The following is a 121,896-nucleotide window of genomic DNA, read 5'->3' on the forward strand; positions in this document are numbered from 1 at the left end:
ATTCTTATCCCTGGGCTCCAGCACCGCCAGTTGGCGCTCGGAAGTGCCGTCTGCACAGTCAACACTTGCTGCGGTGTTATTGGGGTTCGGTAACGTCAGCTGTTCCCCTGCTGTGTTCACGGCAATTTCTCCTGCTCTGTCCATATTCACTGTGCTACTTATTTAAAACTTGCTCCAATTACACCTCTGGCTCCTCCGTTTTTAGTATTTACCCTGGGCTCCAATACCGCTAGTTGCTGCTCAGAAGTGCCGTCTGCACAGTCAACGCTTGCTCCAGTGTTATTGGGGTTCAGTAACGTCAGCTGTTCCCCTGCTGTGCGGACGGCAATTTCTCCTGCTTTGTCCACATCCACTGTACTACACATTTTAAAGTTGCTCCAATTACACTTCTGGCTCCTCTGTTTTCATTCTTATCCCTGGGCTCCAACACCGCCAGTTGGCGCTCGGAAGTGCCGTCTGCACAGTCAACACTTGCTGCGATGTTATTGGGGTTCGGTAACGTCAGCTGTTCCCCTGCTGTGTTCACGGCAATTTCTCCTGCTCTGTCCATATTCACTGTGCTACTTATTTAAAACTTGCTCCAATTACACCTCTGGCTCCTCTCTATTTTTATTCTTATCCCTGGGCTCCAGCACCGCCAGTTGGCGCTCGGAAGTGCTGTCTGCACAGTCAACACTTGCTGCCGTGTTATTGGGGTTCGGTAACGTCAGCTGTTCCCCTGCTGTGTTCACGGCAATTTCTCCTGCTCTGTCCATATTCACTGTGCTACTTATTTTAAAGTTGCTCCAATTACACCTCTGGCTCCTCTGTTTTCATTCTTATCCCTGGGCTCCAGCACCGCCAGTTGGCGCTCGGAAGTGCCCTCTGCACAGTCAACACTTGCTGCGGTGTTATTGGGGTTCGGTAACGTCAGCTGTTCCCCTGCTGTGTTCACGGCAATTTCTCCTGCTCTGTCCATATTCACTGTGCTACTTATTTAAAACTTGCTCCAATTACACCTCTGGCTCCTCCGTTTTTAGTATTTACCCTGGGCTCCAATACCGCTAGTTGCTGCTCAGAAGTGCCGTCTGCACAGTCAACGCTTGCTCCAGTGTTATTGGGGTTCAGTAACGTCAGCTGATCCCCAGCTGTGTGTCCGGCAAATTCTCCTGCTTTGTCCACATCCACTGTACTACGGATTTAAAACCTCCTCCAAATACACCTCTGGCTCCTCTGTTTTTAGTATTTACCCTGGGCTCCAGCACCGCCAGCTGGTTCTCGGCAGTTCCATTGGCTCTTGTACCTTCTGCTACCCATCCGGGTTCCAGTACCGTCAGCTGGTCCTCGGTAGTTCCATTTGCTCTTGTATCTTCTGCTACCCATCCGGGTTCCAGTACCGTCAGCTGGTTCTCGGCAGTGTCTTTGGCACGGGTACTCCCTCCTGCCCAGCCTGGTTCCAGCACGCCAGCTGTTTCCGGGTAGTGTCAACGTCACTTTGCCTCCAATGCGTTGTCCTGTCGTGTTGCGGTCGGGTTAGCCGACTCTATGGTGCCTGCAGTTTAGGTGACTCCTATGTGGGCTGCGGGATCTGGCAATGAAGGCTGGTTCCATAGTGCCAATAGGACAAGCACCCCCTGTAGGACTGTGGGTTTTGGTAACTGCGGCCGGCTCGCGGCCTTGAACTTTTTTTTACATGGGTACCTTCTGCTACCCATCCAGGTTCCAGTACCGTCAGCTGGTTCTCGGCAGTGCCTTTGGATTAGGTGCCTCCTTCTCGGTATCCAAGTTCCACCAACGTCTGCTGGTCCTTGGTAGTGCTTTCTGGCACAGGTACCTCCTGCTTAGTAACCGAGTTCCAGTAACATCAGCTGGTCCTTGGTAGTTCCATTGGCTCTTGTACCTTCTGCTACCCATCCGGGTTCCAGTACCGTCAGCTGGTCCTCGGTAGTTCCATTTGCTCTTGTATCTTCTGCTACCCATCCGGGTTCCAGTACCGTCAGCTGGTTCTCGGCAGTGTCTTTGGCACGGGTACTCCCTCCTGCCCAGCCTGGTTCCAGCACGCCAGCTGTTTCCGGGTAGTGTCAACGTCACTTTGCCTCCAATGCGTTGTCCTGTCGTGTTGCGGTCGGGTTAGCCGACTCTATGGTGCCTGCAGTTTAGGTGACTCCTATGTGGGCTGCGGGATCTGGCAATGAAGGCTGGTTCCATAGTGCCAATAGGACAAGCACCCCCTGTAGGACTGTGGGTTTTGGTAACTGCGGCCGGCTCGCGGCCTTGAACTTTTTTTTACATGGGTACCTTCTGCTACCCATCCGGGTTCCAGTACCGTCAGCTGGTTCTCGGCAGTGCCTTTGGATTAGGTGCCTCCTTCTCGGTATCCAAGTTCCACCAACGTCTGCTGGTCCTTGGTAGTGCTTTGTGGCACAGGTACCTCCTGCTTAGTAACCGAGTTCCAGTAACATCAGCTGGTCCTCGGTAGTTCCATTGGCTCTTGTACCTTCTGCTACCCATCCGGGTTCCAGTACCGTCAGCTGGTCCTCGGTAGTTCCTCAGCTTTCTTGTACCTTCTGCTACATTTCCAAGTTCAAGCTTTTTGAAATGGTTCTTGGTAATCACTCTGGATCTCCCTGACGAGGACCCTGAAGACGAGGACCCTGAAGACCAACCCTAAGAAGACGAGGACCCCGGAGACAATGACCCTGAAGACGAGGACCCTGAAGACCACCCCGAAGAAGACGAGGACCCTGAAGACCACCCCGAAGAAGACGAGGACCCTGAAGACCACCCCGAAGAAGACGAGGACCCCGAAGACGAGGACCCAGAAGACCAACCCGAAGAAGACGACCCTGAAGACCACCCCGAAGAAGACCAAGAAGATGACCCTGAAGAAGTTGACCAAGAAGACAAAGAAGAGAAGACAAGCACCAAGATACAGAAGAACAAGAGACAGAAAACCAAGAAGCAGAAATACAAGAAGCTGCAGAACAAAAAGCGGAAGAACATTAAGCATAAGACTAAAAATCAGAGCAAAAGATAATATCTAAATTATAAGCAGAAGATGACTAAGCAGTGTATGGGGGTGAGTCCGTTCCTCCTCGTGGTGCCCCTGGAAAAGACCTGCTGCTGCAGGCCAAACTGAACGCGGACAAATCCTGTTGTAAATCTTTTGTGACGGGCAGAACGAAAGGTGTAATGTCCAACCTTTTATAGATAACAACTACAGGAATGCCTGTCACAAATAAGAATATGATGAAGAAGAAGAATATGAAGAAGATGAAGAAGTAGAATATGAAGAATGTAAAAAAAAGAATAATACGAAGAAGGTGAAGAAGAAGAAGGTGAAGAAGAAGTGGATGAAAAAGATGCTGAGGATGATGAAGGAGAAAGTGTGGGAGAAGTAAAAAAGAAGGTGAAGAGCATGGAAGTAGTGAAACATAAATATCTGACAAAATATAAAAATACTTAACATAGTTAATATTTCCGTAACTCAGAACATAATAAAAAAATTGTAATTCCTGCTATTCCATTTGACTGGGCTAAACCTCTATGCCTTTATTGTCTCCCCCACCTCCCCCAATACATTCTACATTATTCTTAGTTGTTTTCCTTCATGTAGAAATAACCTACAAGGAAAGAAAGGGTTTATTTTAATTCCGATATTTATGTCCCATTGACTTGCATTGGTTTCCGGTATCGGAATCGGCGATATCCGATACTTTTTCGGTATCGGTCCGATCCAATCCGATCCGATATTTCCCGATATCGGAAGGTATCGCTCAACACTAGTCACGAGACAAACTGTTAACAAAAACAACCCCCTTTTAAAGAGTGACCCCAGAGGACGGGCCCGGGAGCCGACTGCCGTGACATCCTACAAAGAAGGTAAAGGCCCAGGTACCGAGTCCCCCCGCCCCATATTCCCCCTGAGCGAGTCACAAGCCTCGGGAGACCCGGTGCCAACATAGCTGATATGGCACCGATGCAAGAGAGTATTTTTATTTTACAAGGGGGATTATATGATTTAATAAAAGGTTGTTCTAGTAGTGGAAAACCCATATATGTCAGGATATACAAGAAAAATAAAAACACCGGAGCTTGATATGAGTATCACACATCTCATTATAAGATATTATAATGTGGTTTCACACTGGCCAATGGCCGCCACTGTATCCTGTATAGACAGGCTGTCCACATTTCCCATGAAAACAGGATATAATAATAATAATAATTTTTATTTATATAGCGCCAACATATTCCGCAGCACTTTACAATTAAGCGGGGACATGTACAGACAAATTCAATACAAGGTTAGACAGTTTAAACCAGGGGTCCTCAAACTACGGCCCGCGGGCCACATGCGGCCCGCGGAGGACTTTTATCCGGCCCGCCGGGCTGTGGGCAGAGGAGAGCGGTTTCAGCGCCCGCCCTTCCCCCCGCTTTCTCAGAGCCCCGGCAGCCCGATACTTACCTCTCCCCGTGCCTTCGCAGATCCGCTGTCTTCCTGGTGCGCGCTCCCTGTGACGTCTCAGGTCAGAGGGTGCGGTGACGTCTTTACACCGCGCCCTCCCGAGTGCCGTCACAGGGAGCGCAGAGAGGGACAACGCCGGAGACGCTGGAGTCCGGACCTGAGCAGCGGCAGCAGGCAAGGAGGGAGGTGAGTATTGGATTTTTTTTTTTTTAATGTATGGAGGCATGGGACATAATATTAGGGGTGACATCCTGCATGTGGCATTATATGGGAGGGTGACATCCTGAATGGGGCATTATATGGGGGGGGGGTGACATCCTGAATGGGGCATTATATGGGGGGGTGACATGCTGCATGGGGCATTATATGGGGGGGTGACATGCTGCATGGGGCATTATATGGGGGTGACATCCAGCATGGGGCATTATATGGGGGGGTGACATCCTGAATGGGGCATTATAAAGACAGGGGAGTGATATCTTGCACGGGGCATTATATGGTGGGAGAAAGGGAAATCCTGCATGGGGCATAATAAGGGGGGAACAGCCTGCATAGGGCATTATAAGGGGGAAACAGCCTGCCTATTGAGGACCTATGCTGCCTATTGGGGACATTTACCTGCCTATTGGGGACCTATGCTGCCTATTTGGGACATTTACCTGCCTATTTGGGACATTTACCTGCCTATTGGGGACCTATGCTGCCTATTGGGAACATTTAACTGCCTATTGGAGACATATACCTGCCTATTGGGTACATTTACCTGCCTATTGGGGACATTTACCTGCCTATTGAGGACCTATGCTGCCTATTGGGAACATTTACCTGCCTTTTGGGGACATTTACCTACCTATTGGGTACATTTACCTGCCTATTGAGGACCTATGCTGCCTATTGGGGACATTTACCTGCCTATTGAGGACCTATGATGCCTATTGGGTACAGTTACCTACCTATTGAAATACCGGTTGATTTAACTTTACTTGTTCTTCATTTTAAATATTGTATTTGTTCCTGTATTGTTTTTTTTACTACAAAATAAGATATGTGCAGTGTGCATAGTAATTTGTTCATAGTTTTTTTTAAAAAACTATATTCCAGCCCTCCAATGGTCTGAGGGACCGTGAACTGGCCCCCTGTTTAAAAAGTTTGAGGACCCCTGGTTTAAACAGTTACATTAGGAGTGAGGTCCCTGCTCACAAGCTTACAATTTACAAGGAAATGGGGGGACACAATAGGTGAAAAGTGCTTTTTATTTCAGGTCTGGCAATTATAATAAATAGGGATTTTCGTATAAGGCTGCATGATCCCGTCATCAGCATATATGTTTAAGTGCAATAATCAAGTATCGAATGCAGTTATTGTGTGTATGGAGGGTGTGGAGACAGATGAATAGCACGGAACAGATTCTGAAGAATATTTAGAAGGAGGGAACAGGGGAAAGTTAGTTTACTGAGTTGAGGTGGTAGGCGTGTTTAAAGAGAGAGGTTTTTAAAGCGCGCTTGAAGACATCGGGGCTAGGCATCAGTCGGATCGTCTGGGGTAGAGCATTCCAGAGAACTCGCGCAGCACGAGAGAAGTCTTGGAGACAGAGGTGTGAGGTTCGGATTATGGGGGGTGTTAGTCTTAGGTCATTTGTAGAAAGGAGGGCACGTGTAGGGTGATAGACAGAGATGAGAGAAGAGATATAAGGCGGTGCAGAACTGTGGAGAGCTTTGGGGGTGAGAGCGATGAGTTTATATTGGACCTTGTAGCGAATGGGTAACCAGTGTAATGACTGGCACAAAATGGAGGCATCTGTGAAACAGCTGTACAGAAATACAACCCTGGCTGCCGCATTCAGGACAGATTGGAGAGGAGAAAGTTTGGTAAGAGGGAGACCGATCAGAAGAGAGTTGCAGTAGTGCTGACAAGAGTGAATAAGAGTGACAGTCAGAATTTTAGCAGTTTCAAAGGTGAGAAAAGGTTGGATTTTGGAGATGTTTTTAAGATGCAGATGACAAAGCAGGTGAGTGATCGGATATGGGGAGTAAAGGAATGTTAAGTGTCGAATATGACCCCAGGGTAGCGGGCGTGCTGCTTGGCAGTTATGGTCGAATCCTCCAAATTAATTTCAATGTTAGGTAGAGTTAGGTTAGTAGAGGGAGGAAACACAAGAAGTTCAGTTTTGGAGAGATTCAGTTTACGATAGAGGGAGGACATGATGATAGAGACAGCAGACAGACAATCCTTGGTATTTTGTATTAGGGTAGGGGTGATGTCAGGGTAGAAGTGTATAATTGGGTGTCGTCAGCATAGAGATGATACTGGAACCCAAATCTGCTGATTGTTTGTCCAATAGGGGCGGTGTATACAGAGAAGAGGAGGGGGCCTAGGACTGAGCCCTGCGGGACCCCGATAATAAGGGGCCAAGGAGAGGAAGAGGAGCTGGCAAAAGATACAGTGAAGGAGCGGTCAGAAAGTTAGGAGGAGAACCAGGAGAGAAAAGTGTCCTTGAGGCCTATAGAGTGGACCATAGTGAGGAGGAGCTGGTGATCCACAGTGTCAAATGCGACAGAGACATAGATCCAGGACAATTAGCAGGGAGCAATAACCTTTGGATTTAGCTGTTAGTAGATCATTAGAGACTTTAGTGAGGGCAGTTTCAGTAGAGTGTAAAGAACGGAAACCAGATTGAAGAGGATAAAGGAGAGAGTTATCTGAGATAGCGGATTAGACGGGAGTGGACCAAGCGTTCCAGGAGTTTAGAGAGGAAAGGAAGATTAGAGACCGGTCTGTAGTTAGCAGTGCAGTTCTGGTCCAGGGATGGCTTTTTAAGTAAAGGGGTTATGATGGCATGTTTAAATGAGGAGGAAAAGATACCTGAAGAAAGAGAGGGGTTAAATATTTTAGTCAGGTGAGTGGTGACCACAGGTGAGAGAGACTGCAGGAGATGTGATGGAATGGGGTCACTGTTGCAGGTTGTAGGCCGAGAAGAAGCGAGGAGCTGAGTAACTTCTTCTGTCACAGGCTCAAAGAAGGCAAGTGAGCTTGAAGTGCGGCAGGGAAGGGGATCCAAGCACTGAGATTGGGCTGAGATGCCCTGATGGATGTGGTTGATTTCTTCTAGCAAACAAGTGGCCAGATGCTCACCGCTGAGGTTGGTGATGGGGGCCTGTGCTTTAGGGCTCAGGAGGGAGTTTAAGGTTTCAAAAAGTTGTTTTGGATTGTTGGATAGTGAAGTGATGAGGGTTGTGAAGTAGGATTGTTTGGCCAGATGAAGGGCAGAGTTATAGGTTTTGAGCATAAACTTACAATGGAAGAAGTCTTCTGCTAAAAGTGATTTTCTCCACTGACACTCAGCACACCTTGAGCAAGGCTGAAGAAAACGTGTTTGCATCGTATGCCAGGGCTGCCATTGTCTGTGTCGGGTCGTTCTGCGTGTAGGTGCTGCTTCATCTAGGGCACTCTTCAGTGTATTATTGTAGTGTGACAATGCTAAATCTGGACAGGAGAGGGAGGAGATGAGAGCTGAAGATGTGCGTAGATTTTCCATAAGCTGCTGGGTATTAATGGTACGTGTATTCCTATAAGTGTGGTAAGTGGGGGGTATCCGGGGGAGGAGACAGCTCTTGACAGAGAAAGAAAGAAGGTTGTGGTCCGAGAGTGGGAGAGGGGAGTTAGTAAAGTCATGCAGCGAGCAGAGACGAGAGAAGACCAGGTCCAGAATATTCCCGTCTTCATGTGTAGGTGAGTTAATAAACTGTGAGAGGCCGAATGAGGAGGTTAGAGAAATTAGATGAGAGGCAGATTGGGAGAGAGGATCATTGATGGTGATGTTAAAGTCTCCCATGGTGAGGGTGGGGATGTCACAGAATAGGAAGTGAGGAAGCCAGGTGGCAAAGTGATCCAAGAACTGGTGGGAGGAGCCTGGAGGGCAATACACAACCGCCACTCACAGGGAGAAGGGTTTGAAGATTCTGAAGGTGTGGACTTCAAAGAAAGGAAACATAAGTGAGGGAACTGGGGGGATGACCTGGAAAGCACATTATGATGAAAGGAGCAAATCAACACCTCCACCCTGTCTGTTCTCAGGTCTGGCGGTATGTAAAAATTGCAGCCCACCAAAAGGGAGAGCAGTAGCGGCGGCGGTGGTGTCTGACTGCTGGATCCAGGTTTCTGTAATAGCCAAAAGGTTAAGGGAATTAGAGAGGAAAAAATCATGAATGTAAGTTATTTTGTTACACACAGACAGAGAGCACAATGGAAAGCGATAGGAGAGGGCATGCACCAGGGCCGGACTGGGACAAAAAAAAGCAGCCCTGCCACACAAACCCCACCAGCCCACATACTATAACACCCATCAGCCCCGATAAGTGAATTTTGCTTTTACGTTGTCGTGCCCCTCACTAGTCTCTTAAAGCGAGTCTGTCAGCAGGATGTAGCCCTATAAATTAAAGGCATGGCTATAATGGCACTGTGATCCTGATTAATATGATACCTGATGTGAAGAGATCTGATCAGTGGTTGTTTAATACTCACCTTACGAAGTTTTCAGAAAATGATGTCTTGTGTGCTTTGGGGCGGGACATGGGGCAGGCTCTAAATGGCGCTAGAGGCGGCGCATGCACAGATCGAGATCTCAGCTCTGAAGTAAGCCGAGATCTTGATCTGCGCATGCACCGCCACCGGCGGCATTTTATAGAAGTCGTGCGCTGAATTTTAAAAAGGAGGCAGGTCACTGAATAATCAATGACCTACAAAAGAAACAGAGGAGGCTGGTGTGGGGGTTGGGGGGAAAACAAGAAGAGGATACTGCCTTCATGTCCCATCCAGAAGCATACTGAAGTACTCAAGACGTTATTGTCTCAATACTTCATAAGGTGAGTATTCAACAACCACTGAGCGGATCCCTTCACATCATATATCAGATTAATCAGCATCGCAGTGCCAATATGGCCGTGCCTTTAGTTTATACGACTAAATCCTGCTGACAGGTTCACTTTAAAGGAGTCATCTGATGAGCCACGTGTGAATGGCGCCGCGGTGCGTATGATCAACCACAGCTGCATTTACATGGTGCTCTTCAAAGCTACGTTTCTCAGGATCGTGAGGGTCCCAGCGGTCAGAACCACAGCAAATGGAAAGTCATTCCCTATCTAGAAGAAACTTGGGACAACCCATTTAAAACAGACTTATGAATATTTATTTCTACTTGCCCATAGGAATGTAGAGAATAATAAACCAATAATGACAATCCAGAAGTCCAATGTCGCCAAGGGCTCGTGCAAACAAGCGTATAAATCAGGCGTGTGCCATCCGATGTTTTATCAGATCGCACACTGACCGATGTTCTGCAATGAGAAACATTTTTTTCTCATACTGATTGGGTGTGAGAAAAAAATAGTAGCAGCTGCAATCTGACTCTGGATGCGAGAAAAAAAATAGGATGATACAGAATGGAGCCGCGGTACGGAGGCGAAGGATGGAGCCGCAATATGAAGCCGCAGTGCATGCACATATACATATATGTATATACAGTGCATTGTGAAAGTATTTGGCCCCCCTTGAACTTTTCTACCTTTTGCCACATTTCTGGCTTCAAAGATATAAAATTCTAATTTTTTTGGAAAGAATCAACAACAAGTGGGACACAATTGTGAAGTGGAACGAAATGTATTGGATATTTTAAACTTTTTTTAACAAATTAAAAACTGAAAAGTGGGGCGTGCACTAAACCGCAGCCACTAAAGAACCTTTGAAGACACATTCAGGAGCGCAATACAGGTGTGTCTGGAGAGGGGGAAATCTCTGCTGCAACACGTCACATGCTGCACTTTCCCGGGGCATAATGGAAACGTGATGAGTCATAAGGAGCTATAGGGCGTGTTCACACTTAGCTTCTCTGTGCAAAAAAATTCCAACTCTCCAATTTCTGCACCAAAAACTCAACGACAAAACTCAATGTGAACACACCCAGACATGGAGACCATCACTCTCCATAGATCATCCGTTAGCACGGGACGCTCCATAGGATGGTCGGATACAGAGAGCGGTAATGCGAGGATAATCTTTCCAGGGACCATGTTGTACACCTCTGATGTTTCCAGTACCACAGCTTTGCGGAATTGTTGATCTCCGCACGGCGCTACACGCTTTATATAAGGGGAGAAGTTGACTCCGCCCTCACACTCGAGACGCTCCTATTAGCAGGAGGGGGCGTGGTTTTCGGGCAGTCATGTGACCGCTGTGTCTTGTGATCTGGTAGATGCAGATGACTGCCGAGTCCGGACAGGTGATGGCTGTGCGGCTCTTTCCCGTGCTCTGCCTCGTCCTCCTCTCCCCGCCGTGCTCGGGGTTTCCGCACCTGCCGGAGGAGAGGGACTTGCAGGACAGTAACTTGCTTCTGGCGGAGGAACAGTCCCCGTTCGGTTCTCTTTGGCCGCTTCCGCAGACGGTGCAGCTCTCAGCCGCCTACCTCTACGTCCACCCGGCAGAGTTCCGCATAGTGCACGGTGCAGGCTCCACCGCCGGCCCGCTGTGTATAGTGCTGCAGGACGCCTTCCGGAGGTGAGTGCCCGCGCCCTGCCCCATGCACCGCTCCGGGGACTCCATAGCCACAGGCGAACTACAAATCACAGCATACCCAGAAAATGGCACAATGCAGAGGCATGCTGGGAGTTGTAGTCCCCGAGTAACTGGAGAGTCTCAGTATGGCAACAGAAAGTGATCAGTGACCTGTAGCCCTCCTATTCCCGAAGCCCTGGGTTATTATAGGGATATTCCCAGGATCCTGCCGCTTGCTCTGTGTCCTGACTTGTGCTGAATCCTCCTCCAGTATTTCCGGATGATCTGGAGGAGGATGATGCCCTGAATGCTTCATGTTCAGTGTCATGTCTGTCCCCAGCGCGGGGCGAGCATGCACAATTAAATAAGTTACAGGACAGGACATGGCCGATGCTGGGATCTGTAGTCCCCAGGTAGAATTGGCGGTCATGTGACAGGAGCAGCAGGACCACCCTGACATCCAGAAGAGCAGGGATGTAAATGCATAAACGAGAAGCTGGTGGTTTTAGTGCACGGGACAATTTCTTTGTCGAAGTCCTGAGGGCATTGTGTTTCTGAGACCTTGAGTGCAGGCCTGTGCCCGGGGCAGCCTCCCGGGGGCCTGTGCCCAGGGCAGCCTTCTGTGACGGTGCCGCGCCATGTTGTCCGTCTTGTGACTGGAGCAGCGTTCAGAGGTCTTTGTGTGCTAAGTTCAGTATTGGATTTGGGGGGCATCAGCCCTGATGGGAGGTTGTCAGAGGAATATATCGTTCCCTCTACACCAGTATTCTGGCACAGTCGCAAAAAGAGGCCCCTTATACATTAATGTTCACCATCAAACTGACAAAATTGCAGCCAAAATCTTCGCCCGCTTATTGCTGTAGACTTAATTTCTCGTCTTTTTTTAATATAAATCTTGCTCTTTTCTTATAGATTTATCGGCAGCATAATAGTTGCCGTCCAAGAGGCTAAAATAGGACCACCGTTAGGTGTTGGTACAATAAGCCCCTTGTCTATCCTAGTCCATGTGCCCACCATCCCATTATGTCTATTGAGGGGAGCCGGGTGCTAGCTTTGTTACTCAGTGTTCCTATGGGCGCGATGTCCGTGGCCAGTACTTGCCCTAGAGATATGTGCTATACAATGGGATGTTTTGGTGACCTGCATGTGATTAGGGATCCCCTGTTTCCTGCACACAGTTCCTGTGTTATCCCTGCCTGACCCCGGGTGATGTTGCTGCCTCTCTGCGGGCTGCGGACTCTGTTCCCTTTTACTTTGTCAGTGTAAATCTCACCTGAAGTCTGAGATTGCTCTTCTTTGTCACCTGGAAGGAAGCCATGACCTGTGCACTTAAAATGCACCTGTCAGCAGGATTGTGCGCAGTAAACTACATACACTGTCAGGTGGGCGACATTACACTGAGTAAAATGATACCTTTGTTGATGAAATCCGTGCTGTGGTTCTTTTATAATCTTTATTTCCATTTCTGACAAAATGAGATGCTCGTACTTTGGGGCAGGACTTTGACTGGTGCTATGCTTTTGTATTCCTATTTCTGCCTTCTGACAGGTCACTGTGCTTTCAGTGACCTGCCTATTTTACATACTGCCTGTGTAATTTGTGTGCCACACATGAAATTTGCCTGTACCAAAATGGCCCCCGCCACCCTCGTGTGCGCAGTAGCATCTCTCAGCACTGAGAAATGCTACTGCGCGGGCGGCAGGGGCCATATTGCTGCAGGCAAATTTCTTTTTCCTCCAGCAAAATGGCGCTCGCACGTGCTCGGTAGCATGTATTTTCTGGCGATAGATGCTATTGCACAAGCGCCGCTAGCGGCGCCATTTTGCTGCAGAAAAGGTAAATTTGCCTGTAGCAATTTTGCCCGCGCATTAGCATTTCTCGGTTGCTGAGATGGTACTGTGCATGCATGGCGCCATATTGCTGCAGGCAAATTCTTTTTCCTACAGCAAAATGGCGTGTGCGCAGTAGCAACCGAGAGATACTACTGCGCATGTATGAGTGACGGGGGGCCATTTTGGTGCAGACATATTTCATGTGTGGCACACAAATTAAACAGGCAGTATTTAAAACAGTAGGCTGGTCACTGAAAGCACAGTGACCTGTCAGAAGGCAGAGATAGGAAGAGAGCGCCGCCCCGAAGCACGAGCATCTCATTATGGCAGAAATGAAAATAAAGATTATAAACGAACCACAGGACAGATTTCATCGCCATAGGTATTATATTAATTTGTGTAATGTCGCCCATCTAACAGTGTGTGTGATTTACTGAGCACAATCCTGCTGATAGGTGCGCTTTAATACTCCAGTTTAGGCCAGTTGACTTCTTGTAATAAGGCTGCAACTACCGGCCCCTCATGGCCCCACTGACCCAAGCATAGTCAGTCTACGGTGGTCTGTTAGCCATGTGAATCCGGCCGTTTGTCGCGATAAAGCCTTTTGCTCCATTTCTTTGTGTGATAACCTGCAGAACTCGTCCAGACTGAGTATGTCTGACACTTGTTTTCCCTCCCGATCTGCCACACCTCGGCCGGAGTGCAGGAACCATAACGTCCTGACACTGATTTATTGTGGGTGGTGAAACCATGAACCCGTATCATGTATTTACTCAGGGGAATAAGGACGCGTCAAGGTTTTCCCTACTTCTTAGGATTACATTCCCGGCCATTTTCCAGTATTCTTTCCCAAACCTTTCTTGCCTTCATGTGAGGCCAGGGGTTGTCTAAGGAAAACATCTCACAAGTTTTGTGTACCATGCAGTTTTTATTTTTCTGGACTTTTTAAAAAAAGTTATTTGCTGTTTCCATTCTTAAACGTACATTAGCAGATTGATTGAGAAATAGTTCAGTTCAGCACAGAGATTTCACAAGAGCAAAACTGACCAAACCACTTTACCTGTGGAAAAACCAAGAGAGAAATTCTGCCCCAAAGCCTCCAGGGAGCGCTGGGTGATGATCACATTTCAGCCCTTTATTACAATTATTATTTTGTCTGTACAGATACTATGAATATATCTTTGGATATTCCTCAAGGAAAGACAGCACTATGCATGGCAATGATCCAGATTACTTGCCCCAGCTTCAGGTCATTATTACGTCAGAAGACAATGAATGTTTTAAGTTTCCTCACATCGAATCAGACGAGTCGTGTAAGTATATATAATATATATGTGCACCTTGCTTAAAGGGAGCCTGTTTTCCCCAAAATGCATATTAAATTAGCTGTACATAGATATAGGGGACTTGGTCCTTTAAAATCCAGACTAGCACTGTACATTCTGGCAGTACAGTGCCTGAAAAAGTTGTTAGGCTATGTGCCCACGATGCAGAAATGCTGCATATTTTTTCCGCTTCTCCCTGGCAGGAAAAACGCATGCGGTTTTTACATGCGTTTTTCCCGCCAGGTAGAAGCGTTTGTCAAGCGCTCTTCACATGTATTTCCGCATGCGGGTTATCAAGCGCTTTTCCAAGCGATTTTAGCATCACTTGGAAAGTGCTTGACAACTTGGTCACACTATATAAATCCATGCAACCGGCATGGATTTATAGTAGTGTGACAAAGTTAGTTAAAAAAAAAAAAAAGGTAAAATATAAATACTTACCTTCCGATGTCCTCCCGCTGTTTTCTCCGCTGCGTCTGGTGTCTTGGGCAGCTCGCAGTGGTGTGAAGGACCTGCGGTGACGTCATTGAGTCATGTGACAGGTCACATGACTCAATGATGTCATGGCTGGTCCTTCACAACACCGCGACCCATACAGCAGACCAGACGGAGGGGAGAAAACACATCGGAAGGTAAGTATAATCTTTATTTTTTATTTTAAATTCTTTTTTTTAACAGGTTCTATGGTACCCAGGTCTGGATGAGAGTCTCTTCTTCTCCAAACCCGGGTACCATCCGCACATTGAACCGTGTGATATCCGCATATGCAGATGCAGTGATGCGGATGTCACGCGGTTCAATGCAAGTCAATGGCGGCGATTACCCTGCGTGTCAGCAAAATTAATGGACATGCTGCGGATTTTTCCGCAATGATAATCCGCAGCGGAAATTTCCGCAGCATGTGCATAGCACATGCGGATTATCATTGGGGATCATGGGGCACGTATTACCAAGCGTTTTTTAAGCGTTTTCGCTGCAGAAATTCCGTGGCAAAACCGCTTCAAAAACGCATAGTGGGCACACGGCCTTTAATGTAAATGAGGGGTCTTCAGTGCATCCCTTGCATGGCTAAGAGCACAGAGCACCTTTACACCCACTGTTTGCATTTTGGGGAATTTCCCTTGCCCAGAGCGAACTCTGCCTGCATGCAGCCTGTGTGTGCGCACTGACACTGCCTAAGCCTAGCTGTGAGCACACAGTGCACAGGCGTGGTCACAGTGTGGGTGGGCTCTTTCTCCTCCCTGGCTCCTCTCTGAATCCGCTCACCACAGTGATAAACCGGAAAGTATAGCACGTGAGCGACTTCATGGAGGAGAACACACCTCACCGAACTGTGTATGTGACCTGGCTCAGGCGGTGTCAGTGTGTAGGTGCAGAGTTCAGGCAGTGCTCGCTCTGGGCAGACTAGCACTATCAATCAGAAGTCGGGCCATTACCAAGATGCTAATTGAGGGGGCATAATGATGCTCTGATGCCTTGGCCACTCCAGGGGTGCTCTGAAGCCCCCTTATTGGCATTCCTTGTAGACTGTGAGCCCTCGCGGGCAGGGTCCTCTCTCCTCCTGTACCAGTCACTGACTCGTTTTGTTAAGATTATGTAAATGTTTTTGCTATGTATATCCCTATCACATGTAAAGCGCCATGGAATAAATGGCGCTATAATAATTTCAATGAAGTAATTTTCTTAGGTCACTGTACCATAAAAATATACAGTTCTAGTATGACTTTTGTAGAGGTTATCACTGTTCAACTAGTTTAATATGCATTTTGGGTGTGACCAATTCCCATAACATAATGTGTGTGTGTGTATAATATATATATATATTTTAATAACTATTTGCCGATGGCCTTTTATTAGAACAATCCTACAGCTGCATCAAGTTGCCCAACGCAGACCCACACAATAAGGACACCTACACATTACACCGACAGGAACTTTTATGACGTCTCATTCTAAATCCATGGGCTATAACTCCTTCACGACCTTTGATGTATTTTTACTGCCTTTGATGTGGGCTCTATGCCGAGCCAACATCTTTCCCTGCACTTGATGTTTGATTTAATCAGCTGTCGTGTGCCTTTAACAGTCACAGGTGGAGTGGTGATCCACGCGCGGCTGTTAACCTGTTAAATCCTGCTGTCAGTCACTGACAGCAGGATTTAACACACGTCATCCATCAGTGACCCTGTCATGTGATCGCAAGGCGCCGATGGGTTGTCTTGACAGCCGGGGGTTTGCAGAAGACCCCGTGCCTGTCATTGTGAATCTTCTGTGAACTCTGTCTCGTGGCCGGCGTTTATAGGAGATTGTGATTTGGGCTATACATAGCAGTGTTTCAGCCCTGCTATATATAGCACAGGTGATTAGATAATCACAGCTTCAAGTCTCCTAAGGGGACTATTGAAACCAGCAAAAAGTGTCTGAAGGGAAAAAGAAAAAAATATATGACAAGAAAAAAAAAAGTTCAAATCACCTCCCTTTTTGCTCCATTTTGAAAATAAAACAAAAGAAAAAATACACATTTGGTATTGCTGCATTCAGAAATGGCTGACGTATTCAAATAAAAAAACAATCCAATCAGTAAATGGCGTAATGAGAAAAAAAGATCAAAACCCCAGAAATATGCTTTTTTTTTATGGCCGCCACAACATTTCAATAAAATGGGCGATCAAAACATCATATATACCCCAATATGGTATCAATAAAAACGTCAGCTCAGGGCTACGGGTCTCGGAAAATGGCGACATAACCAAATTTTTTCTTTTCTTACAAATTTCAGAATTTTTTTTTTCCACCACTAAAAAAAAAACAAACCTGGGGACTCATATTTCCGGTTCAGTTTTACCATATAGTGAGCATGGTAAATAAATGCCATTCAAAAGTATAACTCGTCCTGTGAAAAACAAGCCCTCATATGGCTATATTGATGGAAAAATTAAGTTATGGCTCTTGGAAGCAGATGAGGAAGAAATGGAAAAAAAAATTAAAAATCGCAAGGGTATGAAGGGGTTAATATGGAGTTGGTCTCTTTGCAGCTATGAAGGCTCAAGACCCCTTCACACTAAGCGACGCTACAGCGATCCCGACAACGATACGACCTGGCAGGGATCGTTGCTGCGTCGCTATGTGGTCGCTGGTGAGATGTCAAACAGTCAGATCTTCCCAACGACGCAGCAACTATGCGGCGTCCCGTAACGATGCACGCCTATGTGTTTGTGTCTGAGTCGTCAACAAGGTCGTTGGTAAGGTGTCAAACACACTGATGCATGCTACCCAGTGGGACCTCAACGATCAAAAAATGGTCCAGGCCATTCCGACACGAGCAGCGATCTCACAGCAGGGGCCTGATCGCTGCTAAGTGTCAAACGTAGCGAGATCGCTGCTGAGGTCGCTGTTGCATCACAAAACTTGTGACTCCGCAGCAATCTCGCTTAGTCTGACGGGGCCTTCACTCTTCTGGGACTTTTTGCTCATTTATCCAGAAGAGTGTTTGTGAGATCAGACACTGATGTTGATGGGGGGCTGGGCTCACAATCTGTTCACAATGGTGTTTGCTTGGCTGAGGTCGGGGCTCTGGGCCAGTCATGTTCTTTTACACCAAACTTTCCCAACCGTACCTATATGGACCTTGCTTTGTGCACTTTGGCACTGTCATGCTGGAACGGAAAAGGGCCTTCTCCAAACTGTTCCCACAAAGTTGGGAGCTGCAGTTGTCCACAGTATCTGGTGTGCTGATACATTAAGATTTCCCTTCCCTGGAACCAAGGGGCCTGGGCCGATCCCTGAAAAACAACTCTCTAGCATCATCTCTTCTCCACCAAACTTTACAATTGACACAATGCAGTCGGCCCTTCCATATAGTGTATGTATCTCTATGGTTACACACTACAAGTAAATCCAGTGTTGTAAGATTCTCCAATCGCATTGCTCATTTCCATCTGGCTAGATCTTGCTGCCTTCCTCCTATAGGCTGCGTAGATGTACAAAAATTATGCACGAAAGAGCACACCGTGACTCCATCTGCTTCGTTGTAGTCAATGGCCCTGTCGGCACATATGCCCGAATCCCATTTTGCGGGTGTTCAAACATTACCCCGACTGGGCCACTGAACGTATTTGCAATCGCTATGTGAATCCAGCCTGAAATGATTAACTACTTGTGTAAGCGAACTCTTAATTTAGTTTCATCGATCAGTGCACCATATGATGTACTATTGACTTTTCTTCTGTTCTTTGTAGACAAACTGATAATTGATGATAATGGAGCAGTTTTACAAGCCAGTCAAGTCTGGGGTGCCCTACGAGGTAAGAACGCTTTACAGGAGTCCATACACTGTGGATAGATCCATCACCCCCATACATATGCTCGCTTGGCTCGGGCGAGTACGCTTGTGCTTTTCTAGAGAAAGTTAAGTAAGCTGCTGCTGACACCTCTGATGCCGGCTTATTTCCCATAAGAACAAACGCATCAGGCATCGAAATTAATTTCTGCGACTCCCCATTCCCTATTCACAATAGATGCTTGGCTATTCCTGTCCCAGTGAGGGCCTTATGTGGTGATGCCAACATTGCTTCTATTTTTATTGCTGGCTCTCAGGTTATGTAATCTTTTATCGTCACTTTATCATGTGCTCCAACCACAAAGATGGTTGTGTTGGCATTGAAGCTGCTGCCTAATGTGCAGTGTTAGGCATGATTCACGGTCCAAGTACTGGCCTTGATTCTGGATCGGCCACGGATCATCAGACTCAAACTCAACAATCTCGTATATGACTGAGGCTGTTCAATTTGGATCTGGAGACTCCCCCCCCCCCCCCCCCCCACCTGCTGTTCTGATTGTCGCCGTCCAAACTAATCATTCTGCATTGGAGTGGTGCGTTAACCATTTCTAATCAGAGTGAATCACATAAACTATTTTTGAGCCAAGGCCATATTGGATCCAGGCGGAGGGAACATTCAGTACTTCCTTTATATTTCACCTTCCTTTTGAATCTACTTCTGGCTTTGGCTCCATAAACTACATGTGATCCCAGCCTTGATGTTTTCCTAGATAACACAGTAGCAAATGAATAAATTCATATTTTGTCTTCTTTTCAAGGCCTTGAGACCTTCAGTCAGCTGGTGTATGAAGACCGCGCTGGGTCGGTGAGTATTCACGTGTTTTGAATATAGGGAAGTGTCTTGTAGAAGTGAGATATTCAAAGCAAATTTCTTCCCCAGAAAGGACGTTCCATTGCGTTACTAGTAAATGTGATTGACTCTTTGCCCTCTAAACCTTGTTACCACATGATGGCGCAAAGGTGCGGAATAAGTTCTAACATTATATTGTTTGGGGCCAAGAGTCGATCACTTTTTTTTTTTTTTTTTTCTGCTATCCCACTGGAAATTTCTTGAAGGGATGAACCTAGTTTCCGCTATACAGTCTGGCATCCAAAATACATTAAAACATAAAAAAAAAAAATTACATTCATGACAATATTAAAATCTCAAGTTGAGTCGAAATTTTATCTGCTGGTTGATCCAGAGATCGCAACCACCCTCCAGTGTCTCCACAGAAAGTCACACGATTTAGACCCAGGCCTGACATGACTCCTGCTGGGGTGACCTGACCTGCTCGTTCCAGCAATCAAGACTATAGCAAAGTGTTCTTGCCTTGTGGGATGGATACTCTCTGATCTACTGAAAAACAAAACTGTAATTAAAGGGACTCAATCAGCAGAAAATGACTGTTCAAACGAAATCTCGCCATTCGGTGCTTCATGGCGGGCCAATCATTTTAATACTACTTGTTTTCCCTCAGTCTCCACCCCCCTCTTCTTTGACAGCTCTGGCTTCATAGGGCTAAAGAAAGGAGGAGATAAATGGGAAAACAAGTAGGTGGGAAGGTGTACTTGCACGTGAATCACCGAGCGCATGTACTTGGTTTGAACAGTCATTCTGTGCTGACAGTCGCTTTTTGGCTCTTTTCAAGAAACCCTCTATGGACCGACATGCTATGACTACAAACCTGACTCTACCCTGCCCTTCTTAGGGAAAGTCCTAGAAAAGGCTGTCACTATCCAGCTAGATACCAGACTGCCATGTGACCGCAGCTATTACTCCTTCCAGTCTGGCTTCTGGAAGAAAACATGACATTGAATCAACACTAACATGAGCACTAAATAATCTGCTCCTGACGAGAAACTGTGGTGAGTGTCCCATATTAATAAACTTAGATCCTTCTACATCATTCAGTACAGTTGGCTGTGGCATCCTAATACACTGACTTAAGGCATTCTGCAGAATAGAGGAAACGTTCTAAGGACTGCCTTAAAGCGTCTCTCAAAAACCTTGGAGTCAACATCAATGAATGGGAGAAGCCTTCCCTGACCACTCAGCTTGGCGAGGCAGGATCACCTCCTGAGCATGCACAGCTGAAGATAGGAGAATCTTTGAGGCAAAAAGAAAGTGAGCTGTACGCAAGGCACAAGCGACATCTACTGTGCAGATCACATCTAGTTACTTATGTCATGTATGTGGGTGAGCCTTCAGGGCCATGATTGGCCTCATGTCACGGGTGTGTCAGAAGTGACAGTCACCCTGCAGTTGGTTGCAGGAGATCTCTTCGTTTGGCATTACAGACAACTTCTTGAAGCTGTCTCTCTAGGACCCAGCGGCTACCTTCCTCTGGCTAATTAACACCCTGGCCTGGGTGTATAAATACCTGCTGTGTGTCAGAGGGAGGTGCCGGCGATATTCATTACTACTTGTGAAGGCTTGAGCAAAAGCAGTTCTTCCTCTCTGGAGCTAGAGGACATGTCCGCATTTGTCTGGAGTCGACTAAAGCTAAGCGATTTTCCCCTGTTTGTTCCTCCTTGTTGACTTTAGTATTCAGTGGGGATCAACTAGTGCTCATCCCCTCCCTTCCCTAGCCAGGGCCAAATGCCAGGAAAAGACAGGGCGAGGTACTTGTGCGGCGATTGGTGAAGAACCAATATAGGGACGTTAGTGGACACAGGATGATATTAGCTCAGCCTACCCCCCCCCCCCCCTTTCCCTAGAGTCTGGGTTTCCTTTCCCTCTTCCCTTTGTGTTGCACTGAGGCTGCGTGCCCACGTTGCGTATTACAAGTGTATATGCTGCGGAATTTCCGCAGCGTAAACGCTTGTAAAACGCATGTATATCCGCACCCCATGGTCCCCAATGGCATTCCGCAAAGCATTGACCGCAAAGCGTATATGCTGCGGCCAAAAATCCGCAGCATGTTCATTAATCGCGTTTCCGCATGCGGATGGTACCCAAGTCTGGAGGAGAGGAGACTCTCATCCAGACCTGGGTACCAAAGAACCTGTAAAAAAAAGAATAAAATAAAGTTTATACTTATCTTCTGATGTCTTCCCGGTGTTTTCCCGCCGTCGCGAGGTGTGTGGAGGACCTGCCACGTCATTGAGTCATGTGACCCATCACATGACTCAATGACGTCACCGAAGGTCCTGCACACAACAGCGTGAGCCGCTCAAGTCTCCGGACGGGGCAGAGAATGCATCGGTAGGTGAGTATAAACTTTATTTTTTTATTTTTTACCATTCTGATTCTTTTTTTTTTTAACTATTACTTGGTCACACTTTATAAATCCGTGCCGGTTGCATGGATTTATATAGTGTGAACAAGTTGTCAGCACTTTTCCAAGTGATGCTTGAATCACTTGGAGAAGTGCTTGATAACCCGCATGCAGAAATGCATGCAAAGACGCCTCACAAACGCTTCTACCTGGCGGGAAAAACGCATGTAAAATCCGCATGCGATTTTTCCCGCCTGGGAGAAGCGTAAAAAATATGCTTCATTTCCGCAACGTGGGCACATAGCCTAAGTCTTTCCCACACCTTGCGTGACACCTCATCAGTCATCACCGGACCCAAAGCCACTGATCCTCCTCTAAGCAATGAAGTCACGGTCATCTTCGACAACGAAGGGTTAACAGTTCACGTTAGTTCTCAGCCTTAATTAGTCTCGTCATTTTCCAATAACTCCAATCCTCCGCACACTGAACTGGCTGCCTGTAAAATGGAGAATAACTTTTAAAATTTCCTTGCTAACTTTTAAAGCCATGAACAACTTGGGGCCCCAGCTAGTTGAAGGATCTACTGAAGCCCTACACTCCATGGCCACCGCTCAGATCAGCAAGCAGGAATAACCTGTCCATATCCAAGATCCAGCTCACAACATTTGGAGGTTGAGCTCTGTTACACAGCACTCTCTCTTAGTAACTCATTACCTGGATCATTCAGGGACATAAAATCCCTGGATACATTTAAACCAAGGCTCAAAACGCGACTATCCGGTGTCGTTTAAAGATAAATTCTGAACTCCACATCAGAAATGATCCCAAACCGATTTTATTTATTCTCCCTGCATGGAGTCAATTGTGAGAAAAGTGCAAAACAAATGTTTGTCTTTCTTGTTTGTTTTCATGTTTTGTAAACAGTTTAACCCCTTAACAACCGCTGTAATGCATATTCACAGCAGCAGTTAAGGGTACTTAAGACTCAGAGACGCGAAAGAGCGTTGCTGAGGAATAAGGCTGTAGCTCTCCCCAGCTTTGGAAATTCCCCGGAGAGGAGAGAAAAATTAAGCCCCCCGAGCCCACCCAGTATCTCCGCCGACCGTCATCTCCCGGTAAAAAAAAAAAAATTGCCGGGCGCATGCGCAGTGCACCCGCCGAGATCTGCCAGCAGGTACCCGGCAACAATAGGGAATTTTCCCTAAGGGTTTATTACAGTGAGCAAAATGAACCAAATCGCAGTGATCAAAAGAAAAAATAAATCAAATCCCCCTTTGTCACCTCCTTAGATAGTTTAGATAAAAATTATAAAATTCTTTACTCTGTCGCCTCATTGGAGGACACAGGACCATGGGACACAGGACCATGGGTGTTATGCTGCTGTCCTCTAGGAGTCGACACTATGCTTAATGTGAAAAAGATTAACTGTGGCTCCTCCTCTCCAGTATACACCCCTGTACGGCGTCAGCCTTTTCCAGTTTTTGCTTAGTGTCGCATAGGAGGCACACCTAAAGATTTTTTACTCCAATTTTTTTCCTTTTTTTTTTTTTTCTTTTCTCCCCCCTCCCGACGGATTTACAGATGAAGATAAGTGGGTCTCCTGCGAGACTCCCGGCATGGCTCCTTCCTCTGCTGGGGTGCACAGTTGAAGTCGAGATGTCTACTTACCATGTCGCTCCTTCCCCAGCCCCTCGGGTGCTGGTTTGAAGTCGAGACCCCCCTCCTTTCCCAATTCCTTTTGGTCTCTGGGTTGAGGTCGAGGCGAGGATAACAGCCCGCTGATGGTGACAGCAGCACCCTCCCTAATCCCCCTCTGGGGGGTATTAGGTTGAGACGCCTCAGGTAGGGCCTGTGCAGGCATCCGCAGCTCCCGGTAGCTGACACTCTGCACAGAGTCCAGGAATCCCAGCCCTGCAGCGGACTCCTGTTGGGGCCGGGGGACAGTGCAAGGCAGTCATGGCATACTTAGATACAGGCCTACCCAGCCCTGTCTCTTTGCTGGCACCAGTGCTATGGTGCCTCAGGGGGACCCTTCTAGGGCCCCCCCTTACACTAATACCCCCACCGCCATTACTGCCGTTAAAACCGGGGGGGGGGGGGTCCGGTTCAGATCCGGCACCCCCCTGGACTTCCGCACCGGCCCGGAGCCCTTTTGAGCGTTGGCTGTAAATTTACACCGCAGCTCCAGCCTAGCCGAAGCTGCCGCCCACTCTCCGCCCCCCCCGGATGACGAATATGACACTCTACAGTGTCATAGAAGGGGCGGAGTCAAGCTGAAAGGGCGCTTTTTTCAGCAATACTGCCACCCTTTTCAGCTCTCCGTCCACCTTCTTCGTCACACTCCAGCGGCCATTATCTGCTACAGGAACATTAACCCTGCAGCTACTGGTCGGCACATACAGACCAGGCCTGCCAGTCTCCGGGGGGCACAGGATTGTGGATCTGCGGCACTGGACTTAAGAGGCACACTGGTGGGGTAAGATCACAGCTGGAGGCTCTCACTCGGCTGTGAATCCTATAAGCTTCTCTGCATTGCTGGCCCCCTCTGCATAGCCACCCCTGTATACTATGCCGGGCTAAAGGTCCAACAAAACCAGGCAGGACTGCTATTATGCACTCTGTACAGCCTGCAGTAATACTCTCCCCAGTGGCAGCACATATCCACATTGCCAGGACTGCATGCAGACTGTTGTGCCAGAGCCCCATGAAGCCCTTGCCAATACTTCGGTGCCTAATACCACACCGGAATGGGTCACTCAGATGTCGCAATCTATGACGCAGTCTATAGATAACCTCACATCCACATTGCTTCAGGCTCTGCAGAGTCATGCCTCGGCTATGAACACTACTAAGCAAAGGGAGAGTTCCACTCGGGGACATGGCACGGGCACATCCACGTCTAGGTCAGGATTCAAACGGACCCACAGGTCACGTTCATCTGCGTCATCCCATACTACACGGTCGTCCCCTTCCAGTGAGAGACACCGTACTCCCAGCTCATCTAGACCGTCCCCTGACAGGGACAGACAATGCAGATCCCCACAGCCATCCCTGACAAGAGAAGGCCTCCGCTCCGGTTCTCCCAGCAGGAGACGCCTTAGTGATGCACAAGATTCGGATGACATCTGTGATTCCGACTCAGACAAGGAAACCGAAGGGTCCCTAATCCCTATCCCCCCCCCCCCCTGGCAATACAGTGCTAGTTGATGATCTAATCTCATCTATCCATCGGGTGCTGGACATCTCCGACCCACCCCTGGAGACGCCAGGACATAAGATTTCCTTTGACTGAGTCCTGAAACCGCCTAAGGTCTTCTTTGACCACCCAGAGTTTAAAGCGATCCTTAAAAAGCAGTTCTCACAACCTGAGAAAAAGTTTACTAATCGCAAATATCTGGAGGCGCGGTACCCCTTTCCACAGGAGGTCACCAAACAGTGGACAGATCCACCTGAAGTGGATCCCCCAGTCTCCAGACTAGCAGCACAGACACTCCTTTCACTGCCAGATAGCTCGACCCTCAGGGACACAGCAGACCGGCAGGTGGAACGCATGGCTCGTTCAATTTTCAAAGCCGCAGGGGCCTCCCTGGCTCCCGCGTTCGCCTCAGTTTGGGCTGCCAAGGCCAGGCCCAAAATTTACAAACTGGCCTACAAGCATCTACCCCTGAACTGTCGGACCAACCGGCCCAAATAACAGTTGTAGCAGATTACATGCTCCATGCAGCTCTGGATTCTGCAAGGGGTGCAGCGGGGATAGCCTCAAACGGCATCACAATTCGGCGTATCCTCTGGCTGCGAGAATGAAAGGCAGATGCAGCCTCAAAGAAGTCCCTCACACACCTCCCATATCTCAGTGATCAGCTTTTCGGTGAACAGTTGGACACAATGATATCCAACGCCACCGGGGGTAAGAGTACCTCTCTCCCCCAACTGAAGCCCAAACACACTTACAAAAAGTGCAATCAAACACGATTCCGATCCTTTCTTAATTCTTCCGGCTGGTCCGTCTCGCGACCAGCACAAAATAACAACCGCGCTCCATGCAGGGACAACTCGCGGTCGACCCAAAAGTCGGACAAGACCTGGCAATCAAGGGCAGGCCAGTAAAAAATTAGAGGAGGAAAATCTCGGATTTCCTCCTCATCATGACTCACGGACTCCGGAAGACACCCCACCTGTAGGCGGCCGTCTTTCGCTCTTTCATCAAGTCTGGCTGCCTATTACAGAAGACAAGTGGGTCAGGGAACTGGTGTCTTCAGGATACAAGAATAGAGTTCACTTTCAACCCGCCAAGCAGATTCTTTCTGTCTGTTCCCCCAAAACCGCCAGCCAAGGCTCTTGCCTTCCACCACGCGGTCTCCTCGCTTCTTCAAGCAGGAGTCATAGTACCGGTTCCCACGGCCGAGCGCTTCCAAGGGTTCTACTCACATTTATTATTAGTCTCCAAAAAAGGAGGCAGCGAACGGCCCATACTGGACCTAAAACAGCTCAACAAATATGTGCGGGTATGTCATTTTCGCATGGAGTCCCTTCGGTCCATCATTGCGTCCATGGAGAAAGGAGAATTTCTCGCCTCCATAGACATTCAAGACGCATACCTGCATATACCAATTGCGCCCGCCCTTCAGAGATTTTTCAGGTTCGCAATCGACCAGGCACACTACCAGTTCGTGGCTCACCTGTTGGGACACACCACGGCTCCCAGAGTGTTTACCAAGGTCATGGCAGTCACCGTGAACGTCCTGCACTCCAGAGGCATAATAGTTGTTTCATATCTGGACGATCTCCTCATCAAGGCTTCCACCTTCAAGGACAGCGAACTCAGCGTCTCGATCACAATCGACATTGAGTCCCCTGGGCTGGTTAGTCAACCTACAAATGTCATCACCAACCCCGAGTCAGTCTCTGACCTTCCTGGGAATGTTATTCAACACCTTCAAACTCCTTCCCAAGGACAAGGCATGGCCTCTCCGTTTAGGAGTCCGCTCCCTACTTCGCAAACCCCCTCGTTCTCTCCGGTTTGCCATGAGAGTCCTTGGCAAGATGTTGGCGGCATTAGAAGCGGTACCATTTTCCCAGCTTCACCTCAGGCCTCTCCAACTAGCCATCCTCAAGTCACGGGACAGGAACCCTTTTTCTTTCGACAGGGAGTTCCAGTTGACGTTGTCAACCAGGAGGTCCCTGCACTGGCGGCTCAAGCCAACCTCACTAACAAAGGGGAAATCCTTTCTCACAGGTCAATGGAAAGTTCTGACCACCGACGCGAGCCTGATGGGTTGGGGTGCGGTACACCTACACCACAGGGCACAGGGCAAGTGGTCCCCAGCAGAAGCAACCATGCCCATCAACATCTTGGAAATTCGTGCCATCCTCCTGGCGTTGAGAGCCTTCTATCACTTACTGGCAGCCTCTCACATCAGAGTACAGTCGGACAATGCCACGGCTGTGGCATATGTAAATCACCAAGGTGGGACCCGCAGTGCCCAGGCGATGCAAGAAGTGACGCACATTCTCCACTGGGCGGAAGACACAGGTTCGGTTCTCTCTGCGGTCCACATTCCGGGTGTGGACAACTGGGAAGCAGACTTCCTCAGCCGGCAGGGAATGGACTCGGGAGAGTGGTCTCTCCATCCCGAAGTTTTTCGCCAGATCTGCCATCGCTGGGGGACTTCGAACGTGGACCTAATGGCATCCCACTTCAATGCCAAGGTCTCCAACTTCATGGCCAGGACACACGACCCGCGGACGCCCTGGTCCAGGAATGGACCCAGTTCCAGCTCCTGTACATTTTTCCACCTCTCCCCCTTGATTTCCAGAGTGCTGAGAAAAATCAAGCAAGAGGGAGTTCCAACCATCCTAATCGCACCAGACTGGCTCAGACGTACGTGGTACACCGACATCGTGCAGCTCACAGCAGACGTCCCCTAGCGTCTTCCCGACCGCCCGGATCTTCTGTCACAAGGCCCGTTCTACCACCAGAACTCAGGAGCCCACAATTTGACGGCATAGCCATTGAGACCTGGGTTTTAACCCAGTCAGGGTTCTCGCCTGACGTCATTGGAACCATGATCAGAGCACGGAAGCCAACCTCTGCAAAGATTTATTACCGTACCTGGAAAGCTTTCTTTACCTGGTGCGAATCTCGTGGCCAGACCCCATTCCCTTATTCCCTCCCCAGGGTACTTGGGTTTCTCCAATCGGGTCTGGAGGCCAGACTGTCCCTGGCCTCCCTTAAGAGCCTGGTGTCAGCTCTCTGTGTTTTTTCAGATGCGCATTGCTAACAAGCCGCAAGTAAGGACATTTCTTCAGGGAGTTTCCCGATTGGTTCCCCCCTACAGACGACCACTAGAAAAGTGGGATCTCAACCTGGTGCTGACAGCATTGCAGGAAACATCTTTTGAACCCCTTAGGGAAGTCTCACTCCGCCTTCTATCCCAGAAAGTGTTTTTTTTCTAGTGGCAATCACCTCGCTACGCAGGGTGTCTGAACTCACAGCACTCTCCTGCAGACAACCCTTCCTGTTTTTTTTACCAGGACAAGGTAGTTCTCCATATGGTTCCATCCTTCCTTCCGAAGGTTGTGTCCAACTTCCACGTCAATGAGAAAATTTCACTGCCATCCCTCTGTCCGGTCCCGGTTCATAGAGTGGAGAAGGCTCTGCATACGCTTGACCTTGTCAGGGCATTACGTATCTGTGACTGCGCCCTTCCGGAAGTCTGATTCTCTTTTTCCTTCTTCTGGAAGGCGTCCGCAAGGGTCTACCAGCTTCCAAAGCTACCCTTGCCAGGTGGATCAAATCCACCATACAAGAGGCCTACCGCCTCAAAAATTCTCCTCTTCCAGCAGGTATTACGGCACACTCTACACGTGCGGTAGGGGCCTCCTGGGCCATTCGGCACCAGGCCTAGGCGCAACAAGTGTGTAAGGCAGCCACCTGGACTAGCCTACACACGTTTACCAAACACTACAGGGTACATACCCAATCCTCAGCAGACGCGAGCCTGGGTAGACATATCCTGCTGGCGGCAGTGCCCCAATTATAGGGGCCTGTCTACACAATTTGCTTCCCAACCAGGGACTGCTTTGGGACGTCCCATGGTCCTGTGTCCCCCAATGAGGCGACAGAGTAAAGGAGATTTTTGTGTACTCACCGTAAAATCTTTCTCTTGGCCTCTAATTGGGGGACACAGCTCCCACCCTGTTGCCTGTTCCGGGCCTTTGTTATGTTGAGTTCTCATTGTTTTTTCTTGAGCTCGTACATGGTTGCCTTCTTATAGGCACGGTATGTTATCCATGTTACGTTCCTCCTAATGCTTTTGCACAAAACTGGAGAAGGCTGATGCCGTCCAGGGGTGTATACTGCAGAGGAGGAGCCACGCTTAATCTTTTTCAGATTATGCATAGTGGCGCCTCCTAGTGGACAGCAGCATAACACCCATGGTCCTGTGTCCCCCAATTAGAGGTTAAGAGAAAGAGATTTTACTTTGAGTACACAAAAATCTCCTTTTTCACATTCTTTGCAGTTAGAGGTCAGGGCTGTGTTGGGGTTGGGATTTTTTTTCAGAAGTAAAGGAAAAAAAAAATTATGACAATATGACTAGTGTTGAGCGCAAGTGCTCGCTACTTGAGTTTGCATCGGGTGCTCTAGTATGCCCAGAGTACGTGGGTGCTGGAGTCCTTGCCCCACATGTTTCGCAGCTGTCATACAGCAAAAAAAAAAGTGTGTGCGTGTAATTTTTTTTTTTTTTTCGGGGGGGGGGGGGTGTCTTAACATGTGGGGTGGGGACACTGTGCATACCAGAGCACCCGATGCAAACTCAAGTAGCGAGCACTTGCGCTCAACACGAAGGACAAGATATTCTATGTGTCAACCTAATGTTATCAAATTCTGTTTCGTACCTCTGGGTTCAAAATTCTCACTATACCCCTTGATAAAATCCTTGAGGGGTGTAGTTTCCAAAACTGGGTCACTTGTGGGGGTTTCCACTGTTTAGGCACGTCAGGGGCTCTCCAAACACGAAATGGCGTCCGCTCTAGATTCCAGCCAATTTTGCGTTCAAAAAGTCAAATGGCGCTCCTTCCTTTTCGAGCCCTGCCGTGCTCCCAAACAGTGGTTTTCCCCCACATGTTGGGGTATCTGCGTACTCAGAAGAAATTGCACAACAAATGTTGTAGTCCATTTTCTTTTCTTACCCTTGCAAAAATGAAAAAAAATTGGTCTGAAGTTTAAATTTGTGTGAACAAAAAGTTAAATGTTAATTTTTTCCTTCCACGTTGCTTCAATTCCTGTGGAGCACATAAAGGGTTAATTAACTTCTTGAACGTGGTTTTGAGATCCTTGAGGTGTTCAGTTCTTAGAATTGTCACATTTGGGGATTTTCTGTCATATAGACCCCCTCAAACTGACTTCAAATGTGATGTGGTCACTTAATTATTATTTTTTTTGTAAATTTTGCTGGTGAAATGAGAAATCGCTGATCAACTTTTAACCCTTATAGCTTCCTAACAAAGAAAATGTTGTGAACATTTGTTGTTTATGAACTATTTTGTGTGACATATCTCTCTGATTTAAGGGCATAAACTCAAATTTTGAAAAATTGCAAAATTTTCTACATTTTCGCCAAATTTCCTTTTTTTTCACAAATAAACGCAAGTCATATCGATTAAATTTTACCACTATCATGAAATACAATATGTCACAAAGAACATTCTCAGAATCAGTGGGATCCGTTGACGCGTTCCAGAGTTCTTATCCTTTATTTTTTATATATATTTTTTTTTTTTTTTAGTCTGAAGAAACCTCTACAGAATATGATTGTAATTCAGATTACAGTGAACGCAGCTGATGTCTTCATATCAGAATTATGGGCTGTAGACATGGATCTCTTTAAAATCATAATTATTTTATTAAGGTTTTACAATGTGTCCATAAAAAAATATCATCTGTCTCTATTTTTTCCGGACAGCTTAACAAAAAAAAAAATCAAAGTCAAGTTGGCAACCCTGTTCCCGTTATTGTATCTGCTATACCTATACTGGATACTTATATATGATACACACCTGTGATCACCTTCTTCTTTTTTTTTTTTTTTTTTTATTTGTCTTTTCCTTTTTTTTTTTTCCAGTTTATTGTAAACAAAACCCAAATTACTGACGCCCCACGGTTTGCACACAGAGGGGTCTTGCTGGACACATCCAGGCATTTTCTGCCATTAAAAACTATTATTATGAACTTGGTGAGTTATGTTGATTCTCTTCTATTTTCTCGCAGTATAGGCATGGTTAATATATTTTTTCCGTTCTTCTGATGTTGAAAAACTGGTAACTTTCAATTACAGTCATGTTAATTCATTAAGGCTATTGCTGCACATGAATAATCGCTGTGTTATTACACTAAATTTAGATTTGGCTCCAATAGGAGGTGGAGGTCATTTTAGAAATGGAGCGCGGGCTGCATAAAGTTTATTTTAGTTTTATATTTCATATTGGTTGAATATCTGGTTTACTATATAAATTATATAGTGAGAGAAATGTACCCTCCGTCTATGACAGGTTCTCTTTAAGAGATATGATGCAATGTTATTTAGTTTATAGTCTTAGAATAAACTTTTTGCTGGTGATTTTGCTCATAGTCAGTGTCAAAGTATTCAAGGTGATCCCCTGTCGATCACTGTGCACTGGCAGGCGGGTTTCATAGAGCCCTACATATGCGAATCCAACACCACTGCTGCTCCAGCATAGGGGAGGGGGCTGAGAGACCCAGTGAGTGACAAAAGCGCCCACCAGCGCAGCAGCGCCCCCCCCCCCCCAACGCCATATTCTTCTTTGTTTAAACTACGATACTTCAACACCGAGTTATGGAGACACGATTCATCTCAGTGATACACAAAATAGATTGTTGGAAACCTGAGGGCATGGAGAATGCAACCCTAGCTTTAAACATAATTCAGCGCATAAGGAAAGGGAGATACCCGGCACAGCCTTGTGGGGGTCCCTAGGGCCCTGGTGTTTGGTATCCACTCATAGCAGGGGCCCGGCTGGGTTCGATTACACCAGGACCGGCTTCCTAGGACCATCCAGTAAGGAGGTATAGCTCATTTTAGTTTTGGGAGTCTTTTAGCTAAGAGAGACCAGGGGAGGAGATTTGGGCGTAGCCACGAGGGCAGATTGGGAGTGATCCAGAGGGGTTAAGTACTTCAGGAACCCTGACGCCATTGTCTTTTCCTGGGGAGGTCGGGATGTCAAGTCTTGTGGGAAAAGTCCTGCAACAACCAGAGGGCCCGCGCTCCTCCCATGTGGCAGCCCATCCCACGAAAGCCAGGCCTTTCCATATAAACCGGTAACTGGCTTGTAACAACTGTTTTATATCTTTTGTACCCATGCTTTTGTGTTTGCAACTCTGACCACTGTGTGTATATAGTGTATTGTTTAGTGTGCCCTTCAGGTGATTAAATATATAATTTAACCTTGGCCTGTTCTTTTAACCTTGGCCTGTTCTTTTAACTCGATCCATGAACCTTACGTCCGTTGTTCGGTCCAACGAACATGCTACCGGGATGGTTTCTAGCACGATATAAGTCTGTTATATGAAATAGAAACTGGTGGCAAGTCTCACAGGCCGTCCAGGCTCTGCTTCACTGGAGCTAGTGAAAGGAGCCTGTCAGGGTTGTGGGCGAATGTGGTTCCACGTCAGTGACTGAGTGGGCCACTTCTGGTGCCTCCCTGTACCCGTGCGGACAGGGGGTGTCTGTGCACAACTGTACCAATCTGACCTTATGTGTCCCTCAGGGGGGTTGTGGAACGTCACATTGGTGCAAAGGGCAGATGCGTACCATGTACTCTGTCTGACTTAATTGTGACGTCAGGCGGGTGGCGGGGTGTGGATCCATCACAAGTGGTGGCAACAGCAGGATTCTGCGGGGTCTCCCTGCTGCCGTTTCTTCACAGCCAGTTAATGGGACTGTGTGTTCTGTTCCAGGACGCAATGGCTTTCAACAAGATGAATGTTTTGCATTGGCACATTGTAGATGATCCGTCTTTTCCCTACCAGAGCTTTGTATTTCCTGAACTAAGCAACATGGTAAGTGAATATAACAGATTCTGTCGGCAAGAAATATCTGCATCTAGTCCCACTCCTACATTTAGAGTCCAAGTCCAGAATTTATAAATCCATGTCCCTAATAGTAGGTTGTATTCTGTAATCTAAGCCTGACTCATTGCTGAGCAGACACCTAAATGAAGTCCTTATCATAATTGTACAATGGAAAAAACATACATTGATGCAGTAAGAAAACAGCCAGCTGTCTATGGGGTCCACTTATTGAGGGTGTGGTTTGTTGTGTGTGTGTGTGTGTGTGTGTGTGTATTGATAGAATATATATTTATTTCTTAGTGGAATTAGGAACCATGGACCCCTTTCCCAGCTTGATACTGCCACATCATGCTATCTTTTGTCTGTTCAGCGCTTCGATGGGGGTGATGAATGTAGCAGAAGTGAGCTCAGATAAGAAGGCTTCCTTCTACTTGTCTCCCTGCTTGATATTGATACCTCCCACTTTCGAGCTGCATCTAGCAAAATTAGAATATCAAAAGAAAGTTAATTTATTTCAGTTCTTCAATACAAAAAGTAAAACTCATATATTATATAGAGTCATTACAAACAGTGATCTATTTCAAGTGTTTATTTCTGTTAATGTTGATGATTATGGCTTACAGGCAATGAAAACACAAGTCATTATCTCAGTAAATTAGAATACTTTAGAACAGCTTGAGAAATGTTGACCTACTGAAATGTATGTTCAGTAAATGCCCTCAATACTTGGTCGGGGCTCCTTTGGCATCAATTACTGCATCAATGCGGCGTGACATGGAGGCGATCAGCCTGTGGCACTGCTGAGGTGTTATGGAAGCCCAGGTTGCTTTGATAGCAGCCTACAGCTCGTCCACATTGTTGGGTCTGGCGTCTCTCATCTTCCTCTTGACAATACCCCATAGATTCTCTATGGGGTTAAGGTCAAGCGAGTTTGCTGGCCAATCAAGCACAGTGATACTGTTGTTTGTAAACCAGGTATTGGTACTTTTGGCAGTGTGGACTGGCGCCAAGTCCTGCTGGAGAATGACATTTCCATCTCCAAAAAGCTTGTCGGCAGAGGGAAGCATGAAATGCTCTAAAATTTCCTGGTAGACGGCTGCGCTGACTTTGGTCTTGATAAAACACAGTGGACCTACACCAGCAGATGACATGGCTCCCCAAACCATCACTGATTGTGGAGCCTTCACACTAGACCTCAAGCAGCTTGGATTGTGGCCTCTCCACTCTTCCTCCAGACTCTGGGACCTTGATTTCCAAATGAAATGCAAAATTTACTTTGCATTCACTTAGTATCAGTGATTGCCTTCAGGACATCTGTCAAGTCAGCAGTCTTCCCCCCCCCCCCATTGTTGTGCAGCCTACTGAAACAGACTAAGGGCCCTTTGTGAAAGCTTAGGAAGCCTTTGTAGGTGTTTTTTTTTTTGTTAATTTTAATTTACTGAGATACTGACTCGTGTTTTCATTGGCTGTAAGCCGAAATCATCAACATTGACAGAAATAAACACTTGAAATAGATCACTCTGTTTGTAATGACTCTATATAATATGAGTTTCACTTTTTGTATTGTAGAACTGACATAAATGAACTTTTTGATTATTATAATTTTGTGTGTGTGTGATCTCTCTCTCTCATACAACTATAGCGCTGTATGACTATCACAGCTATGTCGGGTTCTCAAGTTCTATTCTTTGCTGCTTTTCAGGGGGCTTACCATCCATTCACACACGTTTACACGCTCACTGATGTCCATTTGGTGATTGAATATGCCCGATTTAGAGGGATTCGAGTTATACCAGAGTTTGACTCTCCAGGACATACCAGTTCATGGGGTAAAGGTAAGCGTTTTATGCATAAGAAAACCTTGTCTTGCTCCCTATTCATGCGACCCTTCACTGCTTTCAAGGTTCATGAAAGCTGATTGTGTGACATGTGTACCTAATGGTTTATTCCGAGGGCATACCAATGTGTGTGTGTGTGTGTGTGTGTATATATATATATATATGTATGTATGTATGTATGTATGTATGTATGTATATGTATATATAATATATGTACAGACCAAAAGTTTGGACACACCTTCTCATTTAAAGATTTTTCTGTATTTTCATGACTATGAAAATTGTGCATTCACACTGAAGGCATCAAAACTATGAATTAACACATGTGGAATTATATACTTAACAAAAAAGTGTGAAACAACTGAAAATATGTCTTATATTCTAGGTTCTTCAAAGTAGCCACCTTTTGCTTTGATGACTGCTTTGCACACTCTTGGCATTCTCTTGATGAGCTTCAAGAGGTAGTCACTGGAAATGGTTTTCACTTCACAGGTGTGCCCTGTCAGGTTTAATAAGTGGGATTTCTTGCCTTATAAATGGGGTTGGGACCATCAGTTGTGTTGTGCAGAAGTCAGGTGGATACACAGCTGATAGTCCTACTGAATAGACTGTTAGCTGCTTTTTTCTTGCCATAATACAAATTCTAAGTAAAGAAAAACGAGTGGCCATCATTACTTTAAGAAATGAAGCTCAGTCAGTCCGAAAAATTGGGAAAACTTTGACAGTGTCCCCAAGTACAGTTGCAAAAACCATCAAGCGCTACAAAGAAACTGGCTCACATGAGGACCGCCCCAGGAAAGGAAGACCAAGAGTCACCTCTGCTTCTGAGGATAAGTTTATCCGAGTCACCAGCCTCAGAAATCGCAGGTTAACAGCAGCTGAGATTAGAGACCAGGTCAATGCCACACAAAGTTCTAGCAGCAGACACATCTCTACAACAACTGTTAAGAGGAGACTTTGTGTAGCAGGCCTTCATGGTAAAATAGCTGCTAGGAAACCACTGCTAAGGACAGGCAACAAGCAGAAGAGACTTGTTTGGTCTAAAGAACACAAGGAATGGACATTAGACCAGAGGAAATCTGTACTTTGGTCTGATGAGTCCAAATTTGAGATCTTTGGTTCCAACCACCGTGTCTTTGTGCGACGCAGAAAAGGTGAACGGATGGACTCTACATGGCTGGTTCCCACCGTGAAGCATGGAGGAGGAGGTGTGATGGTGTGGGGGTGCTTTGCTGGTGACACTATTGGATTTATTCAAAATTGAAGGCATACTGAACCAGCATGGCTACCACAGCATCTTGCAGCGGCATGCTATTCCATCCGGTTTGCGTTTAGTTGGACCATCATTTATTTTTTAACAGGACAATAACCCCAAACACACCTCCAGGTTGTGTAAGGGCTATTTGACCAAGAGGGAGAGTGATGGGGTGCTACGCCAGATGACCTGGCCTCCACAGTCACCAGACCTGAACCCAATCGAGATGGTTTGGGGTGAGCTGGACCGCAGAGTGAAGGCAAAAGGGCCAACAAGTGCTAAGTATCTCTGCGAACTCCTTCAAGATTGTTGGAAGACCATTTCCAGTGACTACCTCTTGAAGCTCATTAAGAGAATGCCAAGAGTGTGCAAAGCAGTCCTCAAAGCAAAAGGTGGCTACTTTGAAGAACCTAGAATATAAGACATATTTTCAGTTGTTTCACACTTTTTTGTTAAGTATATAATTCCACATGTGTTAATTCATAGTTTTGATGCCTTCAGTGTGAATGTACAATTTTCATAGTCATGAAAATACAGAAAAATCTTTAAATCTATATAACGTTTTATTAGGGGACCATGGTGTCATCCTCCTGCTCTTTGCTAATGTTCAGAAATCTTCTTAGTTCCTAGTAATACTATGAATAATAGACCGGGAGGAGGGGGATGCAGCTGCTGGGTCTTGCTTATTTTTGCAGAACTGAAGCGTCCTACAATACACACCCTTTAAAATCCATGAAAACATTTCAAATTAACATCAAATGATGTTATGCATCATGAATAATCTTCAGGACCCTGTAGAGTAGATTTTGACTTGCCCAATACAGATAAATCCATTTTACTTATTAAATTGCTGTTTCAGTCATTAAGTAAATGTCTATATGTGCAATACCCTGTAGTTGAGTGCAGGGTTCATTATGTGTTCTTGATTTTTAGGGCAGAAAGATCTTCTGACTCCATGCTACCAGGATGGGCAACCTAGTGGCTCATTTGGGCCTGTGAATCCCATTACTAATGAGACGTACACCTTTATACACTATCTGTTTAAAGAGATCTCAATAGTGTTTCCTGACAAGTATCTGCACCTCGGAGGGGATGAGGTTGATTTCTCTTGTTGGTAAGCTCGCTGCTTTTTGAGTTTGTTCATCTTGTATGTAGTTTGCATCCATGTTTGGTGCCTTTTCTTATGTGTTCTACACATTTACTTAACATAATTAAATTTTAATAAGTGTATAGGATTAGACCGGTTTCACATATCCAACATTCACGATCCAGGCACAAACTGCGACGTCTTGAAAGTCGCCCAAACTCATCCAACAGCTTAATATATATACCTGGTTCAGGCCAGAAGACCCATGCTCTGACCCTAAATATCATGAATGTGAAATCACTTCCCTTAAGTGTGAAGAAAAGGGAAATGGATGAAGCTCCCCACACTGCGAAGTAATTGATGGCTGACATGGAAATGCACGTGGAGGGTGCTGCTTCTGCTGGTGAGGCGCAGCCATAGGAGGAAGGAAGGAATCCGGCACAACCGTCTATTGTAAAATCCAGTTTATTCACAAGCCATGAAAAACAGAGGTCCAAAGAAATCCTATTAATACCTAGGTTTTGACCCGATGTTTTTAATGGACCCATAGACTTGTATTGGTACTTTTTTATCCATGCTGCTGGTAATAACGGACACATCTCCCTGATTTTTGCATGAACGGTCGGCAGAAAAACACTGCTATATAAATGTATTACACCGGTGTTTTTCAGGAATACAACACAGAAGTCTGAATGAGGTCTAAGCGGTGTTCATAAACCTGCAGCTCTGTGGCAAACTAGTTGCAAAACTACAAGTCTCATTTAGCTGGAACAAGTCTTGACTATCAGAGCATGATGGGATTTGTAGTTTTGCAGTAGCTGGAAAGCTAAAGGTTGAGGAACGCTGTCTTGCAGGAAAGCCTCCACCTAATTGAATCTTAATGTATGCAGTTTTTAATCTTTTTCAATCGGTTTTCCATTTTCTAAGGTTTACACATAGGTAGGTAAGTTATCTGACTTCAAGGACCCCTTATGCTAGGTGAGATGGTGCCTTGTATCTGAGCTTAAAGCCCACACCTTGCCAAGCTGCCGTCTACCTCTTTTAGGGGTTGTACTTTCCTTGTAGCGATGCTCTACAACCGATGGCGCTGTCCAAAGGTCGCTAATTTTTGGTCAAATTGATACTTTCTTTTACACAGTTATAGGCTATAATATGTCTTACTTCCCCCTCCTTTATGAGCATCAACCCTCATGCTATGCAGGAGCTAATCTGCCTCTCATTTCTAGCCCCTGAAATCATATATCCCTCTTCTCAGAGTAGGGTTCAGATGGAAATCTAAATGATTGAGAAGCCTGATGCAGTCTCGCTGGCATCCTACAGTTTTTGTCTGTGCATCCCTCTTGGGGGGGGGTCCAAGTCCTCCAACCCCCCCACCCCATCCCAACCTCGAGAGGACCTGTATTCCCATATTGTCAGTCGAACCCACCTGGCTATGGTTCTCCACTCAAGTGGACCACCTATTTCATAGTGGGTGTTTTTTTCTATTGAAATTAATAAAAACAGTGGTAAAAAAATATATAACTGGGAACAAAACCTTGGTGAACAGTTATGTGATTATCAAGATCTATTTATTTTCTGAAGCCATTGATTTGAGAAAATCATAGGTTTTATATCTAGTTTGATTAGTTCCTGGTTTGGACAATTCTACCGAGGTAAAATAAAATACAATTTTACGTTTTTATTCTTTACAGGAAATCCAATCCTGATATTTCAAACTTCATGAGTCAACACGGCTTTGGCACAGATTACCGAAAACTAGAATCTTACTACATTCAAAAGTAAGATGTTTTCTATATATCACTTATTTACTGTCCTTAGGGGGATGTCTGCTGATCATTGTGCCCTGACTGTGGCAGCCAATGAGGAGTGGCTGTAAATGACCATGTCAAAATCAGAAAAGCGAGATCACACAATTATGTAACGGAGATGTGTATCGGTCATGAACGTTTTGCTATTTACATCGCTCCACAACCAAGTGATAATTTTAATGGCCAGCAGTAAGGTCTGTCAAAAAAAAGTCAATGAAGAAAGATCAAGTTGTAAATTGTCCACTGTATTTAATGGGATTTACTGCTAGCAATCAAAAAGTGTACCAGCTCACCGGGTGTAGATGGGCTTAATCCAAGGCACGGACCATGCTCCTGTGTAATATTCCAATGAGAGTTGAAAAATGCCACATAGATAAAGCAGAACTTCTTTATTGAATGTTGAGTAAAAACATTATTACAGAGAAACCTCATAAAGTGAGATGCAAAGCCTACGCGTTTTGGGTGGTTAACCCGCTCTTAATCATGGCATTTTTGGATTTCCCTGATCCCGGCTGTTGATTTCATGAGCACAGGTTCCTATTTGATGTGCGTGCACAGCCATTATAAATGGGATTTAAAGACTGGCTCATGCATATAGTGGCTGGCCCAAAGTTATTGTCCATTAGTGGTATAATGAGCTCAAGAAGGTGTCAATGAAAAAAGAGACCCCTAGGACTGGTGCCATTTTTCTGTACTGTGCTAAGCCGTTCCAGTGGGGGTGACATGTAAACACTGAAGCCAGTTTGCTGCTGTGTTCAGTTTCCCTCTCCGACTAGATGTGATGCCCCTGATGGTTGTTGACGCCAGGAGACTGGGTACACACAATAACTGCGCTGATCAGGGAGGTGAGCATAGTTAGTTTTTTTTTTTTTTTTTTTTTTGTTATCCCTCCCCCACCCCCCTTGGACCCTTTTAATAAAGGGTTGTGCAGAGGCAGACATATCATTGGTGCACCTGCACAGGGGCCCAAGAAGTGAGGGGGATGGGGCATTTCCACCTCAAACAGGTAGAATTGTGCATTATGATTGGACTGGAAAGGGCCCATATTTTGTCCATGCACAGGGGCCCTCTTCTGTCTGTCCACCAGTGAGTAGTAGGACAACCTTTTTTAAAGGCAACCTGTCATTTTAATAGACATCACTAACCCCACATCTGCAAGTTAATAATCTGCAGGGTAATAGCATTACTAATCTGCCCGGCGCCTGCTTTTTATCTGAATGCCGTAGGGAGAAAATTAAATTTATTCCCCTGGCAACATTCTGGTTGCAGTCGCAGTTACAGCCGCCACTCTGCAGTGACTGAACCCGTGGCAGTGCTGCCCCTGTGACTGAAACCAGACTGCGGGGAGAATGAAGTTAATCTTCTCCCGGCAGCGTTTGGCTACGTGCAGGCACCGGGCAGGTTAATAGCTTTTTTTTTCTGGTGACAGGTTTCTTTTTAACCTCTTTATTAATGACCTTGGGGATGGGATGAAGAGTAAAGTGTCAGTCTTGTCTGACGACACCAAACTATGTAGGATATTAAAAATCTGATCTTGACATTACAATATTGCAGAACGATCTTGATAAGATGACTGAATGGGGAAACACTTGGCAGATGAAGTTTAATGTAGATAAATGTAGAGTAATGCACCTAGGACGGAATAATCCTATTGCTGCATATACATTAAATGGGAGTATACTCTGGACTACAGAACAGAAGGACTTGGGTATTCTGGTTACAAGTAAGCTGAGCAGCAGTACTCCATGTCAAGCAGCAGCCGCAAAAGCAAGCAAGATTTTAGGATGTATAAAAAGAGAACTAAAATCACGCAATCCCAACATACTGTTACCCCTTTATAAATCACTGGTGAGGCCACATCTGGAATATGGGATTCAGTTTTGGGCTCCACATTTTAAAAAGGATATTCAGAAGTTAGTCAGTTCAAAGGCGACAGCTAGATTATTACAAGGGATGGAAGGCCTCTCATATGATGAAAGGTTGGAAAAGCTTGTTTAGCTTAGAAAAACGATGCCTCAAATATATGTGTGGTCAGTACAAAAGACTAGCACAAGACCATACTAAGGACCAGGGGACACTCATTGGGTGCCGGAATCTCCTTTATTCCACCCGTAAACAGGAAAGGGTTCTTTACAGTCAGAGCAGTCAGACTTTGGCATGCTGACCACAAGAGGTAGTAATGCCCAACACTATAACAGCCTTCAAAAAAGGGCTGGATGATTTCCTTGATACACATAACATTGTGGGCTACAGTTAAATTAGACAGAATATTACACCTATAGTAATACATTTTGTACGGTAATAGTAATTACATAACTAGTATCATAATTAGCTTTGATCCAGGGTTCTTGGACTGATCGCCTTTTTCGTGGTCAAGAAGGAATTTTTCCCCGTGATACAAATTGGCTGAATGTGTCCTGGGATTTTTGCCTTTTTCTGGATCAACAGATTTAGGCATATGGATTTTAGTAATACCATTATTAGAATCACAAGAGTAATATAAAATATAAAACTAAATTATAAACGGGTTCATTTCTAATTGTAATAGTGCAGCAATAATAATAATTGGTAATATATTTGTGAGGCCTAGTCCCAGTAAGTTAGTGTAGTGTCAGTGTCAGGGCTGTGGAGTGGGTAAGCCAAACCTCCGACACAGACTCCCTCATACACGGCTCATGTTTAAGTGATAAATTTACTGTAGCACAGATTCATCTCAGCTAAAAGTCTAGACCCTTAGATCAGGAACAGAACAGACATTTATAGGACATTTCATAACTTTCCCAAATTCTTATGAAAAAATATTCCTCACAAACTGCATTGAACTACTGTACCCAATTTATTATATATTGTTGGAGTTGGTCCATTTTATACCGACTCCACAACCCTGGTTAGTGTAGGGAGTACAATAGGGGGAGAAAGGTTGAACTTGATGGACCTAGGTCTTTATTCAACCTACGTTACTATGTTAAGGGTATTGAGGGGAAGAAAGGTAGGCTATGTCCAGAATTCCTAATCCTTTGTTCTTTTGATTAAACCTGCACATACAGCTCCGTCCTTGAGTCAGCTGATTAATTTCCATAACTGCACAATCTCAATCTGATATTGCATCGTCCTGCCAATTATATTCAGATTACAACGGAGACCCCAACCCCTCCACCCCCCCCCTAGAAATGACTGCACATCTTTTACTCATGTCCAATGACATCTGCCTGAAAAGTTACTGTGCTGCCATTGACTCAAACGCTTATTCCTGATTGTAGTTCTGAAAAATGTGTCTGATCTTTGTTCCTAATTGGGTATATTACTTTTCCCAGAGTATTGGACATAGTGTCAAAATTCAACAAGGGCTACATGGTCTGGCAAGAGGTGTTTGATAACCACGACCAGGTATGTGCCAGCGCTGTATGTGTTAACGGCTCTCTTCTTTTAGGTGGCATGTGCGGTCTACAGATCTGTAGCTTGCTACTTTATGGCACTTCATCTGACCTAATCTTATCACACATACAATATTTGTGCAGGTTTTTTTCCTTATTTTTTTGTGCTTTTCTTTTTGACGACACTACCCTCTGACGTTATCCAAGTGGGTCCCTGGTGGCTGCTGATAGACCTGCTAATCCAATGTATGCGGAGCAGCAATGGAAAGTCATGAGATGTTATCATTCTAAAATGACCACTATGAAACCAAAGGTGCCGCTGCTGTGCTTTTATCCTTTCTGTTAACAGATGTCCATTATACATCACATCTATTAATATCAAAAGTAATAACTCCCCTTAGATACTAATACATCTAATGTCCTTACACATTAGATTGTCTCTTCAGGGAGAAAGAGGACTAGAATTCTAGCGCCACCTATAGGAAGTGGCAATCCTAAAAGTCAATATCTACCCTTTAATGAGCCTTGCCACATGACTTCGGATAAAAGCCAAACCAGGAATCTCAATTTGCAGACAGTGTTTCGGGGTATTGCCCCTCATCAGTGCAAAGCCTGAGATCTGCTTTGGCTCGTTAGAGGGTCGATATTGTGTTTTTTTTTTTTTTTTTTTTTTTAAGGATTGCTTATTCCAGTAGATGACACCAGATTTCTAGTCCTCTTCCTCTCTGAAGAGACAATTTGCATATTTCCCAGAGGAGCACTGCAAGGCTTAAGTCTCCTCACCTTGGCATGTCAGGCTTGACAGGTCACTCTCTCTGCAAGGAGAAACGTTACCCCTTGGATTACTCATTAGATAAATGTTGGCTGACCTTGCTGAAATTACCAGTCTCTTAAACGCTTATGGAGGCATCCTGACTATCGTCTGATGGCTGCCATGAGGCACAAAAGATCAGGCAGATCTACTCATTTTAGCTGATCTAGTTTATGGAGTTGTCCCAAATGTTTCCAGATAGCCGTGTTTGTGCCCAAGAAAGATGTTAGAATTCAACACTGGAGATAAGTCGTCCCCAGCAGCGTCTGACGGAGGCTTATTCCTCTCCTCCCACTGAAAACAAGTGCATGTGTTGGGTGGGAGAACATTTGGGCAACAGCTTTTTAATGTGTATGGCCAAAGTACACATTGCTGAATGTACATGTTAAGGCCGAAATCCAGGAGCTTGCTGTTCGCCTGATTCAGCAACAATATCCACATTAAAGCAAATCTCCACGTTCACTAGAAAACCATTAGACCACGTTCACACGTTCAGTATTTGGTGAGTTTTTTACCTCTGTGTTTGTAAGTCAAACCAAGAGTGGAACAATCCGAGGGAAAGTATAATAGAAACACGTCACCACTTCTGTATTTATCCATCCCTGGTTTTGGCTTACAAATACTGAGGTATACTCAACGTGTGAATATGACCTTATAATGCAGATCTACATGAGATAGAGAGATATATCTCTAAATTTTTATTTTTATTTTTAATCCCTCTATAAGGCCTCATTCAGACATCCAATTTTCTCATGAGTGCTGTTTGTGGCTTTTACAGATAGCACTCATACCTGTGATAGGCTATGAAATCATTCACTTGTCCGTGATTTTTTGCTGTCAGATTTTGATCTGAGGGTTGGATCAGAATCTGCAATGTAAGTCTATGGGTCTATGAAAAAAAAACATTGGACCGCACTTGGATGACTTTCGATTGCAGTCTGATTTTTTTTTTTTTCCCATGGACTGTCCCATAGGAAAAGGTGTAAAATCTTTTTTAATTTTTTTTTTTTTAACTCCACATACGAGAATAATGGAGCACACTCCGATCAAAGTTTCACCAAAATAATCTGTCAGTTTTTCTCGCACGTGAGAAAAGGACGTCTGAATGATGGCTTAATGGATTTTGCTGATAACCTGCAGCACGGACAGCCCAAAGTCTCATGCGGTCTGCAATAAACTATGCAGCGTCTTGATTATCATCCTTAGCTACAGTCTTCAATGGGGGAGCAAGTGTCATAGGATTTTACAGTGCTCGCTCCCACACTGGAGACAGCAGCCTAGGAGCGGGAGAAAGACGCTTAAAGTACTGTATAGTGTAGCCCACAGCACAACCTTTCAGGCGGTCCACGCTGCGGGTTATCGGCTAACAGATGCCAATACACTTGAGAAAAATGATTGTCCTGCACTATAATTTCTCATGAAAGTGGAGGCATGCAAACTGTCAAAATATGGTATACGGAAGATACGCTTTAATATTCCTATATAAAAAACAGTCCTATTAAACTCTTGTCTGTTGCAATCTTTACAGATTAATCCTGACACTATAGTGGAGGTGTGGAAGGGAGAGAAGTATCAGGAAGAATTGCACAATGTGACAGATGCGGGCTTGTCCGTCATCCTCTCAGCCCCCTGGTACCTAGATTATATTAGCTATGGACAGGACTGGCAGAGATACTACAAAGTTGAGCCGCTAAATTTCAATGGTTTGTTAACTTTTCAATATTCATTCTTCTCATTGTTTTTTTTTAACCCTCGTTGACATCAAAATTTTATATAGACCGATCTATATCTATTATTTAAGAAAATATACACCTACACACTGCTCAAAAAATAAAGGGAACACTAACACTTCCTAGATCTGAAAGAATGAAATATTCTCATTGAATACTTTGTTCTGTACAAAGTTGAATGTGCTGACAACAAAATCACACAAAAATCATCAATGGAAATCAAATTTATTAACCAATGGAGGCCTGGATTTGGAGTCACCCCCAAAATTAAAGTGGAAAAACACACTACAGGCTGATCCAACTTTAATGTAATGTCCTTAAAACAAGTCAAAATGAGGCTCAGTATTGTGTGTGGCCTCCACATGCCTGTATGACCTCCCTTTTGAGAAATTTCCCCCCATGCTTCCTGAAGTTCCCCCCCACAAGTTGGATTGGCTTGATGGGCACTTTTTGAGTACCATACGGTCAAGCTGCTCCCACAACAGCTCCATGGGGTTGAGATCTGGTGACTGTGCTGGCCACTCCATTACAGATAGAATACCAGCTGCCTGCTTCTTCCCTAAATAGTTCATGCATAATTTGGAGGTGTGCTTTGGGTCATTGTCCTGTTGTAGGATGAAATTTGCTCCAATCAAGCGCTGTCCACAGGGTACGGCATGGTGTTGCAAAGTGGAGTGATAGCCTTCCTTATTCAAAATCCCATTTACCTTGTTCAAATCTCCCTCTTTACTAGGTCCAAAGCAACCCCAGACCATCACATTACCTCCACCATACTTGAAAGATGGCGTCAGGCACTCTTCCAGCATCTTTTCAGTGGTTCTGCGTCTCACAAATGTTCTTTTGTGTGATCCAAACACCTCAAACTTTGATTCGTCTGTCCATAATCTTTTTTCCAATCTCTAAAAATGTCTGTGTGTTCTTTTGCCCATATTAATCTTTTCCTTTTATTAGCCAGTCTCAGATATGGCTTTTTCTTTGCCACTTTGCCCTGAAGGCCAGCATCCCGGAGTCGCCTCTTCACTGTAGACGTTGACACTGGTGTTTTGCGTGTACTATTTAATGAAGCTGCTAGTTGAGGAGCTGTGAGGTGTCGATTTCTCAAACTAGAGACTCTAATGTACTTGTCTTGTTGCTCAGTTGTGCAGCGGGGCCTCCCATTTCTTTCTACTCTGGCTAGAGCCTGTTTGTGCTCTCCTCTGAAGGGAGTAGTACACACCGTTGTAGAAAATCTTCAGTTTCTTGGCAATTTCTCACATGGAATAGCCTTCATTTCTAAGAACAAGAATAGACTGTCGAGTTTCACATGAAAGTTCTCTTTTTCTGGCCATTTTGAGAGATTCATAGAACAAACAAATGTAATGCTCCAGATTCTCAACTAGCTCAAAGGAAGGTCAATTTTATAGCTTCTCAAATCAGCCAAACCATTTTCAGCTGGGCTAACATACTTGTGCAAGGGTTTTCTAAACATCCATTAGCCTTCTTATACAGCAAACACAATGTACTATTAAAACACTGGAGTGGTGGTTGTTGGAAATGGGCCTCTATACACCTATGTAGATATTGCAATAAAAACAAGACGTTTGCAGCTAGAATAGTCATTTACCACATTAACAATGTATAGAGTGTATATCTGATTCATGTAATGTTAGCTTCATTGAAAAAAAATGTGCTTTTCTTTCAAAAATGACATTTTTAAATGACCCCAAACTTTTAAACGTGTGTGTCTATCGATCTTATATCTCAATGAGGGTTTAAAAAAAAATTATATATCCCATTATGGTCGTTGGCTTTAGGCTAGATTCAGACAATCTTATTTTAAGTATGTGCTGTCCGATTTTAAAATACTGCACATGGATAAATGTTATTAAATAGAGCTGTATGAGATTTTAGTTTTTTTTTTTCACATGGACCAAGTGTGGCAATCGTAGCATGCAGTAGTCTCATCTATTTTTTTTTTTTTTAGAAATAAATGCCACACTGATGGTATCTGTATGGATTCGTTTTTTTACCGTTCCATTACAATTAACAGAAAACTGTATTTGGTCTTGTCAGTTTTTCTAATAAAAACAGGTCTGAAGGATATAAAAACACACACTAAAAACAATACCGATGAGATTTTTTTTTCTTGTTTCTGGGGGTACAAAAACTAACGATTTTTACACGCTCGTCTGAGCTTGGCCTTAAAACCATGTCTGGTGTATGATAATTAACCCTTTTTCCATTTAAGTAAATGCACATCTGACAGCAGAACTTGGTCCAATCTCATCTAAAGCAGCATTAATTTTAAACACCAATAAAACTATAGATCCTTTTCTGATGAGCCGTCCCTTTTAAAACAAGTTATTGTGTTGTGTTTTTTTTTTTTTTTTTTAACTTCTTTTATTTTGATGAAAATTTTCCTTATCGCAGTCTACTTTTATTTTTAGAAAGTAAAGCCAAAATCTTTTAATTTCCACACTTAAGGCCCCGTCACACATAACGAGATCGCTAGCGAGATCGTTAGTGCGTCACGGTTTTGGGATCGCTGGAGAGTCGTTTCGTGATCGCTGGGGAGATGTCAAACATGCAGAACTTCCCAACGATTTCGGCCTCCCCAGCGATCTAACTAACGATCTCGTTGGTCGTTGGGGCGCTTTCACACAGCAGCTATTTCAACAATCCACACCTTGATGGGGACTGTACTGTGTCACAAAGGCATGCATAAAATTACTTTTCCAAGCCCCCTCATCTCCGATTGGTGGACGCTACTGTGTTCTGATTGGGCGGCCTTGGTTTAACATCGCTACTGCGTCTCCGGTCAGACAGGAACACTGGTGTGTGCATTGTTCCTGTACAGATGTATGGATGTCCATATATTTAGATAGATGTAAATGGCCATTTATGTGTATGCATATCTGTATGTTTGAGAGTATGTATGTATGTATGTATGTATATATATATAAAAATATGTATGAGTACATGGATGAATGCGTGTATGTATGTATCTGTATACGCGTGTGTATACAAACTCCTTGCAGTTTCCAGGCTATGCCTGGTATTGCAGCACAGTCCCATTCAAATGTTAGGAATAAGATTTGGTGAAGAGCTCCAATACCAGACTGGTCACTACAAAATGTACATATCTGAGCCTGTAAACCATGAGAAGGATGCAACATGCATTTGAGCGTCACAGCCCCTTTATCTAGCCCTTGGCACGCACACCAATTTACTATTGGTGGCATCTTGCAGGGGTCAGAAAGCTTTTGCACTTGTGGTTCAATCAGTATGGTTTTGGCCATAGTGATAGTCAGGGTTAAAAAAAAAAAAAAAAAAAAAACTTGCTTATGGTCGGCCTATGACCATGCAAAGTTGAAGGTTTGACCTACAGCCATTGGCAGCTGTGTGTGGACACGTTTTGGGTGAGGGCAACATCCATACCATGGACTAAGATGGTAATCAGTCTCAGTGGAATAGAAGTGTGGGTATAATGCCAGGCTGGCGTTGTGTGAAGTGCCCAAATAAGATTATTAGGATAATGCCATAGGATGTACTGAACAAGTGACTGTGTGGGCTGGTGAATTGTGCAGAGACCAAGCATGAATGTTGTGTCTGGCACCATGGTGGAGTGGACGTGAAGCTCTACCTTTTCTTCCTTACTAAGGAACTACAATTGGGGCCATAATGATGATGGTCTGTACTAGGGACAAATTTAAAAGTTACAGGATTTTGTGTCTTTTAGTTGTTGCAGAAAAAAAGGCAATGGAAAACACTATCATATCAGTGTCTGAACATGCTCCAACTCCCTCTGCCTCTGTTGCCAGACAAAGGCCGTATTTCTACCTTCTATGCCACTGGGCAATGCAGGCTTGTTTCAAATGTAACTTTAGTATAGCTTGGACTTGTTCTCCCACCTTTCAGTCAGCTTGTGTTTATGCAGAAAGCTGATAATACTTTTTAAAGGGAATCTGTCACCCCTTTAGATTTATCAGACCTCTACTATGGCCATACAGGGTATAGAAAAGTAAATCTATACATACCTGTATGGCCCACAGTAGAGGTCTGAATGCAGAGAAATGTAGTTTTATCTTCTTGGATTTTCACAGGCTTGGCGTCCCCCGGATGCCAAGCTATCCCCACCTATCTGCTTATTATTCCAGTCCTCAGTGACTCCCCGGCTCCTGCGCAATAGAGCACTGTTCTCAGCCAAACGGGCCCAGGAGGAAACAAAGCGTGCTCCCTGTGAGCTGCGCTTTGCGCATGCGCCGGGAGGTGAGGGGGAAAAAAGCGCACGTCACAAGCGGGTATTTGGTAGAATAAGCAGATGGGTGGGGATAGCTTGGCGTCCGGGGGACGCCAAGCATCTGAAAAACCAAGTAGATAAAACTACATTTCTCTGGATTCAGACCTCTACTATGGGCCATACAGTTATGTATAGATTTACTTTTCTATACCCTGTATGCCCATAGTACAGGTCTGATATCACCCAGGGGGTGACACATTCCCTTTTAAAGTAAGTAATCAGTGTAAATAAATGTTTTTAAGAAGAGATCTGAATTAAGATTGGGAGGTGTCAGCAGAGCAGCATAACCTGTATTCATAACTGGGAGAGTTGGTAAAAAAAAGCTTTTGTTTTTTTTTTCTCCTGTGTCACATGCTTTTTACAGTCTATTTAGGGAAGAAGCAACTTTTTTGCATTACAGAACTCCAAATTCCTACAGTCTTAAAGCAAAATTATAATATTCTGTCCCACAGCCACAGTAACTGCCCGTTCCTTAGTACAAGACTAAGGTCAAAGATGGTATTAAAAAAAAAAATCTATCCGACTTTCATCCAGAAAAGTTGCATGATTTTTTTTTCTTGTGTGCAGTCCATTATTTTACAGCAGCTCCTATTAATCATTTACAGGAACATTTACAGTTTCCAATGTTACTTAATTGCAGTGTTTCCATAAAAATCGGATGTTAAACTGTGTCTCCAAATTTTTTTTTTTTCTTTCTTCCCCTTACACTCATAGAATTAATGGGTGGGGTCTCCTCCAAAAAAAAAAAAAAAAAAATTGGTCGTCAGCACAGCCCCACTGTGCTCCACTACTAAGACAACCCCTTCTCTCATGCCCCAATAAAATAATAATAATAAAAATCTTATACTCCCCTTCTGTGCCAACGCCGTTCCCAAGGCCCAATAAGCGCTGGCGTCAATACCTCCAATCGAATTGAACATGAAGAGGAAGTCCGGGCTGCTCTGCTGCTGATCTGACTTTCTCTTCATGTTCAATTTGTACAAAGGCGGGGACAGTGACGCCAGCGCTGATTAGGCATCACGTGTCACGAGAGCCCCGGAGAGAGCACCAACACCGCGGGAACGGTGCCAGCACTGGAGGTGAGTATAAGCATTTTTTTTTATTTTTTCGAGGCCAAGAGTGGGGGATCAGAAGGTTGTCCTAGTAGTGGACAACCCCTTTAAAAAACAGGTTTACAAAGTGGGAAAACACAAGATGGCGCCACAATCACAAAAAATTGTATGCAACAGACTTTTGTGTGAAATAATCCATTTTAATACTCAATTCCACGTGTGTCTAACTTGTCCATCATCTGCTGGTATCATAGTTTTGAACCATCTCTTGATATAGAGAGCTTCCTCATGTAGAAAAAGATCACCAGAAGAAAATACACTCCAAACGCAAAGCAGAGAGGGCACTCTCAACACACATTACCTGGGATGTATTGCCAGTCCCGACGTACGTTTCGACGTGCTGCCTACTTCTGGGGGTCTTAACCTTCATTTTGTCACAGGCCACCACCATTGCTTAAGATTAACTTGCCAGCTTTGCTTTTCTGCTTTTGATCCTTATTTCACAGCCTCTGCTTCATCTTTGAATTGTCTTTTTAGAATATAATGTTTCCCAGTAGCGCTCATTATTCAGGTCCTCAGCAGCCACAACCAGGGCAAAGCTTTAGGCATGTGCTGATTTCTGCTTCATGCCGCCTGCACCGTATTCTGAAAAAGTGATTGTCTTCTCTTCCTCATCAGACTCCATATTGGGCGTTTGGCTGAAAATCGCAGCCTCTATTGCAGTGTGTGACATTAATGATGTCTAGTCTTGCTCTCTTTGCAGGTGTAAGATACTGTGGCATGCCCTATTTAAATAAGTTCTTTAAATCCCTCAGTTGAAACCAGACACCGTTGTTGAAGTTTGGAAGGAAAAAGATTATCAAAACGAGATGGCGGCTGTTACGGCTGCCGGATTTCAGGTCCTTCTGTCATCTCCCTGGTACTTAAATCGAATTTCCTATGGTCAGGACTGGATCCAAGCCTACCGTGTCGAACCAACAAATTTTACTGGTGTGTTCTGGCGCCTCTTTACATCACCAATTCTATCTGCATATGATGGCCTTTCAGGAAATCGTTGTCCATTGGACCCACAACTCGTGGGGGGGGGGGGGGGGGTTAAAAAGGATGATAAAAAAAAAAATGTAAAAGGGGCATAGAATATTATGGTAGCGGAGAGTGGACCTATTGGTACAATCAGAGTTGTACAAGTAGTAGGCATAACTCCATAGTGTGATTATCAGTCACACTTGCTATTACGTGGGGTTATCGATCCTCAGGTGACAAGACACTTTGCATCAAATCATCTCAGCAAATGCCAAGACTAAAGTTTCTTATATACAGGATTTGGGAAGAATGAGGCGCCATCTTGCACTGCGGTATTGTCCTCTACAATTTTCACCTTCTCTTATGTGATTACTGACCTTATTTGCAGCAATAGAATGTAACATTTCCTAATTGGAGGTCATTCATTTTAAGCAGTGACTTCTATGTTCAAAATCACCTAAATTTTCATGACTGAACAAAAACGGAATCTCTCAGCCATTTCTACTTTTCTTTATTGGGTTGCTGCAATGTGGTTGGATATCAAGATGGTGGTATGAGTGTGGGATGGTACTGAGTGTGGTGCATACATACATACATACATACAGCTCAAAAAAATAAAGAACACTTAAACAACACAATGTAACTCCAAGTCAATAACACTTCTGTGAAATCAAACTGTCCAGTTATGAAGCAACACTGATTGTGAATCAATTTCTCCTGCTGTTATGCAAATGGAACAGACAACTGGTAGAAATGATAGGCAATTAGCAAGATACCCCCTATAAAGGAGTGGTTCTGCAGGTGGTGACCACAGACCATTTCTCTGTTCTCATCCTTTTTGGCTGTTGTTTTTATCACTTTTTCATTTTGCCATTGCTCTCACCCCTAGAGGTACAGTAGCATGAGGCGGTGTCTACAGTACAACCCACAGAAGTTGCTCAGGTAGTGCAGTTCATCCAGGATGGCACATCAGTGCGAGCTGTGGCAAGAAGGGTAGTTGTGTCTGTCATCAGTGTCCAGAGCATGGAGCAGATACCAGGAGATGTGAAGGGAGCCATAGGAGGGCAACAACCCAGTAGCAGGACCGTTACCTCCTCCTTTGTGCAAGGAGGAACAGGAGGAGCACTGCCAGAGCCCTGCAAAATGCCCTCCAGCAGGCCACAAATGTGCATGTGTCTGCACAAACTGTTAGAAACCGACTCCATGAGGGTGGTATGAGGGCCCGATGTCCACAGATGGGGGTTGTGCTCACAGCCCAACACCGTGCAGGACGCTTGGCATTTGCCACAGAACACCAGGATTGGCAAAGTTGCCACTGGCGCCCTGTGCACTTCACAGATGAAAGCAGGTTCACATTGAGCACATGTGACAGCTGTGACAGAGTCTGGAGACGCAGTGGAGAGGGATCTGCTGCCTGCAACATCCTTCAGCATGACCGGTTTGGCAGTGGGTCAGTAATGGTGTGGGGTGGCATTTCTTTGGAGGGCCAGACAGCGCTCCATGTGCTTGCCAGAGGTAGCCTGACTGCCATTAGGTACCGAGATGAGATCCTCAGACCCCTTGTGAGACCATACGCTGGTGCGGTTGGCCCTGGGTTCCTCCTAATGCAGAACAATGCCAGACCTCTTGTGGCTGGAGTGTGTCAGCAGTTCCTGCAAGATAAAGACATTGAAGCTATGGACTGGCCCGCCCATTCCCCAGACCTGAATCCGATTGAGCACATCTGGGACATAATGTCTTGCTCCATCCACCTCATCAGGAGCATGCCCAGGCGTTGTAGGGAGGTCATACAGGCACGTGGAGGCCACACACAATACTGAGCCTCATTTTGACTTGTTTTAAGGACATTACATTAAAGTTGGATCAGCCTGTAGTGTGTTTTTCCACTTTAATTTTGGGGGTGACTCCAAATCCAGGCCTCCATTGGTTAATAAATTTGATTTCCATTGATGATTTTTGTGTGATTTTGTTGTCAGCACATTCAACTTTGTACAGAACAAAGTATTCAATGAGAATATTTCATTCATTCAGATCTAGGATGTGTTGTTATTTGAGTGTTCCCTTTATTTTTTTGAGTAGTGTGTGTGTGTGTGTGTATATATGTATGTATGTATATATTATAATCTCCGCTGTCATATGGCTTAAAATAAAAAATTAACACTTCATGTACTGTGCTCTTTGTATGCACATGAAGAAAAATGAGATCAGAGCATGTTATCAAACTCTGCACAGTGTTCTTAATCCCTTCTAGAAGTAATGATCCAGAGTTTAGCTGGTCCAGTATGCCTCTGTATAAAAGGAGCTATAGAGTCTGTGCGGAGCCTTGTCCACATATTGGGAGAGGCGCTTTATCATGTATCTTTTTAAGCTGCAGGTTCAATTCTCTTCTGCTGTTTTGAGGTGGAAGAATAGTGCTGCATACTTCACTATTGCATCTGTCAGATACAGTGGCTTGCAAAAGTATTCCCCTCACCCCTGGCATTGATTTTCTTTTTATTATGAAGAAAGCTACAAATAGGACAAAATAACTGAAAACTTCAGTGTGCATAACTATTCACCCCCCTGAAGTCAGTACTTTGTAGAGCCTCCTTTTGCAGCAATTACTGCTGCAAGTCGCTTTGGATAAGTCTATTAGCTTTCCACATCTTGCTACTAGGATTTTTGCCCATTTCTCAAGGCAAAACTGCTCCAGCTCCTTCGTTAGATGGTTTCCTCTGGTGAACAACAATCTTCAAGTCTGACCACAGATTCTCAATTGGATTAAGGCTTTGATTAGACCACTCCGAAACATTTACACGTTTCCCCTTAAACCACTCGAGTGTTGCTTTAGCAGTATGCTTTAGGTCATTGTCTTTTTGGAAGGTGAACCTCCGTCGCAGTCTCAAATCAGGTTTTGCTCAAGAATAACTGTATTTTGCACCATCCATCTTCCCCTTGACTCGGACCATTTTCCCTGTCCCTGTTGCCGAACAACTTCCCCACAGCATGATGCTGCCACCACCATGGTTCACTGTGGGGGATGGTGTTCTTGGGGTGATGAGCTATGGTGTTTTTGCCCCAGACATAGCATTTACCTTGTTGGCTAAAATGTTCAATTTTGGTCTCTGACGACAGCACCTTCCTCCATACATTTGGGGAGTCTCCCACATGTCTTTTGGCAAACTCCAAAACAAGCCTTACAATTTTTGTGTGCAAGTAAAGGCTTTTTTTCTGCCCACTCTTTCATAAAGGTCACCTCTATGGCGTGTACGGCTTATTATGGTCGTATGGACAGATACTAGTGTCTCTGCTTGGGAACCCTATAGCTCCTTCAGGGTTACCTTTTGGTCTTTGTGCTGCCTCTGATTAATGCCCTCCTTGCCCGGGCTGAGAGTTTTGGTGGGCGGTCCTCTCCTGGCAGGTTTGTTGTGGTACCATGTTCTTTCCATTTGATGATAGTGGATTTGATGGTGCTCCGAGGGATCATCAGAGATTGGGATATGTTTTTATAACCCAACCCTGACTTGTACTTCTCAACAACTTTGTCCCTGACTTGTTTGGAGATCTCCTTGTCTTCATGGTGTTGTTTGGTTAGTGGTGCCTCTTGCTTAATGGTGTTGCAGCCTCTGGCCTTTCAGAAAAGGTAAAGTGTATATACTGACAGCCCATGTGACACTTAGTGAAAGAAAGTCCACCTGTGTGCAATCTAAGCATGTGACTTTTATGAATGTAATTGCTTGCACCAGAAATGTTTAGGGGATTCATAGCAAAAGGGGTGAATACCATACAATTGTCACATGCCAATTTTTAGTTATTTGATCCCATAAATTTAATTAATACCTATATTTTTCTCGCTTCACCAACTTAGACTATTTAGTTGTGATGCATCAGAACTCAAATCGTATTACAAACATATTTGAACACGGGTTGTAATATAACAATGAGTAAAAAGCCAAGGGTGTGAATACTTTCGCAAGCCACTGTATGATGTAAACAGTGACTGAGGAGCCTCCCAAAGCTAATTGTGAATATGGTGTTTAACTGGGGGTTCAGACAACTGTATTATAACTCGGGTCAGTAGTGTCCACCAATTTAGACAAGCTCTTACTCTTCTGCGTATCATGGGAGCCGCCTGTTCTTGACCTGCTCTAATCTAGTCTGTAAATTGGTCCATGTGAAAAACTATTGTTTTGCACAACCACATTTGGTTATTATTGGATCAGTGTTCTGTCCGTTGAGCACATGGACAATATATTGACCAAAATTACGTCCCTCTGAATTTGGCCTTTGTCAAGACCTGAAGTTGTAGCAAGATCTAAGCTCAAAGCCAATTAAAAACATATGAACATTATTGTAACTTTAGCGAGTCAGGCTGTGAATACAGTCTTCTGCCTTGCACCTGCATCCTATACAATTCATAGTATCCATCTTTTAGCTATGGATATGACACTGCTGATCTAGAGAACCTCAGCCCCATGTGTCTCTGTAAGACGTAGACCAGAGTGAGGATGTATGTGACGTATCCTGGCACTAAGAATGTTTCCATGTGTGTCCATTCTCTTTTCTCATGTTGATCTTTACCTGGTGTATTTCACAGGATGAAGGCCTCATGCACATAGATCTTGTAATATGGTGACCATAACTGTCTCAGACTGTTCCACTGTACAATCGCTTGGCATGGATGCTAAACAACCCCACTTTTTTTTTTTTTTTGTTACAGTTTCTATACTTTTTTACTCCATTCTAGCTAAGATCTGCGGTTACTATTATGACGTTGTAGATGGTTGTCCTGTGCGTGGGTTAAGCATTGTATTAGGCTGTAGCATATAAGTATATGGTCGAGGTGGTTTTTGCACCGGCTGATGGATTACCTATTTTGCTGCAGGAACCGAGGAGCAGAAGCGGCTTGTTATTGGTGGTGAGGCTTGTTTATGGGGAGAGTTTGTAGATGCGTCAAACCTTATGCCAAGATTATGGTAAGTGAAAACCGTCTCTCATTTCATATTAATGAGACACTGAAGCTTTATGTATAATATATATAGAGATCTAGATCTCGTGTGATGCATTTTGCATAACTGTATGGCCATTGCTCTTATTACATAGGCCCAGAGCCAGCGCGGTCGCAGAAAGACTATGGAGTGATAAAGATGTCACCTCCGTTGGGGATGCCTACAGCAGACTTATTAAGCATCGTTGTCGTATGGTCAGGTAAGCCACAGATCTTCAGCCTCCAGATAACTTGATGTCAAGGCCACACAAAGCTTCCTACTGAATTTTGTTCTTATGGGGCTTATATTTGACTAGTGTCAAATGTTGCTTCTATTTTTTTACAAACTAAGAGGAAAAACCCTTTTAGGTTTGTGTTCAGTGTGTTTTGTTTTTTTTGTTTTTGAGGTGTTCAAAAACCAAATTTTTCAAGTTCCAGAAACTCATTTTGTTTGGAGTCTCATTTTTATTGTCTGATTTGTGAAACCGTTTTGAAGAATTCCTGCCCTTGAAGTGTTCTTCTGATTGGACAGTGTTTTAGTTTGGAGCGGATTTCATCAGGATCCATATCAAAAAGGGGAGAAAAAGGAAAGAAGGTGTGAATATATAATTATTTAAAATGCATATACTTTTATTAAATTATTAAAATAGATAATATATGAGTACAAATTACTCATGCATCCACAGTTGCATATAGGGTAACTATCATTGTTTTTATAGACAGTACCCACTAATAAATCCGGTTAAATGGTGTGTTGGAGTTCAAATTGGGAATGCCAAGACCCAGTCCCTTAATTAGTTGGGTTGTAGCTGTATATTATACATGGAGTTCCCATTGGATAGATGATATATTAATGGGGATAAATTCTATCATCTATCCAATGGAAACTCCATATATAATATACAGCTACAACCCAACTAATTAAGGGACTGGGTCTTGGCATTCCCAATTTGAACTCCAACACACCATTTAACCGGATTTATTAGTGGGTACCGTCTATAAAAACAATATGATGGTTACCCTATATGCATCTGTGGATGCATGAGTAATTTGTACTTGCATATTATCTATTTTAATAATTTTAATAAAGTATATGCACTTTAAATAATTATTAGGGTTGAGCGAGTATGCTTGGGCTGAGCTCCGAGTATTTATAGCTGCTCGGGGCTGAGGTTAAATCGCTCCCGTGTGCATGATTTGCAACTGTTTGACAACTTTATTACATGTGAGGAATGTCTATTTAGACCATGACAGCACCACGAGAGAGGGAATCCGCCCACCAAGGACAGGAAACCTACAGGCTTAAAAGGGGGCGGCCCTCCCTCTCGCCTCAGTTTGGTTTCCTGTCCTTGATGGAGGAAGCCGGTCGCAGGCAAAAGAACGTGGATGGTGACGGCTGTCGATCCTGCGCCCCTGTCTGGGGACGGCAGCTCCAGCGTTGCCTATGCTCGTGCGCCCCTATATGGGAGAGGCACAGCATCCTGAGCACTGGGGGCTCCTTTTGCAGTGGGGCTGCGCCCCTGTCTGGGATGGCATCCCCTTTTCTGCCTCAAGCCAGGTGCGCCTCCCGTGGGAGTGTAGGCCCTGGCTGAGCCCCAAAAGTGCAGTGGGGTCTGCATCCCGAGTGGGGGTGACAGCCCACCATAACCATGGGGAGGGGGGACGAGGGCCAAGGCGATTGTGTCCCCTCGCCCTGCCCTGGGTGAACACAGCGCGGTGCATTGCTAAAGCGCGGCTTACCTGAGGGAGCGCTGACAGCATGTGTCCTCGCGCGAAGCTCGTGCGGCGCGTACTTCCGGGTTTCGGTGAGTCGCGGCCCGATGACGTCACCGCGACTCAGCGATCATGTGACGGTGGCAAAAGAGCGCGAAATTCAAAAAAAAAAAAAAAATGGAAAAAGTGTGCTGATGCGCTGCTAGAGGGGAGGAGTCAATACCTATTTAAACTATCAGGTAACATGGCTCAGTGCTTCCCAAAGCTTCATTTTTTCATCATGGAGTCTGAAGGTGTCCAGTTGCAGCAGCAGCAGGTGGAGCAGCCGCCATCTTCACCATCTCAGCGGCTGTCTGGGGAGCCCCAAAAAACGTATCGCGCACGTGGTTCTGGTAGCCGGTCCTCAGGAAAACAGAACTCGGGGTCTAGGTCTGGTCACCATACCTCCGGTAGAACGGACGAATCTGCAGCCTCTAGGGAAGGTCCCCCGGCTGAGAAGGGTCCTTCCTCCAATCCGGTACCAGCTGTTTTTTCTTCCTGAGCCGCCTGGGTAAGTGATCTTCGAGTAAGTTCACTTAGTAATATGGTATCCCTTCTCCCCTTCTAAATTTTAACAGGGGAAGAAATGTACCGCCAAGGCAAGGCATATACAGTGTGCACTATGCAAGTCTCTTCTTCCTGACGGATACCCTAAAAAGCTATGTCAGTTATGCATAAACCAGACACTGGCAGAAGAGGGTCCTGCTCTAACTTCTGGTTTAAAAACCTTAGTTAAAACAGATTCGCAAGGTCCTCTCCAAGAGAGTTAAAGAGAAAGTGAACTCTGACTGTGAGATCCCCTTAGTCTTGGATGACCCCCTATCCTCTCCCTGAGTCGGATTCAGATAATGCAGCCTTTTCCTCAGCTTCCTCCTCTGATAGTGGTGTGGGACAAAATTGCTTCCCCCTTGGTGAAGTGGACGGATTGATTTAAAATGCTTCGGTCCACTATGGGCATCACAGAGGCCAGGCAGGAGAAGTCAGTCCAGGACGTTATGTTCGGGGGGCTGGGTCAAAGGAAGAGAAGGAGTTTTCCGTTGAACGAAAAGATTCAGGGCTTAATCCTTAGTGAATGGAAAAAAACGGAAAGGAAGTGCGCTCTACCTCCATTCATCAAAAGGAAGTACTCCTTTGAGGAATCGGCCTCTTCCTCCTGGGAAAAAGCCCCCAAGATAGATGTGGCCATTTCCAAAGCCTCTAAGAGTTCCTCCCTTCCGTTTGATGATATGGGAGCTCTTAAAGACCCCCTGGATAGAAAGGCTGATTCTTTCCTTAGAGGGACCTGGGAGACTTCGGCGGGAGCCCTAAAACTCGCGGTGGCAGCTACTTGTACCGCCAGGTCCCTAATGATCTGGCTGGACCAGCTTGAAGCCCATCTTAAAAACAATACCCCCAGGAAGGAAATATTGGCAGACATGTCTCTTCTTCAGGGGGCGGCAGCCTTTCTAGCGGACGCATCGGAAGATTCTGTTAGACATGGCGGCCGACCTTGCTGCTAATCTAACTCGGCCCGGAGAGCCTTGTGGCTAAAATGTTGGCCGGGGGACATTCATGCGAGGACAAGACTCTGTGCTATCCCTTGTGAAGGGGGACATGTTTTTGGGTCGGTTCTGGATGAGCTACTGGATAGAGCAAGTGACACAAAAAGGGGCTTTCCTAACCTATCTGCCCCCACGTACAAACGTCCTTTTCGGAAAAGAAGGTTTCTACATAATAAGCGCCAGAAGGGTCAGGATAAATGGGAAGACCGTAGACCGAAAGGTAAAGGGCTCCTGTTCGGATCCTCTTCTGCTAGCCAAGGCCCCCGAAAACCGAGCCAATGACTCGCGGCCCAGGTAGGGGGGAGGTTATTGGGCTTCTTATCTGCCTGGACAAATATTTCTTCTAATAATTGGATCCTTGGTCTGGTAGGTTCCGGCCTGAGACTCGACTTTCAGCGAGTCCCTCGTGGGAGGTTCGTCCTGACCCCAAACCGGTCCTCAACACGGGAGCAGATGGCCCTACAAGTGGAGGTCCTGAATCTGGTCCATAAGGCCGTCTTAGTGGAGGTCCCGATAGCAGAAAAGGGACTGGGGTTCTACTCACCGTTATTTTTGGTCACTAAACCTGACGGATCCTTTAGGTGTATTATTAACCTTAAGGCCCTGAATAAATTTTTGTTAATTCCCACCTTTAAAATGGAGTCCATTAAGTCTACTATAAAACTATTGTTTTCAGGCTGTCACATGGTAGTTTTGAATCTAAAGGATGCATATTACCATATACCTATACACAGAAGCTTCCAAAAATACCTTAGAGTGGCCTTGGTCATAGGGGATGAAATCAAACCTTTCCAATTTGCGGCCTTGCCATTCGGTCTCGCTATAGCCCCTAGAGTATTTACGAAGGTGATAGCGGAGGTGATGGCTCATGTACGGGAACATAATGTGTTAATTATCCCTTACTTAGATGATTTTTTGATCATTGGGGACTCAGCCTCTCAATGTGTCTCCCATCTTAAATTGGTCTCCTCTATTCTGGAAGACCTGGGCTGGATTCTAAATCTGGAGAAATCCAGGGTAGTCCCTTCGAGTACAGCAGTTCCTAGGTATCATGCTAGATTCAGACCTCCAGATGTGTTTCCTTCCAGAAGCCAAAAAACAGAAGGTCAAAAGGCTGGTGGAAGGAGCTCTTGCGAACCCGGTCATGTCCCTTAGGGCTGCAATGTCCTTACTTGGTACCCTAATATCTTGTCTGCCGGGGGTAATGTGGGCACAATACCACTCCAGAGTTTTACAGTGGGACGTCCTACAGAATGAGGTCTCCTTACGTGGGCACTTGGAGAGACGGATGTTCTTATCTCCTCGGTCTATTGACTCTACAGTGGTGGGTGAATTTAGAAAATTTATCTCAAGGAGTTCCCTGGGTGGTCAGAATGTCTGCAATAATTACAACTGACGCAAGTCTACATGGATGGGGAGCTCACTTGGGGGATATGATTGCCCAGGGGTTCTGGTCGGACGCTGAGAGAGCTCTTTCCTCTAATACCAGGGAACTACTGGCAGTTGATAGGGCTGTTAATCATTTCTTACCATTCCTTCACAATAAGAACATTAGGATCCTGTCCGATAATAATATAGCAGTAGCTTATATTAACCATCAGGGGGGTACTCGTGCTGGATCGCTAATGAGAGTGGCGGATCATCTCTTTCAGATCTCGGAACGCCATCTCCTCTCTTTGACAGCCCTACACATCAAATGGAAATAAAATTCAAAGGCAGACTTCTTAAGCCGTCATTTTTTAAGGCAAGGCGAATGGGAACTAAAACAGGACATTTTTTCCCTATTAGTCCGGAAATGGTGTCTTCCGGTGGTGGATCTCTTCGCCACAAAGGTTTTTTTGCTCCCTAGATCCGAGAGAAAGGCCCCTGACAGTAGACGCTCTCCAAGTCCCTTGGAACTTCAGTCTGGCCTATGCCTTCCCACCGTTAAACCTTCTGCCTATGGTGCTAAGAAAGATCAGAGAGGACAAGGCAAGGGTCCTCTTGATCGCCCCCTTTTGGCCCAAAAGGCCCTGGTTCTCATGCCTGAGGAACATGTCCGTCTCGGACCCTTGGGTCCTGCCCGACGTTCCGGATCTCCTCAGCCAGGGTCCAGTGCTCCTTCCGCCAGCTCCGGGCCTCCACTTGATGGCGTGGAATTTGAGAGGTCCCTGCTAGAACTAAAAGGTTTTTCCCAGAGTCTAGTATCTACTTTATTACGTAGTAGAAAGCCTGTCACTACCAAAATTTATGCAAAAATTTGGAACAAGTTTTTATGCTTTTCTAAATCTTCAGTGGATAAGGGAGTGCCAATTGGGAAGATTTTAGAGTTCCTACAAAGGGGCTTCGAGCTGGGGTTAGCAACGAGCACCTTGAAGGTCCAAGTGTCGGCACTAGGTGCTCTCTATAACTGTGTCCTCGCAGAAAACTATTGGATTTCCCGCTTTATAAAAGCAGTAGGTAGGTCCAGGCCGGTTACCAAAACTAATGTCGTTCCATGGGACCTAAACCTGGTTCTGAAAGCGTTAGCTGGGTCACCCTTTGAGCCGATAGTTCTGTATCCCTGAGATCTATTACCCTCAAAACAGCGCTTCTTGTAGCCCTAACATCTGCTAGGAGGATTGGTGATATTCAGGCTCTGTCCTCTGGCCCTCCCTTCACCCAGGTCCTGGACGACAGAATAATTCTTAGAGCAGATCCAGCATACTTGCCTAAGGTAGCTTCCCGGTTTCATAGACTTCAGAAAGTAATATTACCCTCTTTTTGCCTGAACCCTAGTAATCAGAGAGAAGCAGATTTCCATGCTTTAGATGTGAGAAGGTGTGTGGTTAGGTACCTTGTTGTCACTCAGCCCTTTAGGAGAGAGAGTTCCCTGTTTATCTCCTATCAGGGAGTTAGGAAGGGGCTTAAGGTCTCTAGATCCACCATAGCTAGATGGATTAGGGAGGCCATTACGCTAGCCTATGTATCCAGCGGAGAGGAAGCACCTCGTGGCCTGAAAGCTCACTCTACCTGGGCGGTGGCAACCTCATGGGCAGAGAGGTCTGGCGTCTCGATGGAGGACATATGTAAGGCTGCTACCTGGTCTTCTCCATCTACCTTCTATAAGCACTATAGACTAGATCTGGGTGCTTCGTCTGACCTCACATTTGGGAGAAGGGTGCTCCAAGCGGTGGTTCCTCCCTAGAATCTTCATCTCTGCAATTCTCTCGTGGTGCTGTCATGGTCGACCGGTAAAGAGATTAGTTACTTACCGGTAACGGGATTTCTCAGAGACCATGACAGCACCCTTATATTCCCTCCCTTCACCCCTTTTTGGGAGCACTTCTTATCTGTTTTCATTCTTTATGCTCACACATTGGTGTTGTAACCTGATCACCGAGCATCTGTAAATACTCGGAGCTTGGCCCGAGCATACTCGGCGAAAGGGTTAATAAAACATACTCGCTCAACACTAATAATTATATATTCACACCTTCTTTCCTTTTTCTCCCCTTTTTGGTATGATTTAATCGGTGGTGCACCCCTGTGGATATAGGTCTGATGAGATTTGACTTAGTTTCAGGTTTCATCAGGATCCATCCACACTAAACAAGTGTTGTGCACTTTCTTTTTTTCCACCAGGTGTCTTTCACATCCCCTTCAGGGAAAAAAACTCAATTTCCCATAGAAATAAATAGGAAAAAAACTTTCAAGCGTTTTTGGAGAGCATCATTGCAAGAACTGTAACAACATAGCCGTGAGTCTGTTCACATGGAATTCCTTGACGTGGATTTTGAAGCTGATTCTGCTCCCAAATACATATGTAAAACAGATTCAGGCTCTCTGAATAAGCTTCTTGTTGAGTTTAACAGGGAAAGTTGCCATTCATACATGAGGAAGCTGTTTTTGTGGGGAGGAATAGGGCTCCAGTTTGGGAAAAGCAAAATGTCAATTCTTGAAGCAGGGAAAAAAAAGCACCATACATGAAAATCTCATCAAAACCGAAAAGTCTCTGATGCAGATTTATCAGCCAGAAAATGGCACTGCATAACAGATACTAATACCATATTATTCAGGTATTCACCGCTAAAGATTTTTTATGTGCACACTTCTTTTTCAGATAGGCGAACCCACCAAGTTTTTCCCAGAGGAAGACTTCTCAGGAGACGCCGACTTTTTTTATTATTTTCTTTATCCCCTGGAAATGTCTTTTTTTTTTTTTTTCCTTACTGATTCCTGAAAGCTTTTTTTGTCTGTTTTTTTTTAGCGTTTTTTTCCTTACCTACAAGACCTCATGTGTATATACACTCAACAATATAGATCATTGTACAGGTTTCTTTCTGATTCATTCTTTTATATGAAATTAAATTATGAAGTGATTGAGTAGGTTTGCTGAGTGCTGTATTATTGCTTGTTCACACATTTTATTTAAAGCTAAAAATGCTGCAGTTTCCAGTACCAGTAAAATGAATGTGAGTGCTGAAATCTCATGCACATGCTGCTTATTTTTTTTCCTTGCGGACTTTAACCATCGATGCGTTTTTACAAACCTGCAGCAAGTCAATTCTTTGAGTGGTTTTCACTCATTCAAATAAATGTGAAAAAAGCAAGTGAGTGTTTTTCCTGCCAACACTCGAGTATTTGCAGAGGATTTTTCTGGATCAAAACCCAATGTGTTCATACCCATACAGCCGTGTCCTACATGTTCATGAGCCCGAATATAACAATGTGTAATCCTGTATAAATAGACTTGATTTTGAATTCTTTGTATCTCTTTCCTCTAGGCGCAGCATCGCTGCAGAGCCGCTCTACGTTGGATACTGTGAGCATGAGCCCAATTTTTAGACGAATGAAGCCAAAAGAAGGGATGATGGATTGTGGGCCACAATATAGATTACCAATCGCAAGGGGATTTCTTTTTATTCCACAGGGGTCAGCAACTTGTGGCATTCCAGGTGATGTGAAGCCAAAACTCCCAATATGCAAGCTGTCAGGGCATGCTGGGGGTTGTAGTTTCACAACAGCTGGAGTGGTACAAATAGCTGAGCTCTTCTGTAAAGCTTTAAATCAATGATTTATTTTTCTTGAAAAAGTTTAATTGTAAACTTTATTTACAGTTACATGAAATAAAGCTCTTACAGTAACAAGTGGTGTCAATGGTTTTGTCTGAAAATGACAGAGCATTACAAACACATTGCACCCCCCCCCCCCCCATTTTGGCCAGTCATCGCTCTAAAATGAGTGTAAATGTAATAAGTGTGTGCATATCCTCCTTTACTAGATGTGGTGTGCGGGAGGCCAGTGTCATACTGATGCATTTGGTTATGTATATATTGATGTGGGATATGATAAAATCTGAAAGGTCTACCCTATGGTAGTACTTTAAGAAACGCTTACAGGATTAGCAAAATTCTGGTAGCATTTACATCTAAACTGGTTCAAAAATGGCCAGGAAGGCAAATAATTAATGGTCTTGTGCCTATAAGCTGTCACTCACAGCCCTAGGGTTATCAGCATTAGGGTAGAGTCAGACAGCCGTATAACTCAGACGACTATCGCAACACGATGCTCGGACTGACCGGCGGCTCTCCCCACCCTAGCGTGGCAGCATGTATTTCTATGCAGCTGTCACGCTCGGGTGGGGAGAGCCACCGGCCAGTCCGAGCATTGCGTTGCTATCAGTTATATGGCCGTCTGACTCTTCCCTTAGATCGACTATCCAAATATTCCCTCTATCTCCAAAAGAGAATCTAAACAAAGAGCCCCAAACTTAAAAATGTGTTGGAAAGATGTAAATTCTGCATTTCTTATGCACATATGGCCTCTAGACGTCATGCAGAAGCTGCCTTTTGGCTAGATTTTGACCTAGCAAAGCCTTAGGCAATTTACTGCTGTCCTGCTCCATAGCGCCTACAACCAGAGTATCGGGAAACTGGTGGTCTGGTTCTCTGCCTCACCTGCCATGAATTTACCTGTCACTTGTTAAAGGGACTCTCCAGGCGCTCGGTGCATCAAGGCGTGGCAAAACATTTAAATCCACCTTCCCACCTGCTTGTTTTCCCTCAATCTCCACCCTTCTTCTTCTTTGACAGCTCTGGCTTTATACAGCTGGGTGGAGATGGTGTATATAAATGTCTGGCCTCGTCATGAAGCACCGAGCGCCTGTACTTGGTTTCAACAATCATTCTGTGCTTGACAGTCCCTCTAAGGTGTGCGCACCCATACCACATCCACCTACTGAGTGATGGGCATCAAGTGGGGCCGTGTACCTGCATGCTGTCTGAGAAACGAGCTCAGGCTCACGTTGGGGTGGATTATACAATTGATGCCCTGGCAGGCAAAACACTGCAGAACCTTACTGGGCAGACATGTCAGTACTGAGAATGCAGATATTCTGCCCACCAAGGTAGCATCTACTGTGTGGATGGTCCATATACAACCCACCTGGTGTATTGATGTGCTGGATATCGCATGTTATTTACGGCATAATTATTCCACGTATTGAATGGGGTAAAGTGGCTGATTTGTGTAACGCAGTAATTGTGAATAAAAAAATGGCACCACACCATGCAGAATACATGTAGCAGGAAGGAAGTATGCAAGTCTAATAGATAATGGGCAAGTATAGTAATCATACGCTATAATGGGTAAAGCAAGAGTCAACAGTGTATATTATAAAAATACATAATACCTACAAGATATAATACAAATGGGTATATATTGTGCAAATAAGTAACACTCCCTGCAGGAGGTAAAATTACCATACAAGGAAGCACCATAATGAACGGCTGCCATCTCCTAGCTCAGTAATCTGTCTTCACTAAATGCAGATTTTACCTGCAAACTGAGAATTTTAAGAAAAGATCAGCCCTAGGGGTGAAAGAAGCAAAATCCCCTGATTTTAAAAATAAGCAACTTGGTAATATCTTATGTGTACTAATGATTTATGAAATAAAAACGAAAAGTCACTAACCCCTTAACAACATCCGCCATAAATGTACAGCCCAAGTCGGAAGTGCGTGTATGGCACTGGGTGATTCCATCCCATATTTGGCAGGTGAATGCTGTGTGTTACAGCCAGGACCTGCCTCTAACTTTGGGAACACAAGAAAAAAAGTTTCTTTGCATTTTCCAAGATCCATGATAGTTTGTTAGTATAAATAAACACAATTTTGTATGAGTAGGATCTCCTGGACGCTGTATTCACCTAAACCCATTTGCTCATCCTCTTCGCGTCAGCTTCCCTGGTTACCAGCAGTTACCCCTTCAGTGTCTTTTGGTTGGTGAGGAGACGAAGTGGGAATAGTGGGGAGAACAGTTTACACTTATAATGAAGGGAGTTATGGCTGCCCTGTTTGCACTTTGCCTTCTTGGAGGAGGAGCGGTATATGTTCAGCACCGCTTTCCCTCCTTATGTGGGGATAAGCAGGGGTGAAGATCCTTATTTTACAGCTAGAGTGGAAAAGAAAAATAAGCTAAAATAATAAAAAGAGAGGTTCTGCAAAGACGGGGAGGTGTGCCTCCATTAAATACTAAGCTAAAACTGATCAGCTCAGTGCTTCCAGAAAGGGGAAGATATCTGGCGGAAAGAGCAAACACTTTTTTTTTTAAAGTACTACTGGGGACTTTGACCATAGATATCAGCAATATATGTTCCCTGTGTGCACAAAAATACTTACCAGTCAGTCTTCGGCTGTTCCCAGTGCCACTCTGGACCTCTTCTGCACCACATGACTGGATTTGTGGAGGGGTAAAGCCCTTACATGTGAATGCCATAAAACTTGATTTATTCTAGTAAACTTTTATACAAATAATAAATACAGTATATAGCTGGAAATGATAAGCGTCAGTAATGTTTATAGAAGTCCCTTCTTCCTAAGTAGAGAATTCTGGTCCTGGGAATTCATGGCTTCATAGTTAGATAGCTCTAGAGTAAATGTGGCGCTCCCTGATGTTACTGAGCGCAGATCAGTAGAATAGCCCTGAAAGAGATATGGGAATATTGTGAGGGTTGTAAATGCCTTAGACTAAGCAAGAGTTACTTGTATCTGCTTCTATTATGGTGCCTTTATAACATGTCAGTTACACTGCTCAAAAAATAAAGGGAACACTCAAATAACACATCCTAGATCTGAATGAATGAAATAAATATTCTCATTGAATACTTTGTTCTGTACAAAGTTGAATGTGCTGACAACAAAATCACACAGAAATCAAATTTATTAACCAACGGAGGCTTGGATTTGGAGTCGCCCCCAAAATTACAGTGGAAAAACACACTACAGGCTGATCCAACTTTAATGTAATGTCCTTAAAACAAGTCAAAATGAGGCTCAGTATTGTGTGTGGCCTCCACGTGCCTGTATGACCTCCCTACAACGCCTGGGCATGCTCCTGATGAGGTTGCGGATGATCTCCTGTGGGATCTCCTCCCAGACCTGGACTAAAGCATCCGCCAACTCCTGGACAGTCTGTGGTGCAATGTGACGTTGGTGGATGGAGCGAGACATGATGTCCCAGATGTGCTCAATCGGATTCAGGTCTGGGGAATGGGCGGGCCAGTCCATAGCTTCAATGCCTTCATCTTGCAGGAACTGCTGCCACACTCCAGCCACATGAGGTCTGGCATTGTCCTGCATTTGGAGGAACCCAGGGCCAACCGCACCAGCATATGGTCTCACAAGGGGTCTGAGGATCTCATCTCGGTACCTAATGGCAGTCAGGCTACCTCTGGCGAGCACATGGAGGGCTGTGCAGCCCTCCAAAGAAATGCCACCCTACACCATTACTGACCCACTGCTAAACCGGTCCTGCTGAAGGATGTTGCAGGCAGCAGATCACGCTCCACGGCATCTCCAGACTATCACATGTGCTCAGTGTGAACCTGCTTTCATCTGTGAAGAGTACAGGGTACCAGTGGCGACTTTGCCAATCCTGGTGTTCTGTGGCAAATGCCAAGCGTCCTGCACGGTGTTGGGCTATGAGCATAACGCCCATCTGTGGACGTCGGGCCCTTATACCACCCTCATGGAGTCGGTTTCTAACCGTTTGTGCGCACACATGCACGTTTGTGGCCTGCTGGAGGTCATTTTGCAGGGCTCTGGCAGTGCTCCTCCTGTTCCTCCTTGCACAAAGGAGGAGGTAACTGTCCTGCTACTGGGTTGTTGCCCTCCTACGGCCCCCTCCACGTCTCCTGGTGTACCGGCCTGTCTGCTGGTAGCGCCTCTGGCCACTACATTGACAGACACAGCAAAGCTTGCCACAGCTCGCATTGACGTGCCATCCTGGATGAGCTGCACTACCTGAGAAACTTCTGTGGGTTGTAGAGTCCATCTTCTACTACCACGAGTGTGAAAGCACAACCAACATTCAAAAGTGACCAAAACATCAGCCAGAAAGCATTGGTACTGAGATGTGGTCTGTGGTCCCCACCTGCAGAACCACTCCTTTATTGAGTGTGTCTTGATAATTGCCAATAATTTCCATCTATTGTCTATTCCATTTGCACAACAGCATGTGAAATTGATTGTCAATCAGTGTTGCTTCCTAAGTGGACAGTTTGATGTCACAGAAGTTTGATTTACTTGGGAGTTATATTCTGTGGTTTAAGTGTTCCCTTTATTTTTTTAAGCAGTGTATATACAGCGGGAGAAATAAGTATTGAACACGTCACTAATTTTCTAAGTAAATATGTTTCTAAAGGTGTTAATTTCATACCAATATCACCAGATGTCGGTAACAACCCATTCAATCCACACAGGCAAAGAAATCAAACCATAAATGTCCATTCATATAAGTTATGCACAATAAAGAGATATCACAGAGGGAATAAGTTTTGAACACAAAAAGCGTAGGTACAAAAAGACATGGAAAGTCATGAGACTAGCTGAAATCTATCAGTTAATAGAAAGCAATCCTGACACTTAGTGAAAAATATCAGCTGGTTCGACTGATGGCCTATAAAAAGGTGTCTCATTACCAAGGTGCCACACAAGAAACATCTCACGATGGGTAAAATCAGAGAGCTGTTCCAAAACATACTGATGGCATTGGTTACAAAAGAATTTCTAAACTACTGAAGGTTCCAGTGAGCACTGTTGGGACCTTAATCCGGAATTGTAAAGCACATTATTTCACCATAAACCGGTCATGACCAGGTGCTCACTGCAAGATTTCAGACATTGGAGTAAAAGGAATTATCAGAAGGGTTGTCCAAGAGCCAAGGACCACCCGTTGAGAGCTAGAGAAAGACCTGGAATCAACAGGTACAATTGTTTCAAAGAAAACTAAGTAATGCGCTCAACCTCCATGGCCTGTATGCATGCTCACCACGCAGTCAGTAGTCTGGTAAGATGAGACCAAAATTGAACTCTTTTGATGATAATACAAACCATGTTTAGAGGCCAAAAGACACTGCATATCACCCCCAAAACACCATACCAACAGCGAAGTTCGAAGGTGGGACCATCCTGGTCTGGGGCTGTTTTTCAGCAGACGGCACTGGCAAACTTCATATAACTGAAGAAAGGATAAATGGACAAATGTAGCGAGACATTCTTGATAAAAATCTGCTGCCATCTACCAAGACGATGAAGATGAAACGAGGGTGGACATTTCAGCAAGACAATCCCAAACACACAGCCAAGAAAACTCTCAATTGGTTTCAGAGAAAGAAAATAAAAGCTGCTAGAATGGCCGAGCCAATCACCTGACCTGAATGTAATAGAAAATTCATGGAAGGAGCTAAAGCTCAGAGTTCAAAGAAAGGAGCCCATGGCACCTTCAGGATTTGAAGAGTGTTTGTATGGAAGAATGGGACAAAATCACACCTGAGCAATGCATGTGACTAGTTTGCCTATACAGGAGGCGTCTTGATCAACAACAAAAGGCTTTTGGTTGAAGTATTAAATTTTAGTAAGAGTGTTCAATACTTTTTCCCTGTGTCATTTCTCATTATTACACAAAACAATCTATGGTTTGATTTTCTTTGCCTGTGTGGATTGGATGAGTTGTTACCAACATCTGGTGAGAATTTCATTCCAATAGCACCTTTAGAAATATATTTACTTACAAAATTGGTGATGTGTTCAACACTGATTCCACCCGCTGTATCACAGTACCATTCCGACGTGCATAAAATCTCTGGGGAGGGTGAGCACCTCCACATTGGGCCAAAGTGTTTCTTTTGACCCAAATTTCACTTATGTAATATAGAAGAAAAAGATATTTACCATCAGTTCTGCAAGTGGTGCAAGGGCTATCACAACTTTATTATCTAAGCGATCCTGTATTTCCTGAACATTGCCTCTTCTCTGTGAAAGGTCGGCTAAGACACTGCTCAGGTAATCTTCTCCCATAGTTATTTCCAACCTCATCATTGGTTCCAGAATTTGCTTTCCTGCAGCCTTTAGTGCCTATGGTGACAACCATACAGAAGTGTTGTCTTGAGCCACATTATTGAGGGCTTGTTTGATAACTCGTATGGTGGCGCAGGAAAGTGCACACTTACTTTCTGCATGCATCGTGATACGCAAGCAGACACCATTGTCATCGAAGTGCCAGATAAGACATTAACTTCATGTACAATCACGCCAACGTCCTGCAAGGGGAAACCCAGCAAGGGACCTTTATAAAAGACAAAAAAAGCATAATGGAGGAAATGTATTTCTGCTATCCATCACTAAATCAGCTTTTTGGCCCAATGAGATTTGCCATTTATCTGGATGCAATGCCTACAGAAATCACTTTTGAGAGTACAAGCATTGATTTTCCTCATCTTATATCTAAAATGAGGCTGCAGACAACCAAAAACTGTTGGGAATGTTGCCAAATAGTAGAAAAATATACTTTGTGGTATACTTCTATTTCCTCCGGCTACTAACCTACCTAATCCTGATGTCTCCATTTCCATGTCTGCTCCCGTAACTCCCAGATGCAGCAGACTTGCCGACTTGGGGTTATATTTAACGGAGATCTTTGCTTGACCCCTTATATTCAATCACTCACTCGATCATGTCACTTGCATCTGTAATATGCAACCTTTTTTTTTTTAGCTTTGAAACTTTAAAAAACTCTTAGGCCTCATTCAGACATCACGTATGTGCTCTGTGATTTTCACAGATAGATCATGTACCCATTATAGTCTATGGAACCATATGTCCATGCAAAAATCATGGAGACGTCAGTTTTTTACCAGCATGGATAATAATGTATTAATACAAATGATGGGTCTGTGAAAATCACAAATGGGCTGCACACAGATGCCATCCATGCTCTGTCAGTGATTAACAATGAAATGAATAGGAGAAGCTTTGTGATTTACTGATGTATCCATACTGATTAAACAATGATAGCAAAAGCTGACCACAAACTAATGACACAGTTACCATTTCTTGTTGCATACATGACAAAACACGGACATCTGAATGATGCCTTACTATTGCCTCGATTTATTCTGTCTACTAATTTTTCTTCCTCTTGGTAAATTCTCCCATCTCCAAATCGATCCTGAATGCAGCAGCCAGGCTCATATTCCTGTCCAGCTGATACGCCGATTCCTCCACCCTGTGCCAGTCATTGCACTGGTTGCCCAATGGCTATAGTGAACAACACCCATACTCTCACCCTCAGCTCTCCACAGTTCTTCACCACCCTATATCTCCTCCCTCTTACCTGTCTAACAATACAGAGAGCACGGTAGGGTTGTAAAGATCTAAAACTAACATCCTCTATGATCTGAGCCTCGCACTCCCATCTCCCAGACTTTTCACGTGCTGCACCAGTTGTCTGGAATGCACTGCGCACTGTTTGACACACATCTCTATAGGCAGACATCACCTCAGTACTCTAACTCTTCCCAGCTTTTCCCATCTACATGTTCCTCAATTTGTCCTTTCCATCATCTCTTCCCACACACTCAATAGCGCTTTGTTTCAGGCCATATACAGATACTGGCTGCTGACTGGCTCATGCAGCCTTACATCAGTACCCTTATTATAAAAATAGTTGGACCATACGCTAGAGGCAATTTTTACTTTTCGTGTCATTCCAACTTCCTTGTAAATTGTAAGCTCTTGTGAGCAGGGACCGCAGTCCTCTTGTTTTATTTGGTGTATTATGTTTTAGGGTTCAGTCAGACGCCAGTTTTTCACGTACGAATTCTATTAGTGTTTTTCATCTATTATACTTTATGGGGCTATTAGCTCAATTAGTCCGTGCACAGAGGTGTCTCCCCTTCTTTAGGGCTCGCTCACATGACCGTATAAATTGTACGAGTGCAATTCAATAAAAAAGGGATTGCACTCGGACTAATGTTATTCAATGAGGCAGTGCAGATCGGCATGTTTCCTCAGCTGTATTCAGTACAAAGAAATAAAAAAAAATAAAAAATAAAATCGGATGCCATACGGAGCCACAGTAAAGAATCAGATTTTTACGGATACATGACAATTCTGTGGTAAGGGAAACTGTAAATGGTCCTGTAAAAGATTAATAGCCGCTGAATAAAAAAAAAGGCTTGTATACGGACAGCACACAGATGGCAAGTGAGAAAAAATCGTTCCAATCTCCTGGATGAGAACGGGATTGATTTTTTTTCTTTATACGCTTGTGTGACCCCAGCCGTAAAGTGGTTCACCCCCTCCCTAAAAAAAGGAACCCCAAAAAAACCCCACCTCCATCTGATGAACAGATCAAAAGAATAGGAGCAGTTGTGCAGGATCCAGAGCAAGTAACAGCTGACTGGAAGGAATGCCAGGTATTGGACCCCCAGGCGTTCTAATAATGATGACCAATCCTATACAACATAGCTCCTTAAAAGAGGTTTTCCCACGAACAAAGTTAATTTTAATCAACATTTTAATTAATAAATCTTTGAATAATGATAAGTTCCTCAATTGGATGTGTTTTAGAAAAAATGTTCCTGTGCTGACGTAATCTTATACATGTTCCCCTGCTGTGTACTGTGTAATGGCTGTGTCTGTTCATACCACATCTCCTGGGCAGGGGAGGAAGCAAAAGAGAGTATATAGATATATTACAGCAGGGGATCACAGCTGATTCTTTTTGTGTGGTAAAACATTGCTTAAAAACAGGCAGAGAAATGTTTACCTCACAAAAAGAATCAGCTGCGATTCCATACTGTAATATCTGTTTCCTCTTTTTCTTCCTCCCCTGCCCAGGAGATGTGGTATGATCAGACCATGTTCCTGTACGGTCAGACACCGCCATTACACAGTACACAGCAGGGGCACATTTATAAGATTATCTCAGCACAGGAACATTTTATTTATACACATCCAATTATGGAACTTATTTTTATTCCAAGATCTATTGATTAAAATGTACTTTGTTGGAAACCCCCTTTAACTGCTCGTACTATTGTGACATTTGATCCCTTTAAAAGGATGCTGAGCTAAATTTCCTAAAAATCTGATTATGGCAATAGGAGCGGACATCTCTTGTTAAGTGTAATATCGTGCAAAGTCTGGTGTAAGTAAAGAAACATAAGCGTGCGCCTCACCGCTGAGGTACGAGCTGTGGATGCCGTTTTCTACTGCTTCTTTACAGCTGTCTGCACTAGATGGCAGATTACCAGAATACTCAATAACGAGACTGTCATCACATAGGGGTTTTACTTCCAGCTCTACTGTCACTTGGTGCCGGGTGTCACCCATCGCTCTGTCCAGGGTATCTATTCATTAACAAAACAAAAACACACACAGCATGAAATAAATTTAATAAAAAAAAAAATCTACTTCACAAATATCAGTGCAGATTGAACCCCTGGTCATTAACAAAACGAACAGGTACATCAGCCTCAGCACCGAATACAGTCTGGTGGAGAGACGATGACCGGCGGGGCCTGAAAGTCACTGATCAATCTCTTCCATCACTTTATAACATTTTTCCCTCATTTTCTGAACAATGAAACATTTTATTTTTTTGGCGTTGTAACATCAGTGAGTGATACTTATAAGAGATCTGACAATGGAGTGACAACTAGGTATCTATTACAGGGGCTGTCCCATAGACATTTACCAACTAATCACAGGACAGGTGAGAAATGAACGATTGCTAGGAGTTCGGCTGCTCAGACGACGACTGATCCCAAGAACAGGGAGGCCAAAAGTCTTATATGAATAAAGCGATAGTGATTATGTGTGACCACTGCCCCATTAGAGGGCATTTCCATTTCATACATTTATCGCATAGCCACAGAACATGACATAAATATACAGTCCTGCTCATCGTTATTGGCACCCATGAAGTTTAAGTACATAATGTGGAATATCTCCAGAAAAAAATGAATCAAGTGAAACAGGTTTTTTTGTATAGAGACTCGTGTTAAATACAAAAGAACAAATGATAAATAATAATTTAAAACCAAAAACAATGGGAGGGAAAAACAGAAAAACCTAAAGCTTGCTGTGTCACTGGTATTGACACCCTTTACATTAATTTAGTATGGAAACACATTTTGACTCGCCTATGGTAAACCACAAAAGATAATTTCCTGTAATTAATTGTCAGTGCCCATGTGACATGAATTAGCCAATGAATGAGGACTTCAGTGTTTTAAAAAAAAAAAACACATGGTAGGCCCTGTTCCTTTGTTACAATGGTGAAGACAAAGGAGCTGTCTGAGGACATCAGAACTGATATTATTAGCAAACACAAGACTTCCAAAGGGTATAAAGGCCATCTCCAAAGACCTTGGTATCCAATTTCAACAGTGCAATGTTATTAAGAAGTTTGCCAAGCATGGAACCATTAAGAACCTCCCTGGATGTTGGGAAAAGAGGAAAATTAACAAGAGATGTCTTCAAAGTTTGGTGCGAATGGTGGAAAAAAGATCACGTTAAACATCCAAAGACCTGAAGGCCAACCTGGAACAGTCTGAGGTCATGGTTTCAACAAGTACCATATGCTGCACACTAAACCAAGCAGAGCTTTATGGGTGAAGGCCAAGGAAGAAACCATTGCTGAAGAAAAGACATAAAAAGGAACAACTAATGTTTGCCAAAGAGTACCTTGACAAACCACAATCCTTCTGGGAAAATGTTCTGTGGACAGATGGAACAAAAAAGGAGATTTTTGTGTACTCACCATAAAATCTCTTTCTCTTAGGCTCTAATTGGGGGACACAGGACCTTGGGTGTTATGCTGCTGTCCACTAGGAGGAGACACTATGCTTATCTGAAAAAGATTAAGCGTGGCTCCTCCTCTGCAGTATACACCCCCGGACGGCATCAGCCTACTCCAGTTTTGTGCAAAAGCAGTAGGAGGAATGTAACATAGATAACATAACCATGCCTATAAGAAGGCAACTATGTAAGAACTCAAAGGAAAACCAATATGAGAACTCAACTTAACAGCCCGGAATGGGCAAAGGGTGGGTGCTGTGTCCCCCAATTAGAGGCTAAGAGAAAGAGATTTTACGGTGAGTACACAAAAATCTCCTTTACTCTGTCGCCTCATTGGGGGACACAGGACCTTGGGACGTCCCAAAGCAGTCCCTGGGTGGGAAGCAATGGACGAATATTGTGTAGACTGGTCCCTACAATTGGGGCACCGCCGCCTGCATTACACGTCTGCCCAGGCTCGCATCTGCTGAGGACTGGGTATGAACGTTGTAGTGTTTTGTAAAAGTGTGTAGGCTAGTCCAAGTGGCTGCCTTACACACTTGTTGTGCCGAAGCCTGGTGCCGAAGGGCCCAGGAGGCCCCTACCGCACGTGTAGAATGTGCCGTAATACCTGCTGGAATAGGCGAATTTTTGAGGCGGTAGGCCTCTTGTATGGTGGATTCGATCCACCTGGCAAGGGTAGCTTTGGAAGCTGGTAGACCCTTGCGGCCGCCTTCCAGAAGAAGGAAAAGAGAATCAGACTTCCGGAAGGGCGTAGTCCTAGACACATAGATACGCAGTGCCCTGACAAGGTCAAGCGTATGCAAAGCCTTTTCCACTCTATGAACCGGAATCGGACAGAGGGATGGTAGTGAAATTTCTTCATTGAGATGAAAGCTGGATACAACCTTCGGAAGGAAGGATGGAACCGTACGGAGAACTACCTTGTCCTGGAAAAAAATCAGGAAAAGCTGTCTGCAGGAGAGTGCCGTGAGTTCAGACACCCTGCGTAGCGAGGTGATTGCCACGAGGAAAACCACTTTCTGGGATAGAAGACGGAGTGGGACTTCCCTAAGGGGTTCAAAGGGTGTTTCCTGTAATGCTGTCAGCACCAGGTTGAGGTCCCACGCTTCTAAAGGTCGTCTGTAGGGGGGAACCAATCGGGAAACCCCCTGGAGAAATGTTCTTACTTGCGGTTTATGAGCAATGCATTTTTTAAAAAGCACTGAAAGAGCTGACACCTGGCTCTTAAGGGAGGCCAGGGATAGTCTGGCTTCCAGACCCGATTGGAGAAAACCGAGTACCCTGGGTAGGGAATAAGGGAGTGGGGTCTGGTTACGAGATTCGCACCAGGTAAAGAAAGTTTTCCAGGTACGGTAGTAAATCTTGGCAGAGGTTGGTTTTCGTGCTCTGATCATGGTTTTAATGACGTCTGGCGAAAAACCTGCCTGGGTTAGAACCCAGGTCTCAATGGCCACGTCGTCAAATTGAGGGTCTCTAAGTTCTGGTGGTAGAACGCGCCTTGTGACAGAAGATCCGGGCGGTCGGGAAGACGCCAGTGAACGTCTGCTGTGAGTCGTACGATGTCGGCGTACCATGTACGCCTGGGCCAGTCCGGTGCGATTAGGATGGTTGGAACTCCCTCCTGTTTGATCTTTCTCACCACTCTGGAAATCGGGGGAGAGGTGGAAAAATGTACAGGAGCTGGAACTGGGTCCAGTCCTGAACCAGGGCGTCCGCCGCTAGAGCTCTCGGGTCGCGTGTTCTGGCCATGAAGTTGGAGACTTTGGCATTGAGGTGAGACGCCATTAGGTCCACGTCCGGAGTGCCCCAACGATGGCAGATCTGTTGGAAGATTTCGGGATGGAGAGCCCACTCTCCAGAGTCTATTCCTTGTCGGCTGAGAAAGTCTGCTTCCCAGTTGTCTACACCCGGAATGTGGACCGCAGAGATAATGGAGCTCGTTTTCTCCGCCCAGTGAAGGATGCGTGTCACCTCTCGCATCGCTCTGGCACTGCGGGTTCCCCCTTGGTGATTGACATATGCCACGGCTGTGGCATTGTCCGATTGTACTCTGATGTGAGAGGCTGCCAGTAAGTGATGGAAGGCTCTCAATGCCAGGAGGATGGCACGAAACTCCAGGATGTTGATGGGCAAGGTTGCTTCCGCTGGGGACCACTTGCCCTGTGCTCTGTGGTGTAGGTGTACTGCACCCCAACCTGTCAGGCTTGCGTCGGTGGTCAGGACCTTCCATTGACCTGGGAGAAAAGATTTCCCTTTTGTTAGAGAGGTCCGGTTGAGCCACCAGTGAAGGGACTTCCTGGTTGATGACGTCAGCTGGAACTTCCTGTCGAGAGAAAAAGGGTTCCTGTCCCATGACTTGAGAATATCTAGTTGGAGAGGTCTGAGGTGAGGCTGGGCAAATGGAACCGCTTCTATTGCCGCCACCATCCTGCCAAGGACTCTCATTGCAAACCGGAGAGATCGAGAGGGTTTGCTGAGAAGGGTGCAAACTCCTAGACGGAGAGGCAGTGCCTTGTCTTTGGGGAGAAGCACTAGGCCCTTGGAGGTATTGAATAGCATTCCCAGGAATGTCAGAGACTGGTCTGGGGTTGGTGATGACTTTTGTAGGTTGACCAACCAACCCAGGCGACTCAGGGTGTCGATTGTGATTGAGACACTGAGCTCGCAGTCCTTGAAGGTAGAAGCCTTGACGAGAAGATCGTCCAGGTATGGAAAGACTACTATGCCTCTGGAGTGTAGAACGTGCATGGTGGCTGCCATGACTTTGGTAAACACTCTGGGAGCCGTGGCGAGTCCGAACGGGAGAGCCACGAACTGGTAGTGGTCCTGGTCGATTGCGAACCTGAGAAAACTCTGATGGGCAGGTGCAATCGGTATATGCAGGTATGCATCTTGTATGTCTATGGAGGCGAGATATTCTCCTTTTTCCATGGATGCAATGATTGACCGGAGGGACTCCATACGGAAGTGATGTACTCGTACATATTTGTTGAGTTGTTTTAGGTCTAGTATGGGGCGTACCCCTCCTCCTTTCTTGGGGACTACGAAAAGATTGGAGTAGAACCCCTGGAAGCGCTCGGCTGCGGGAACAGGTATTATGACTCATGCTTGAAGAAGCGATGAGACCGCTTGGTGGAAGGCGCGAGCTTTTACTGGCGATTTTGGGGGAACAGATATAAGGAGTCTGTTTGGTGGGTTGGAAGTGAATTCTATTTTATATCCTGAAGATACTAGTTCCCTGACCCACTTGTCTTCTGTAATAGGTAGCCAGACTTGATGAAAGAGTAAAAGTCGGCCTCCTACAGGTGGAGTGTCTTCCTGAGTCCGTGAGTCATGATGAGGAGAAATTCTTAGATTTTCCTCCTTTTGATTTTGAGTGGCCTGCCTTTGACTGCCAGGATTTGTCTGACCTTTGTGTCGGCCTCGAGTCTTCCCTGCGTGTGAAGCGGCTGTTATTTAGTGGTGGCCGTGAAACGGACCAGCCGGAAGAGTTCCGAAAGGATCGGAATCGAGCTTGGTTACGCTTGTTATAATTGCGCTTGGTTTTCAGTTGGGGAAGAGAGGTACTCTTACCCCCTGTGGCATTGGATATCATCGTGTCCAAGCTTTCACCGAAAAGTCGACCGCTGAGGTATGGAAGGTGCGTGAGGGACTTCTTTGAGGCTGCGTCCGCTTTCCATTCATGCAGCCAAAGGATATGCCGAATTGTGATGGCGTGTGATATTGCGCCCGCAGCACCTCTTGCAGAATCCAGAGCTGCATGAAGCATGTAATCTGCCACAACTGCTATCTGAACTGCTTGGTCCGACAGTTCAGGGGCAGAAGCTTGGAGGCCAGTATGTAGATTTTTTGCCCAAGCCAGTATGGCCTTGGCTGCCCAGACTGAAGCGAACGCGGGGGCTAGGGAGGCCCCTGTGGTTTCGCAAATTGAGCGAGCCATACTTTCTACCTGCCTGTCTGCTGCATCCCTAAGGGTTGAGCTATCTGGCAGTGAAAGAAGTGTCTGTGCTGCCAGTCTGGAGACTGGGGGGTCCACTGCTGGTGGGTCTGCCCATTCTTTGGTGGTTTCCTTTGAAAAGGGGTAACGGGCCTCCAGAAACTTGCGATTGTTAAGCTTCTTGTGAGGCTGTGAGAATTGTTTTGTGAGGATAGATTTAAATTCTGGATGATCCAAGAAAACCTTAGGTGGTTTCAGAGCTCCTTCAAATGAAATCTTATTTTGTGGTGCGTCCGGGATCAGATCAGAGATGTCCAGCACCCGATGTATGGACGAGATTATGTCCTCAACTAGCGCTGCATTGATAGGTGGGATTGGAGTTAGGGATCCATCAGTTTCCTTGTCGAAGTCAGAATCGCAGACGCCTTCTGACTCCTGTGTATCACTATTGTGTGTCCTAGGTGACCCAGAATGAGGGATTTCTCTGGACGGAGATTGGTGCGGAGAAATATCATGTCTGTCCCTGGTAGGGGACTGTGTAGATGACCTGTGACTACGGTATCTCTCCCTAGACAGGGATGACCGTGTGCTATGGGATGACGCAGATGAGGGTGACCTATTGGTGCGCTTGCGTCCTGACCTGGACATGGATGTGCCTGGGTCAGTATGTGACTGAGTCCGGCTTTCCCTTTGTTGGGTAGCATTCATAGTCGAGGTATGGCTTTGCAGAGCCTGAAGCAATTTGGAGGTCATGTTATCTATGGACTGTGTCATAGATTGTGACATTTGAGTGACCCATTCCGGCGTAGCATCAGACACTGAAGGGTTGGTAGGGGCTACTTGGGACTCTGGCACAGTAGTCTGAGTACAATCCTTGCAATGCGGATATGTGCTGCCGCTGGGAAGAGCATGACTGCAGGCTGTACAGAAAGCGTAAAAGCAGTCCTGCCTGGTTTTCTTAGACTTTGAGCCCGGCATAGTGCACCTGGAGTGGCTATGCAAAAGGGCTAACTGTGCAGAGGAGGATACAGAGTAATAAAATTCACAGCTGAGGTAACTCAGACTGTGAACTTACCCCACCAATGTGCCCCTGTGAGCAGCGCTGAAAGAGCCTGGTCCTGTGCCTCCCCGGAGACCTGGCTGGCCTGTATGCGTCCTGCAGCTTATGATGGCCGCCGTAGCTCTTCTCCTGCTTGCAGAGATGAAGGAGAAGGGGGGCGGAATGCAGCAAGGGCGGCAGTTGCTATGGAGATGCGCGCCCTGCAGCCTAGATCCGACCCCTGTGTGACACCGCAGTGAGTAAAAATCGTTATCCGGGGGGCGGGCCGGAAAATGGGCGGCGGCTTCGGCTAGGCCGAAGCCGCGGTGTACATTTATTTTCTATGCCCAAAAGGGATCCAGGCCAGCGCGGTAGTCCAAGGGGGGGGGTCGGATCAGAACCGGACTCCCCCGGATTGAAAGGCAGAATGGCGGTGGGGACATAAGTGGAAGGGGGTCTCTGAAAAGAGTCCCCCTTAGGCGCTTAAGATGAAAAGCTGCCGCAGGTGCAGGGCCTGTGAAGGCCTGTGCCTGTGTGTGCCATGGCTGCCTGCACTCCCCCCGGCTCCTACAGGGTCCCACAGACAGACTGGGGCTCCTGTATTGCTGCTGGTCCTCGGCTGCAGTGTGCTGGCTGGTGAGAGCTGCAGATACTGCCGTCCAGGCCCTACCTGATGGTGTCTCAACCTAATACCCCCAGGGGGGATTAGGGAGGGTGCCGCTGTCACCTGTCAGGGGGCTTTGTCCTCGCCTCAACTTCGGAAAAGGGGAATTGGGGAAGGAGGGGGGTTCTCAACTTCGAGCCTGACCCGAGGGGCCGGAGAAGGAGCAGCATGGTGGCTACGCCATCTCAACTTCAACTGTGCACCCCGTAGTAGGGGGCAGAGGAAGGAGCCATGCCGGGGGTCTCTTAAGAGACCCTCTTTTCTTCATCTGTAATCCCGTGCTGAAGCGAGGGACGAGTGAAGGTCTGAGGTGTGCCTCCTTGCGACACTAAGCAAAAACTGGAGTAGGCTGATGCCGTCCGGGGGTGTATACTGCAGAGGAGGAGCCACGCTTAATCTTTTTCAGATAAGCATAGTGTCGCCTCCTAGTGGACAGCAGCATAACACCCAAGGTCCTGTGTCCCCCAATGAGGCGACAGAGTAATACAGCTTTTTGGTAATGCAAAGTAACAGTTTGTTTCCAAACGGCGCAATGAAGCTTATAAGGATTAGAAGACCTTACCAACAGTTAAGCATGGTGGAGGATCCATAATGCTGTGGGGTTGCTTTGCTGCGTCTGGTACTGGAGGCCCTGACCGTATCACAGGAATCATGAAATCAGAGAATTATCAAAAAAATTTAGCGCAAAATGTCCTACCCAGTATAAGAAAACTTGAGTTGAAGATCATGGGTCCTCCAGCAAGACAATGACCCAAAGCACACATCCAAAAGTACACAGGAATGGTTGTAAAAAAAAATTAACTGTTTCTTTGGGGACAGCTGAAATCTGCCATTGGGAAAAAGAACCCTGCAAACTTTCAAGAGCTTGAACAAACTGCAAAGGAAGAGTGGGAGAAAATTCCAGCTGAGAAGAGCAAGAAGCTTATACGTAGATGGCTATAAGAAACATTTGGAGGCTGTCAGCAATGCAACCAAGGGTGTGCAACCAAGTATTAATTAGGGGTGCTTGTATTGCTGCACATGCTGTTTATTCTGTTTCCTCTTTGAAATTGCAACATTAAAGTTGAAAAACAATGTTTTATTGTTGTATTATTTTGGACCACTTTAAAAAAAAAAAAAAAAAAAAAAAAAAAAAAATCGCACTTTTTTAAAAAAAAGACACACTTTTTTCCCCCCAAATTTGGAAGGAAAATGGGGGGTGCGTCTTATGGTCCGAACCTTACTTTACCGATGGTGGTGGAGCGGGGATCGGAGGGTCCTCCGGCGGTGGCAGAGGTGACATGCGGCTGGAGCCGGGGTCTGTACCTGTGCTGGAGTGGCCGGGGTCTGTGCCGGGCTGTGAGCGGCGTCCGGCGGTGAGGCAGAGGAGCGTGTGCGACACCCGGTGTCCGCGGCCAACTTCCTGAACCCACGATCTACAGGAAAATGACCGCCGGAGCTGTCGCATGCGCCGACAGGGAGCTTCCAGTGGCCATTTTCCTGGAGATCATGGCCTCAGGAAGATGGCCGCAGCCACCGGGTGCCACACACGATCCTCTGCCTCACTGCCGGACGCCCCTCACAGCCCGGCACGGGCTCCGGCTCCTCTGCCTCACCGCCGGACGCCGCTTACAACCAGGAGACAGGGCCCCAGACTTCAGACAGGGCCCCAGACTTCAGACAGGGCCCGCAGCAGTTCACCTCTTCTGCTGCTGCCGCCGGGTTCTTGAGGCAGGGAACAGAGGGACCTGCGATCCAGCTGCACTACCACCGCAACTCACAGCTGCTGGACCACCGGCTTCATGTATCCAGGGTCCGCAGCATTCCTCCACTTCTGCCGGGCCGGTTTCCTGAAGGACCCTGCCTCCTGTGACCCCCGCTCCACCACCCCCCAGGTAAGATACCATACCCATTCAGACTATAAGACAGACCCCATCTTATAAAAATATTTTTATCCTATTTTCCACCCCAAAATTTGGGTGCGTCTTATGGTCCAGTGAGTCTTATAGTCCGAAAAATAAGGTAACTTTGGTACATTTCCATTCTTTTTCTGAAGGTATTGTACAGTCTATGAAAAAAATGAAGGGGTGCCAATAATGGTGAGCAGCAATGTAAAGTAGATACGAGTCCCAACAAAGAGACCTGCATCCATCCACCTCCTGATGCACACTGCTGTCAGTGGAGAAGCGGCTGGAATTCCCACACATCAACGGGCATGCGGACCACCTCTCCACAGACAGACTATTTTGTCAGGACTCCATTCTCAAAACAGATGCAGGTCCAAGAAGGGAATACCCCTTTAATTGTCTGTAATTTCTATAGACCTTTAAAGTAGCAGTGGTCACACATGTTCACTATCACATCATTTACATAGGGGGCGTAGAAAACCCTGTCCTTGTGATCGGTGGGGATTACATGTGACATATGTCGTTTATTATAATTTTGACAAAGAAAAAAATTTAAAAAAGTGAATATAATAAATCATGAAGACCTCAGTGGAAAGGCGCCTGTAAAGTTTAAGAAACTATCAAACAAACTGTTCCTTGTAATTGCTCCATACACATGCATGCTCAGTTGGCTAAGCGTGCATGTGTATTCAGTGGGGAGAGGATCCAAAAGGATCCAGCACCGAAATTCAGCATGACAGCCCTTCCTTTACCCAACATCAACTGCTGGGCAGGAGTTAGGAGACCCCCATAAACATAAGATAGTCCACTGGTTCCACCTAAAATGGCAGGTACGTGTATGGAGGTCTTAAAGGGGCTTCTCAAGATGCATTTTCAATAGCACATTGCACCCCCGATTTCCTGTGTGACGGGGCACTCCTGAAGATTGACAGTTCAGACCAGCACTATGGTCATGGTGTTGGTCCGAATTGAGCCCTCCTTGCAAGTTGCTAGCACAGATAGCCTTGTCTCTGCCGCATGGGAGAAGTGTAGGGGAACTGAAGTTGGCAGCAAGCTTCAGAGAGACAAGTGGGCTGTACAGCATAGAGCCTACTCGTGCCGCACGCGCCTTGCCTAGGTAACCGGCCACTCAGACTGCAGGAGGGCTACTAATTTGCATTACATTACAGAATTAAAAATCCCTCCATTCTTGAGAAATTGCAAAGTAGTTTGTTTTAATAATCACTTGGCAATTTTACTAATTTCTGAACTTGAGGCAACCCCTGTAAGAGGGCGCTCCTGTCATCCGGCATCACCGCACTGCTCCTTTAATAATGTCTATGAAATAATCACATGTAAAATGAATTCCAAACTGTACCTGATGCTCGGGAGCCACGGACAATGGTTTCTCTATACGCAATCTGCAGGGGCCCCAAGTACGTTTCCAAGCCGTACTCCCTTCGTATGCGGTCATGTATGATCTCTATATGAAGTTCTCCCATTCCACAGAGAATGAGCTACAATTCAGGAAAGAAAAAGGCAACATAAAATAAAAAGGTAAATCTTAAAAAATATCAAGTTTTCAGTATCCAACTCATTACGTGCAGCATTAAATCTATTTAACCACTAAACTACTAAAACATATTTACTATTTAAAAAAATACCATACTAGACAAAAAAAAACCAAAACCTATTAACCCCTTACTTTGGGGTAAATCAGCAATGTGTCGAATTTCAAATGCAGAAAACAAAGTTGTAAGATAAACATGGCTGCTTTATCCTGAAACCGCACCGATCCCGTCCATGCGTATATTCTATTACTGCAGTCCAGCTTCCCGGGGTAAATGGGGCTAAGCTGCAGTACCACACACTACCTGTAGTTAGATGTGGGGCAGTTTTTTAGAAGAAAACACACACAATCTTTTCTTCTCATATTTTTAAAGCACAAACAAAAATGTTTTAATTGATGTTTTGTAGATTTGGGAAACATTCAATACAATCCCTTACTTGTCCAGAGTCAGGATCGATCTTTACTTTTAGACTTGGATCTTCTAACTGGAGACATCTTAGTGCATTTTCCAGATCTAGACACAAAAAGAAACGCACGTGTATTAACATGAAATCGATGTAGAATTTCTAGATGAGTTTTAAACAGACCAAGAAATGACATTGTAGTATGCACGCAGCGCCATATGGGTACATTCAGGTTGGGGTAGTTTATTTTGGTTTAAGCAGCTTTATTTGGCTTCGGAGAATAAGTCAGGCAATGTAGGCTGAGGGATCAGCATGCGAAAGGACACAGTGGATCTCCACATTGGCATGGAAAGGCAAGTACAAGGGCAAAGGCTGGATCATCAGCTTTTGTCCAGAGCTCCACTCATTCATCGTTACGTCCCTTGAAACCACATGGCACACTAAAGCCATCCACGTGCCACCTTTTCACAGACCCCTAGAAATCTGCATGGTCAAGTCTGTTCTAAACAAATGCACTGAGTATTTTTGTGGAACGCTCACATGAATACATTAAAATAACACACGTGTGTATAGCTCTACAAGTGTCCTGGTGTCCAATTTCTAAAATGGAAAACACGCTGACAAAAAAAAAAAAAAAATTGGCCTTAGTTTATACTTCAAGTACCACTACAGCGTTTTGTTTTTTTAATTTTCCTGCTGGAGTGGTGCCAGTAATCCAAGTTCCTTGCACTTAAGTGTTATACTCATCAGTTGCCATCTTCATCCGTTATCGGCACCACTCCGGTTGGTCTTCAGCAGGTTGTGACCTGGAAGTCGCTGACGAAGCGAGGGCGAAACGCGTGTAGGGTCGCGAGGGCACGAGCGATACTCATTTACCTCCACAAGTACCGTATATTCCGGCGTATAAGACGACTTTTGAAGACTGAAAAATCTTCTGTCTAGTCTGGGGTCGTCTTATACGCCGGTAATGCTTTTGAACTTTCAGAAATTGACATGCGGGGATACTCTGGGGGTGTTAATAAGCTGCCGTGGCCGTATCCCTGCCATGTCGGAGTTAATATAAGGTGGAGGGAGTTAAAATACGGCGGCGGTAGGTCCAGACAGTCAGCGCTTCTGTGCTGAAACTGACATATCGCTGCGTATTCCCAGCTCCGGACACAGCGCAGGGCTTCTGTGCCGACAGCTTTCACTTGTCACAGAAGCGCTGCGCTGTGTCCGGAGCAGGGAAGTTCGCATCGCTTCTGTGACAATATATGAAAAGCCGGCAATTCAGCAGCGGCATAAGCCGGCACCCGACAATTTAGAATAGAAAGAATAGAGCATCACACATAGATTAGATAGATAGAAACATGTCAGTCACATATATATGAAGTACAGTGACAGTATTGCTTACTGTACTTGTCATTTAGTGTAAAGGATTTATTAAAACAAATAATAGTGTTTTCATGCACCGTCTCTTTAAAAAAGCCGGCCGGCAATTCAGCATCTGTACCCGACAATTTATAACAGAAAGATAGAGCATCACACATAGATTAGATAGATAGAAACATGTCAGTCACATATATATGAAGTACAGTGACAGTGCTGGTTACTGTACTTGTCATCTAGTGTTAAAATAACGGATTTATTTAAAAAAAAATTGGCGTGGGGTTCCCCTTAAATTTAGTCTCTAGCGGAGGTTAAGCAGACGGCTGGGGCAGATGTTTGAAGCCTGGGAAGGGGGTAATACCCACGGAGCTTCCCAGACTACTAATATCAGCCCCCAGCTGAATACCTAGCCTTTACTAGCTATTAAAATGGGGGATCCCAAAAAAATGACGTGGGGTCCCCCCTATTTTAATAGCTAGCAAAGGCTAGGCAGACAGCTGGAGGCTGATATTAATAGCCCAGGAAGGGTGCCATGAATATTGGCCCCCTCCCAGGCTAGAAACACCAGCCGTCAGCCGCCCCAGAAATGGCGCATCCATAGGATGCGCCAATTCTGGCACTTAGCCTCGCTCTTCCCACTGCCCTGTAGCGGTGGCAGTGGGGTAATAGGGCTGGGGTTGATGTCAGCTTATAATGCCAGCTGACATCAAGCCCAGGTTAGTAATGGAGAGGCGTCTATAAGACACCCCCATTACTAACCCCATAGTAAAAGTTAAAAAAAACACAAACACCCAGAATAAAGTCCTTTAATTGAAATAAACACACAATTCTTTATTGTTCTAAATTAAACCATACTTACCATCACGCCCATTCCAGCTGAAGCCAACGATCTCCTGCAATAAAAGTAAAATAATAAAGCAACCTCATCCTTACCTTTCCATGGTTCCCACGACAGCTTCAGCTCTGCTACATCGAGATGACAGGCTGGACCGCAGCAGAACGCTGCCATCCAGCCTGTCATCCCGCAGACACTGAGAAGCGCAGGCATGCTTGCGCTCCTCAGTGTCTCGCTGTGACGGCATCCAGATGAGCCGACAATAAACTCCGCTCACCTCCTGGACGTCCGTCACTGACAGCGTGGGAAACTTCTACTGCGCATGCGGGGAGCAGGAGAATTTTCCCACGCTGTCAGTGACGTGCATGAGGTGAGCCGAGTTCATTGGACATGATCTCGGCTCATCTGGATGCCGTCACAGTCAGACACTGAGGAGCACAAGCATGCCTGCGCTTCTCAGTGTCTGCCGCATGGCAAGCTGAACGGCAGCGTTCTGCTGCGGTGCAGCCTGTCATGTGAATGTAGCAGAGCTGGACCGGTCCTGGGAACCATGGAAAGGTAAGGATAAGGTTGCTTTATTATTTTACTTTTATTGCAGGAGACCGTTGGCTTCAGCTGGAATGGGCGTGACTGTAAGTATGGTTTAATTTAGAACATTAAAAAATTGTGTCTTTATTTCAATTAAAGGACTTTTTTCTGGGTGTTTGTGTTTTTTTTAATTACTTTACTAGAAATTCATGGCGGTCATGTCTAATATTGGCGTGACCCCATGAATTTCGGGCTTAGGGCCAGCTGATAATGCCAAGCTGGCCCTAACCCCTTTATTACCCAGTGAGCCACCGCACCAGGGCCCTGGATGAGATGGGTACAGCGCCAGAAGATGGCGCTTCTATGAACGCGCCATTTTCCGGGGTGGCTGCGGACTGCAATTTGCAGCGGGGGGGGGCCAGAAAGCTTGGGCCTCCCTGCGCTGCAGATTCCAGCCCCCAGCTGCCTAGTTGTACCTGGCTGGACACAAAAATAGGGCGAAGCCCCACATATTTTTTTTTTAAATTATTTCATGAAATAATTTAAAAAAAAAAGGGCTTCCCTATATTGTTGTGTCCGGCCAGGTACAAATAGGCAGCTGGTGGTTGGGGGCAGCCCGTTCCTGCCTGCTGTACCTGGCTGGACACAAAAATATGGCGAAGCCCACGTCAACATTTTTGGGAAAAATTAATTACAAAATTAATAATAATTTAGGGACTGCATCTTTATTAACCCCTCAATTGTCATTTAGTGTTAAAATAAAGGATTTTTTAAAAAGAAAATTGGCGTGGGATCCACCATCATTATAGTCTCTAGCGGAGGTTAAGCAGACGGCTGGGGCAGATGTTTGAAGTCTGGGAAGGGGGTAATACCCACGGAGCTTCCCAGGCTACTAATATCAGCCCCCAGCTGAATACCTAGCCTTTACTAGCTATGAATGGGGGACCCCCCAAAAAAATGACGTGGGGTCCCCCCTATTTTAATATGTTTATGAGTGACAGTTTTCCTGCTATATACCTGCATGTCATAAGAATTTAAATTAAAAAAGGACCATGTTAAATTCAAATCTGTTTTTTTTTAATTTTTACCGGTGTTTGGTATGCGTTGGAAAAGGGGTAGTCTTATACGGTGAATATATCCTAAACTCTATATTTTAACAGGAAAGTAGGGGGGTCGTCTTATACACCAGGTCGTCTTATACGCCGGAATATACGGTAAGTACTCCTGACCAATATGTGGTGGTGTGGATATTATTCAGATGAATCTTGATAGAGGCAGAACCTTATATTGGGTCTAATGCCAGGTATAGCCCCAATGTTAGAGTAAATTGATATCAGACTTATAGGCATATGAATGTGTCACTATAAATTGATAAGCTATATGCGAGTCCAACAAGGTAGTTAAGTTTAGATTATGCACTATGCACTTTAATTTGATATATAGAAATAACAATTGGATTCCATATTGCTATTGAAGGATATATATTATCTATAGCTAATCGTGTATTTTTGATATATTTTGTATGCATCTCAACGATGTTGGATTAATATACCCCTGACATATCTGTATGTAATTTTTGAATAATGTGTGAGTTAGCTGTGCCCTCTCTTTGCAGCACCATAATATTTTTAATATGCAATGTTTAAATAAAGTAGCAATTTTTCTGAAAAACTCTGGTCGTATAAGCGCTCTTATCTTTGAGGGCTTTTTCTTGTGAACTAAACTAGTCAGTCAATGTCAGTCTATGAGAGCGAGAACGAGGGTCTTCTAGACTTACACCGAGACCTTGTGAACATTACCTCTGACTTCCGGTTAGTCAAAAGTTACAGTCACAAGATGGCGGTGCAGGACCAGAGTGGCACTGGGAAGAGCTGAAGACAGCGGCTGGTGAGTGTAATACTAGGTGCAGGGACCTTATGTTAGTGGATCCACTCCATAGCTGAAATAAAAAAAAAAAAAAATGCTAAAGTGCTGCTTTAATGTGTGTGAAAGGGGTTAAAGTGGATCAGCTTGAAGGATTTACCTGGTTGTTTGGCTACAGAGGGAGGTTCAATTGTACAAAAGAAGACTGGCTCTGGAATCTCCACTCCAGCTAATACAGGGTCATCCTGAGACTTCTTGTCCTTGCTCTTCTCCCCAGTTCGTCCTGCTCGGCGAGCAGCCGCTGATGCAGACGCTTTAGAAGATACAATGGTGTCTCCGGTTGCAGTCTAGAGGTAAAAATAATGGTGCAGATAATAATAATAATGGCAGTTCTCCGGTCATTTCTTGCACGATGGAACAAGCTACAAGTTTTCTAAGTCCGCTCCTCCATCCCGCGTGGTCCAAGAAGAATGGATGCACAGTCCATGAGCTGTCACTACTACTCTCACCCTCCTCCTGGCAGCTAGGACAGAAGTGCTGGTGAAGCATACAACCACACACATTTATCTCTAAGAATGGGGCACCGGAGGATCTGTCACCTGTCAGCCACGTTACTTGCGTTATCGACTCGGTAATGAATAATTACACAGGGAATCTGTATCTTAGTGGAGTTTATCTTTAGAAAGCTTGTGAATAAGATATATTGGGGGTGTAAAATCACTTTTTCGAACACAGCATTTAGTCCTCCTGTAATATACAACCTCTGAGAGGTAACGGGTGTGTGCTGCCCCCAATGACATCTACCTGTTTCAGTCCCACAGCCAGAGCGATGTTTCCAGGCGGCAAGGAGGAGATTTCAACCTGCTGATCAGCAAATGGCAAGAGCAATCGGCTCATCCGTTCCCTGTATCCAATGCAGATACAACATTACATGGGTGTCCAGTGCTGTGTACATGAATGTAGCAATGATCCCATAGTATTACCATATACAAGTAATCCAAGCAAGAGTGACAAGAACACAAAGGAGCGGCCATAGGAGCCAGGATAAACATTTTTTATTCACCGACTATAAAGTGAGATATTGAAATGATGAATTAAAAAGCATTGAAGATTAGGAGGGGGCAGAACTGCTAATCTCTGGCCCGTCATCACTGCAGGATAATTAAAGAAAGACCACCAGAGTGTAGTATTAAGTGCGGTGAGGAAAGGTTTGGGGTATGTTTAATAGTATATTCTGCTTTGTAGCCATTTACAAAAAAAACAAACAAAATAATAATAATAATAATCTCAGACATTCCCTTTGAGGTTGATTTCATGGGGAGGTTTTACCTCTAATTTTTTTTAACCCTTTCCCAAAATGACCAAGGCATCCAAGTGGCTACACGTTGGGGGGGGGGGCCCTGTGACTGCAATTACGGGATGATAAAGTGTCACAGCCGCTATCATCCTACATCCCCAGCGTCTGCCATAACAAGTGCAATGTATGGTATCTGTGTATATCCTGAACATTAAAAATTGAAAATCACGTTCCTCTCTACATTATAGAAATAAAACAAAATAATAAGTCATTTTTTAGTCACCTCACTTCCTAAAAAGAGAGAATGAAAAACTAAACAAAAGTCATGAGTATCCAGAAATTCAACCAATAAAAAGGCCAGATTTGCTAGAAGACAGACCCCTCCAATGATGGAAAAATAACCATTTATGCCAACAAAAGGTAATATTTTTAATAAAAAAAAAAAAACCTTGAAAGGAGTTGTCCACTACTAGGACAACCCCTTCTTGATCTAAATGTTTGGGGCCGGTAAAATAAAAAGCTTGCACTCGCCTCCATTGCTGGTGCTGTTCCAGCAGTGTCGGCACTCACGGTCCCGGAGCTCTCGTGCAGTTGTTGTTACCCCGGCGCCCAATCAGCGCTGGCATCACTGTCTCTGCCTTCGTACAAATTGAACATGTAGAGGAAGTCAGAGAGCATCTGTAGCCCAGACTTCCTCTTCATGTTCAATTCGTACGTAGGCGGGGACAGTGACACCAGTGGTGATTGGGCACCGGGGTCACGTGTCATTCCACCACACGAGAGTCCCAGGACCGCGAGTGCCGACACCGCTGGAATGTCGCCAGCACGGGAGGTGATTATAAGCTTTTAATTTTATTTGGGGCGAACATTTAGATCCAGAACGTGTTCTCCTAGTAGTGAACAACCCCTTTAAGTGATATAATTCAAAACTACAACTTATCCCACAATAGACAAAACCCACATAAAAAAAGAAAGTATGGCTTTTGGATCATGAGGACTAAAAATGAAAGTGGAATAATAAAAAATAAATAAAAAGAGAAGAAGGGGGCAGGTTATATACGTAATACGCACGTGCAGTTTTTGTTCACATTATACACTGCTGATTGCGCCTTCATGGCTCCAGAGTAAATGCGGACAAACACCATGGGGCCACGCTGCCGGTCATGGACAACCTTGAACGCCAGAGCACACAAATCATCCTTGTACCAGGACCTATAGGAGGATGCACATCAAGTAGCCATTATTTCCTATAAGTAATCCATTTTCTTAACATTTTCATGGTTACAGCAAAAGGGACTAAAAAGGAACCAAAAGTTCTTAAAGGCCATCATTTATATATTATCAATAAGTCACAGAAATGTCAAGCGTTTCACCAAAACCAGATATTTCATGGTAAAAACACTAAAGACTGCGTAAAGTTGTGTGTGAAAATCCCCTATACATTTTACTCTTTATATATCACAGTAAAGATTCTTATATTTCAATTTCCCACAAGGTTCATGCAAGTAATTGTAGACATTGGCAATTGTGGGCAGTAGTCACGACAGTAGGGGGCTGTTCACACTGCGTCACGTCTCTACCTGGAGCTTCCATCTGAATTCCCAAGAAACAACATTCAAATGTGTCCCTGACGGAGCTATTAGGCTACATAAGGCAAACTTTGGTGCCAGTTGCACTATATTTTGGCACTGTCCATCTTTTCAAATGGGCCCAAGAATGACCAGAACCAAAACAGAAGGACACCACTGGGAAGGAGCACAGAGTTTTACACTTTGGTTGCAGTTAGCCTTATTCAATGTAATGGCTCTGTCAGGGGCGAAGAGGGCCTGTTGGAGGCAGATGATGGCTGAATATCACAGCCATCACCTGCCGGGTAAGATGTGGGCTTGCGAGCCTGCATCAAAATCAGGGAGCCGGCATATAATGTAACTGTATGTCATATGTCGGCAAGAAGTTAACAGATCATGCCAAAGGATGTGACAAAGATGAAAGTGGACAACCCTTTTAACCTAAACTCCCATAGCACCATTTGGACAAAAAGAATTGAGAAATATGGAAGGTTTTTTTTTTCATTTTTTGGGAGACTTTCAATGAGCCTGTCATGTACCAGTAAATGCACTTACGTGAAGTCATGGGAACAGTCGTCCGGTGACGGCAGGTACAATGTGATGGCATCCAGCAGAGGCTGGACACCTTTATTCTTCAAAGCGCTGCCACATAGCACTGGAACGGCTGATCGGGCCAGCGTGATCCTACGGATGGCCACCTGTAACTGAACAGTTCAACAGAAGTTTAATTTCTAATATTAAAGAATCCAAGGACCAATCAATTCGGATACAATCTTCTGTCCTCTTTACCAACCATCCAACCCCTTTACATTTCTCCTTGTTCCTCTCCCCTTTATACATTAGACATCTCAGTCAGTCCCATAGACATTCAAGAGAAGTAGTGAGCATGTATGACCACTGCACACTCCTCTAGTGCTAATGCCCCCTGTCATAGTGATCAGTGGGGTACCAGCAGGGGCGCCACCTGAGATCACACATTTACCGCTACGCATTGGTGATTAATGTTTCTCATGGTCCCTTTAATACTGCCAGGCACAGTATAATGCTACTTTTTGCCCTGTGGTGGCTGAAGAATCATTCTTTCCATAGTTTCAACATATTCTGCAGAGCTTTACAATTCAGAGGGTAAAATAAATATCAGAAATTACAGAGTAAAGGTCACCACACTCATTAGATTGCTATCAGTCAAATAATGGTTGAACGGCAGCCATCTTGGCCGGCCTTTAAATATTGAGGAGCGATCGTTAAGCTGAGCGGTCCTGTATTGTCTGAGAGAGTCATCACCAGACATGTTTGGCGGCAGCTTATCTCCAGGAGAATAAAATAATCAGCAGTCTGAAATTGGACAATCACAATCAACATCTTACCTGACAGTACGTTGTCTGGGCCCCCCATACACGTTAGACTGTCGGCTGAACCCACTGATATCGGCTGATTTGGCCAACATTAGTCTAATGTGTTTAGGGGCTGTGAGGAGCTGGCCATGGACTAAAGACTACTGGACCAATGGACGTAGAGTGGAATCCACGGCTCTAACTGATGCAGACTTTTTCCAGCACGGAGCACCGATACGTCGATCTAATTGTTGTGTTTTACTAGAGATTTAAGGTGCACAAATCTCTCCTGAAAAGTGTTCTGCCTCACAAATCATAGTTTCCATTCAGTGACAGTGAGCAGAGGAAGATGTGTGGGCTAGATCTCATGTTTACATGTGGGCTTCTGGCACATTCTTCAGCAAAATGTTTAACACTTCTGCCTGTTCAGGGGGCTGATCCCAGGAGAGGGAGGACAATAAGCCACATGTTTAGTGAGGCAGTTGGTGCAGTGACATCGAGGGGCGAGGATCTGTTGCAGAGGTCCTAGTGCCCAGGTATGAATGGCCTATTGAGAACAACCATTCTGGTTGGAGCTGGATACATGTGATACGGTCGTGTTATCTGTGGTCTGGATTTAAAGAACTATCCTAAGGACTGAGGTTGCTGGCTGCAGCTGGAGACGTGTGCTTTGGTAGTGGTATCTGTCGTCTGAAGGAGAATAGGCTGTGACTGAAGACTATACTGGCAGGAGATACAAAAGCTGTGGCCCAACCAAAAGTAGGAAGACAGTGGGTCTCGCCTGGTACGGGGGCAGTGGAACTACCGGCCCTAAGATGGGATCTGGTGGACTGGGGATATTGCATTGTGGCCATCTAACTGGAATTGCTGTAAGACTGTGGACGTAAGGAATAAAAATATAGTTTCATCCCACTCCTCAGAAAAAATACTGACCGAATACTGATAATAGGGCTGTGGCCATAGGCTGAGCTCTGGAACCCACGTTAATACAGGTCACAGCTGTAGGCAGCTCACCATATACTGAGGAAGCCCCTCTACATTAGTGTCCAGGGCCCTCGTACGCATTAGATTATAGGTGGCAGAACTCAATGATTTCAGCAGGACCGGCCAAGCATCTAGGGTGTATGCGCGACGCTCAACACCACCCCACCGGATCATGATGGGGGAGATGAGCATTGAGCAACATGAATTGCAAGGGTCCAAATAAGTTTTCTTCTGCAGGTAGATAAGTGTCTCTAGAGCTGTCTGACAGCGGCTAACTCCTCCCTGCCCATAGAGAACACATGGATACTCGGCTCATGTATATAGGGTAGTCGGCTGAGATAGTTGTCAGCCAACAGAGTGTTCGACAGGCTGCTATCCGAGCTATATGTGCACCATTAACTGTGTGACTCACATTGTTTTGGGTTAGCTCATACTTTGGTTACTTCATATACAAAAGTTAGCAATTTTAACTAAAGTTTTATTGCTTTTCCTAGATTTGTTTATTAGAATGAAAATTATTTCAAATAAAAAATGTGTTTTTATCCTCTAGGAATAATCAGGACAGATTACTGCAAAGTACAAGGTAGAAACAAATAAAGGAAATATTGCCAGTAATAAAAACGACAGCCGGACAGCCTGCAATAACTGAGTCCGATGTGCTCACGTCTCAATCCTGACTGCTACACACCACTAATGTTTTCTACAGTCTGTCCTCCTACAGCATCAAAGGAAATGTGCCGTTTACCAAAAAAAACGGTCCCTTCTAATTCATGAATAATAAACATTACAGAAAATGTATTTAATATGCAAGAAATGGTCACATACCTTTTCTATAGGAATGAGGTTAAAATCCTCACTGTATTCTTCCAGCATTAATGAAGCAAAACCGTCATCTAAATCTGCAACCTGGAACAAGTGACAACAATTTCAGGATAAGAAATAAGAAGATTTTTGCTGCTCACCGTAAAATCTCTCTGGAACTGCGGGTCATATGCTGCCACCTGGAGGATGGCACCAAGAATACAAGGAAAAGAAAAAAACGGACCCTTCCCCAACAGCAGTAGGAGGAGCAAAACCAAGACCCCCCCCTTAAATAAGGGAAGGTGCTCTACAACCAATGAAGGCTACATGAAAGATTTTATGGTGAGTACCAAAAATCTACATTTCTTGGACACGTCACTGGGAGACACAGGAACGTCTTAGAGCAGTCTGTGGGGTGGGAAAGCTAATATCCATACTACAGAAGGAAGAATAGCAATGTCTCAGGTTACTAACCCAGCATCTGCCGCTTGAAGTATCCTTCTGCTAAGATCTACATCCCTAGACGCAAAATGTAAGAGCTCCTCAAAGATGTGGACTGAAGACCAAGAAGCGGCCCTATGGAAAAGAAGAGCAGACTCCTGAAGACATATGACACGGAAGGCTTTTAACACACGGGGGGCATCCTAGCTTAGCCTGACGTCCGGGTTGTCAGATCGTAGCCCAAGAGGCAGTCCGACCTCTGCAAGAGCATACCGGGAAAACAAGCAAGGCATCTGACCGTCTGAACGGAGATGTGAGAGACAGGTAGAGCTGCACAGCTAGACTACATCAGATTGTGTGAGGACCTCTCAGGGAGAAGAGGCGAGGGACCTAAGACAGGAGAGCACTCTCCCCATTCAGGCCAAGTTCCCACAATCAGCTTTTGATGTTGCAGAATTTCTGCACCTATTCTGCACCCATTAAAGGGAACCGGTCATGTGAAAAAACGCTATTAACCTGCAGATATGGGGTTAATCTACAGGTTAATAGCATACTGAACCTACCCAGCCCCTGCACTTAGACCCCCAATGAGGGGAGGAAATTAACTTTATTCCCCCAGTAGTGTTCAGGTTTCAGTCATGGATGGCGGTTTTGGTACATGTTCAGTCACTGCTTTGTGTATAGAGAGCGGCAGCTGTAACCGCATCCCCCGCACTGACTGACAGCAGCTCGGTATTAGGGTCTGCTGTCAGTCAATGGCGGGGATGCCTTTACAGCTGCCGCTCTCTTTGCACAAAGTGGTAACTGAACCCGTACCGGCGCCGCCTCCGTGACTGAAAAATTAACGCTACCGGAGAAGGAATAATGGTAATTTCCTCCCAGCAGGGGGGATCTAGGTGCGGGCGACGGACAAGTTCAGAACGCTATTGACCTGCAGATTAACCCAATATCTGCAGGTTAATAGTGTTTTTTCACGTGACAGGTTCCCTTTAAGTAAAATAGGTTACTTGCATTTTTTCGAAAATATGCAGCATAAAAAACCTCACCAAAATCTCATGGTGGGAACATAGCATTAAGCTAAACTAAATAGCTGGGTGTCGGCTGTTGGAAGGAGTCAGCTTTTTTTTACTATGATGTATTCTTTGTATCAGCCTCCAGGTGGCAGCATATGACCAATGGTTCCTGTGCCCCCCCCCCCCATGAAGAATCTGAGAAAGATATATACTGATTTAACATCCACAAACATTAAGGCGTCACCCAGACATCCATTTTTCAGGTACATATGTTGTATTTTTGGTTTTGGAGAACATGTACCCATTGTAGACTATGGGGCTATTCACATATCGAAGGGTTTTCTTTAGGACCTTGTGTCCGTTTTTGCTTTTTCTAAGTCTCAGATCAAAATTACCCATAGAAGTCTATGTCAGTGATTCTCACCGACCCAACATGCGAATGGCAGCCATGTGTTGGGAGATGATTTACAATTAGTTTTTTTTATGAAACAAGGATGGTAAAAAACAACACCCTGACCATACACTGGTGAAAAATAGCCGTGCTTTAACGTACAATAATAAAACACATTATTTTAATTCCACCCTCCCCCCACAGAAAAAAAAAATTCCTGGTTTATAAAGCATGGCATGTTAAATGAAAAGATGCCATTAAAAATTATAATTTGTCTGGTAGAAAATAAGCCTTGATGTGAGTGTTGAAGGCTTTTTTTTTCCTTTTTTTAAAAGACAAATGGCTCTAGAAAGAACGGATTGAAAAAAAAAAAAAAACTAACGCAACCAAGTGGCATGCAGATAAAAAAATAAGTCGCTGCAGCACTCCTTTACTCAAGTGATAACTGAAGGCCCCTGAGGTCGGACCCTAAAAAATAGCAATCAATCGCATATTCTAGAGGTATGTCATTATTCACTTAGGCCTCTAAAAAGTTAAAAATGATCTAATTATCTCTCCAGTCATGTGTAGAGGAGTATTGTAAAGTAATCACCAGCGATGTCATTTCCTAATATACTAACAAATTAAAGCAGCACTCTGTAACGCTATAGCATGAAGACATGGAATATATGAAATTGGAATTGCATTGCTGCTCTAGAAAATAAGTTAAATGAAGATACTTAACGCATAAATTGGCCAATTCATGTGTGCCCAATAGTCAACAAAAAGGTGACCTTCTTTGCTGGGAACCTAACCTAATATGATACCTCTCCTCTCCTACCCATATAATTGTAGACTTTCAGCCCAGGAGAAGTTTATATACAGATGTGGCTCTCTTAGCTTGCACCTGTCCACACCTGTTTTTCTGTTTAGAAGAGACGGTGAGTCTTTGATATTTATATTTCCTAATATACGTCCATTTTGTCCATCTGCGAGTGTTCAATGGGTGCAGTAGCATTAATGAGCCCCATTTTAGTGGATCTAATAAGCACACACTCCCCATCATTGATCCCTTAACCTCTCTACAGGCGTTTTATCTGGGTGACACATTGTATATTTACTTTAAGACTTTACTTGTTCTAATAAGGCATTTCTGGCATCTTTTGCCGATTGCAGAAGGTCGCCATCCGTTATCACACTCAGAGGTTTGCTAAGGAATCTTTTCCCATCGTCTCCATTGGATCGCGGGCTCCAGGTGAGCGATTCCATGGACACTAAATCAATCAGACCCTGGAAAGATTTTCCTTCTCCGATAGGAAGCTTTAAATGAGAAGAAATAAAAAGCAGATAACTAGTAAATAATCACAATCGGTGATCACTCCAAAAACTGTGAAGACCGAGACCGTTCTTTAATAAGTCTTAAAAACACATCTGTATAGGAAAAGGAAGTGTACAGATGTGTATTATATTATTCTAATGAGTTTCATAGAAAACATTTGAAGGGTTTACTTTGGATATTTTTTAAGCTACCAAATAGTAAAGGGGTTGTCCACTACTCAGACAATCCTTTCTGAATCCCTATGTCTACCCCCAGTAAACACCTATACACATCTGCGGTGTGGGCGCCATTCCAGCGGAGTCAGCAATGACTCTCCCTGGGCTCCCGTGACATTGTTATGTAATTCGAACCCTGCAGCCAGTCAGTGCTGGCTTCACTCTCCTCTCCTTTGTGCAAATCAAGACATATGGAAGAAGTGAGAGCAGCAGCAGCTCCCACTTCCTCTGGTTGTCAATTTCGTCCTTAGGAGAAAAGAGTGAAGCCAGCGCTGATTGGCAGCAGGGATCGCAAGACAATGTCACGCAATCCTCAGGAGAGCCAGTGCCGACACCGCTGGAACGGTGTCAGCAACGGAAGTGAGTATAATTGTTATTTGCTTGTGGGGAAACGGAATGAGTAGTCGGGGTAGTGGACAATCCCTTTAATATACATTCTTTTTTTTGCCACAAATCAGTTTGCAGTAAAAATGAAAAAAAAATATTACTTCCTGTACAGTGTTATATGGTATGCAGTAGGGCTCATACAAAAATTGGTATTCTAGCTACTTACAACCTCCAAGTGGTGTAATGCTTGAATAGATACACAGCAATAAAAAAAAAGCATTTGCAAACATGGTAACATTGGCCCAATTTACAAGCTGGTTTAATTTGCACCAGAAAAAAAAACTGTCTTATGTGCCTTGTACCGCCACCATGCACATTAGACTGATGTCGGCTGAACTCACCGATATCGACAGGTTCGACAGACAGTCTAATGTGTATGGGGGCGCCGGCCAACTCATGGTCAGGAGAGATGTCAATCGTGCGTGTCAGTTCTAAAACTACCAATCGCAATGTTCTCCCTGAGATAAGCTGCCGGCCAATGTGTCAATCGGCAGAGAATACATGAGTGCTCCTGTGTATGCGAGTGTCCGCTGAGATGGCTGTTAGCTGAGCAATCGACCAAAGTATTGTTCAGCCAACAGCCTTCTAATGTGTATGGCCAACCTTAGACATGTTCTTCAACACGCTCAACAAGGCAGCGCACCATATTGACAGGTGGGCGGTGTAAGAGCGTGGGCTAATATGCAATCCCATGTGCCAAAATTATGCTGAAATTGCACCATCATTTGGTGCAACTAAGACCAAACTAATAGATGGTGTAAACTCTAAACTTACGCCAAATTTATCAAACAGCAGGAGGCGCTTTGCCGCATTTGAAAGCTCTCTAGACTAAGTCTGCACTGTCTACAAGATAACCGGCTCTAGTAAATCAGTCCTGATGGTTGACATTAGATTAGAAAGATTTGCACTACTTAACTAGTTCATAACTTGGGTTGTTTTGGGACTTGATGCCCAGGGTAAAATTTCACCTTTTGACTGACAAATATGGATTGCTTATTGATCCAGACTGGAAGGAATATATGTTCTATCTGTAAGTCTCAGATAGTAAAGAATGGGCAGGAGCAGAATAAAGATTTAAGAGACTATATTTTATTATTATTATTATATTATAATATTTCAGGGTATCTCTATCACTCAGATCTCTCTCCGATGCTCCCCAGCATGGCAATAACCAATATGGCCCCAATTCATCATTTATGAAGTTTCTTTTTTATGTTTTTATCCTAAATTCATCTTTTTGTCTTGTCTATCTTTTTGCACAGGTGGATTTTGAGTCATCAATATGGATGTAAAATGTTTGACAAACATGAGGCGTTTTGTCTCTTTTGTGCCTTTTTGGAGTAAAAAGTCACATAAGCTTTTCAATAGGCCTGAAAATATTGCCGCTTAGTCTTTACCTGGACATAAACGAAAAGTGAAGACAGATTTTGGACTTCGCTAGGAAATATTGGTAGTGACATTTGGTCGAAGCCCATTAGATCACCATTGTCAGTCATATGTATACAGTATCACAGCCTCCATCTCTCCTTCATCATAGGGAATCCCTGACATACACCAGGGTCAGACCTGTCGGTGTACTAGACCAATCCACTGCATATTAATTAACCGATTAAAGACCACACCATCAGCATGTATTTCCCTTTACAACATGGCGCTGATTTACACACGACCATTTTACCTGCAGTAACAAGGGCCTGGCTTTCAACTTCTCTTTGATGCTTTCAACAGAATACTTAAAGCTGAAAAAGTAACAAAGAAATGACACAAATTGTGTATCTCATATATACCAAAGCAGACTAAAAGAATTCACACTGGCCGGATCCATGTTTCAGTCTATAATCTATGACCATACTGTACAGCAGACCCCAATAATGCCCAGTACCTGGCTCCAGTCTTGTCCATCTTGTTTATAAAGCACATCCGTGGCACTGAGTGCTTGTCTGCTTGTCTCCACACCGTCAGCGTCTGAGCCTTGGGGGTAAAGAACCGTATAGTTATCCTACATGTAACCTAACACCCTACAGTACATGTACAATGCTGACCGAGATACTAGAACTATACAGTGTGCATCTGGTTTTATTATACATGTATTAATGAGGTATTCTCTAGCTTGGAGGTTATCAGACCACTGCGGCCACCACCGATCCCACCATGACAATGGGAAGGTGGTCAGTCATGCACACCAGTCACGCCACTAATTCTTATGCGAGTGCCAAAGAAAAGCCGAGCACTGGGCTCAGCCATCTCAGGCGATCTTAATGAGAATGAATGGAGTAGTGGGGCCCCAGTGATCGGGAAGCTACACCCTATATTATGAATAGAGGGATGACTTAAAAACTTTAGAATACCCTTTTAAGTTTCCATTAGATAAAGTATCTACATTTCATTTGTGCAAATCTATCATGGTTTTATCAATGAAACCAAAAACAGACATCTCAGCTCAAGGCCAAAGGGATTTGACATTTTGATTAATCCTCATTGTAAATAAAGACAACTGATAGATATCCTTAGAGGGACAATTACCCTTCCTATAGGAAGCCCTGTATAGCAGTGTGCGGCTTCCATCTTGTCACTCTACTGGCCATCTTACCCGTAAACACTATTTTGGTGGACAGCTACAGTATGTCTCCAAGCTCCACCATAAATGTGCATATGATGACCGAGTTAGCGCGTGTTCATCGCAAATTGACTTGCAGAATAACCAACTTATACACCCTTAGGGCTCATGCAGGCAACTGTATTTTCAGTCCGAGTGCGACCGAACAAAACATGGGATCAAAGTTATGCTATGGGGCTGTGCACATGTTGAATTGTTTTTAAAAAAAAAAAAAAAAAAAAAAAATCGCAGATTGCACAAGTGCATCTGATTATTGGATCGCACTCGGCCATGCAAGTCAATGAGTCCGTGGAAAAAGAATCGGACTGCACTTGCGTGACATCTAGGTCCAATCCAAATTTCATGGACTGACAGAATGGAGAAGAAATTTTTTTTCAACCACACTCCGACCACCATAATTGGACTGATTTTTTCGGATGAGAGGAAATACAGTAGCGTGACCTTAGCCTTGGAGTAGCCATTTATCTCCTAAGCGAACAATGGATTAGACGTGATGAAATCCAGGCCATCCTCATACACACTAGATAATTCGCAGGTTCAATGTGCATGACCCGCTCAAGAAAATCCCCGCTTACCTCCCTGATGGCATCTAAACAGTACAGCCAAGATAACCAAAATATACGACTGCCAAAAAGCAGGATGATAGTTAGAAGAAAAGATATTCTTCCAAATGAGAACATTTTATCCAGTGCTATGCTAACTAAAGTAATCTGTTATACCTCCACACCAGCAGAGGCATCAAACACAGCGACTGCGCCATCCAACACCCTTAATGAGCGTTCCACTTCCACCGTGAAGTCCACATGTCCTGTGAACAGAAACAATATATAATTCAGAAGATAATACATGGAGACAAACAGGATCCTTGTACACAATGCACTAAAAGTGAATGAACGACAACCTGGAGTGTCAATCAAGTTGATCCTATGGCCATTCCAGTCAAAGGTGACAGCAGCTGACTGAATAGTGATCCCACGTTCCCTTTCCTGCACCATAAAATCTGTTACTGTGTCCCCATCATCGACATCTGTTATAAAGAAATGAAACAATATAAAATGATAAGAAGCCAATTATAGATAGAGTCTTCAGACATAGCAGACTCACTTGCGCGTTTCTCTTACCTCCGAGCGCCCGGATGTACCCGGAATAATACAACATTCTCTCTGTAGTTGTGGTTTTCCCGGCATCAATATGAGCCATGATCCCTATGTTTCTGATCCTGCGGTGAAAGCAAAATCAAAGGAAATATTAATATTCGACTATATGAAGAAGACACTGCAGCAACCAAACAGGTTTAATTTCACACTTTTTGTACAGTCCTTTGGAAAATGAGAGCAGTGGCTGGATATTACTATGGCCAATTACCCACACACATAGCACTTACTTATCCATGACATTCAAAGAGGGTACACGTATGTCCCTGCTGATTCCAAAATGTTTGTCTACCATTGTCCATAGTTATATAAGCAAACTTTTATACAAAACAGCCATGTGTTCCAAGCTGTATCTCAGCAGTTTTTGATTAGGACTGCATAAAGTGTAAAGCTGGTGTGGGTTCAGGTCTTGAGACACCCTCAGCGTAAGCTTAAAGGGAACCTGTCAGCTGATTCATGCTGCCCAAACCATGGGTAGCATGAATTGCAGCCAGGTATACCATCCTTTGAAAAGCTCTGGCACTTAATAGAAAATATACTTTGAAGAGACGGGAATTGATGGCGAAACCCCTGGCCGGCTCTTCCCAGCGCTGTACAAATGGAGAGAAAGGTCAGTCACCTCTAGCAGGGCTGGGAAGAGCTGGACTAGTGTCGTCTCTGGTCCACGGCCAGCTCTTCAGAGTATATTTTCTCTAATAATAATAATAATAATAAAAAATCTGATTGTAATTGTACAGCCAGGCTGCGCTTCATACTGCCCACATTTAGGGTGGCATGAATCGCCTGACAGGCTGCATTTAAACCACTGTGCAAAAGCGTGTGTGCACATGAGAGTATACACCTACATACACTCTATACACCGTTGTGAGTGCACTCTTACACTCATGCTTCTAGCATAGTTGCACATTCATGAATCTGAAGAAAGCATGTACCGAATAGCGCTAGTGTGAATTATTCCTTACCTGGAAACAGGAGGGGTGATGATACTCCGCAATGATTTAATATCACCTGCAAAACAGGAGCAGAAGAAAGGACTGTGGGGTTAACCATTGGTGCAGTACATACGGTGAAAATATAGACTAATTTATAGCTGAAGAAAAATAGACAATGGTTAAAGGGAATCTGACATCAGCAAATTGCACATTAATCTGATGGCATGCTCCTGCTGGGGATTGAACGATGATAATGCTGTCTTGTAGCTAAGCTGCTCGATTAGTTTCTGTGGCACAGTTATAAAATAAATACGTGACTGTTTGTGTGACAAAATGTTATTCCGAGTGATCGGGGAGCTCCAGCATCTGGGCAGAGTCATCCCTGTGATCACGCCCATACTCTTGATTAATTGCTTTACGGTACGGTGACATCAGAGCAGTCACCTCTGAAATCTTGCACATGCTCGTTTAGGGTCCGGGCTCCAAATGCCTCTTTCATGCGCTGTGAGCCGAGGTGTACACTACTATGTATGATCTATACCGGACGTCAGTCCAGAGTGCGCCAATCCTACTCCTGATCTCGATCATGCACAGTGAGCTTCTGGAGGTATATACTCCCCCCGACTCACGGTACATGAAAGAGGCAATCTGAACCCGGATTCTAAAAAGAGCATGAGTCAGAAACAACTGCTCTGATATCAACATACCAATCTAAAGAGAATGGGCCTGTTTAGAAAGAGGACTTGGCCCTGCGCTCATCCAGCGCATGCACTATAGAAAGCAATGCAGTATATAGTAAAAATTATGGAGCCCAGCCACAGGCTGAGTTTCAACAGAGCACTGTCATGGCAGACAAAGGGGGTCTTCAGTAGACCCATGGCAACCATGCAACCAATTGACACCCTACAATCACATCATGGTGGTGGGGGGGGGGGGGAGAAATGGCTCCATTGAATAATGAGCTTCCTGGATTGCATGCTTTAAATGACAAAGGCATTTAAACAGTTAAAGAAGGTATTCCCATCTCCAAGAACCTATCCCAATATGTGGCAGGTGTAATAATAATAATATTAGCAAATACCTCCAATTAGAAATGTAGTATAGTTCTTCAGATTCACTATGCCACTTACCCCATGTGCAGGGCATTGCAGTAGCTTACGTATCCATGGTTACGACAGCTAAGCGCTATATAACTGTCACTATATGAGTGGTCGTAACCATGGATATCTAAGCTACTGCAATGCCCTGCACATGTGGTAAGAGACATAGCGAATCTGAAGAACTATACTACATTTCTAATTGGAGGTATTTGCTAATATTAACCCTACTACATAGTGGGATAGGATATTAGAGATGGTAATACCCCTTTAATCATAGAGGGCGAAGCTCAGCTCCACCAGCAGCTGTTAGGGGCAGATGATGGCTGAATAACACAGGAATCATGGGCAGGGAATGGAGAGGGCTCAGCCTGCTCCTAAACTGCACCATACATGTACGGGGATGTCAGGAAGAGGTTACTCTTCTCTAAAAGAATAATATATTCACAATGAAAAGCACAGAAATGTTGGCCAGTGCACGATTATACCTGCCGGCATGCCGTAGCTCCTAGAGGATCCATAATGATGTCTTGGTCTGCCGCACAGTGAACGTTGTCTTCTGCAGCAATGAACACACTACATGAGAAAACACTCATATGTCAGTTATGTTATAGGACCATTCATTATGTCTCATGCTTAATTAATGCCTTTTGCCGTCATGTGTCGTACTACTGATATCATCACTCAGCAGTAGGAGCCGTGATGACAGTACTACGCCAAGCGACCCGACGTTACCTTTAAATGAATGGATGAAAGTTAGAAAAAGTAGTCTTCTCAATCAATCGTTACATTTCTCTTAGGGATCACATAAAACAAGCTCTTTAATTGGAATAATGCTCCTGTATGTAAATATTGTTGTTACACACTTGTTATAGCGCCCCCTCGTGTTCTTTTTACTCTCTCTCAGACTATACACCTGAGTAATGCAGAAATTCTTTTATAACCTTGGCCAGTTCTGTGCCTTGCCACAATTCTGTCTCTGAGCTCCTTGGGCAGTTCCTTTGCGCTCATGATTCTCATTTGGTCTGACATGCATTGTGAGCTGTGAGGTCTTATATAGACAGGTGTGTGCCTTTCCAAATCAAGTCCTATCATTTTAATTAAACACATCTGGACTCCAATGAAGGAGTAGAACCATCTCAAGGAGGATCGCAAGGAAATGGACAGCATGTGACTTACATAGGAGTGTCTGAGCAAAGGGTCTGAATACTTATGACCATGTGATATTTCAGTTTTTCTTTTTTAATAAATTTGCAAAAATTTCTACATTTCTGTTTTTTTTCAGTCAAGATGGGGTGCAGAGTGTACTTTAATGAGCAAAAAAATTACTTTTTAGAATTTACTAAATGGCTGCAATGAAACAAAGAGTGAAAAATTTAAAGGGGTCTGAATACTTTCCATACCCACTGTATATCAGTCCTTACCTCTGTGTACACAGCAGATACTCTCCGCACAGACTTGTACGCCGCTAACATCCTCGCTCGCCCGCCTTGTATTCTACAGATACCGCATAGAAACCTGTAGAAAGAGATAACTTCCATTTTTCATAGAATTTAGCAGCTGCTTACAGAATACCTCCAGCAAAAAGCAATAAACCAACTGATCTTATATGGTTAAAACGGCAAAGTGCAAGGAAAAACAAGAACTCTGCGATTTACTTGTTAAAAATCCTCTCCGTCCTCAAGAAAGAATCAATGTTTAATGTTCTAGTTTACTGCTCGCTGTCAAGGTTACCGACCACTTCTGCAATCTATCGTGGGTGACTGGTCTCCTCTGATTTTAGGGTGACAGAATCCTTTTAATTAGTACATTAAACATAAAACTTGATTTAAGGACGTCATATTCTGATGATACATTCTTTTTAATAGAGCCAGTTACAGTTGGGGAGTGGGTACAAATCACCTCTCTTTCTGGAGGATCTGCCCCTTTCTACATGACATGCACAATCCTCTGATCTGAATGGGCATTGCGTAATGCTGAATTTTCCCCGTGATTACACTGCAGACAGTCTCAACACTTACTGCCAGCCCCCAACCATAAAATAAAAATTACATCTTATCCCTGGTGGTCCCAGAAAAGGCAGGCTCTTTCGAGTCAGTGTAATGCCACATGAGCCTCTCATCAGGTATGGATCCCCCAGAGAGGAGCACCGCTTAATAACATTTTCTACAGCTGATGTGTCACCCTAATGTGATGGTACAGGCCACGCTCCTCCATGCGAAGAGAATGTAAGGCCAAAGGCCTGCCGGATACACAGGAAGGGAACGACATGTGGATCTTATATAGTCCTGACTGATATATGTGAATCCGGAAAGTGAGGGTTGTAGTCTTTTATTAAAAATCTTATGCAATGGTGGCAACTAATGCTGTTGCCTTTACTATTATGATTTTCATTCTAAGATAAATGTTTCAGATTTTCATAGATTTGGGGGTTCAACCACTAGGATCCCTGCCAATTTATATAAAGAAACCCAGTGCTCATCAATGGGGAATCTGTGGTGGGGAGGACTTGTATAGAGGTCCAGCACCTTGTCCTTCCACACAACGATCCTGGAAGTCGGGACACGGTAAGATCCCACACATGACGGCCATGGAGCAGGAGGTGAACACAATATCTATTATCCACATAATATTGTACATAAAACGTTGGCCACCACCTGGCCAAACCCTTTTTAAAATAAGTACTCCCCTTTGTAAAATAAAGGTAACAGATACTTACTTCCCCCTCCTTGTGATGTCAGTGCCGGGTCACCTGGGGCTCATGTCCTGTTGTTATGCCGTGTATGCACTGCAAACAATCAGAGTGATTACATGACATAATGTCACACAAGCTCTGGGTGTCCCAGCGCTGACAGTGCTGGTGCGGTCCCACTGTGGGAAGTATCTGTTATTTTACAGGGGGGACAACTTGACTTATAATGGGTTGTCCAGGTAGTGGGAAACCCCCTTAAAGCACCACTCCACTTTCAATAAGATTTCCCAGAAGCCTCTCCTGTGCTACCCTCTGCCCCAACGAGTGGCATCATCAGCGCCGTCACCAGGGGAAACATGGCTGCATCAGTAATGACCTACAGAGACACACGACTCACCTGCCAGAGGAGCACACCCCACGTGACAATACTGAAGCTCATGTGATGACAGGACCGGAGTACGTAATGACGTCAATGCGTAATCATAACATATGTGACCTTCTTCCCAGAATTCCAGGTCTGGACGCTACCAATATCCACGGTCCTCTTAGAGAATGACAGTTCTTTAATATCCTGTGTGTTTTCTAGTGTTCCTCTGATGGGACTGTGTCCTCTATGGAGCTGTCAACTAAAGATAGAATATCGCCATGATTCTCATGAATAAATCCAGCCCTGCAGCTAGTGATAATGGTTTTACCCGGAAATGACGCAATGCCTGTTCTGTGGGCGGAGCCTTCCTTTTCCACCTCCATCTTGCTCTGCGGCGGTGTCCGGGCCTCTGGGGGCTGAAAGTTCCATCTTGTGTCTCGTCCTCTGGATAGAGGCCACAGAGTAACCGCTCAGAAGCGCCGGAGAGGACCGCCAGCATGGTGAGCACGGCGCCGTAGGACTGCTGTGTGTACGACGTGTGCTGCCCGGACATGCCTGCTGGGGACGGTGTGGAGAGCGAGGGCTGCCGGGCGTGCTGGGACTTGTAGTGCCGCCCCTGGCAGTATTGTCTTATGTTTATCAGATGTATGGCTCACGGCTCCTCCCTGTATTCTGACTCCTTATAGACTGTGTGAGGAGTCATATTTCCCTGCTTTTGTTTTTCTGTGGTTTTGTTTTCTGTTTTCCATTTTGTCACTGGAACAGAAGACATAAAATACAACAGCGCGGGATCTGTCACCCCCTGGCTGACGGGATCCGTCCTCTGATCAGGCGCCTGTCGCCCCCTGGCTGACGGGATCCGTCCTCTGATCAGGCGCCTGTCGCCCCCTGGCTGACGGGATCCGTCCTCTGATCAGGCGCCTGTCGCCCCCTGGCTGACGGGATCCGTCCTCTGATCAGGCGCCTGTCGCCCCCTGGCTGACGGGATCCGTCCTCTGATCTGTCGCCCCCTGGCTGACGGGATCCGTCCTCTGATCAGGCGCCTGTCGCCCCAGGATCCGTCCTCTGATCAGGCGCCTGTCGCCCCCTGGCTGACGGGATCCGTCCTCTGATCAGGTGCCTGTCGCCCCCTGGCTGACGGGATCCGTCCTCTGATCAGGCGCCTGTCGCCCCCTGGCTGACGGGATCCGTCCTCTGATCAGGCGCCTGTCGCCCCCTGGCTGACGGGATTCGTCCTCTGATCAGGCGCCTGTCAGATCCTGTTATAGACAGTGTCTGCCGGTGCCCATTGTGCCCATATCCGGCCCCTGTGTGTTCTCTGCTTTGTTATAGCGGAGGATGCAGCGATGATCATATTGTTTTGTCAGCTGCTTTCGAATACACATCTAATATATGGTAGTGGGGTAATGGTTCAGAAACTGGAAGACTTCCACATATTACAGGGGTTCTCCGGTCATAGAATATTGACGATCTGTCCATAGACTAGGTCATCAGTATGAGATCATTGCAGCCTGGTGCTGTGCACCTCCACCAATCAGTAGTGGCGAATGGAAGTGAACAGCGCAGATCCATTCCATGTGTAGCAGCTGCTGCCATGTACAGAGAACAGCTGTTGCCTAAGAAATCAGCTTATAATAGCTGATCAGTGGGAGCACCTGACCCCTAAGGATCTGATATCTGACATATCCTACAATCAGATCATCCATATATGACTGGAGAACCCCTTTAAAATCCTCTCGCAGTGAGAACGAAGTTTGATCTTGAGTATTGGAAATCCGCAGTGACCAGACGTAGCTAGGGGTTCAGCTCAGAGGGGCAAAACATCTGAGTGGGCCCCCAACCAATAATGCTGATTACAACTATGGTGGCGAAGCCTAATGGTGGGTATAGGGGAACTTCAGCAGATGACCGCTCTGTTACTGAAAATAAATCTTCACACAAAGACTAGCACTGATATTACTGCCATATGGTGACGTTTAGTGGTAGATATCAGTCCTGCAGAACATATAAGAGATTACAGCACAGTTGGCACAATAACAGCGCACCTCTTAGTGCCCCATATAATAATTCCCACAACTGTGCCTCTTATATAGCAATAATGCATCCTTTGTGCCCTCTAGATAGTAAAATGGCCTCAGAGAAAATATTTATTCCCAGTGCAAGTGCCCTAGAAAACAGTGTCCCCATATTGCCCATTTGGGCAGCACAGAGGCTCAGTGGTTATTTCTATTGCTTTTCAGCGCTGGGGTCCTGGGTTCAAATCCCACCAAGGACACATCTGCAAGGAGTTTGTATGTTCTCTCCATGTTTGTGTGGGTTTCCCCTGGGTTCTCCGGTTTCCTCCCACACTCCAAAGACATACTGATAGGGAATGTAGATTGTGAGCCCCAATGGGGACAGTGCCAATAATGTCTATAAATTGTCTGAATAGTAAAGCGCTGCAAAATATGTTGGCACTATATAAATTAAAAGATTATTATTATTTGCCACAATAATCTGAGTGCCCCTATAACAGCAATGCTTAAGTGCCCACTTAACATTTAATAACGTCCACTGAGTCCCCCAATGTACAGCTCCCCCAAAACACACTCCTACATTTGCTGCCATGCTGTAAAATGACCCCCACAATGATCCCCACACTGTATGATTGCCCCAAACTTTGTAATGGCCTCCACACTTTATAAGGACCCTACACTGTTTTGGGGTCCCCCACAGTAACCCCCACACTGTATGAGGGTTCCCCTTTGTTTATGATGCCTTCACAAGTTTTAATTAAAATGAAAAACAGCATATAATCCAGGATCCTGACTACTCCACCAGCACGCACCGGTCATCAGGGTCCCAGCGCTGTCATTACGTCCCCGCGCCAGGACTTTGATTTTTTTTGTGCGTGCATCAGCGCCTCCGCCGTTCTATAGACCGCAGTCTTAAAGTGACCTGTTGTCTACAGAACGGAGAGCGGTATTGTGGGGAGATCGTGCCATCCTGCTCTTTGACTTCTCGCGCCCTTTTCTTGCCTCTCCCCCTGGTAGCAACGCTAATTCTTAGTGATAATTTGTAGCAAAATATCAGAATGGGTTCTCACTCCACTTTTACCGCCAGCCCCATAAGGAATAGATATGTATAACATCTCATGTCGATCAGCAGGTTATTACTTACCCTACAGATCAGTGATGTCTTGTTTCAGGACAGCCCCTTTAATTTCCTCTCCAGGGTATAACCACTTGACATGTCTACAGTTCTCGTACCGTCTTGATTACTTTTCCGGAAATCCCAGCACAAGACAGAACTGCCCCATCCTGACATCCAGAACTGATTTTCGATTGCAGGAATGTCTGTTGCATATCTGTGCTGTGTGAATATACACTGACGTGAAATCTTGGCAGCATCAGTTTTTCTTTGCATTTCATGTATTTTGATTGTCGTGTTAATATTGCATATCATCAGTGTTTCATGCTTATCGTCAGCACATGTTGTTAATCCTCTGTTTTTTTTGTGTACTCAGCCTCAAAACGACTACATCGAGTTACACCGTAAGCGGTACGGCTATCGATTGGACTACCATGAGAAGAAGAGGAAGAAGGAGGGCCGTGAGGCTCATGAGCGATCTCAGAAAGCCAAGAAACTTATTGGTCTGAAGGCTAAACTGTACCACAAGCAGCGCCATGCCGAGAAGATACAGATGAAGAAAACGTAAGTAGCTTATTTCACTGCACAGACACAAGAGGAAACGAATAAATGAAGTTCTGTGGCTTTAGGTAATTCATGAGGCGACATGTCATCAAGTCTAATGCCCTTTGTGGCTAAAACCTGGACTTTGTGTAGTTTTGCTATTTTCTTGAACTTCAGGCGGGGCTGAGCTGCAGTATCCTGGAACGGCCACTACACAGAGAGGGGAGCTGTGCTGGCCACCTCTGCTCACATCCAGCTACTGCGGAAGCTGGAAACAGCTGATCGGTGGTGTCAGACCCCCACACATCTAACATAGACACCTATATTGAGGATTGCTCATTAATAACTTAAGCCTGGAAAACCCCTTTAACATTGCTAGAAAATACTGCAAGTTTATTATTCTGTTTTGTGTTTTTTTTGTGTTTTTTAAAAATGATGCAGAATGCTCCTGAGAAAAGGAAAAGCTAACTGCAGATGGGCCTGTTATGAAATCTGTATGAAGTGAGCTCACCCTGATGGATACATGCAGCCAGACTTGTAGTATGTTGTCCATCTTCGGGCACAGTTTTGTTTTTTTTCTTTTTCTTAGATGCCTGTAAAAAAAAAAAAAAAAAAAAAAAAAAAAAACATTTTTGCAATTGGATTTTATTAAAATTTTTGCACTATTTGCCCTCTATAGCCTCTGGTTTGCACGGTCTATTGCTAGCTGCAAAGAATCCGCCTGACAGGGTGTAACTCTTTTTCTGAGCTCCTCTCTATAATTTATGACCTCAGACCACATCAAAGTTGAATGCGAAGGAAAACAAGGCTGGAAAAGTCAAACGGTGAAAAATTTATGGAATCCGATTATACAAATTATTTTTATCCCAAAATACATGTATTTAAGTTATAAAAAAAAAAAAAAAATAAAAAAAATAATTCTCCAGAAGTGGGCCACCCTTTTTAATACTGTATTGTGGTAATAAGCAGTTCACATTAATCAACTTGATAGAAAATCACAGGACAACTGATGAGATCCACACCGTATTTCTAGATTGAATGGAGCTTTGCTCGAGCACATGCTCTGCTGCTGTATTTAATGTCTTCAGCTGATGGGGATATCCCGTTCGTAGTTACTTGGCCCATAGACTTTTATTGGTTTGGCAGTGCACGTTCTACACTGCCCCTCCATTCACTGATAACATGGGACCACGTTTTGGTGATGATGGTGCCATCAGTGGTCACTAATTACCAGACCACCCTTTTAAGTTTGTGGCTGTGTGAAGGGAAAAAATGGATTGAAAAAGAAATATTATGAAGTTAAAGGGGTTGTCCAGGCTTGATCCTGAATGGTGGTAGCGTGTGGTGAGCACGGAGACAGGATTCCCCGATATTGCTTGTGCAAGTGAGCAGACATGGCCGCGTGTATGCGATGGACAGACGAGACCTGCTTAGCCTTTCTGAACTGAAATGCATTGAGAGAAGCTTGTACATCTAGTCAGCACAAGACTGCAGATATGCGAGTAGCACACATGCGGTCACGCACGCTCACATCAGAAATCCTGACTGCGTGCACACCACACGCTGTGATGATTCAGAAGACAGTCAAGCCTGTAAACCGCGCAGACCTGACCTCTTTAGGATGAAAATAAGCCATAACTGTAGGTAAACTTAATGTATTGTTGATTTACCATGTATTACTATAATTTTACTCTAAATGTCTGAGCTGAACGACTTCTGTATGTACCCAATATTACAATTTCGCCCTGGTTGCTGTCTGATTTTCTGGATGGTTATACTGTGTAAAGGGTTTACCTAGAAAGCAATCTCTGAATATAGTAGGTCAATGAAGGGCATTACCCCACAGTTTCACATGCAACTTTTTTTTTTTTCATCTTCCAGTATTAAAATGCATGAAAAGAGGAACACCAAACAGAAGAACGATGAGAAGACACCAGAAGGAGCCGTTCCAGCTTATCTGCTGGACAGGGAAGGGCAAAACCGAGCCAAAGTTCTCTCCAATATGATCAAGCAGAAGCGAAAAGAGAAAGCAGTAAGTGATATTTGGTTCATTGATTAGTCAGCCTTCATATCCGTGTGTTAGTCTCTTACACAACATTATTTGTGCGTCTCTTTTAGGGTAAATGGGAAGTTCCTCTCCCCAAAGTCCGTGCCCAAGGAGAAACCGAAGTGCTTAAAGTTATCCGCACTGGAAAGAGGAAGAAGAAGGCTTGGAAGAGGATGGTCACCAAAGTTTGCTTTGTTGGAGATGGATTCACACGGAAGCCTCCTAAATATGAAAGATTTATCAGACCCATGGTGAGTCTGTAATAAGTTACTTTTTCCACATAATAATCAGGATAGAATAAATCCTCCGATCGTAGGCCTTAAAGGGGTGGTCTGAAACTATTATTGATTTTCATTCTAAATGTCGGTTTAATAATCTAATTGCTTTTCTAATATATTCAAATTAAAAAGTCCCTACAATTCCCTCTCGAATCTGCTTTATTTATTTTTACCTATTTCTATTTTGATGACGTTCTGTTTGAGTATCCCAGGCATGCACTGGGGATTCTCAAACGGGACATCAATGGGCGGTCACTGCCAACGTTCCTGGCCCTACCCTGAAATAAAGGGTCGCCAGTGACGTCCTTTTTAAAGGCCTGAGCTGGTCTCTGCTCTATTGCGCATGTATTGGTTGTGAATTCCAACATATGCTCAGTACAAGCCCCCTTGTCACTGTGCAATATTATTTTCAACGTACAGTGACCGTGCGCTCCCTCACAGGCTCTGAGACGTGATGAGCTGGCAAGAGAACGTACTATCAGTGCGAATTGTAAGGAGTAAACCCCGTGAGCAGAGACCAGCTCTGCCCCCGAAACAGACGTCACTTTTGGGGACGGGGCTGGTCTCTGTTCTTCTTGCCAGGTTATCTCCTTACAATGTGCACTGACAGTATGCTCTCTTGCCTGCTTTTCACTTCTAATTAGAATCATAGAATGGTAGAGTTGGAAGGGACCTCCTGGGTCATCTGGTCCAACCCCCTGCTCAAAGCAGGATTCACTAGATCATCTCAGACAGATGTCTGTCCAGCCTCTGTTTGAAGACGTCCATTGAAGGGGAACTCACCACCTCTCGTGGCAGCCTGTTCCACTCATTAATCACCCTGTCAAAAAGTTTTTTCTAATATCTAATCTGTGTCTCCTCCCATTTAGTTTCATCCCATTGCTTCTAGTCTTTCCTTGTGCAAATGAGAATAAAGATGATCCTTCTACAGTGTGACAGCCCTTGACATATTTGTAGACAGCTATTAAGTCTCCTCTCAGTCTTCTTTTTTGCAAGCTAAACATTCCCAAATCCTGCAACCGTTCCTCATAGGACATGGTTTGCAGACCAGTCACCATTCTGGTCGCTCTTCTCTGAACTTGCTCCAGTTTGTCTATGTCTTTTTTAAAATGTGGTGCCCAAAACTGTACACAGTATTCCAGATGAGGTCTGACCAAAGAGGAGTAAAGACCGATAATGACTTCACGTGATCTAGACTGTATGCTTCTGTTAATACATCCCAGAATTGTATTTGCCTTTTTTGCTGCTGCATCACACTGTTGACTCATGTTCAGTCTATGATCTATTAGTATACCTAAGTCTTTTTCACATGTACTGTTGCTTAGCTCTATTCCTCCCATTCTGTATATGCTTTTTTCATTTTTATTGCCCAGATGTAGTACTTTGGTTTTTAACAGGGAAAAATGCATTCTGTTGGTTGCTGCCCACTGCTCCAGTTTATTTAGGTCTTTTTGAATCCTCTCTCTCTCTTCTCTAGTATTAGCTATCCCTCCTAGCTTTGTGTCATCAGCAAATTTAATCAGTTTACCCTCAATTCCTTCATCTAAATCATTGATAAAGATGTTGAACAATACAGGTCCCAGGACGGAGCCCTGTGGTACCCCACTTGAGACATTCATCCAGCTGGATGTGAAGCCATTTACAACCACCCTTTGAGTCCGATCACTAAGCCAGTTATGAATCCACCTAACAGTTGCCTGGTCCATTGCATACTTGGTCATTTTTTCAATAAGGATGGTGTGAGATACTTTGTCAAATGCTTTGCTGAAGTCAAGATATACTATATCTACAGCATTTCCCTGATCCACCCAGTCAGTGATTCTGTCATAGAAGGAAATTAAGTCAGTCTGACATGACTTGTTAGTTACAAACCCATGCTGACTCTGGTTAATCACTTCATTCTTATCCATGTACTTACATACATGTTGTTTAATAATTTGTTCAAAGATCTTTCCTGGTATAGAAGTCAGACTCACCGGCCTATAGTTCCCTGGGTCCACCTTCTTCCCCTTTTTGAAGATAGGAACAACATTTGCTCTTCTCCAGTCTTCTGGGACTTCTCCTGTTCTCCAAGAATTTTCAAAGATTATGGAGAGTGGTTCTAAAATTTCTTCTACGATCTCCTTCAGTACTCTGGGGTGTAATTCATCTGGACCTGGAGACTTGAACTCATTTATGTTAGCTAAATATTCCCTCACAATCTTTCTGTTTACAGATAACTTGGATTCCTCTATTCCTTTAAAAGGACAGTGAAGATCAGTTGATGTTACATTTTCTTTCTGAGAGAAAACAGATGCAAAATAGGAATTAAAAAGTTCGGCCTTCTCAACATCCTCTCTTACCATTTCTCCATTTTCATCCTGTAAAAATCCTATAGCATCTTTGACTTTTCTTTTACTTTTGACATACCCCCAAAATCCTTTTTTATTGCTTTTGACATCTCTTGCAAGCCTTAATTCATTGTCAGCTTTAGCTAACCTGATACGTGCCCTGCAGACTGCATTATAATCTTCTTTAGATATGCCTCCCTCTTTCCATTTAATAAACCTTTTTCTTTCTTTTTAGCATGTGTTTAAGTTCTGTGTTCATCCATCCTGGTTTCCTTAAATGCTTCCCATTCTTCCTACTTTTCGGGATTGTTAACGATTGTGCTTTGAGAATCTAATTTTTAAAAATTTCCCATCCTTCCTGGACATTTTTGTCCTTAAGGACATCCAGCCATTGGATCCCTCCTATTCTCTTTCTGAGTCGCTTAAAATCTGCCTTTCTGAAATCTAACCTTGAAGTTTGAGTCTTCACATGTCTTCCTCCTCTAGTTATCCAAAATTCTATAATAGCATGATCGCTGCCTCCTAGGGTCCCAGCCACCTTTACCTCCTCAACCATTTCCTCCCTGTTTATAAGGATTAGATCCAAAGTAGCAGATCCCCTTGTTTTCTCCCCTACCTTTTGGAAGATAAAGTTGTCAGCAAGAGAGGATAAGAATTTGCTTGACCTGTTAGTTTTACTTGAGAGAGATTCCCAACAAATGTCTGGATAGTTGAAATCTCCTATGACCACTACGTCATATTTTTTTGGAGATCTTGGTCATTTGATACATAAAGAGTTCATCCATATCTTCAGCTTGCCCAGGTGGCCTGTAGTAAATGCCTACAATGGTGTCCTTTCCGTTCTCTCCTTGTATTCTTACCCAAACAGTTTCCACAGAACTCCCAGTCTCTGTAGCTTCAATCTCTGTGCAGATATACGCTTTTCTAACATACAATGCAACACCTCCTCCTCGTTTATCAAGTCTGTTTCTTGCAAATAAGTTGTATCCTTTTAGCCTTTTATTCCAATCATGTGTATCGTCCCACCAAGTTTCAGTGATTCCAATGACATCATATTTCTTTTCCTGCATTAGTAGTTCTAATTCTCCTTGCTTGTTGCCCATGCTTTTTGCATTTGTATAAAAACATTTTAGTTTGTGATTGGTTTCTCTTCCTCCCATATTTTTATTATTTAAACTGTTTTGTCTTTGTTCTTCCTTTCCACTTCCAGTAGCAGAGATCTCAATAGTATTTGTCAGCTGTATGGCTTTTTCTGGCCTTTTGCTTCCCTTCCCACATTGTTCTAGTTTAAAGCTCTTCTGATGAGTGTAGCAAGGCGACTTCCAAATACATGTTTTCCAGTCTTCGTAAGGTGCACCCCATCTCTAGCAAGTAGTCCATCATATAGGTAATTCATTCCGTGATCCAGAAATCCAAATCCTTGTTGACGGCACCATCGACGTAGCCAGTTGTTCACCTGTAGAATCTTATTCCACCTCATTGTTCCATGGCCATCCACTGGGAGGATGGATGAGAAGACCACCTGCGCTCCCAATTCTTTCACTTTCTTGCCTAAGTCTTCAAAGTCACTGCAGATGGTTTCCAGGTCCTTTCTTGCGGTGTCCTAATTAGAGCCAGCGAGGGAGCTCACTGTCACTGTTCACTGAGAAGAATATTGCACAGTGACAAGGGAGCATATACATTGGGTATGGAAAGTATTCAGACCCCTTTAAATTTTTCACTCTTTGTTTCATTGCAGCCATTTGGTAAATTCTATAAAGTTCATTTTTTTTCTCATTAAAGTACACTCTGCACCCCATCTTGCCTGAAAAAAAAAAAAAAAAACTGAATTGTAGAAATTTTTGCAAATTTATTAAAAAAGAAAAACTGAAATATCACATGGTCATAAGTATTCAGATCCTTTGCTCAGACACTCATATTTAAGTCACATGCTGTCCATTTCCTTGTGATCCTCCTTGAGATGGTTCTACTCCTTCATTGGAGTCCAGCTGTGTTTAATTAAACTGATAGGTGTGTGCCTTTCCAAATCAAGTCCTGTCTATATAAGACCTCACCGCGCATGTCAGACCAAATGAGAATCATGAGCGCAAAGGAAATGTCCAAGGAGCTCAGAGACAGAATTGTAGCACGGCACAGATCTGGCCAAGATTATAAAATAATTCCTGAATTACTCAAGGTTCCTAAGAGCACAGTGGCCTCCATAATCCTTAAACGGAAGAAGTTTGGGACCACCAGAAGTCTCCCTAGACCAGGCCGTCCAGCCAAACTGAGCAATCGTGGGAGAAGAGCCTTGGTGAGAGAGGTAAAGAAGAACGCTAAGATCACTGGCTGAGCTCCAGAGATGCAGTAGGGAGATGGGAGAAAGTTCTACAAAGTCAACTTTCACTGCAGTCCTCCACCAGTCGGACCTTTAATGACAGAGTGACATGACGGAAGCCTCTCCTCAGTGCAAGACATATGAAAGCCTGCATAGAATTTGCACAAAAACACTTGAAGGACTCCCAGACTGAGAAATGAGATTCTCTGGTCTGATGAGACAAAGCTAGAACTTTTTTGTGATAATTCTAAGCGGTATGTGTGGAGAAAACCAGGCACTGCTCATCACCTGCCCAATACAATCCCAACAGTGAAACGTGGTGGCAGCAGCATCATTCTATGGGGGTGTTTTCAGCTGCAGGGACAGGACGACTGGTTGCAATTGAAGGAAACATGAATGTGGCCAAGTACAGAGATATCCTGGATGAAAACCTCTTCCAGAGTGCTCTGGACCTCAGACTTGGCCGAAGGTTCACCTTCCAACAAGACAATGACCCTAAAGACACAGCTAAAATAACAAAAGGATTGGCTTCAGAACAACTCTGTGACCATTTTTGACTGGCCCAGCCAGAGCCCTGACCTAAGCCCAATTGAGCATCTCTGGAGAGACCTGAAAATGGCTGTCCACCAACATTCACCATCCAACCTGATGGAACTGGAGAGGATCTGCAAGGAAGAATGGAAGAGGATCTCCAAATCCAGGTGTGAAAAACTTGTTGCATCATTCCCAAGAAGACTCATGGCTGTACTAGCTCAAAAGGGTGCTTCTACTGAATACTGGGCAAAGGGTCTGAATACTTATGACCATGTGATATTTCAGTTTTTCTTTAATAAATTTGCAAAAATTTCTGCATTAGTTTTTTTTTTTTTTTTTTCAGTCAAGATGGGGTGCAGAGTGGACTTTAATGAGAAAAAAATGAACTTTTTAGAATTTACCAATGGCTGCAATGAAACAACGAGTGAAAAAATTAAAGGGGTCTGAATACTTTCTGTACCCACTGTATTGAGCATCTGTTGGAATTGAGAGCCAAAGTATGTTCAGTAGAGCAGGGACCAGCGCAGCCCCTGAAATGGATGTCACTGATAGCGCTTCATTTCAGGAGCCTCTGCCCCCTGATGTCATCTCGTTCGGCCACTTATTTGCTCTAAACTAAGCCTTATCTGTCTAGATATGGAGTCTCCAGGAAGATGGGCCAGAATAAAATACACATATGCAGGACTGGGTTTTCTGTATGCTGCAGTGTTACTGTTATAACTTGACAACGCAGATTTTCACGTGTCATCGTTTGTTTTCCAGGGTTTACGTTTTAAAAAGGCTCACGTGACTCATCCTGAACTCAAAGCCACATTCTGCTTGCCTATCCTGGGTGTAAAGAAGAACCCATCATCGCCACTCTACACAACTTTAGGCGTCATCACAAAGGGAACAGTCATTGAGGTGAACGTCAGCGAGCTTGGTCTCGTCACGCAAGGAGGCAAAGTTATATGGGGTAAGGGTTCCATTTCTAAACTGCAACTGATCGTCATCTATACGATCATAGAGCCAATATAATATTCTTTTTTTTTTTCTTTTAGGAAAATATGCACAAGTCACGAATAATCCTGAAAATGATGGCTGCATTAACGCAGTTTTGCTCGTATAATGTTCTGTGTGGCTGAACATGGACTGGATTCTGCTACAAGTAATGGCCCATATTGGGAGAACACCTTCGGCTGAGTAATTAATAAATACATTTTGTGGTAATAAGCTCGAATTATTGGTCTTTTTCTTCACTGTTAGATTAAGTATGTAACTAAAAACTGGCAACGATTACAATTGTCAGCATAACTGCTTTCCCCGGCAATAATGGCTGAATCCCACCACTCTGACCATCGGGCCGTCCTCTGACTCAGAAGGGATTGTCTTCATGTCACACACATGAGACCATGTTCAGGTTTATTGGAAAGAGTAGCTGCTCCACTCCGCTGTACATTTAGATAGCAGTCGGCTGGCGCATATGCAATGATCCGGCCTGATACCTACAGGCATTGTAAATTGAAAATGTCATGTGTGATCTAAAAACGGAATGTAATAGTGGCAGGAGCCCTTTAAACACGACAGCATAGTCTGGTGACAGATACTGTTCAAACCGTCCCCCTGTTTCACAATTGTCCATAATGTTGAAGAGTAAAATGAAGCAAATGTGCGGTAAGGTGAAACGTTCTGTTCACCCTGTGGACACAGATTTAGTTACTGCATTAACTGACATGATGAATATTATGCTTATTTTGTTCTGGTCCCCACTGCATCGTGTGCTGGGGATGATTTACTACTGCTGATCTTGCATTTAAGGCAGAGACAGACTGCTTTATTTCTCGTGTGAGGATCGCATTGCAATCCTCGGACTGACTGTCTGCTCTCCTGACCTGAGCTGGACAGCTGCAAATCCATCACGCTGTCATGCTCAGGTCAGTAGAGGTGCCGGCCAGTCCGTGCAGTGCGATACGATCACCGCACGAGTTACTTGGCAGTCTGTTTCTGCCCTTACTAGCATTGTCTGTACAGACCTTTCCATGGCTATAATTCTGAGTAGCATATACTAATATACGTCACCCCGGGCATTGTACAGTTATCACTGCATTATGAGAGCATAGCTAAGCTGTCGGGGTTGTCTACAAACATGCTCGTGGATTTCTAATAAACCATCTGCAGTATATTCATATGTGATGGATTAATTGTATAGAAGACTTGCAGAAATTTCTGCAATAAATCTGTAGTGTAAAGGCCCCGTCACACTTAGCGACGCTGCAACGATCCTGACAACGGTACGACCTGTCAGGGATCGTTGCTGCGTCGCTATGTGGTCGCTGGTGAGCTGTCAAACAGGCAGGCTCACCAACGATCAGGGGAGCAGCGACATCGTGGAAAGAATCTCTCCACGATGTCCTGCTCCTGGTTACGAGCCTGCTGAAGCAGGAGCAGGCTGGTAACTATGGTAAACATCGGGTTACTAGGGGCACACGCGCACCTAGTAACCTGATGTTTATCATGGTTACCAGCCTGATCGCTGCTCCCGCTGGTCACACACAGCGATGTGTGCTGACCAGCGGGAGGGCAACGACCAAAAAATGGTCCAGGACACTTTGCAGCGATCAGCGACCTCACAGCAGGGGCCTGATAGCTGCA

The 121,896-nt window shown here is 44.7% G+C and overlaps 3 protein-coding genes across 8 annotated transcripts; 2 read left to right on the plus strand and 1 right to left on the minus strand.

Moving 5' to 3' along the window:
• Positions 1-10,662: 10,662 nt before the first annotated feature.
• On the plus strand, positions 10,663-64,405 carry HEXB (hexosaminidase subunit beta). 2 transcript variants are annotated; one of them, XM_073679856.1, is made up of 14 exons: positions 10,663-10,996; positions 13,990-14,138; positions 18,389-18,454; positions 19,248-19,294; positions 30,815-30,925; positions 32,668-32,769; positions 34,484-34,616; positions 36,808-36,988; positions 38,653-38,739; positions 42,084-42,156; positions 50,831-51,005; positions 55,903-55,993; positions 56,121-56,225; positions 64,043-64,405. In XM_073679856.1, the coding sequence occupies exons 1-14, from the start codon at positions 10,695-10,697 to the stop codon at positions 64,101-64,103; spliced, it is 1,683 nt and encodes a 560-aa protein (XP_073535957.1). In that variant the 5' UTR covers positions 10,663-10,694; the 3' UTR covers positions 64,104-64,405. The 2 variants fall into 2 exon arrangements, with proteins under 2 accessions (XP_073535957.1, XP_073535950.1); XM_073679849.1 differs by lacking the exon at positions 50,831-51,005 and adding an exon at positions 44,483-44,657 and having other exon boundaries at positions 10,664-10,996.
• A 2,623-nt stretch (positions 64,406-67,028) lies between these two features.
• GFM2 (GTP dependent ribosome recycling factor mitochondrial 2) lies at positions 67,029-108,385 on the minus strand. Of its 5 annotated transcripts, XM_073679877.1 has the most exons (22): positions 108,118-108,199; positions 107,748-107,816; positions 106,453-106,546; positions 105,517-105,604; positions 103,962-104,007; positions 102,967-103,064; positions 102,747-102,872; positions 102,565-102,653; positions 101,111-101,199; positions 100,907-100,967; positions 98,422-98,607; positions 95,488-95,568; positions 92,900-93,048; positions 91,848-91,988; positions 90,284-90,383; positions 89,640-89,826; positions 84,919-84,995; positions 84,290-84,428; positions 73,780-73,950; positions 70,768-70,883; positions 70,490-70,672; positions 67,029-67,240 (listed from the first exon to the last, which is right to left on the minus strand). In XM_073679877.1, the coding sequence occupies exons 3-22, from the start codon at positions 106,501-106,503 to the stop codon at positions 67,115-67,117; spliced, it is 2,304 nt and encodes a 767-aa protein (XP_073535978.1). In that variant the 5' UTR covers positions 106,504-106,546; positions 107,748-107,816; positions 108,118-108,199; the 3' UTR covers positions 67,029-67,114. The 5 variants fall into 5 exon arrangements, 4 of the variants coding, with proteins under 4 accessions (XP_073535978.1, XP_073535996.1, XP_073535969.1 ...); XM_073679895.1 differs by lacking the exon at positions 107,748-107,816 and having other exon boundaries at positions 92,900-93,042; positions 108,118-108,385; XM_073679868.1 differs by lacking the exon at positions 107,748-107,816 and having other exon boundaries at positions 108,118-108,384.
• A 40-nt stretch (positions 108,386-108,425) lies between these two features.
• Positions 108,426-120,477, plus strand: NSA2 (NSA2 ribosome biogenesis factor). The gene is made up of 6 exons (XM_073679944.1): positions 108,426-108,587; positions 111,593-111,780; positions 113,641-113,791; positions 113,878-114,057; positions 120,028-120,220; positions 120,306-120,477. Exons 1-6 carry the CDS (start codon positions 108,585-108,587, stop codon positions 120,371-120,373), a joined length of 783 nt encoding a protein of 260 aa, XP_073536045.1. The 5' UTR covers positions 108,426-108,584; the 3' UTR covers positions 120,374-120,477.
• Positions 120,478-121,896: the final 1,419 nt, after the last annotated feature.

Source organism: Phyllobates terribilis, unplaced genomic scaffold (assembly GCF_046119375.1).
Source record: "Phyllobates terribilis strain yellow unplaced genomic scaffold, ASM4611937v1 Scaffold_1__5_contigs__length_1240528914, whole genome shotgun sequence".
NCBI lineage: Eukaryota > Metazoa > Chordata > Amphibia > Anura > Dendrobatidae > Phyllobates > Phyllobates terribilis.

What these genes read in the sequence shown, in the direction of transcription:
- HEXB (XM_073679856.1), top strand. Translation starts at nt 10,695, where the DNA reads ATGCAGATGACTGCCGAGTCCGGACAGGTGATGGCTGTGCGGCTCTTT. An exon ending in CATCGAATCAGACGAGTCGT is followed by an intron (nt 14,139 to 18,388) that starts GTAAGTATATAT and finishes TGTTCTTTGTAG; the next exon opens with ACAAACTGATAATTGATGAT. An exon ending in GAGGTTGATTTCTCTTGTTG is followed by an intron (nt 36,989 to 38,652) that starts GTAAGCTCGCTG and finishes TATTCTTTACAG; the next exon opens with GAAATCCAATCCTGATATTT.
- GFM2 (XM_073679868.1), bottom strand. Translation starts at nt 106,503, where the DNA reads ATGTTAGCGGCGTACAAGTCTGTGCGGAGAGTATCTGCTGTGTACACA. An exon ending in CAACTTGATTGACACTCCAG is followed by an intron (nt 102,654 to 102,746) that starts GTTGTCGTTCAT and finishes TTCTGTTCACAG; the next exon opens with GACATGTGGACTTCACGGTG. An exon ending in TGGCTGTGGGACTGAAACAG is followed by an intron (nt 89,827 to 90,283) that starts GTAGATGTCATT and finishes TTTTACCTCTAG; the next exon opens with ACTGCAACCGGAGACACCAT.
- NSA2 (XM_073679944.1), top strand. An exon ending in AGAAGCGAAAAGAGAAAGCA is followed by an intron (nt 113,792 to 113,877) that starts GTAAGTGATATT and finishes CGTCTCTTTTAG; the next exon opens with GGTAAATGGGAAGTTCCTCT. An exon ending in AAAGATTTATCAGACCCATG is followed by an intron (nt 114,058 to 120,027) that starts GTGAGTCTGTAA and finishes TTTGTTTTCCAG; the next exon opens with GGTTTACGTTTTAAAAAGGC.